The 136,457-nt window shown below is 39.1% G+C and overlaps 2 protein-coding genes across 13 annotated transcripts; one reads left to right on the forward strand and one right to left on the reverse strand.

The window, feature by feature from the left end:
• The first annotated feature begins 6,066 nt into the window (after positions 1 to 6,066).
• On the forward strand, positions 6,067 to 30,605 carry RAB14 (RAB14, member RAS oncogene family). 2 transcript variants are annotated; one of them, XM_067743475.1, is made up of 9 exons: positions 6,099 to 6,201; positions 8,628 to 8,722; positions 15,304 to 15,362; positions 16,474 to 16,527; positions 18,029 to 18,206; positions 23,365 to 23,431; positions 26,844 to 26,931; positions 27,281 to 27,311; positions 28,310 to 30,605. In XM_067743475.1, exons 3-9 carry the CDS (start codon positions 15,311 to 15,313, stop codon positions 28,485 to 28,487), a joined length of 648 nt encoding a protein of 215 aa, XP_067599576.1. In that variant the 5' UTR covers positions 6,099 to 6,201; positions 8,628 to 8,722; positions 15,304 to 15,310; the 3' UTR covers positions 28,488 to 30,605. The 2 variants fall into 2 exon arrangements, with proteins under 2 accessions (XP_067599575.1, XP_067599576.1); XM_067743474.1 differs by lacking the exon at positions 8,628 to 8,722 and having other exon boundaries at positions 6,067 to 6,201.
• CNTRL (centriolin) lies at positions 29,094 to 116,569 on the reverse strand. Of its 11 annotated transcripts, none has more exons than XM_067743465.1 (45): positions 116,438 to 116,569; positions 109,491 to 109,738; positions 105,971 to 106,101; positions 102,410 to 102,540; positions 100,817 to 100,958; positions 98,680 to 98,866; positions 93,950 to 94,143; positions 89,985 to 90,041; positions 87,771 to 87,890; positions 86,576 to 86,804; positions 85,126 to 85,235; positions 82,945 to 83,139; positions 77,996 to 78,149; positions 76,571 to 76,791; positions 73,338 to 73,514; positions 70,102 to 70,236; positions 66,607 to 66,752; positions 65,792 to 65,999; positions 64,863 to 65,042; positions 63,112 to 63,291; positions 62,226 to 62,342; positions 61,788 to 61,932; positions 61,174 to 61,322; positions 59,351 to 59,531; positions 57,620 to 57,933; positions 55,942 to 56,147; positions 53,837 to 54,029; positions 51,077 to 51,207; positions 50,800 to 50,940; positions 50,570 to 50,696; positions 49,642 to 49,806; positions 48,712 to 48,871; positions 47,196 to 47,311; positions 46,900 to 47,117; positions 44,347 to 44,504; positions 43,113 to 43,186; positions 41,741 to 41,929; positions 41,076 to 41,301; positions 39,547 to 39,752; positions 38,438 to 38,578; positions 36,531 to 36,803; positions 36,292 to 36,354; positions 34,943 to 35,149; positions 33,219 to 33,302; positions 29,094 to 32,952 (listed from the first exon to the last, which is right to left on the reverse strand). In XM_067743465.1, exons 2-44 carry the CDS (start codon positions 109,705 to 109,707, stop codon positions 33,246 to 33,248), a joined length of 7,071 nt encoding a protein of 2,356 aa, XP_067599566.1. In that variant the 5' UTR covers positions 109,708 to 109,738; positions 116,438 to 116,569; the 3' UTR covers positions 29,094 to 32,952; positions 33,219 to 33,245. The 11 variants fall into 11 exon arrangements, with proteins under 11 accessions (XP_067599566.1, XP_067599564.1, XP_067599565.1 ...); XM_067743463.1 differs by having other exon boundaries at positions 53,816 to 54,029; XM_067743464.1 differs by having other exon boundaries at positions 93,950 to 94,146.
• Between the last annotated feature and the right edge of the window lie 19,888 nt (positions 116,570 to 136,457).

Raw genomic sequence — 136,457 nt, forward strand, 5'->3', positions numbered from 1 at the left:
ATTGCTGCGCAAGGGCTTTTCTCTAGTTCTGGCAAGTGGGGATTACTCTTCATTGCAGTGCACGGGCTTCTCATCGCGGTGGCTTCTCTTGCTGCAGAGCACGGGCTCTACGAACGTGGACTTCAGTAGTTATGGCACGCAGGCTCTAGAGCACAGGCTCAGTAGTTGTGGCACAAAGTTGTTCCAGTCTTTGTGGCTTCAGTGTGTAAACCCAGCTTCCCTAGGCCTTTGAGCTCTAATGCTTGCCCCCTCCTAAGCAAAGGAGGGTGGTGTGGCAGAAATGGCCAGTTGCTGCTCAATTTGGGAGAGGGATTTGGGGCTCTGGCAGAAGCCTAATTGTGCATCCGATTCACACAAATGAGGAAATCAGTGAATGAGGGAAGGATAGAAGGATTGGGCATCTGTTGAATGCTTAGAATATTCCAGATACTGTGAATGATCCTTTCTATTACACTTTCTTAGTTGATCTAAACAAACATTCTATGGGAGAAGATCTATTACCCCATTATGTCACTGAGGCTCAGAGAAGTTAACCGCTTTGACTAAGGTCATTTAGCTTATAAAAACTTATGCTAGAAATGGAGCTAGGGTCAGTGTGACTGTGAAAACCATATTCTTTCCTCCATAGCAAACCATTTACTCACTGTGCCCTTCCACCAAATATAATACAACATAATAAAATCTTGTCCTCTTGTGTTTCTGCACATCTTGTGAGCAGAGGCACTATCATTTGTTCCACACCATCTTCACAAGGATGTTTGTAGAGCAAACGGCCTTCAAAGATAGAGTATTTCCCTCCAGAGCAAAAGACAGAAATGCTTGCTTCCCACTATAAAAGATTTGGTTTCCCTAAGCTCAGGGTTCCTGACATCCAGGAACTGATGTAAACATGCCGATGCTCATGCTGCATGTGGTGCTGTGGATAATAAAGTTCTTTGTCTCTGATCCGGAATTCTCATGTCCTCCGCTCATATCCATGAAACCACGTTACACTAAGTTGTTGGCTTACAACTAGGGTGAGATCTTAGTTCCTGACAGCACCTGCCATATTTGGGCCATGGAAAGAGCTACCATGTTTAATCCAGTTGTGTCACATCACCCATGCTCTTCACTTACATTATTTCAACTAAATGTATAAGGTCAACAAAGCAATAAAGAAAATTTAAACACCACTCTGCCTTCCCTTTTTCTAAATAAGTGCATGCCATGGAGGAAGCATGTGACAAAAGACTTAAATCTGCTATTTTCTCAGTAGATCTTAGTTTTCATGTGGCTTTCATGGCATGGTCATTTTGCCACACTGAGTGTGATTCAAAGATGCACGTTTTTTCATGTAGCATTGCCTCTAAATCTAAACCACCCACTTTGGATGGTCAGCCAAAGAGAAGGCTATCAGATCAAATGCTGGAGGAAAATTCAGAGATGATAAATCAGTCTCCAGTTCGAAGCTCTCCTAAGAAATTTTCAAGTACATCTTCTTTTGTTTGTTTTGGCTGCACCATGTGGCTTGTGGGATCTTAGTTCCCCGACCAGGGATTGAATCCAGGGAGGAATGAAATCACAGAGTCCTAACCACTGGATCGCCAGGAAATTCCCTCAAGTACATCTTTCACCTCATGTGATTTTTGTTGTTCTTACAGATCAACTTTAGAATGTTCCACCCTCATAAGCTATGACTCCAGACGATTATATAAGGTGGAGGGGGGATATGCTAATGGTCACAAAATTTCTTTTACAATTGAATATAGCGTGTACTTATCCTTACATTTATATATCACTTTCTTCTTTAGTACCATAAATTTGAATCTAATCCTTTTCCATCTCCAGAGACAAAAGAGTCCCATGGACTTAATTTTGACTTCTTAGTCTGCTAAATTTTGAAGTACAGTATATCAATTGCCATTTCTTTTTTGATTAAACTAGTATTATTTATTTATAATTTATTTTTTTTCTTATTAGTTATCTATTTTATACGCATCAGTGTATATATGTCAATCCCAATCTCCCAATTCATCACACCACCACCCTCAACCCCCGCCGCTTTCCCCCCTTGGTGTCCATATGTTTTTTCTCTACTTCTGTGTCTCAATTTCTGCTCAGCTGAACCATTCTCTAAACTAGTATTTTTTATTACTGTTTGTTTTTCCTCAATTGCATTATGTATCACTGGAAGTTAATCAACTACATTTGAACATATATTAGTTTTTAAAATTAGGTAGTAGTACATGGTAATAAATACCAGAGTACAAATTGTATTAGTTCTGCTATATCTTCAATATTACCTCAGGGATTGGGACATCAATATTTTAATGTCTGGTTCTGGATTGATGGCAACTCCAAAACTACTACATAAAAAAAGGGTGAGCATAGAGAGAGATAGAGGAAAAAGAATGTACAGTCCAAGATAAGTCTATGAACCAAAATTCTAAAACATATGAGTAAACTTAACAAATTTAAGCCTATAAAACCAATAAGGAGATGAATCATTTTGGTTTAAATAAACACAATAGAGAGATCTGAAAATGAATTTCAAGTTTGGGTTCTGGAAAAAGATAAAGAATAGAATAACATCTATTTTTACAAAAGAAATTATAAAAATATAAACAGGTGTAAATGAAACAAGAACAAGTAGATATGAAAAAGAATCAGTACTGGAGTGATCAATCTCATGAATCTCCTCTAGGAATGGGTGACCCCTCATACATTTGCTGTATCTTCCAGCTGAGTGCCAGCTTGTGTTATTCAATCTAGGACTGCGAAGTTAAGCTGTGTGTGAGCATGGTGGGGGCAGTTCCAGTCCCCTTCCATCTAAAGCCCTCCACCATGCCATCCAAAGTCCCCTTCCATGTGGTCTTTCTCCATTTGTGTTTTCCTTTGCTGAAGAAGCAACGGGCAGAACAGATTAGTAAGTAACAGATATCCGGGGGTTGCCAGTGTCCTCTTCCTGCAGGCACGCCCAGTCTTCACTAGTGATTCTCTGGGAGCCCTTCTCCCTTGCCTCTAAGAGGGACTACAACCCCCCATGGAGGGAGAGGAAGGGATGGGTCTCTTTTCAGAAAACTGCATTTGTCCTCAAGGCTGCCTTCCCTCCCTTCTCTCCATTCTTTCTTTGCACTGATTAGTGGTGATGGTTTGTCTGTGGGAGAAGGGTGGGAATGGGGAATAGGTGGAGTAGTGGAGTAGGAACTGATGGAAGGGCTGGTAGAATAACAATAATGGCTCTTCAAATGCCCTGCTGGAAGGTAGCTGGTTCCAACCACTGGCAGTTCTTTAAATATAGAATGTGGGCTCCTTATGGACTTTTTGGTTCGGATTTGGGTTTCAGCAGCTGTTTCAGGACAATAGGAAAAAGCTCTCTTAATGTCCAATTACACAAGAATATACGTCTATTATCCTTTCCTTTTATAATTTAATAAATGTTGGCATACTATTTACTTTTCCATATCTTGTTTTTTTCACTTGAAGTACTTCCTAGAGATTGTTCCATATCAGGATATGTACATGTGCCTCATTCTTTTTTATTGCTTCATATATTCCACAATATGGATGTACTACATATATTCCACAATATGGATGTACTAGCTGTATTACAACAGCTCTCTAGTGACAGTTAGTCTCTAGTCTTTTGCTATTACAAACAGTGCTACAATGAACATTTTGCATATACTCTTTTCATGTAAATAGCTTTTTTTAAAAAAAAAACAACTAGAAACCCTGACAGATGTTTGTCATCCAAAGGACAGTCCATTTTAAGTATGCTGCAGTTAGTGTCACACAACCTCTTCCTACTTTGAAAATTGTGTGAATTATTACAAGAATTGCCAATTTCTACTCTTTAATTGCACTGCTTAGCATGTGATAGGCATTCTGCATTCACAACGTTTCTTTTCAATGCAGCTTCAAAGTGTAATGACTTTGACACAGATTTAAGCAAATTTAGAGATCTACATTTAAGCTGCTAAATGCAAATAAAGCGTGAACTACAAAGTAATGCTTAGGATGGGAGATCTGAAGTTATATGTGTTTGAATTCAAATCCCAGTACCAGTTTTCACCTATATGACTTTAGCCCTGTATGACACTCAGTTTTCTCATTCATAAAATGGGGTGAATAGAGTAGTGACTTCATGGGGATGTTGTAGGGATTAAATAAGAAAATATGCATGATTCTTAGGACATTTCCTGGAACACAATAAGTGTTCAGTAAGCATTAGCTATACATAAAGGTTTCAGTTCAGGTGACAATTGTATATATACAAACTTTCTAGCCAGACATAAGTTCATAGCTGGACCAGTAGTGTCAGTTGGTTCATAGCTTTCTCCTTTATTTGGTACAGGCAAATTTCCTGATTTCAGAGATGTTAAATTGTGAAACAAACAAACTATACTTATTGGAGTTAAAGAATATAGAAATAGGGGCTTCCCTGGTGGCGCAGTGGTTGAGAGTCCGCCTGCCAATGCAGGGGACGCGGGTTCGTGCCCGGGTCCGGGAGGATCCCACATGCCACAGAACGGCTGGGCCCGTGAGCCATGGCCGCTGAGCCTGCGTGTCTGGAGCCGGATGGATTACCTTATAGATTAGTATTACCTTATATTAGGTTATCATGTAATAACCATCCCATGTATTAAATTCTCATATGCCAAGCATTTTGCATATATTATCTCATTTAATTTTCACAAGGACTCATGTGAGATAGATATTATTATTCTTATTCTGAAGAGACTGAAGATCTGACAAATCAAGTGACATGCCCAAAGATATCATTAGTAAGTTGTAGAGCAGGGATTCATTCTCAGATTGTTCTGAAAAAAAGATATTTGTAAATTCCCATACATTTTTCCAATGAAATCTCACTTACGCATGGCAGAACCAGCTTATGAAAGGTCTTGAATGCTAAAAGCAGGCTTGAACTTCATTTTGGTGGATTGAGGCAGGGCTGTCTTATCCATTAGGTACAGCAGGCACAGTGCCTAGGGTCCACAATACTTTTAGGGGTCTATAAAAATGTTTAAGTTCAAAATCAGAAGAGAAAAATGGACTTTTAGATTGAAGAAAATGACTTGCTATATAACATTAATATATTTATCTGTATATTAATGCATTTGTAAAATATGAAATATATATTAAATAAATATTATCTACTACATAAATATATATATTATATATCCACAAGCGCAAAGCAAAAGTGCCCGGGGCCATGAAAGTCAGAATGCGGACTTGTACCGGGGTGCGCTAAACTTTCTGGGGAGGTGATATAGCAGACTAAGTTGGAAGAGGGTGGTAGGTGGTGGCCAGATTCTGAAAAATGTCACAATTTCTCTCCTCCCATCAAAGTGACCCCCCCAAAGGGAGGTTGTAAGGGACAGAGGTGAAACATAGGGCAGAAAGTGCCACTTCCTAGCTGCATGATTTTGGACAAGTGACTTGATCAATCTGAGCCTCAGTTTCACCATCAATAAAATGGAGATATGTATCTCCTGAGGTTGTTGGACAGGGACCTAGGTGCCGTGTTCACCGTTAGGTACGAATCGCTTGATACATACATGTTGAATGAATTCAGTAAATGTGTGCTTTGCACAGTGGTCGGTGTAAGGTAAGCCTCCAGTAAGTGGTAGCTGCTAGCATTAAAAATAGTAAAAAGTCCCCATAGTTACAACCCTAGCGCTGCAGAACCCAGACGTACCTCAGCAGGTCCTACGGTAACCTGCGCAGTAACTTCCCACAGGAGGCGAGGACGCGCGACTGCGCTTGCGCACAAGCGCTTTCCTCCGCCCCTTCGGGCGCGAGGACCAGAGGGGCGGGTTCGGCAGCGTTGCGACGAGTCCAGAGGGGAGGACTGAGGAAGGGGCGTGGCCAGCAGGCCGGGCCACGGCCACACTCTTCCGGGCTTCTCCAGCTGCGTGCGCATCCTCCTCCCCCCTTCTTTTGTGGTCCGGCCCATTGCGAGGGTGACAGGAAACCCTGTGCAGGGAGCGCCGCCATCTTGGACGTGCCCGAGGAAGACCCTGAGGGAGCTGCAGGAACGTCGCCGCTGCCACCGCCACTGCCGCCAGTGCGTCTGCAGCTTCTCGGCCTGCCCGCTGCTTGCCGGCGCCTCGGCCGACCGCCCCCGCCCCTCTCCTGCTGCGCCCGCCCGCCTCTTCCTCGTCCTGACGCCCCCCTCACTCCCGGAAAGCTGCCCAGCCACCAGCAACCCCCCAGGTAACCCAGGCCTTCCGCAGTGTCCGGGGGCCCGGGGCTTCCTCGCCGGGCTCTCCCCGGGCCGGGGGTGGGGACGACGGCGGGCCCGGGGCGCGGGCGAGGGGCGTTGCAGGGTGGGCCGTGTCAGGCCGCGGCGAGCCCGGGGTCGGCGGTGGGCGCCGCGGCGGCCTGACAGGAGTCCATGCGGGGGCGAGGGTGTCCCCACGCGGCGCCCGCCGAAGCTCCGGTCCTCCCCGCCCAGTCGAGGGCTCCGGGGCGCGGCGTGGGCAAGGGTGTGTTCGGCCTCGTCTTCCCCGCCTCCTCAGCCGGCCTGGGCCGACTCGCACCTCCCGCGGGCCCCGTCTCCTTGCCGCCACTCTCGGCGGCCGCCGACCTCCCCCGCCGGGTTTGTCCACGCGGGCCGCGCCGCTCTGCAGCTCACGAGCCCCGGACGTGGCGTTCCCCGGCCCATAGGCCGCGTCCGGCCCCGAGCACAAAAGGCAGCAGCCCGCAGCCCCGCTGGCCTCTTGGACCGTCTGCGACGTCCTTGTCGATGTGGGTAGGCTCTCTTGGACTCGGGCTGGGCAGGGGTCTGGGCGTCCGAGGTTCTGGTTTGGGTGAAGCCCTGTAAGGTCTGTGACATCCTCTAAGACCCCGATGCTAGCTAGCATCTAGAAATAACGAAGACAAAAAGTTTTGGCTTTTCTAGAATTTAAGAAAAGAAGGCGGAAGAAGCGTGTTTTGGTGGTTTGCACTTTACCGTGTGCCAGACCCGGATTTAGGTGTCTTCCAACAGGTTTATCTTGCTTCACGGGGCCCTGGGGGGTAAGTGTCTCCATCTCCCAAGTGAGGAAACTGAGGCGTGAAGGTGTGATGTGGCTGGTTAATGATGGTATAGGCAAACTCAGGTTAGGCCAGGGTTACACACAGGACCATTTAAAATGTAGCTACGGCTTAATTCCTTTTTTGCTATGTTTGCATTTGGGTAACAGCTGATTACTCCTTTAGAACCCAGAGTCTGTCGTGTGGGCCACTACACTGCCAGTCCTCATTTTCACCACCCCAGAGGAGAGATGGCAAGATTTCCATTTTATATTTGAAGGAGAAGCTGGGTTTCGCAGAGAGCAAATGCTTTCCTGGTGGTCCCACAGCAAGTGTCAGTGTCCAGATTTGGACTCTTGCAAAGTTTACTGCTCGGTTCCATTACTGTCACAACTGCCTTTTATTTAGGGGTGGTTATTGAGGACAAATGTGACCTTGCGATAACCCAGCTCCCACTCGCCCACCCCCCAAGACTTCCCCAAATGTTTCTTCAGATTTCTGCTTACACCCATTTACTTGGTCATGCCTTTGAGACATGTAGTGGTTAGGAGTTTGGAGGGTTCCCACGCCCGTATTGCCACTTCCTAGTTAAGTGACGTTAAGCAAGTCACTTAACTTCTCAGACTAAGTGTCCTTATCTGTTCACGGGATAACTGTACGTACAATTTAGAGTTGTTGTGAAGATTAAATGGGGTTTAAAACCCTTAGCACATTGCTTGGAATATGGTAAGTGCCCCGTTGTCTCTTAACAGTGCCAAGCATGTAGTGGGTGTTTAGTATTTGTTGATTGAGAGGAGCATGGCTTTAGAGAGCTGTAGAGTTAGACCTGGGCCTTAATCTTAGCTTTCCCTTTAGTAGTATATGACCATTGGTATATCTCCTCTCTGAGCTGGTTTCCTTATCTGTAAAATGAGTTAGTTTTTAGAATTAGAGATTGCTTATAAAGTAGCTGGCATATAATAGTCACTCAGTAAATGGCCGTTATTGTAAAGAAGTAAAACCTTTAGATATTAATAACCTAAAAAATTCCTTGGAATTAAAGCTACATTTTAAAAAGATTTTGTTTTTTATATTTCATGTTACACTTTATAGTTGTTGCATACTTCAGCTATGCAACAGAATGTGGAGTGTTTTTACAACTGATTATTAGTCTTAAATATCTTTGCATAATCTCAGTAAGATATTGTACAATTAGAGGAAACTTTGGGTTAAGGCAAATAAGATATTTTAAAGCTAGAGCTATTGAGAGATGTTTCATTTTTTAAAAAAAGCTTGAAACATTTTTATGTGATTAAAAATGCTGGGCATGCCGGGAGTCAGCAATGCACATATAGAGGTATCAAAGATACTATTATTTTAAGAAACTATTTTTTCTAGACAATTTTAAACATATACAAAGTAGAGTAGTATGTTGAGCCTTCATATATCCATCAGCCAGTGTCATCAGTGATCAGTCTCCTTTCATCTATATACACCTGTATCTCTCCACCAAATTACATTTTTTGTTGTTGTTTTTTCTTGTTTTGATTTTTATTGGGATATAGTTGATTTACAGTGTTGTGTTAGTTTTCTCTGTACAGCGAAGTGAATCATTTATACATATACATATATCCACTCTTTTTTAGATTCTTTTCCATCTACCAAATTATTTTGAAGGAAATCTCAGACATCATTTCATCAGTAAATTTTTCACTTATTGCTAATCCTTTTAACTCTAACGGTAAGTGCAGGGTTTTAGTTTTGTTTTGTTTTCCTCCTAAGTACTTTCCTTCTGTGGACAGAGGTACAACAGTAAAGTACTTTATTTCCTATTCACAGCGTGCTGTCATAATTAGGTGGAAACTTTTGTCTTTCTCGTGATTCAAGAGAAATCTGTTTTTTTCTTATCACATTATTAATTTATATAAAAGTGTGACTTTAAATATCTTGTCAAAAGTCAGGTGATTTTTAAAGTGCGTCTCAGAAATGAGCGGGTTATTTTCAGAGGTTGCATTAGTGTTGAGGAAAGGAAATTGAGCATACATTTTGATTAGATTAGTTTAGTAGATTAACTCCCAAAGTTCTGTGTCCACTTAACTGACAAATCAAGTAGCATTCCACTTTAGTGGGCTTGTAAGCACACCAAAATGCTTCTCTTCTTGAGTTCCCTGAAGGGAGGGACCCCTTTATTTCATTACTGTGTTGTAATGTATTTCATTACTGTATTGTATAATTTCATTACTGTATTGTCAAAGCCTAGCATAAGGCTTTGTGCCTAGTAGATAATTTAAAAATTTTTTTATATTGGAATCACAAATGCAGTTTATCCTGGCTCAGGTGTTTTTAACAGTGTTCTTCATGTAAAAAAAAAACCACTTAATTCTAACAATAAGGATAAGAATTTAAATCACCTGGAATATTTTTATTCGGGGGTAGCTTTTTTCCTGTGTTGTCTTGAATCAGTTACGTAAAAATTACACAGTAACATCTTATGTTCTAAGAGTGGAATAAAATAGCTGTGTAACAGTTGTGAAAGGATTAGTCAGACAAGTGCATAAGGTAACACAGCAAGGAGTCAAACCATAAGAAAATGAAAAAATGCCCTCCATTATTGGGGTGTTTTCTGTTTGTGTGTTTGGTTTTTTTTGTTTGTTTGTTTATTTTTTTTTGTCTGCACCCCAGAGCTTGTGGGATCTTAGTACCTGAACTAGGGATTGAACCTGGACTCTCGGCTGTGAAAGCACAGAGTCCTAACCACTAGACTGCCAGGGAATTCTCCTGTTTGTTTTTTGAGTCTAATCACGAGTCACTTCATATGATGTTCCCCATATTATTGGTAAATGTGGAAGTAATGTTGGAAGTATTATGACTGGGATTTTTTGTTTGTTCTTGTTTTGTATTAGAATTATATATAAAAATGCTTAAAAAATATTTGTCTTCTTTTCCTCTACTTTTAATATTTCAGAATATTACTAATGAATATAGTACATGCTTATAGTGTCCTCACAGGGATATATAAAGAAAGTTAATAATTTTCCCCTTTTTTTCTCTCAATCTGTGTATTAATTTTTCACAGCTTGGTGTGTATCCTTCCATAGTATATGCATATAGGATTGAGTGTGTATGTGTTCAAAAATGGGATGTGCTATCATAAAACTCTGCAGCATGCTCTTTTTCACTTAAAATCATGGATATATTTCCAGGTTAATACTTATATCTAAATGGTTTTTAAACTAGATTTATATTATTTCATAGTACAGATGTACTTTAGTCATTTCCCTGTTGACGAGTGTGTAGATTGTTTCCAGTTTTTTGCTGTAAAAATGCTGCATTAAATGCACTTGCACCTGTAAATTATGGACTGATGCTTTTGTTTCTGTAGACTACTTTTTAAAAAATAAATTTATTTATTTATTTATTTTTATTTTTGGCTGTGTTGGGTCTTCGTTGCTGTGCGCAGGCTTTCTCTAGTTGCGGTGAGCGGGGGCTACTCTTTGTTGCAATGCTCAGGCTTCTCATTGTCGTGGCTCCTCTTGTGGAGCACGGACTCTAGGCGAGCAAGCTTCAGTAGTTGTGGCATGTGGGCTCAGTAGCTGTGGCCTGTAGGCTCTAGAGCTCAGGCTCAGTAGTTGTGGCACATGGGCTTAGTTGCTCCGCGGCATGTCTGATCTTCCTGGGCCAGGGCTCGAACCCGTGTCCCTTGCATTGGCAGGCAGATTCTTAACCACTGCACCAACAGGGAAGCCCTGTAGACTACTTCTAAGTGGGTTTCTTGGCCAAAGGGTGATTTGGGTTGTTTTTAAGATATTAAAATATACTGATTACTTCCCCAAAATATTGTGACACTTCAGATTCCCACAAGCAGAGTAAATGAAAGTGCCTACCTTCACATCTGTATCTGCACATTTCAAAACTAGTCGTTTATATGTATAGTTTTATTTGGAAAGGTGTCTGATTCAGTATATGGAGACTATGTGATACTATTTTGGCCCAACAATGATTAGTGTTTAATGTGCATTTAGTAACCATTTAGATCTATATGTGTTGGCCTGGAAATAGATCCATGATATTGTTAAGTGAAAAAAAGCACGCTGCAGTTTCATTCAATAGCATACCCCATTTTAAATATATTTCTCACCTTAACAGTGGTATGTTTTTCATGTTCACGAGATGAGGTTGAGAAATCCTTTGTTACAGCATCATTAGGCAAAGTTAATATTTAAATGGGGCCACAGAATAATTATTAGTGTTTAATATGCATTTAGTAAACATTCTTCTTGACAACCAGGAAGTTTAGGACTAAATTTTACATGGACTGATAGTAAAACTATTACCTTAACTTTGAGTATTAATTAACCTCCATCTTTCTCTGATTTTGATTTTTTGCTTTTATTTTATCAACCTACATATATATGTTTTTAATGAGCTACTTTAGATAGAGAAAATCATGTTCTTTGGAGTCAGGTTTGGGTTCAGGTTCCAACTCTGCTATTTGCTAACTTTGTAAACCAACCAAATCAGTGAATTTCCCCAAACCTCAGTTCCTTCAGTTTTTACGCGGACATAATGGTAACGACTCTGCAGAGTTGTAAGACTTGAGTAAGAATTATACAAGACGACATAGGAAAAAGTAGTGCACATCCTCACATGGTTTACTCTCAACAAATGTTAGTTCCCTTCAGAAACTTTTTTGTAAATAGATATAATATGAATCGTTGTTACTAGTATTATCACTTATCCATATCTACAAATCCTGATCATAGTGCATCCTCTGAATGTAGTTATTTAATAACGCCTATTCAGAATATTAAGTTAGAACCAAGTGAGTGAACTGAGAAAGATTTGTGTCCCAAAGTACCGCTGTCGGGTTTTGTGGTGCATCTCAACTGTGGAGGAGGCCAAATAATATAGTGATTAAGAGAGGGTTTTCTGCAGTCAGAACAGTTGTAGGTTCAGTATAGACTTGACCACTTAGCTCTATGACGTGAGCATATTACTTACCTGTTGAGTCTTACCTGTGAAATGAGGATAATAGTCACCATTTTATATAAAGGTAGTAGTGAGGATTAAATGAAATAGCAGCATGTAAAGTATTCAGCACATTGCCTGGCATATGTTAAATGCCCAATAAATGGTAACTATAACAATTGTGTTTGTTATTAGTTTACAGATTGTTCATCACATATTTAATGACTTGTCTGCTTCTTGTCTTTAAGAAAAAGGTGTTAAAGGAGATCTTATTTATATGTGAATTTTATTCAAATGATTTTTGTAGAACATGTAAGAAGGTACATTTTAACCACACCAATCACACATTTGCTGTGCACAAATTACAGGATATTACCAAGATTTTAAAATTAGTGGATATTGTAGTGTTGAGTGGACTCATGTTTTCAGAGTGTTTGAACTCGACCAATATTTCTTGCTCTCCCAATACCACTTTTTTTTTTTTTTCACTTTTTGAGTTCTCAAAGTAAGTAAAGCAGAAGCACACTTAAGTAATAGGGGAAAAACTTTTTTCTCCCTTCCAAAGCTAGTTAAAAATATATTCCTCACCTTAACATTGGTATGTTTCATGTTCAAGAAATGAGGTTGAGAAATCCTTAACGCAGTATTAAGCATAATTAATAGTTAAAAGGTGCCACTTGAACATGGTTCTACTGCAAATACGTAGTTTTGAGTGAATGCTATCAATAAACTATGGGAGTCTATTTAAACCTAACTAGTATCTTACCTTAGAATAATAAAAAGAGGACTTGTGTTAGTGGCTACAGTGCTAGATATTTTTGCTTTCCTATCTACTGAAATTAGTAAATTTTAGTAGTTCTCCTTTAACTCTGCTTTTAGGATTTTTATTTTAATTTTTAAGAAACTTGACCAGAAAATTGTGTACTGAGGTGGAGACAGGGTGCTGGTATTCAGTCTGAAATAGGGATCATTCTCTTCTGTTTGGAAATAGTTTATACTAATTAATGCTTAGAAATTAAAAAAAATTCAAAATTAGTCGTCTCAGTAGATATTTAATTAATTAATGCTTGTGTGATAATTAGCAAGTACACAAATTAGTACAACTAGAATTGGTTTATAATTTCACGATTAACCTTTAGAGCATTTCAAGTAGAAACTGGGATTGTTAGAGGCCATAGTTTTAACATAAAATGAAGGGAAGCAAAGTATGTACAGCTACAATGTTCAGTTAGAAGAGAGAAAAGAAATAGGAAAATCAGAAGAGGGAGAGCTTGAGAGTAACAGTAATTTAAAGGTGACTAATTACCTTCCCCCAAGTTTGAATAGGGAAAAAGAAGTTAAAAGAGGAGTTAAAAATGAATTGGATGAGAAGAACCTGAGAGAAATGCAGCCCAAGAAGAAATTAATAACCTTTAAATATCATTTTTATTGTGAGAGATTATTTTTTTCCTTGTCTTTAGGATCTGGTTCAGAGATGTAGTAAATAATACAGACCAGTTTGAGCCTCAGGACCAAGTTCATTCTTGTTTCTGGAAAAAGGGAATCAAATTAGTATGATGTTCAGAATCAGAGTTACTTTAACTAGAAACTCTTTCCTGAAGGAACTGGTTAAGGGAGTTTTCTGTGATGTGACTGATTATAAATGTGTTACATCATGTCCCACTTTTGTTGAATGTAGTTCATACAGCTAAGTGGGAAGACTATACTGTGTGAAATTATCTAATAATTTACTGTAATTGACAAGTTCCTCTTCCCTGGTAACAATAATTCACTTATTCTAAATATATACTTTTTCTACAGGTTAAATTTTATTAGTTACTTAGAAATTTTATTTGAAATATGACTTACAGTAAGGTGTTAATTTCAGTAAATGAGTTTCCCCAATCATACTAAATGTCTGGCTTGTGTATGCGACAGTTGGCCAAAACAGTAAAATCCAGGTTAAAAAAATACTGGAAATAAATTTTTTAAAAAATAGGGTTAAACCTTCATATTTATAAAGAATTTTTATCTTAAGCTTTTTGGCTACACCGTGTGGCTTGTGGGATCTAAGTTCCCCAACCACGGATCGAATCCCGACCCTTGGCAGTGAAAGCATGCAGTCCTAACCACTGGACCACCAGGGAATTCCCTGAAAACTGCTTTGAGAATAAATTTTTTTCTTTCAATTTTATTGGGGAATAAAATTTATTGTAAGTTATTACCAGCATTAAAATTCACCTCTTATTTCTCTAGCACCTAGCACAGTGTCTGACATATTCAAGGCATTTGTTTGAATAAATTGGAGAGGTTTTTTTTAAGTTATTAAAAGTAGAAGAGGGGCTTCCCTGGCGGCACAGTGGTTTGGAGTCCGCCTTCCGATGCAGGGGACACAGGTTCGTGCCCCTGTCAGGGAGGATCCCACATGCCACGGGGTAGCTGGGCCCGTGGGCCATGGCCGCTGGCCCTGCGCGTCCGGAGCCTGTGCTCTGTGATGGGGGGGGCCCCATTGGTGAGAGGCCCGCGTGTCGCAAAAAAAAAAAAAAAGAGAAATTAGAATTCTTTAGGTTAAGTCTTCTCTGAGGGTAAGAAATGGGCTGTGATCTTTAAGAATACCTTCTAATAAACAAACTTTCAAATTTTAGAACCACAATATGCTATTATTTCTCTTAGCTCCTAGAATAATATATAGCAGGCATTTGGTATATTGTTAATCTTCAAATCCTATATTAGGTTGAGCTATATGAAATTGTCAATAATTGACTTTTTTAAAAAAATCTATAAGAACAACAGATTCATGTGGTTCTAATTCTGACATTTATTTGGTTTAGAAATAATATGATTACTCTTTCTTTGGATGCTATGCTAATTGATAATTTCAGGTAGAGTAAAAAGGTTATTTTGTGTTTATAAGTTGGTGGTTACTTTTTATAACATTCTGTTGTAAAATCAAAGAGTTCCAAACAAATAGGTCATCAGTATTCACTTGATCAGTTAACAGGGATGGGAACCTTAATAGGGGAGGAGGATTATTTATAATGATGATACTGTTTAACTTAAATTTATAAAGATTTTCTTGTTTGAAAATTTTCAGAGTAGCATTTCTTATTGGGTATTTCCTAAAGTGAAATATTGGAATTGTTTTTATATACGTTCTTATATTTCTGGGGATAATACATGAGAATGTTAAAGCGTGTTCATCTAAGTGAGTTTGTGCATTTGATCATTTTGGAAAATGCAGTTTTGCTCTGATATTGTAACCAACATTTTGTTTATAATCACTGTGCTTTATTTTATATATCTTTAAAGGATACACAGCTTGGGTGACTTGTGTATACTTTTTTTCTGAAGTAACACAGTTTTCTTTGTTTTTAGTGCCACAATGGCAACTGCACCATACAACTACTCTTACATCTTTAAATATATTATTATTGGTAAGTTTATTTAACTTATACTGTTGTTCTCCAAAGAAGGTTAAAATGCAAAATATTTCTATGCTAATACTTAATGTAGTACTCCAGAAGAAGTGAAGGATTTTCTTTCTCACTGCAAAATTAAAGCTTCTTTGATAAGGTTTATTTTTGTACCAGTGATGTACCTTTTGCTTTGTGACCCTGGGTACTTCTGTAGTACAAAGCTGGGTACATTTGAAGTGATGTTGGTTTTTCTTGAGGGCTACCTGAAAGTTTGTTAATACTGGGAATGAGATTAACTTCGTAGGAGTGCTGATACATCCAGAAATATCATGAAAGCTCTCAGAGCTCCCTGGATTCCAACAGTTGATAAAGATTCAGAGTAATTGTGTAAGATACATAAAATATAATGGTGGTTTTTCTCTTAATAAGTTTTGAGATTTAGCTCAAATTAAGACAATGCTGTTTATCCAGATACAGTTTTAAGAGCACAGTTGAAAGTATACATATTATTCTGTTAATTCATATTAGAACAGTTTGGTTTAATGTTGAGCTTATGTGACTGTATTGTAATGCTTCCTTCATCAAAGGTTAAATTGCTGTTAGTACAGTTAGAGATGATATCTCTTCTGTTATGATTTTCATGTGATGTACATTCTTTTGTGGAATTCTACAAGAAATACGAGATAAGATGGGATCTAGTGAATCAAGCTTCCCAAACTTATTATTTCTACTTGTTATATGCTGCCCTTTTGGTCACTCCTAGGAGTTTCTGACTTTTTTGCATGGGTTAAGGGAAAAGAAAAAAAAAAGTTGAAATAGTTCAAAGTAAAAAATACTATGTTTCTCTGTTAAAAAGCTTTTGCCAGCTGGTTTATATTTATTAACATAATTCATAACCAAATTCTGTCACTGGTGAAGGTTGGGAATATTCAATTTATATATCACAGTGAAAACTGACCTTTAGGATCTTTTGAACTCGTTATAAATTATGGAAATAAAACTTTTTTAAGTGCCCCAGAAGTTTGTGATGTGATATGGTAGAAGGGGTATAGCAATCATTGAAGAGTATAAAATTATAAGTATAAAATTGAGAAATATAATTACCACTTGAAACTTTTTTTTTAAACAGGGGACATGGGAGTAGGAAAATCTTGCTTGCTTCATCAATTTACAGAAAAAAAGTGTAAGTTCAATATATAAGATAAAACATTAGTAAATTCTTTATTGTCACATGACACTTATTTTCAGTGTATTCTATGCAATTAAATATAACCTTTCCCTATATATGCACTTTTGTCTTTAGAAAGTGATTTTTTTTTTAATAGGTGCAGACAAAATGAAATATACCTGTATGTATAGAGTGTTGGCTTTTTATGCCATAAATAACTTGATTGACTTGTTTAGATTTTTTTGATGATATAAACTTAAATTTTAAAAATGTATACTATAAAAAATTTTAAAAAATTACAGTGTCAAACTTAAGTAATCTTTTTCTTGTTCTCTGACTTTCCATTATAGAAATTATCTTATTGGGGGAAATTTGCTCATATATCATTTGCTAATAACTAAATAATAATAGATTGGAAATATTTAAGGTGGAATTCTTTCTACATTCATGACTGGTTGATTAAGATTCAAAGTGTACTGCTCTATCTTGGGTGGTAGGGGAAGGGGGCATTGTATTTTATGTAACCGATAGGCTAAATATAGTTGAAATTGTTTCCAGTAGTTGAAATCATTTCTATGGCATTTTTTTTTCCTATGGCATTTTTTGGCTTAATGTAACATTTTATGAAGTGTCCAGCAGTCTGTGTGTACTATAGAAGAGAATAATAGTGGGTTCAGGTTTTCAGTGGCCTAATTATAAGGAAAGGACTAATAAAATTGTTCTGTTGGATTAGACGTATATAACTTGACAATATATAATTATAAATATATATTAAACATGGTGACTTTGAGATATTGATAACATTTTGCAAGATAAATATTTGTTTGACCAAAAACTAGAGTCCTAAAACCATTGATTGATTTGTTATATGTAAGAATTGTCAGAAGGCTAAATAGTATAATGTTGGTATTATGAAGAGTTTATGAAAATCTTTATTTTTCATTAGCAGATTCTTTTAGTCCAAAGGTCAGCAAACAGTAACCTGTGGGCCAAATCCAGTCACTGGCTGTTTTTAGAAATAAAGTTTTTTTGGAATGCAACCATGCCCATTTTTTACGTATTGTCTATGGCTGCTCTTGTGCTTCAGCAGAATGCAGTCTTGTGACAGAGATTTTTTGGTCTACAGAACTTAAAATATTTATTATTTGGTTCTTTTTTTTTTTTTTTGGCCGCACAGCGCGGCATGCGGATCTTCCCTGGCATGTAGGATCTTCTCCGACCAGGGATCGAACCCTCACCCCCTGCGGTGGAAGCACGGAGTCTTAACCAGTGGACTTCCAGGAAAGTCTTATTATTTGGTTCTTTACAGAAGTTTGCTGACCCTTGTTCCAGTCACATCTCTGTGACTCACTTCTGGGTTTTTGCTAATTTTTTTTTTTTTAGTGCAAGCTTTAGTCTGTTTATAGCCTACAAGCATTAGTAAGTCATTTGATTTACTAGTGGATTATTTTCCCACTGGTCTTAATTTGAAGATTTCTGCAAGTTGGAATGTTATATTTCTTTTCCTCCCTAACAGTTATGGCTGACTGTCCTCATACAATTGGTGTTGAATTTGGTACAAGAATAATTGAAGTTAGTGGCCAAAAAATCAAACTGCAGATTTGGGATACAGCAGGACAGGAGAGGTTTAGGGCTGTCACACGAAGCTACTACAGAGGAGCTGCGGGAGCACTTATGGTGTATGATATCACTAGGTAAGCGATTAATAATTTTCAACCTTCATCCTTGAAAAAAGAAATCTATTTTAGGAGTGTGGTTTCTTTTTTTATTGATTTAGGCATTCTATAGTTTGTAATTGCGTGTCTGTAAATGAGCTTATTTGGGTTTTATGGATTTTTCTCTAAATTGCTGTGTGTAATACTTGATATAACATGTTGATTTCCCTTTCTGAAAGTGAGTATGACTGAAGGAAAACTTCAGGAGATGCCGGTGGAGCGAGTGAAAGGATACTGTTCTGAAAAGCAGTATCAGTTGAATTATTTGAGGTGAAATAATATTTTACACCACATATTTTCACTTCAGTAGAAAGCAAGCAGATCTTGAGGAGTTCCTCTGTTCAGCCTCTAGTTATTTATTTTTGGCTGCATTGGGTTTTTGTTGCTGCACACGGGCTTTCTCTAGTTGCGGCGAGCAGGGGCTACTCTTCGTTGCATTGCGCGGGCTTCTCATTGCAGAGGCTTATCTTCTTGTGGAGCATGGGCTCTAGGCGTGCGGGCTTCAGTAGTTGTGGCTTGCAGGCTCTAGAGTGCAGGCTCAGTAGTTGTGGCGCACGGGCTTAGTTGCTCTGCGGCATGTGGGTCTTCCCGGACCAGGGATCGAATCCATGTCCCCTGCATTGGCAGGCGGATTCTTAACCACTGTACCACCAGGGAAGTCCCCACACCTTTTCAAAATAAGGTCAAGCAAGGAATTAAGTAGTTTTGCTAACCCACCATGGTAGATTATAAAAAGTTCTCATACTTGCATCTGAAGTATTTTATTGTTTATTTACTTAAATTCTTTTTTGTCCTAAAATGGATTGAAGTAGCTCATGATACTTCATGTAGCAAGATTAAATTTATTTCAACTGTTTCTGGAAACTCAAAGGAATTGATAGAAACTAACGAAACTGGATCCTAAATGTTTGACTTTGGAATACTGTGCCACTTCATTAAACTCTGTACTGTTTATCTACTACTGTAAGCTAGAAAATGAACTGGATCACCTTTCATGTTAATGCAAAGTGCCAGTCTAAATCAGTGTGACTCTTGTCTCACTTTTTGAGGGGGTAGGAATTGGTGAGTGGGACCAAGTGATAGACTTTCAACCTTATTTCCTTTTGGGAAATGATTTATACTGTTTCCTCTTGAAGAGTCACATTAACATTATTATAGGACCTTGAGAAGTTCTGTAGTAAAGGAACTCTTTAAGTTTGTTTAATTTGGTGTTTTCTAAGGTTATTTTATTGAGGAACACCCTTTGGAAAATGCTGCCTTAGAATAAAAATAGTGGATGATTATAATTATAGTGCTTGAAGTCTTACTAAATTCTAGAATTTGGTGGTGTCGGGGCAAAACAGAGTGAAACAGCCTTAATGCTCTTCACTAGAGCCAGACAGTTGGTAAATAGTTTTGTGAGAAGACTGTTAAAGAACCTGGCCATCTGTACAGACATCCTTTTATGAGGGATGCATTCCTGAAGACTTCGCATAATTGAAAGCTGCATTCATTATTATAATTTTTTAAAATTTATTTATTTATTTATTTTTGGCTGCGTTGGGTCTTCGTTGCTGCACGTGGACTTTCTCTAGTTGGGGCGAGCAGGGGCTACTCTTCATTGCGGTGTGCAGGCTTCTGTTCGTGGTGGCTTCTCTTTTTGCAGAGCATGGGCTCTAGGCGCATGGGCTTCAGTAATTGTGGTGCACGGGGGATCTTCCTGGACCAGGGCTCTAACCTGTGTCCCCTGTGTTGGCAGGAGGATTCTTAACCACTGTGCCACCAGGGAAGCCCTGCGTTCATTATTAATAAAATTTAAATATGGTGATGTGTGCTTAAGTGTATCTATCTATAGTGTTGTAGTTTGTTTTGCTTTCTCTATGTGCTCTTTTTTTAATTCCAGCCTATTGAGATACAGTCAATGTAGAAGATTGTATAAGTTTAAGATCATTTGATACGTGTATATATTTTGCTTTTAAACATAACTTTTAAGCATAGTAACTACTTTTGAGAAAATTTGTGTCTATTCAAGTCATTAAAAGTACTTTGCTGGAAACAGCCCAAATGCCCATCATCTGACAAATGGATAAACAAATGTGGTATATCCATATAGTGGAATATAATTCAGCCATTAAAAGGAAGGAAACATTGATACATACTATAAAGTGGATGAACCTAGAAAACATTTTACTAAGTGAAAGAAGCCAGACACATACAGTCACATGTTGTATGATTCCATTTATATGAAATACCTGGAATAGGCCATTTCATAAAGACAGAAAGTGGATTGCCAGGGGATGAGGAGTAAGTGCCAGTGGGTACAGAGTTTCTTTTTAGGAGTGATGAAATGTTATAGAATTAGAGTGATGATCATGCCACAAATTTGTGAATATATTAAAAACCACTACATTGTATACTTTAACAGGATGAGCTTTGTGATGTTTGTTATATCCCAATAAAACTGTTACTGAAAAAAAACAGTACTTCAGGTTTTAGATGGGTACTTTTTCTTGGTAAAGTGATACTTCATAGCAACATTGATGTGGCAGCTATGACACTGATTTTTTTCCCTTTTTTTTTCTATTATTAATCATTGACATTTTGCAAACTTAAAAGTCTCTGCTTTAGAGTAATACTTTTTATTCTTAGCATTAACACTTTTTAAAAAATTTATTTATTTATTTTTGGCTGCGTTGGGTGTTCGTTGCTGCACGGGGGCTTTCTCTAGTTGCGGCGAGCAGGGGCTACTCTTCGTTGCAGTGCACGGGCGTCTCATTGTGGTGGCTTCTCGTTGTAGAGCACGGGCTCTAGGCGCGTGGGTTTCAGTAGTTGCAGCACATGGGCTCAGTAGTTGTGGCTCACGGGCTCTAGAGCACAGGCCCAGAAGTTGTGGCGCACGGGCTTAGTTGCTCCGCGGCTTGTGGGATCTTCCCAGACCAGGGCTCGAACCCATGTCCCCTGCATTGGCAGTCACATTCTTAACCACTGCACCACCAGGCAAGTCCACTAGCATTAACTCTTTTTTTTTTTTTGCGGTTCGTGGGCCTCTCACTGTTGTGGCCTCTCCCGTTGCGGAGCACAGGCTCCGGACGTGCAGGCTCAGTGGCCATGGCTCACGGGCCTAGCTGCTCCGCGGCACGTGGGATCTTCCTGGACCGAGGCACGAACCCGTGTCCCCTGCATTGGCAGGCGGACTCTCAACCACTGCGCCACCAGGGAAGCCCAGCATTAACTCTTGATTGTCACAGGGTACTTGCCTAAATTGACATCATAGTTTATCATGGTAGTTTGTTTGATATATCACATCTAACATCACACCAAATTTAGGGATCTTTTAGCACCTTTTTTTTTTTTTTTTTTTTAGCAGTAGTAACACCAGTTAATGCATATTTGGGTCAATATAGAGAGAGATATTATATCTATAGATTTGAAAGTATGTTGGTGAATTTTAAATTAGTAATGAGACAGTTACCAAAAGCATTAGCAGAAGTTATGTACATGTAAATAATTCAGTATACATGATCTTGATACTACTTACAAAGGATGTGTAGATTTTTCTGTTTACCAAAGTGTTGGCAGTTTGTAATTCACTCTTGCTGCCAGCTTTGACATTTTAAAATTGATCTAAATCAGTATAAATATTTTTGGACTTGTGTTGTATAAGGTTTTGTGCACAAAGCAAGATAGCTGTGTTGGGTAAAAGCAAGGTATGCTAGTACTACAAGTATTAAAGAGTGATAAGGCTTGTGCTTTTTAAAAGAAAATTTATTTATTTATTTATTTATTTTTGGCTGCGTTGGGTGTTCGTTGCTGCACACGGGCTTTCTCTAGTTGCAGCAAGCAGGGGCTACTCTTAGTTGCGGCACGCAGGATTCTCATTGCGGTGGCTTCTGTTGTTCTGGAGCACAGGCTCTAGGCACATGGGCTTCAATAGTTGTGGCATGTGGGCTCAGTAGTTGTGGCCCACGGGCTTAGTTGCTCTGCGGCATGTGGGATCTTCCCGGACCAGGGCTCGAACCCGTGTCCCCTGCATTGGCAGGCAGATTCTTAAAACCGCTGCACCACCAGGGAAGTCCCAAGCCTTGTGCTTTTTAAGAATTATATTTGACCATTGTTTGCTTAGAAAATTTTAAAGCATTGGGAAAAAAGTTTTTATGTGACTTTTTTTTGACATTTATGTGGTGATTTGTGTATAATGTAATATAGCACAGAAAAAAGAGAGTCTGAGTAAGAAATTCTTTTCACTTCTCACTGGGAAAGGATTAAATGTTTGGAATATCACATTTTATATGAGCACTGGCAGCTGGAGATCATGCAGTATATTCACAAGGCTGAACTCGAAACACTTCAAGGACACAGTGTGTGTACAGGGTTCTACACCCGGCTCTGAAATCATTAAAATCTTTATGGGCTTCTGTTTCCTCACCTGATAAATGAGTAAGATAGATTAATGTTCTGTGAGTCTGTAGAAGTCAGAAATATTTTTAAGCTACAAAATTTTTTAAAATTTTGACCTTTTTGGTAAAGTCTAATTAATAGTAATAGTATATACTCTGTATATTATTGTAAATTATTTGGATTTGTTTGTTATCTTAGATCCTACTTGGCTAGTGCAAAGGAGCCTATGAGTTTTTAAACTCTTGGGTTAGAGAAAATGGAGAAATAAGGCAGTCTGTATCCCCAAATGAATTAGCTGCTGGTTAATAAGAGTACAGAGTTAGGATAAACTCACTGTCTGATATACCTGGGGATTTCAGTTTCCAGTCACATGTATTAAATGTCTTTTTAAAGCCAATTTTTAAAACTCTTGAGTTTAGAATTGTTTTCCATCAGTTTTTTTAAGTTGTTCCTTGCTTGCTTATTGGTCTGTTTATGGATGTTCTTTTAAATGTAAAACATTTACTCCTGACGTGTAAGTAATTAGCAAAGTTGCTGGCTATTGAGTTATTTATTTAAAAATAATAGGTTTTCCTAGATTTTTGAAAAGTATATGTTTGCATTCCACAGTTGTACTTTAGTGTAACAATCTAGTCAAATCAAAAATACTTCTTTAGGATCTGTTGATTAAAGTGTATATTTAAAATATTTGTTGAAGTTTCTTTTTTTCTGTTGAAATGGCATCTGTGGCAGTCACAAATGTAAACTTTAATTTTTGCAGAAGAAGTACATATAATCACTTAAGCAGCTGGTTGACAGATGCAAGGAATCTCACCAATCCAAATACTGTAAGTTAAATGACATCTATTATACAGAAAACTTAAGATCTAAGTTGACTCAGAAAGGAAAGCCATTTGCTAAGTGGGCTTTTTTTGTATTTGGGTACTAAGAATGAGAGAATCTTTATTCTGAAATTAATTGAAGAAAAAACGTTCTTTTCAAATATGGATTATGCCAGGTTTTGCGTCTTATACTTGGGTTTTGTTCATGTTAGTGGTTAAAAAAAAAAAGAAAGTTATGAGTGGGGTAGTCTCATGTCAAATGGAGACTCTGAAATCTGAAACTATCACTTTAATCTGCATTAGTTTCATAAAATGTTACCATTAGAGGAAGCTAGGCAAAGTGTACTAGGGAATCTCTGTATTTCTTACAACTGCATGTAAGTCTCAATAAAATTTCAATTAAAAATAAAAAGAGTTCTGCATGCGTTAAAAAATTAGCCAGTCTGAGAAGATATTTATTTATGGAGATTTTCATAGCCACCATGCTAGACTCTGCAATATACAAAAATGAATGTGGGTCCTTAGCCCATAAAAGGTTATAGTCTAGCAGGGAGATTACCTGTGGGTATACAGATAGCTATACTGAAAAGCAGAGTGAATATGGGTTAGAAATAGAGTTACTGGTGTAGTGCTTGGTGGTGGTGGTGAGGACCCAGTATGAGCAGTGCCATCTGGAGAAACCAGCTTTATAGAGGAGGTGTTGTTTGAGCTGGGGCTTGAAGGGTAAAAAGGTTTCAGTAGATTCTGTTGAGGGTATTCCAGGAACAAGTGAGGAAAAGCACAGATCTGTGACAGACTCTGAGCTTTTTGAGAGTAAGGCCTGTGTCTCACTTAGCTTTGTACCCCAGCACCTGGCAGTGGCCTGGTTTAGTAAATATGTAATCAGTGGTAAGATTGGCTTTCATCAGGGAACAGCAATTTAATTATATTGATAGTCAGTTAACATGGTTTGCCTGTTATGCCAGGGACTGTGTCTGGAACTTTCCATCATCACATTAAACCCTCTGTAGGTATACATACAAATCTATAGATGAATGTTCATCAGCAGCTTTATTTGCAATAACCAAAACTGGAAAACAACCTAGATGGCCATCAGCATGTAAATGGTGAAACAATCTGGTACGTCCATACTATGGAATACTCCCCAGCCATACAGAGGAATGAACTGTAGATAAATGCAACACATTAGATAGATCTCGGGCATCGTGCTGAATGAAAAAGAGTCAGTCTCAAAAGATGACATACTGTATGATTCTATTTATATAAAACATTCTCAAAAAGACAAAATTATTGAGATGGAGAACAGATTTGTGGTTGTCAGGGGTTAGCGATGGGGGTGAAAGGTGTTAGTGTGAGTTGACTATAAAGAGGGCAGCACAAAGCAGTTTCTTTGAAGTGATGGAACAGTTCTGTATCCTGATGGTGATGACACAAATCTATACCTGCAATAAAATTGCATAGAACTATACACACTCCAGAACCTGTAAAACTGGTGAAATCTGAATAAGGACTCTAGATTATACCAATGTCAGTTTTCCTCGTTTTGAGAGTGTACAGTAAGTATGTAAGATGCTACTATTGGGGAAGCTTGGTGAAGGGTATATAGGACCCCTCTACTCTTGTGTAAGCTTTTGTGGTTCTATAGTTACGTTCAGGTATTGGTAAAATATTAAAAACAGCAAGGAAACAACTTATTGTACAGGGTCCTTAGAGGAGTGTAATAAAAAAATTAGCCGTGTCCTTCCTGCCTCATTTATGCCTCTTAAAATCTTTAGAAAAAAGAAAATCTCTTTAAGGTCCAGTGCAAATGTTACATTTTCTGTAACGCTGCCTTTGATTTCTGTGTGGAAGTTAAATACTTCCTCATTTTGTTGGTGGTATATTTTGTACCTCTGTCTTGTTAGCATGCCACTTTATGCCTCCCCTTTCATGATGATGAGAAGCATTTTGGAAATTCTTAAGGAATGGAGAGCAGGCAGTGTTTCCATTAAGCAAACATTTCTTGCTTTGAGCACCTGTGTTGTAACGGCCCTGTACTACTAAGCCATCGTGACTTGACCAACTTTGATATTTTTTGAAAAATTGATTTCCTTTAAGTGTTATTGCCTTATTCTTTAGAAGACTAGTGGACTATATATGAAAACTTCTTTCTCTCCTCAGTGGGCACTTGTCCACACTGACTGAAGAATGCTCACTTGCTGAAGGTTTACATTCGGGTCAAAATGGCTATACTTCATGGACAGCATTTTTTGAAAGTAGGACAGCCAGGGCCTGAAATTTCACGTGAAAAAAAGTTAATGGTGGAAATCCCTTTTAGTTGAAACCGTCCATTTCTGAAGTATCTGTATCTGGATTACCACATCTGTTCCGAAGGGGAAAAGCGAGGATGGGGGGAGTTGCCAGTTGGTGTCAAAAAATACATTGGTAGAGACAGTTTATCCCCCAGCTCATTCCAGTAAAGGCTGAAGCCCTGTTTCCCAAGGCTGCACACGTTTTTCTTAGAGCTTTTCAGAGCAGCCTTTAACTTCAGCCTAACTTCACTGGTATAAATGACTCCAGAGTGGGTATAGGTGTATATAATATTTTGCCTTGAATTTGAACCCACTGCATATACGTCCTCCCACCCCCAATGTCCTCTATCATGGATACACAGTCATTTGTTATCAGTTGCTACAAACTTAGTCCAGCCTAGGGATAGTGTAGGGGAGGACAGTATTTGATGGTCACAGTTTGGGTTTTCTACCTGACTTCTAATGTCCGCCTACCACTGACTGAGTGACCTTTGACAAGTCCTTATTTGAGTATTAATTTCCTTACTTGTAGCCTGAGAAGTTGAACTGGTAGTTGTAAAGTTTTTTGAGGGTCCCAGGAACTTTTGAAAATCTGATGAAAGCCACAAACCTTCTCTTCCAGGGAATGTCCTTGTTTACAGCATTTTGTGCTTAATTTCAGTATATTCACAGATACCCTGGAGCTTGTCCATGGACCCTTAGTAGTCTTACTCAAATAAATCATAATCTTTGGCCTAGACCAGATGTGTTTCAGGCACACAAAAACAAAACAGGACTGTTTTGTTTTTAAATGGCTTGAGAGCTGAGACTGGTTTCTACGTGTTTATAGGGTTGTTTTTAAAAAAGTCAAGAAAGAAGTATATGCTAAGCGACCACAAACCTGAAATATATACTTTTTGCCCTTCACAGAAAGTTTGTCAACCCCTGGCGTAGGTAATTGCTGACATCCCTCTTCATACTAATACCTTCATGATTCTGTAGTTCTGTCTGATGGATAATTGCTAGTATTTCGTTTCCTTTTTAGACCCACTTGTTTTTTCTTCAAGATTTTTAGATTTCAGAATTTTCATGTTTGATTTAAATGGTTTCTTTTGTTTTAAGATGTTTTTCTTTTGGTCACAAACTAGGTAATAATTCTCATAGGAAATAAAGCAGATTTGGAGGCACAGAGAGATGTTACATATGAAGAAGCCAAACAGTTTGCTGAAGAAAATGGTGGGTTTCTTTTAAGACTTTTAATGGCTTTTTTGGGTCACACATGGGAGAATTTCTAGGGATAGGTGGGATTTTGACAATGCAGATTATTTGACAGTTTTTTAAAAATGCAAACTGCTCAAATCTAAGAATGAGGAAATAACAAAATGTGTTTCTGTTTGAGGGCAGTAGAGTTATTTAATGACAAATGTAAAGATTCCCTCCATCTCAAACTCATATAGTCTTTCATAAAATACTATAGAAGGAGTACTGAAAGCTGTTGGGAAACTTTTATTCAGATGTTACTGAAGAGAGTGTCCTTGTGAAAGTTAATTCGAAATATCCTTCATAGTCTGAATTTTATTTTTAGGCTTATTGTTCCTTGAAGCAAGTGCAAAAACGTAAGTATGGCTAAAGTTAGTAGATCATTTTTAATTACATTCAAATTTCTCAAAGTAGAACCATATATTTAAAAATGTATAATGTATATACATGTAATGTATAATATATAAATGTGTAATGCTTATGGCAGGGAAAACAGTCAGCAAACATCCCTTTGCTTCCTGTTTCACTTTTCAAAATAATGTTTTTTGTTACTTTCCCTAACATATTATACCTTGCTTATACCCGTTGGTAAGCCAGGTTAATAAATGAAATTGTGTTAACATTTCAGAAGTGTTTGACTTTTACAACCAAGGTTGAATTTGGCATCTTGGACTCAAGGTTGGTCAACCTGTTGATTTAATGCTGCTTCTTATAGTAAAAAGCATGACTTAAGGAAATATTCAATGTCTAAGAATAATTAGAAGCATAATTAACATTTTCTAATTGTTATTCCATGTTCATTATTGAACCCCAGGACTGCTGTCATAGTTCTTCATTTATTAAGCCAAAAATTCCTTGCAGTGGTGAGAAGCTAGCTCCTTTTTGTTTAGCCTCATCTGTACTGTTAGTCCTAAGGGAGATGAACTCAAGTGTGAACATGGCTAAGCATGATAAGAACAGTACAGTTCATGCTTGGCTAATCAGACCATACAAATCCTGGAATACTGTTCTGCATGTGTTTGGAGATGACTTCATTTCTATTTGAAATACCCACTGTAATGGCCTGTCTTAATTATTGTTATATATTAATATACAGCATTTTAATGATTAGAGCACATAGTTTCAAATAGGGTTTGTAGAAAGAGCTGTTAGTATTGTTTATATGCTTTCCACAGAAAATATCTTCCCATGTTGTTCTCTTAGCTCAGTCTTCTGGTAGTCCCTTATTAGATGATACTGGCTGAGTTGAAGACATCATGCCAGTTGACTAAAGGTTAGCAAAAGGTCAGTGTATAATGTCCTGTCTGTCGTAGAAAGCTGTGGTTCGCCAATAAAGTTGTCGATTGCCTCTTAGGGGAGAGAACGTAGAAGATGCTTTCCTTGAGGCTGCCAAGAAAATCTATCAGAACATTCAGGATGGAAGCTTGGATCTGAATGCTGCCGAGTCTGGTGTACAACACAAACCTTCAGCCCCACAGGGAGGCCGGCTAACCAGTGAACCCCAACCCCAGAGAGAAGGCTGTGGCTGCTAGTGACCTCTTTGCCGTGGCTCTCATTTGACCTTTCACCTCTGTCTGTTGGAAGCAGTACTTTTTACTTGCTGCCTCATTGTCTTCTGTACATCTTACTGGGTTTAATTAAAAAGAAAAAACAACTCTGTTGTAAAAACAGTTTAACACAATACTAAACTGCTAAACAACTAGATGTAATCAGGTTATCAAAGGCAAGTAGAGTAATAAATCTCTTCTGCATGGTAAATCTAGACTTTTTTCCCCCCTTGATTGTCCTCGTGATAGGTATGTCACCAATACATGATTTAAACTGAGCACTGATGCTGGACTTGAGTTTTACCCCTCCCTCTTTTTGGCAAGGCTTTGTCTCATTGTACGGTTTAATTTCATGATATCTTAAGCCTTTCTTCCCATTTTTAACTGTTCAGGTATGTCTGTTATAACCCATAAGTTTATTGCTGTGAAATGACTTCTGATGATAGAGAAGGGGTCCTTTAAAGCCTTTTGTTTTTGTTGGATAAATTCCCTGTTGTGTGGGTGGCATTTTTCTTGAGGCGGTTTGCTTCTGTCTTAGCCTTGCACAGGGAAAATATCCATTTATCTTTTCTCTTGTGCTTAATTAATAGCTTTATCCTTTTTTTTTTTACACCATTTTATCTTTTTCTCTTTAGCAGAAAGTAAATATGTATAAAATTTGAAGGAACCGAACTAACAATACATTCTGTGTATATTATTTTAATGAAGAAAATAAATTGATTACTGGCATTGGAACAGTATAAAATACCAGTTTGTACAGTATGACCTATATGTGACTATGTTACTCCCTTCCATTTCACATAAGGAAATAGACACAACTGCAGTTCACAGGATGTACTGGCTCCACCCTTTGGTGCTGGCAGTGTTTGGGGACATTATGCTGGAAGGAGCTCCTGGCGTGAGAGGATTAACACTAGTAGATTCTGTTCCATCTTTGCACTGTGGCTTACCTGCTGATTTTCTTAACTGTTCTTGTGCAATCAATAATGTGCTAATGTGCTTTTCTCTTTTTGTAACGTTTTGCATTACAGGCTGCATTTCTTGCCTTACTATATAGAAAAAGAAAAAAGGCTGGGTTTATTATTGCACATTTTAAGCTTTTATACCTGTATCTTCTTGGAATGGTGAGATTCTAAACGAGACAGCCAGAACTGCAGGTCTGCTGTTAAGGGATTTTAAATTGTGCATTTTTAACACTACAGTGAAATAATCTAAGATATCCCCTGTGTTCTTAGTATGAGGGGCTATTTTATGTCACGTTGGCATAAATTGTTTTGTAAAGGGGAAAGTTTCTAACGGTGTTCCAATATTTGTGCTGATACAAAGTAAGTTATTGCTTTGCACTAGGTGGTTTGGCCACTGACAGAATACTGTATTGCAAGGGAAATAATCTTTTATTTCTTTAGAAAGCAAACTTACATTTTACCAAGTTCTTTACTTCTGTTGATTGATTTCTAATTGAGTTTATGGTTCAGGCTGGGAACTGAGAAGTTATTTGAAGTAGGATAGGCAAACCTCAGTATATTATATACAACGCACTCTCAGCTCAACTGTTGTGTTTAAAATACACATTTTAAATCCCTATTTACAGACACTAACGTAAAAAATACAGCTTTCTGGGTTGTAAACATGTGGTAGTACCAGAGTATTGTATAGTCAGTGTTAAATAAAAGCCAAAACTGGAATGTGCAGAAAATAGGATTTGGTTAATTTGTGGACTCACCTTTCTGTCTTTGTTTAACTTTTTAAAAAGATACCTGGAGTAGATCAGTGTATTCTGTTAAAGACTTAACAGTGATCCATTTTGCTTACACTGTTGCATCACAAGGGACTTGCCCAGGGACCATGACCTGCTGGTGTGTGTATATATTTACAAAAACAAAACAAACAAACCACCCATTGGGATATAAGGTAGCAATCACAAATGAAAGACTGCGGCTTGTTTAGGTGCAGTACCCTGATTTCCCAAAGTTAGTTACAGTGGGTCTTAATTGTTTTTGTGACAGGAGTTATTCAGACTGCTGTACTCTCCATTTGATGTAACAAAATGCTATTAATCTAAATATTTGTAAATAAAGTACCTGTATCTAGATTAAATTAAAATTGTTTGCATTATTTTCTGAATTATAACAGGATTTCGTATTTTCTTCAGGCAGTTATTTGGCATAAGTCGCCGGTGTGTATTTCAGAATTGTCCTTTTTGTTTAAAAAGAAAAGTCTACATAAGTAGCGTATAAATCCACATCACCCAGTAATTGAGCTAGTCTTATCCTTGTGTTCAGATCACACTTGCAGTGTTTTTCAACCTTTTTCAGTGTGAGATCAGCACATTTGGTGGCTGATAGTGTTCTCCCTTGACTGTACTTGGGGCCAAATTCTGTTATTTGCATGTGTAATCCCCTATAATAAACTTGGGTGCTCAAAAATAGAGAAGCAAATTGTCATATTGTAATATCTGTGTGCCAGACACTGGGCAAGTACACTTTGGAGAGAATGTGAAATTCTTTTAATTTTTAATCCATGGAGAGCTTACTACGTGTGTGGTCACCTGCTTTTCTGGGTTACTCCTTGCCCTTTTGCACCTACGAGGCCCTCCTGATTAGTAATTGGTGCTCAGTACTCTACGCGTTAGACATTCCAGTATGATGTTCAAGTATTTTTCATGGACAAAGTGTTTGATGCGGTAACTTTGATTTTTTTTTGGTGGGGGGTGGGGGTTGGTGGTGTTTTCATAATACTAGTTAGAGGTAGCAAAGTTTCTTTGGCAAGATGTCTTTTGGAACCGAGTGTTTGTTTGGCGTTACACGTTAATTACCTCACCTCTAATTCCAGAAGACTATAGTTTTGGGAACTTTTTTGCCCACTTTTTTTTTTTTGTGGTATGCAGGCCTCTCACTATTGTGGCCTCTCCCGTTGCGGAGCACAGGCTCCGGGCGCGCAGGCTCAGCGGCCATGGCTCACGGGCCCAGCCGCTCCACGGCACGTGGGATCCTCCCAGACCGGGGCACGAACCTGTGTCCCCTGCATCGGCAGGCGGACTCTCAACCACTGTGCCACCAGGGAAGCCCCGCCTACACATGTTTTAAGTGTTCTCTTTTCTTATAAATGTGTGGCTCAATTCACTCCCCTTAACAGAAGACCAAATGATTCCTGTTCATGTGGGAATATAGAGAGGGTTCATGTGGCAGTTTAGAAAGAAAATATTTTACCCTCATTCAGCACATGGACAGACCAGGAAACTGCGTCCTTGAAGGATTTCAGTAATTGTGGATAGGCCAGGATTTTAAGCATTTTGCTAAGACTTGTGGAAATGAAACAAAGAATATAACTACCAAATCAGTTTTATTTTGGAAGTAGATGTTTTCTGGAACTTAATGTGTTAATAAATTTTATGCCATTTTCATTGTCTTTAATCGTATTTATCCCGTATCTGTTTTTTTTTCTTTTGGCTGTGCCACGTGGCATGAGGGATCTTAGTTCCCCCACCAGTGATCGAACCTGTGCGACCCCTACAGTGGAAGCGTGGAGTCTTAACCACTGGACCACCAGGGAAGTCCCTATCCCATATCTCCATATCTTAATGGTCCAGCTCTAGCCAAACAACTTATTAGGAATATAAACCTCAGTAGGTGGTGAGAGATTACTCACTGTGCTACACTGTGTATAGTAACATGGTATATAATACCTGTTATGGTTCAAAAGCTGTATAGGGGCCTAGAAGAGTCCTTGGGGATATTTTAAAACAAGTCTGACTGAACACAATTTGAATTTACCACTGGGTCAGATTTTCCAAAGTCCAAAGTTCTAATTTTCTACCACAGAATATTTTTGGTTAAGGAAAAGCACCTGAAGTATATATATAATAGTTTTATAACAGATATTTTCAAGTGATAAAATATATTCATTGATAGGTACAACATATTTCAACCTGCAGGCAGAGATGGAAAATCACTTGAAAGACTGAAATTTAGGTAAAAATTTTATGGTTTAACTGTAGATATGTGAAGTGTAAAGTCAGAATCTGTCAGACCCAAATTTACTTTATCTTTTATTTTTATATGAATACAGATTTTAAACAAAATCCAAAAATAACTTGGCACTGTTAATGAAGAGGGGCTTAAGTACATTTTTTTTAACCTTCCTAACTATGGATTTTACCAGTTTATAGATTCAAATCAGTATTGGTTTTATAATAATGCATTTCAAAGTGAAAAAACCCTTAGCCATCTAGGACCCTGGTTTAAATTGTATACAGTTGTTCCCATATGTACAGGTGACTTACAAAAACCCTGACGGTAATTGTCCAAGTGGAGTTTCAGCATTTGAATTCACTGGTTCATGGTAAAAAGCAAGTGGCATTCTAATTATGAAGTTGGTGAGGTAGTGGAAAAGGTATTTCCTCATATTTCTGCAAGACAGTTTTCCTCCATCTGGCTGAGCCACTCTTTTCCTACAACAAGATGAGAAAGTCAGGATGAACTCTTGCAACAGTAAAAACAGGTTTTAACTAGGTTAACAATTAAATGATAGCATCATGGCTAACAGGTAAAATATATACTGAGTACCTCTTTGGAAAAATGTTTTAAGATGAACCACCATATGATATTATCCAAGAGAAAAGTCAGAAAGTTACTTTTCTTAAGACTGTATGATAAACTAGAATTCAAGATCTTGCAATTGAAAGTGCAGGTTAAAAGAACTCTTTGTAACATGTACCCTGTGAGCAGGAGGCTGGGAATGGCATCAGTGTCGGTAACCGTCTAGTGATTGTGACGGACCTTGTAGAACTTGGAAGGAGCTCTGAAATGAAGGAAGAGAAAACATTAGGCTCAGAAGCCAGTCTCTTAATTCCAACCTAGTTCAGACTTTTATCCCACGTACACCTAGATTATGACTCCAGAGTCCAAAATAATTCTAACAAACTCACCTCTACTCCTTGTGCCTCAAACATTCCTCTGTTACTCCTGGATTTAGAGCACCTGAACTCTTCTGGCTGCCACCATGAGCTAAGAGTTTAACCTGGCCCTCAAACCCCTGTCTACTCATCTCCCACTATTCTGGGCTCTCTTACCTCCAGAGTCATCTACTCTTCAATGCTCTGTGCCTCTGACACACTGTTCCTCAAGGCCTGCCCTGAGGCCCATGATGGTTTTGGCCTGTATCTGACTTGGATCCTACCATGGAAGGTTTTAAGGTAATCATTCAAATCTTGGCGCTGCTGCTAATGAGCGAGCTGTGTGTCTATTAAAGATGCAACTGGCCTTGAATGTTCTCATGGCTCAACCATACAATATACCACTCTGGTAAAGAAAGATTAGCCTCTAAGTCCTGGTTTTGTCTTTTGCTGTGACCTTGACATTTTTCATTTTATACAATTTCCTTATCTATATAGAGGGATAAATCCTATTTCCCAGGATGTAAATGAGATAATATATGTAAAGTGTTTAGTACACACACACAGTAGGCACACAAGATGGTAGCTATTATCCATCTCTGACAGTAATACTGTGTTACTTACTGATTCCATGAGTATATTTTATGTTCCTCTAAATAATTATTAACCTTATGTAAGTCATAGAAAACTTGTGAAATCCAGGGTTTTTTTCTAATAGACTCTCAGTTAAGAGTTCAAACTCTGTTCAAACTTTGCTGAGGATTAACACTTGGCACAGTCATCTTCCCAAATGGACAGACTAAACTGGGACTCAAGTTGGTTTCAGAGGTCTAAACTTTTTTTTTGGCTGTGCCGCACAGCTTATGGGATTTTATAACTTTGTTGTTGTTGTTGTTAATTTATTTTATTTTTGGCTGCGTTGGGTCTTTGTTGCGGTATGCGGGCTTCTCTTGCTGTGGAGCACGGGCTCTAGGCGCGCAGGCTTTAGTAGTTGTGGCACGTGGGCTCAGTAGTTGTGGTGCACGGGCTTAGTTGCTTCGCGGCATGTGGGGTCTTCCCAGACCAGGGCTCGAACCCGTGTCCCCTGCAGGCGGATTCTTAACCACGGCACCACCAGGGAAGTCCCAGCTTATGGGATTTTAGTTCCCCAACCAGGGATCGAACCGGGCCCGCAGCACTGAGAGTACAGAGTCCTCACCACTGGACCACCAGGGAATTCCCTAAACTCTTTATATTGACCAAGTAGACGATAAGGACATCCAGAAATGGAAGGCATTTATAGAAGAATTAACTATATCCCTGACAGGTCACCCAGTTTCCTAGGCTATTGCCTAAATCATCAGCTTATCCTCTTTATTCATCTACCAACCAATTGATTCCAGTCTCCCCAGGGACCATGAAAAAGCAAGTCTTTCCTAAGACAAGTTTTTCAGAGATTTGAAGGTGGCATTCATATCCTTCTGAGTCTCCTCAAGATTATGGACCCCAAAGCTTTCAGGTACTTTCCATGTATAAGTCAGACCCCTTGTGAAGAGCTTCCTCCTACCTGGCTTGGTCCAAGATGGGAGTCCTCTGCAAGGGAAGACTCCAGCTGAGACACACTGGGTGATGACGTGGAATCTACAGATGTGCTGGTGACCAATTCCCCTAAGGCATCCACTTGTCTCCTCAAGCTGTGTAAAGTGCCCTCTGTCTGCCGCTTCCCTTTGCTTAACACTTCTGCCTGCTTGGACATACAGTGTCGAAGCTGGGCCTGAAAGTGTTATGGTAGAACATATTAGAACTAACACTGGGTACCTTCCTCAAGTTTAACTTTTTTTTTTTTTTGCGGTACGCGGGCCTCTCACTGTTGTGGCCTCTCCCGTTGCGGAGATGCGCAGGCTCAGCGGCCATGGCTCACGGGCCCAGCCGCTCCGCGGCATGTGGGATCTTCCCGGACCGGGGCACGAACCCGTGTCCCCTGCATTGGCAGGCGGACTCTCAACCACTGCGCCACCAGGAAAGCCCATGTTTAACATTTGATAGGCAAACCTGACTATAATAAAATAGGAATGGCTGCTGAAAATCCTCTTCTTGTCCTTTAAAAAAAAAAAAAAAAGGAGGTGCCAGATGGCTACTCTCTGTGTTGTCATTAACTGGGCCTTCAACTCAGCCTGTTCTCTCTGCTGTCACAACACTTAGGATTTCAGCATCCCTGGCCTCCCCATTAAATGACTGCCTCATCTCTCTCTCCTTACTGCCCAGACTTAGAAGATTGGTTTATACTGGATATCTTCAGAGTCTCTCACAATGTATGTAATCCTCAACCCCATACTACGTTCTGGCTTCCCCACCGTACCTCTGAAATGATTCTCTTATTAAAGTCAACAGCAAGCGCTGTCCCATAGAACTTTCTGTGATGACGGGAATGTTCTATATCTGTGCTGCCCACTGTAGTAGCCACTGGTCATGTGTGGCCTTTGAGCACGTGAAATGTGGTAACTGAAGAACTGAATTTTTAACCTGATTTAATTAAAGTGAATTTACATTTAAACAGTCACATGTGGCTGGAGGCTATTTGATGTCAAGGGCCTCCACTCACTTGGTACCGCCCATGGCTCCTTCTCAGCCCTCGCTGTAAGTGGCCGTTCTCCAAAGATGCATTCTGTCCTCTCTTGTTCTATCTAACTCACTCTCATTTTCCAACTCCCACCTAAACTCTTAACCCCCAGATTTTTAGGTCAACAATGACCTATTCTAGACACCTGTTTTCAGCTGCCTATAGAAAGAGATCCTTCTCTGAGCTTCGAACGTGTAATCTATAAAACTGCCGTGAGAGCTGCAACAGAGCAATTCCCCCCACTCTCCTCAATATGCCAAGTATCTTATACTGTATTTTTCTTTTAAAAGGGCAACCTTGAGTCGATCTTCACGGTGACGCAGTTTCTCTCGGAGTGCTTCTCCACGCCAGTGTTCATCCTTTTTCAGAGGGAAAGGGAAACAGAGAGTCTCTAAGCACCACCATCAGTAACCGACCCACCTTTCCCCCCTCTAACCCTCTTCCATCCTCAACTCTGTGTTTGAGCTTATCTAGGGTAGGTGGGAACCAAATTATCTTTTGATGAAGTCCACAGAATAGCAGGATAAACCCTTACCATTATGTGAACATGAGAAAAATTCAGTTTTTCTTCAAAAGGTGATGGTCTGTCACTCACGGGGAATGGAAAGTTCTCTTTCAAGCTTTCCAGCCCTCCTTCTAGGTTTTTGTTCCTTTCCAAAACAGCTTCCAGATCTGCTGGTTGTTCTGGAAGAAACTGGTTAAGATTCTTCAGGCTGGTTCGGATTTCATCTTTCACTTCAGACTTAAGTGTCCTCATTGCTTCACTAATTTCCATTTGTCTTCTTTCCAAATCTTTTTGGTTTTCCATCTAAGGAGTGAGTGAGAGTCAAATAACTACTAGGTAAAGTTTGGGACTTACCTGGAATTGAACTGTTATTGTTAATGATTTAAATTTAATGTTTTAAATACATGTGTCATGTATTTACAGACCTACAAATGTTAATTACTATGATTAGAATGGTAAAAACTTGTGATTTTTCAGCTATTCCAAGTATCTACAAGCTACCAAGTAAACGATTTTACTGACATTTGACTGAAGCAACTTCCATTTAGAAAAGCATGGGTGCCATGTTCCTTGAAGGTGCATTACTCTATAGAAGTCGGTCTCTCTGGAGCTAGACAGAGCTGGATTCCAATCTCGTTTCCAGTAAACATTACCAGTATGACTTAGGGCAAGTTAGCTAACTTCTGAACCTGTCTTACCTCATTTAACATGAAGATAATACCTTGCATCCCGAAATGCAAGAACTAGGTGAGAATTTATACAAAGCACCTTAGTGGTACCCAAATGAGAAAAGGGCCATTTACCTAAACAAGCCATAAGTGATCTAGATTATAAATGTTAATGCTGGAAGGGGCCTTAGAAAAGATCTGGTCCAACGTTTTCATTTTATGGGTGAAGAATCTGGTGGTTTCGGCAGTCTGGAGGTTTCCTCAGGTTTTACAGTTTGTGTTTAAGACCTGAGACTACCCTATGTGGCTCTCTCCATAATAGAGAGCTTAGTGAAGATATTACAGTCATACCCACTTCTAACTGCCCTTCCAAGTTTGCAGAGGCTGGGGGGGCCTTTAAATAAAAGTTATTTGTGTGTGTGTGTGTGTGTCAGGGCTGGGGGTGGGTGGCTATAGGCACAGATGAAACTGAATGGCCACATAGGGTTATCCAAAGGACAAGGTGTAGCAGGGTCAACCGAGTGGCCCCAGCAGCCTGACTAGACTAGAGCTCTGGGGTGGCCCAGCTGCTGCCAATGGCTAAGGGACACCAGGGGGGGTCTAGGGTTAGACTCTCCATCTAGCGTGAACTGCTTTCCCACCCTCAGCTTGGCAACGTTACAGGTTATCAAAGGTTTTCCCTGGGGTCATTTTTTCCTTCCCCAGGGGTTTGGCTCTTATAGACTTGTTTCTGACATAAAATCTAACATTTCAATACAGTGCTTTGGGACATGATAAAATTTTATGCTGAAGAGCTGCTATTTTTCTTTCAAAAACTAACATAAAAAAAAAAAAAACTAACATAAAAACCTTGTTGAACTTAAGGGCATTTTAAAAGTATATTTTGACACTATTGATACTATGTATATAATAGATAACTAATGAGAACCTACTGTATAGCACAGCGAACTCTAATGCACTGTGGTGACCTAAATGGGAAGGAAATCCAAAAAAGAGGGGATATATGTATATGTATGGCTGATTCACTTTGCTGTACAGTAGAAACTAACACAACATTGTAAAGCAACTCTACTCCAATAAAAATTAATTTTAAAAAAGTATATTTTGAACAAATACTTTTTTTCTTGTGGAGGTACATTTCTACATTTCAAAACTAGAAAAACAGATTTGATTAATTAGCTTTTCACGACTTTCCCAAAGAAATACTCCTTTTAAAAGAGCTACTGAAGAAATATAGCTCTGCCTGAGTCCCGTGGGGTGTGGGCGCACCTGTTTCTTGAGCTCTGCGTACTCCTGCTGCATCTGGCTGAGCTCCTTCATCAGGCGCCTGGCCCGCTCGTGGTTGTCCTGGGCCACCTGCTCGATGGTTGCCATTTCCTTCTGCATGCAGCTGTTCTCCTGCTTTTGCTCCTAGCACCAGAGGAGGAGGATGACTCTGGAGGTGTGCGTTGCTGGCTTATGCACTCACTAGCTCTGTGACTTCATTTCTCGTCTAGGCTTCAGCTATAAAATGGGGATAATCTACCTGCCTTCTTTAGCAGCTGTGGTAGAGCTGGGAGTAAACATGTGGTCGGTCAGTCTGTCAGCCCAGAGTCTGAATCCTAGATCTGCAACATTACCATTGATACTAGGTTACTTTCCCTTGTCTGTAAGATGTTAACTATAGCCACCATCATAGGGTTCCTGGGAGGATTAAAATCTAGACATCTACATACTATCTTTACAATCATGTTGCCCATCACTGGTTGTAAGTGTATCACCCTTAGGGAAACACACCTGGTTGGAAAGTACCATTCAACAGGGCTACATTAATTCCTCCAAAGGGTGTTAGAAAAATCCATTCCTGTGACAGCCCCCGTTGCTGCCCACTGGCCTCCACCCACCATACGCTGTTTTGAACTCATCTGAGTGTCACCTCCCACAGTTTATCTCCAGGGATAAAACCATGGTAGGTTGAGCTTCCCGGTTTCAGGATAATGATTAATTAAAGCTAACGTTGACCGAAAAGGGCGTGATGAGAAAAACGTGTGAGCACAGACTGCAGCTGGGTAAGAATGTCTTTAGAGGCTTTCCTTCCCCAGCCCCCTCCTCGACCCTGCTGGGGAGGCTGGACCGCTGAGCTCTGCTCAGTGCTGACATTGTCTGTGCACACGACCATCGTTCCAGCCAGCCAGACAGCTCCTCTAGGGCTGAGCCCAGACTCTGGCAACATCTACCATCAGCTTCAGGAACAAATTACACGTAAGTGCACCACAAATCACAGTTGGGTTAGGGACTTGGTTGACAGGTAATTTATTTTCTCTACCTTGAAGAAGTATTTTAGTTAAAAACGTAAAGGCGTCATCTCCTCATAAACTGCCTGGGCAGCGGATACTCACGAGAAGGTTCTTCTCCAGCTGACTCCGCTGGATCTTAAGTGCTTCCTTGAGGCCGGCGACCTGCTTCTCGGCTTGCTTTCTCTCTGTCAGGAACTGGTTCCGCAAGAGGCTGAAGTCCGCCCTCACAGAGTCCGTCTCCTTCTGCAGAGCCAGAAGCTCGCCTGACTTCTCCAGTAACTGCTGTTCCCGTTCTGAAAGCTGTCGTTCTGAAATGAGCATTTTAGGTAGTTTAGCCTGAGGCTCTGGGCTGGCCGTGGGCAGACTCCACAACGACATGCCACCCACTCAGGCACTTTGCTCTGTCACTCAGTCGTCCAGATCTCCCCTGACCCACACCAGAGGCCCAGAAAAAGGCCCAGAGAAGGGTGCCTCTTGATGTAATTTGTTCCCAGAGGCCTGATCCCAAAGTGACAGACAGCAACTGTCTTCCCTTTTGAGTCTTTGAGACCAGAGAGCACCAACCCTGAGGTGCAGGGAACATGGAACAGACTACTGAAATGTTTTTTATAAACCTAATTTTAATAAAGGGGGGCACACAGTATTTCTTCCTTCATGGGAGGCAGCGCAGAGGAAAGAACACAGGATTTGGAATGGCACACATCTTATTTTCTACAGAAGAAACGTATTTCCTGGTGTTTAATGGGAATCGTGTATGCAAACACCTAGTACACAGTGAGTACTCAATAAATAACGCTTATGCACAACAGTGATACTTAACACAGATTTTTCTAATCACCCTCTGTAAAGCAACACGCCGCCCAGATTTCACTTCTCACACCTCTGGCATGGTCAGACTCGGCATATTTGTTAGGTTTCAGTTTCCTAATGAAATGGTTGGGTCTGGATGCATCAAGAGTTCCCAGGGAAAAAAGGAATAATAACCCTTTCAGGTCCCAAGTCCACTGAGTTCACTCAAGGTAGAACAACATTTTCTGAGCATTATTAAAACCTAAAGCCTAAGAAAAAGAAAACTCATTTATTGATGTGAGAACGATCATTTACCCTGGATTCCCATGTCAACTTCATTTATGTATGGCTCGAGAGAGTAAACAAACCCAAAGGCCAACATCTGTATCTTGGTACCATTCGCTATGTCAAATTTAGACAGAAGTAGAATTGTTAATATTGTGGGTTTTTTACTAGATTGAGATGAAATGGATCATTGTTCCAAAGCTCAGAAGTAATGTCCTTTACAGAAAGCCTCTAGAGCACCTTTTGGCACTTCTCTGCCTTAATGTTCCACTCCCTTGAGACAGCACTCTCGAAGAAAGCAATACAGTAAAAGTAAAAAGACCTGACAGTCTTGGAACCAAATCCTATCTCCATAAAGACAAATTCCCTCTGTCCCTCTGAGCCTGTTTCCTCTTCTCTCACAGGGCTGGGAGGATCAAATGAGGGACCATTCTTCCCACTGTGCTTGTCCTGTGCCTCCCGTCTGGGCTATAGCTGGGGCCTGGGACTCCTTCACACATTTTACTCGACAATCAGCAGATTTCCCCGCCCTCAGTGCAATGTTCCAGAATACATACGGGTTTGGGAGAGCGTCTTCTCCAGGGTCTCACCCCACCTTTCCTCTTCCTGCAGAGTCCTGATGCGCTCTTCAGCCACCAACACCTTGGTCAGCACCTGCTCCAGTCTGCTTTGCTGGTCTGCTATCTCCTTTTCCAGCTGGTGCCGCTGCTCCTTCAGTGTCACTCTACTGGCTTCTAATTTTTCTTCTTCACTTTCTCTCTCTTTCTGGAGTCTCTGAAACATCTTAATAGAGAACAACCTTAGTTAGTCATAAAATAACAAATACCCAGTGTCCTGAGGGAATCTTCATGGACACTAGATAGATTCCAGTTCAACAGAAAGTAGAAAACAGCCCATGGGGACAGAGAGTGAGTTCTCTTTACAAAGGTGATCAAGTAGGGACTGGAAAACTGTTTGGCCAGCATGTGAGGAGGGGATTCAAGCAGGAACTGGCACGTGGCCTTCAAGATTCCTTACCGGGCCTGTTCTATGGTCTTAATGGCCCGTAATATTAATACCAAGGGAGTTAAAGAGTTGGTGTAAACTCCCCTCTGGTCACACAGGGCAGGTAAGGGAAGCTAGTCCCAAGGGGGATACTTCTCAGCAGCTTTGTGCCAGGGGAAAAAAGCTCACACAAGTGATAAAATGTTTCCTATTATATAACGTCATAGATGTGCGGTACCATTTCCTGTTGGGCTAGTTTGGCCTTGTTTTCTTCAACTTCATTCTGAAACACCTGCAGTTGTTGTTGTTTTGTTTCCTCTTCTTTTTGGCAGACTTCCAACTTCTTTACTTGTTCTCTGATGTCCTCCTGGAGCCTGGTCTGCTCACTGAGCAGTACATCCTGACGCTTGGTGGTGTGGAGCAGGTCCTTCAGGTGAAAGAACAAATTGAAACTACGGACAAAGCCACCTTCATTACAGGTGGCTAGTGTCACAGCTACATCTATCTACTAAGTCTGACAAAATTAAAGCGTAAAAGTTCCATATCCTTTATTATTTCAACAAACATACAAAGGTACCTGGAACTCAACTTAATCACTGGCTTCCCTCTTTTTAGTACCTAGGATGACAGAGATGTCAGAACCTCAGCAAGAGACTCAGTTCCTCCGAGCTTTAGCTGCCTTGTCACTGAGATGGGAGTAAACAACACCCACCTCACAGGATTGCTAAGATTAAGAAAAGCTGTGAATAAGGCTTAACTCTGAAAATGAACCTAAAGTCATGGTTTTGTTACTATTTGAAATATTTATACAGGTTAAAAAACTCAGACAACAGGACTTCCCTGGTGGTGCAGTGGTTAAGAATCCGCCTGCCAATGCAGGGGACACGGGTTCGAGCCCTGCTCTGGGAAGATCCCACACGCCGCGGAGCAACTAAGCCTGTGTGCTGCAACTCCTGAGCCAGCGCTGTAGAGCCCACGAGCCACAACTACTGAGCCCATGTGCCACAACTACTGAAGCCCGTGCGCCTAGAGCCCATGCTCCGCAACAAGGGAAGCCACCACAATGAGAAGCCCGTGCACCACAATGAAGAGCAGCTCCTGCTCACCGCAACTAGAGAAAGCCCGTGCTCAGCAACAAAGATCCAATGCAGCCAAATAAATAAATAATTAAAAAAAAAAAAAAAAGAATCTGCTCTATTCAACACCTGACAAGATGAAGGCCCAGATTTGGCCATGATTCTGCAGCTCAACGAGTGATCAAATCTAAGCCCAGCCTTTGCAGGCCTCATCTGTGCCATGGGTAAGAGATGATCCATCTGGTCCCTGAAGCCCCCAGAGTGGCTGCTGAGGGACTGTTGGGCTCTTTTAGCCATGACCTTACTTATTAGCTTCGAGTAAAACGTTGTTTGAATAAAGAATTCTAGGGATAAAACAAACTGGAAAATCACTGCTCTGCATCAAAATTTTTGTATATCTTATATTTGTGTTTGATAAATGGTTCTAAGGGACCTGCTCATTTGAAAAGGAACCAGCCTACTTGATTTGTTATTTCAACCAATTATCTGCATGCCTTCAGGACACTACTAGAAGATTACCTTTGTGAGGCTTACCTGTTTTGCTAGGTTCAAGTGGTCTTGGACATCAGCTAGTTCCTCCTGTAATGAGTTTACTGCTTCCCGTTTTTCTACATAAATAACATTTACATAAAATAAGAAATACTTATGTATACATGTTCCAGATTCCTATCAGTCCACTCAGAGAAGTAGAGTAGAAGTGAATTTATACTTTCTTCTGTTAAATGTATGACTATGCCACCCTATCTTATTAAAGGCCAAAAGAGAGGTACATGATGCGCAATCCAGATCTGGACTTGGAGCCCACGTTTTTAAAGACTTGCATGTTCAAAAAAAAAAAAAAAAAGACATGTTACATGTTCAAAACCTCACGATGAAAATTTACACATAATAATACCTCATGTTGATGAGGTGCATGGTTTAAAAACAGGTATCTTCCACATTGCTGATAAAAATATAAATTTGGTACAACCTTTCAGGAAGACAGTTTGGGAATAAATTTTATATCTGTACTGGTTTTGTCACTTACTAGCTGTGTAAGCTTGAGCAAGTCACTTCTCGCTTAGGCAAGTCGCAAGGAAACTAGGCTTAAGTTGCTTTATCTGTAAATGGGTGAAATAATAGTTTCTACCTCATAAAAATGTTATAAGGATTAAGTGATAAAATGCATATGAAACACGTGCATCATGTCCAGGACACAGTAAGTGCTCAACAGTATACTGCTGGCTAGGATTACTTAGTAACTTATAAATAAACAATCATGAGGCTTTATAAAGAGTTGGTAATTAAGATGTTATTTGCATCTTTGTTTTTAAATCTACACACACACACACACACACACACACACACACACACACACACACACACACACGCCCCAAGGAAAAATCTGGAGGGATATTTACTAAATTGATAATAGAAATTATCTCTGAGGAGTGAGGTGAACAGTAATTTTTATTTTGTCATTTTGCTATGTTTTTAAATTGTTCTCTAAAGAATATGAATTAGTTTTTTTAAAAAATAGCTTTACTGAGATGTAATTCTCATACCATGCATTTTCCACCCATTTAAAGTATACGATTTCATGGCTTTCCGTAAGTTCACAGGGTTGTACAACCACCACCATACCTAATTTTAGAACATTTTTCTCACTTCTAAAAGAAGCCCCATGCCCTGTAGCATGAATTATTTCTGTAATACGACAGCAAACAATTAAATAAAGAATCTAGCAAAAGGAAGAAAGTCCCATCTCTCCTGTTGTGCTGCCTCATACCCTGGAGCTGCTGCTGCATGGCTGCGATGTCTTTATGCAGTGAGAGTTTGTTTCTGTTTAGTTGGTCTAGCTCCTGCTGCAGTTTTCTGACATCCACTTCCAACTTTTCTAAGTCTGATTGCTTTGTTCTGCTATTCTCCTCTGTAGCTGCTAAAACCCTACAATACAAATGGAGAATAAGTTAGACTGTCAAATACAAAATGTCTAAGCACACACAAGCGACAACTAAGGAATAGTGTTATATTTCACAATGTAGTTGTGGAGTCTGGATGATATTAATAAATAAATATTAATAATTTACCAAATTATTAAATGTTATTAAATATTAACAAAATGTAAGGCTCTTCAACTCATTTTCAAAAGAAATCTTATTTTCAGCTTTCCAAATAGAACATTTGGAAATGTTTATCATTTCAAAAAGTGACTTGCTAAACCGAGGTTTTATAAAAGTCAGGGATAACATGGATAGCACTTGTAATTCCCAAAATGTGATTAAGGACTTCCCTGGTGGCACAGTGGTTAAGAATCCACCTGCCAATGCAGGGAACACGGGTTCGAGCCCTGGTCTGGGAAGATCCCACATGCTGCGGAGCAGCTAAGCCCGTGCGCCACAACTACCGAGCCTGTGCTCTACAGCCCTTGAGCCACAGCTACTGAGCCCATGTGGCTAAAGCCCGTGCTCTGCAACAAGAGGAGCAACTGCAATGAGAAGCCCGCGCACCACAACGAAGAGTAGCCCCCACTTGCCACAACTAGAGAAAGCCTGCGCGCAGCAATGAAGACCCAACGCAGCCAAAAAATAAATTAATTAAAAAAAACGTGATTAAAATGGATCACTAACTTCTGATAAGTGAAAATGCAGGAAACACACTGTATGTATAATAGGATTTACCCAAAAAAGATATGTATGAGCATGCATTCCTTTACACGAATGGAATCATATACTATGGACTGGTTTTTGTCTGGCTTCTTTCAGTAAGCATAGTTACTTTGAGATTCATCCATGAATTTGTCTGTATCAATCCTCCATTGCTTTTTATTGCTGAGTAGTATTCTATGGTATGGCTATACTATAATTTGCTAATCCATTCACCAGCTGATGGGCATTTAGGTTGTTTCCAGTTTTGGCTACTGCAAATAAAGTCGCTATGAACATCAGTGTACAGTTTTTGTATGGACACATGCTTTCACCTCTAGGTGTGAGAAAGCTAGATCTTCTGCTAGGTGTATGCTTGCATTTTTAAGTAACTGCCAAACTATTTTCCAAAGAGGTCTTACTAACATTTTATACTCCCATCAATTGTGTATGAAAGTTCCTCGCTAGCATTTGATATGGTCAGTGTTTAATCTTAGCTATTCTATTAGGTGTGTAATGATATCTAATTGTGGTTTTAATTTGCATTTCCCTAATGGTTAATGATACCAAGCATCTTTTCATGTGCTTATCTGCCATCCATATATTTTCTTAAATAAAATTTCAAATCTCTTGCCCATTTGAAAAATTGGGTTCTTCATTTTCTAATTACTGAGTTTTGAGAGTTCATTATATCCTGGGTACACGTCCTTTATCGGATACATGGTTGCCAGGATTTCTCTCGCAGTCTGTGACATGTCTGTTCATTATCTCAACAGTGTCTTTTGAGAAACAGAAGTTTTAAATTTTGATGAGGTCCAATTTTATCAATTTACTCTTTTATGGATCATGCTTTCAGCGTCTTATCTAAGGAATTTTTGCCTAACCCACGGCCACAAAGATTTTTTTCCCCCTATGTTTTCTCTACAAGTTTTATATTTTGGTTTACATTTATGTTTGTTAATTTTTATATGTAGTGTGAGGTATAGATCAAGGTTCATTTATTTGGTTTTGGATACGTAGTGCTTTTAGCAACAGTTTTGAAAACACCATCTTTTCTCTACTTTGCATCTTTGTCAAAATCAGTTGTGCATATATTTGTGAGTTTACTTGCAGACTTCTGTTCTGTTCCTTTGACCTTTTTGTCTATCTTTATACCAACACCACAGTGTTTTGATTACCATAGCTGTATACTGTCTAGAAATCACATAGTATTAGCCCTAAACTTTTGTTCTTCTTTTTCAAAGTTGTTTTGGTGTCATATCTAAAAAGTTTTAGATTCTATTCTAGGTCCTCTGCATTTCAGTATGAATTTTAGAATCAGATGGCCAATTTCTATTTAAAAAACCTGTTGGGATTTTGACTGTGATTGTTTTGAATCTATAGATCAATTTGAGGAGAACTGAATCTTAACAATGGGTTAAGATTGGGTCTTCCTACACACGAACAAGCATATATTCTTTTATTAAAAAAAGAAATCACAACAAGTTATTTTAAAAAATGCTTTTGGGGAAAAAAAAAAAACCTAAAAGGAGAATTCACCCAAAAATGCTATTGGTGTATTGTATTGTGATACTGAGTTTGTGGCGTATTTTGTATTTTTTTGCCTTTTCTCAATTTTCCAATTTTTTGAATAGTGTGTTAATAATGCTTTAGCCTTCCAGATGGGATCTTACAAGCTTACTTGTTCCTGCTCTCACCGTTTGGTTTGTGCCAACTTCTTCTCCCAGCCATCACATTTCTCTTCGAGATCTTCCTTTTGTTTGCACAAAGACTCAACACACAACTGCAGTGCTCGGGTCTCAGCAGTTATTCGCTCAATTTCTCGTTTGTCCCTCTCCAAGAGCTGCTTCTGCCACTCCATTTCCCCTTTCTGTCGCAGGGCTGTCTGCTGCAAACTGTCCAACTCCAGTTTCTCCTAAAGCAGATAAAAGAGAAGTCAACCATGCAAACTGAGAAAGACCGCGGTTCACTACTGGTAAAACAGCTTTATTACCTCTAGCACTTCAACCTGAGCCTTCTCTAACTCAGACACCTTTTGGTCATGTTGTAGCTTCAAACCTTGCAGCTCATTGTTTTCAAGTTGCAACATGTCCAGAATATTCTTTAGTTCTAACAGAAACAAAGCATAGTCCAGGCTATTAAATGAATGTGGAAACATTTACAAAATGAAACAGAAAATAATGTTACTGGCTGATACAAGAAACAAAAGATAATAAAAATATATTTGTTGTGCTGAGTTAATGGAGCTAATTAATTATATTCTGAATGTAAAAAGCCTTTAAAAGTATTGCTAAACACTAATTTGTTATAAACATTTAAACAAAAACATTCAACAGAGACCTAGTTCTAAAAAGTACTTACCCTACCTAAAAGAATTTAAATCAAAATAGGAAAAACTTTAAAATATATCAGCTGACATTTATATAACAATTCTTTTGTCCTTTGAAATATAGACTTTTAAATATTAACTACTTTTATCTGATTATAAAAATATTTGTTCATTATAGAAAATTTGAAAAAAGTATAAAAGAAAAAAATGAAAACCCATCATTATCCTACCATCCAAAGACAATCACTACTGCAATAGCATTTTGATGTATTCCCTACCAGGACTGCACGCACACGAATAGACACACACACATATATATATTTTAAAATAAATTGGGACTACAATCAATATTCAGTTTTTATCTATTTTTTCACTCTTCTTTCATCAGCATTTTTACATGTCATTAAATGTTAAAATATGTTTTTAAAACAAATTTATTTATTTTATTTATTTATTTTTGGCTGCATTGGGTCTTTGTTGCTGTGCGTGGGCTTTCTCTAGTTGCAGTGAGCGGGGGCTACTCTTGGTTGCGGTGTGCGGGCTTCTCATTGCGGTGGCTTCTCTTGCTGCAGAGCACGGGCTCTAGGCACCCGGGCTTCAGGAGTTGTGGCTCGCGGGCTCTGGAGTGCAGGCCCAGTAGTTGTGGCGCACGGGCTTAGTTGCTGCGCGGCATGGGGGATCTTCCTGGACCAGGGCTCGAACCCGTGTCCCCTGCATTGGCAGGTGCATTCTTAACTACTATGCCACCAGGGAAGCCCAAAATATGGTTTTTAAATTAGTCATTTGTTTCCAAATTTTGTCATTACAATTTCTGTTGCAAGTAACTGACTCAGTCAACTTAATTTGTAAAACTAGGAAATAAAGGCTTACTTCTTAAAAAAAAAAAGAGAGAGAAATAAAATAAATATTGCTGCGATGTACATAAACGCTTGCCCTCTCTAGATAACCGGAAATGGGCTACCCGGTTTAACAGGTGTGAGTTTAATAGTCTTAAGACACTGGGAGGTTGTTCCATTTTATACTTCAATCAACAGCCTGTAAGTGCTCTTCTTTCATCACACCCTGGTCAGCAATGAAGATGATTATTTTGCTTTTAGTCAATTTGAGTGGCAGAAAATATCATATTCCTTTTATAATCTGCTTTTCTTTGATTAGAAATAAGGTTAAACTTTAAACTTACCAGTTTTATGTTTAGACATTTGCCCTAAAACTACCTGGAGATTTTCTTCCTCTTTTTCAATTTCCTGCTTTATAAGTGAAAGTTGATCTTTTTTCTCACTAATCTGGACATTCAGTTCTCCCTTCTGAAAACTCAGTTCTTCCAGAAGAGATTTTAGTTCCTGTGCAAAGAAAAAGAAAAGAAAAGAAAAGAAAAAAGTCAACCCACCTTCACCAAGTTATGAATAGAAATTACTTTAAAATCAGTTCTGTTATTAACTGTCTCATTTCATAGAAATTCTCATTTGGAAACAAGCTCATGTCTGAGTTTTACGTCAAGAACAGCACTATATTTTACACTAACATATTTTAGTATAATAGAAGTAAAAAAGTAACACGTTATCTTCATTTAAAATTTATATGCAATATTTACTATGAGCAAAGCAATGTGTTGCAGAGAAAAAAGGCTGACTCGGACACATCTCCTGCCCTCAAGGGGCTTAGCACCTGGTGGGGAAATAAGGCAGGGAACAGAAACATGATCACGAAAGGCTACGGTGCCCTAGGAAATGTGCAGAGTGCTACCAAACTCAGAATCGAGAGAAACTCCTTCCAGGGTAAAGGAAAAGTTGGGGAAGTCTTCTTAGTGGCATGAAGCTGGACCATGGAAGCTGGGTCAGATCTGGACATTCCCAGAAAGGGAATTCCTAGAGAAGAAACAGAATGAGAAAGGCACAGAGGCATAAAACCTTGGGCATGTCCAGAAAACAACACAGGGGGAGAGCTATGCACGGCAGCCACAGCATGGATAGATAGCACAACACCAAGCTCGTTACAGAGGCAAGATGCAGGAATTTAAATTTGCATTTTAGGGGGAAACCAATGAAAACATCTCAAAATAAATCTACAGGACTATACTAGGACTCTTAAGAAAAACTATTGAAAAATGTACCCTGATGTGACTGCACTTCTCAGCTACTTCAGTTTCTCCCAGTCTCAGCGCTTCCTGGAGGTCAGCTCTGGCCTGGACCATGCTTCCCTGGAGTAGATGCAGCTCCTCCTTTTTATGCCCCAACTGTCTGTCCAAGACAGCCATCTCCTGCTGCTGACCTGTTACCTGCATTAAAGAAAAGTAAAGAATGCAAAGCCTGACAAAGTGCTGAGATGGAGAATATTTAGTCCAGCTAAAGGTTGTGTGGGGAAATAAGGAGGTAGTCTAATTCTCACAATCCTAGCTGCAAGAGTCAGGAAGGCCAGGCTGGGGGGCTGCAGGCATAAAATGCCTAATAAAGGCCTTGAGCTCACATAGGTAAAAACACTTAAATCACAGCAAAAACAACAATATGATAATAATGATTGTCCTTCAGGATATGGTTTTCAAAGAACTTTCATATCTATATTTTATTCCAATTGGCAACCACCTTGGCAATGGAAGTTAGGCAAGGATTTAAAAAATTTATTCATTTTGTAAATTTAAAACGTATAATTTTAAGGGCAATACATATTTAGTTACAGAAAAGCAGAAAATGCAGACATGCAAAAGGAATAGAAAATATTCACAATCCCCCCCTTATCAGATGACCATGTTTGTACTTTGGTATAGACTAAAAATTCAAACACAAGTATACATAAACACATTTAACATAAATGATCTCAGAGCATATTGTGTTTTGAGACTCACTTATTCAATAATATATCGTACTGAGTTGAGATTCAAATTTGGGTTGGACTCTATTCTTAAGCACTAAGATATATAGCCTCATTTATGCTTTATACTTTATTATGTATTTTCCAGTCTTTTCTACAATCAAACATGTATTACTTTTTATAATAGGTTTCCAAGCAGCATGAACTGGTTTTCGAGGTGTCTGCTGCCCTACCTGGCTTCTCAGCTTTTCCAGCTCTGCTCTGCGGGCCTGCAGGAGGGTCTCCGACTCTTTAAGCACCTGCAGGTGATGATCCTCAGTGCGTTCTGCGGTCTCGATGTCTTTTTGCAGCTTCTGCAGCCTACAAAGCACCAGCAGTACTGGAGCAAATTGGAAGGGAGACAGAGCCCCAAGAGCCGCCTTCCAGCACAAGCCCCTTGCAGGCCTGCAGAGGCCGTACTTACTCTTCAGTCAGTTTTTCCTTCTTCTTGTTTAGACACTGGAAGTCTGAGTCTTTTGCTGCAACAACTTTGTTTATCTCTTTCAAGATTTCTTCTTGCTGAATTTTGTGCTGCTCCAAATCCTTTGTGTCAGCCTGGAGCAATCTAAAACACATCTCTTTATTTCCCCCAGACTCCTTAGGCTTGACGTGCATTTATCATAGAGCAATTATTGTCCACTTAGAATCAAACTTCTCATTCATCTCACCGAGTACATCAGTGGCTGAGGGAGTCCACCTACCTGAGCTGCTGATTGGCTTTGACAAGGTTAACAGCAGTTTCCTGAGCTCTCCTTTCTAACTCCTCAGCATCTTTCTCAGTTTGCAATAAATTTCTTTTGGCATCAGTGAACTTTTCAACAGCATCTTTTGTCTAGAAAAGAAACTGTCATTAAAACCAATTCAGTTACAATACTCTCTCACGGCTACTGGTATCGTAAATTGGCTCAGCTCTTGGAAAACAAGACAATACAGAAAGACTGATAAAAATGTTCACTCACTTAGACTCTCCAATTCTCAAAAAAGAATTCAGAAGAACTATTACACAAAAATGCTCATTGTATACTGAAATAATATAAGACTTGACAAACAATCGATTCAGTAAGTGATAATGCATCAGCACAATGGAATACTGTGCAGTCTTTAAAATAATGACAATGTGGTAACATAGAAGAATGTTAATGATAAAATGTTGGCTGAAAATAAAATTTTAAATGGTTTAAGCACTGTAAGAGCAACTATAGAAAACTATCTTGTCAACAAAGACAGAAAGGCTATGCAAAAACAAAAATAGTCATCTGAGGGTGGTGAGATGGTGGATGATATTTTATTTAAAAATAATCTGTAATATTATTATATGCTATTTTTTTCACTTAAAAATATCTACCCCAAAACAACCACCAAAAAAACAGGAAAAGAAGAAATTAGGGCTTCCCTGGTGGCGCAGTGGTTGAGAGTCCGCCTGCCGATGCAGGGGACACGGGTTTGTGCCCCGGTCCGAGAAGATCCCACATGCCGTGGAGCGGCTGGGCCCGTGTGCATGGCCGCTAGGCCTGCGCGTCCAGAGCCTGTGCTCCGCAACGGGAGAGGCCACAACAGTGAGAGGCCCACGTACCGCCAAAAAAAAAAAAAAAAAAAAAAAAAAAAGAAATTAAAGGAAAACAAGAAATTTAAAAAAGAGAAGAAAAAAGTGAAAAAACAAATATCTACCCAATTAAGTGGCAAGGAAGTGATTCTACCAATAATCCCTCCACATAAAGATTCTTCCTTTACTCTAGATATTATCTTGTTAAGTAAAACCCCATTAATCTAAGGATGATTTAATTATGGCTAAGAAACACAAATATTTAATACTTTTGAAGTATTTCAAAATCTTCCTATATATGATTTGGCAAAAACATCATTTTTTTTTTTTTGTCACCTTGGTTTCTTTTTCTGTCTCAAATAAGAGGCTTAACATAATGTCACGAGAGGTCCAAAAACAGAGTATGGTTTGTACTTGGTTGAGCAGTGACTCACTCTTCTGCCAAAACACTCCGTGTTGCAGTTGCACTCAAGTCAGAGGCATCTGTATGTGAAGCTCGTCTAGTAAATACCCCGTGTGGATGCAAGAGGGTTTGGCCAGTTCCCAGAGAGCAAGATATTTCACCACACTTCTTTCCACTTCGGATAGCTGGTTTCTACTAGATTCATCAGCAAAGCATTGGACAGAACTCACTATACACTACAGAAAGCCAGCCACGTCTCTAAGTAGTTTTTTATCCCTTGTATGTCAGGTTTTAACAAGTCTGGCACATTCCTTACAAAATGCAGCACTTTCTCCTTTCCTCTTCCCTTTTAGCAAGCTGCTTCCCTGAGTCATTTTGGGAGGATGAAGGAGGAAGAGCTTATTAGTCTCGGTTCACTTACTATCTCTGCCAACTACTAGTCTCAGCAATTTTCTTTTATACACCAGTGATACATTTTTCTCTGGTCCTGCTCACACCTATTCTCTCACAGTAATCTAACATGTGACAGAAGAGGGAACTGATCACCTGGAAAGAGATAAGGAAACTTTTCCATTCTTATCAAAGCCATCACTCACAGAATTTCTTTAATAAATCCTTCATTTCAGTTCCTGGGTAATAGATTTCTATTCATTTAAATTGATCCATGTTGAAATAACAATATAAAAATAGTAGTTCCTGATGTGCCCCATATGGATTCGGGACCTTTGATTTTAACCCTGGAATTCCCATCTAAAGCTCTCTTGGTGAGTCAGAACTTTAGCTGTATGACCCTGGGCTAGACCAGCCTCTGAGCTACATGTGCGAACTGGGCTAATGACCATCTTACAACGCTGCCAGGAAGGTTAAATGAAGTGGTATTTATAAAATAGCCAATGTGTGGCCATAGCAGGGGCTCATAAAAGGCAGTTCCTTTTCTTCCCCAACTTTCTCTGTGTTTCAGTCTTAAGAATACTACCTCAGGCCCAAAAATATTTGATTTTATATTACTATCAACTTGGAGAACAAAGTAAGAATAAGAGTCTTGTGAGGTCCATTGTTATAAGAATATAAGATTGGCCTATTTAATAAACACAGATATCACAGCCCGAATAATTTTCAAAAGACACAGATAGGATACGGAGGTGGGGTGTGTTAGGAACTAAATGACTTTCAGGAGCTTTAAATATGCTATTGCATTTAATTCATACTGAATTATACTAGGTTAATTCTAGCATAATTAGTATAGTCTAGGTTAATTAGTACAATCTAGGTTAATTATACTTCATTTAATTCATACCGAACAGCCTAGGTTTTCTTAGCCTGAATTTACACAGGAGGAAAGCAAAGCTTGGGGACTTAAGCAACTTGCCCAAATCCTCACAGCTCCTTAACTAGCAGAGCACAGACTGGCTTGGACCACTGTGCTCTTCACGTTTTCTTTCTAACCCTTCCTGCCGCCGCCGCCGCCGACGGCAAGCCAGCAAGCCGTCTCACCCCAAGCACAGCAGCACATACTTTCTCGGTTGTGTGTGAAAGTTCACTCTCAGCTTCCGCCAGCAGTCGGTCAGCCTCCCTGAGCTCTGCTCGACGTTTCAGGAGGGTCTTCTCGATGCACTCAATTTCATCTACAATATCTTCATGGTGCCTGAGTGATTTTTCTATTTCTAGTTCATTCATAAGACTCTCAACATTTCCATCAATGAAGTCTCTAAAAAAATCATATATACACACTCATCAAGAGATTTTAAATGTGACAATATAGATACTTGTAGCCTAATGATAAAAAGATACACAATGATTTTCTAATTTTATATGAGAAGGAACTGGACAGACAGCTACATCTGATTAAGTTCAATACCTATGCTTACCTTTTTACTCAACATGGCATACTGTTGACAATAAGTGGATAATATGTATAATGTATGAGGCAGTTGTTTTGTCCTTTTAAATATAAAGATTATTTTTTCATCAGCACTTGGTCAAGACAATGCTGATACTTCAGTTCTTCTGTGGTATAAAAATAAAACAAACCACTGCCTCAATAATCATCCATTCCCTCAAAACTATCCTAAGTTTCTACTAGAGTAAAATTATGGTGACGATATTTGACAAATCAGAAAGCGTAACACAGGACTTGGTAACTCAAGGTTAAAGTCAAAATTATTTGAAAACGGGACTATCATTGACAGAAAAACATGAAAATAAATTCAACCACATATTAACAGATTAATTCTTCTTTGGACATTTTTGTGTTATCCAAATTCCCTAAAATGATCATTTATTATACATTTATAACTAGGAAAAGAAGTGGTTCTCCCACTGCACTACACCCCCCTCAAAAAACTTCACCTCCCCCATATACACCTACAAAAATGAAATAACCATCCCCCAAGCCTTCAAACATCTAGTCCCAACCTTCTCTCGGTATGACCCTTGGTTTTCCCTGCCAGGTCTATCAGTCACTCTTGCGTTTGCTCCTAGAAGGCAGAGACCATATCTCACTCACCTCTATGTACTCCACAGGTCTCCCCGCAACCCTGGTACCTGGGCCAGTCTGGCTTAAGGGACAAAAACTGGGGAACTGTCATAATTCATGGTCTAGTGCAGAAGATGGGCTTCTACATAACTGACCCATGCAGCAGATACAAGCATTAGCTAACGGACCCTATGCCAGATGCTGGGGCACAGAGAGGGAGGCCCCGCTATTGCCCTTCTGGGTATCTTACAACATGGTCTGAACAACACTACGCCCAAGGTTGCCAACTCCAAACTGTGGGAGCCTGAGATGAGAAAGCTCTTCTGTCAGAGGGGATCCCTAACCTTCATCTGGAAAGACACACTGGAGTTAGGTGGAGGGCAGGTCGGGAAGCCATTTCAGGCAAAGGACAGCATGTGCAGAGGTGGGGAGGCAGGAGAAAATGTGGTGCTCGGGGAAACCACAGCAAAGTGTAGGGCCAGAGTAAGTACCGTGTGGGAGAGAAGGATAAAAAAGAGAGGTAGGGTTCAGATCTTGCAGGGCAGTATGTATGCTGGTGGGAACGAGAGACACAGGGCAGCGTGCACAGTTAGGTCTGCAGCCATGTCGAGGGTGGGATGGAGAGAAAGACACTAGACCTGGAAGGCCTGACCTAGGATGAGGATGACTAAAGGCCAGGGCAGTGGAGACGAAAGAAGGGGACCAGTTTGAGAGCTCTTTGTGTACAGAGTCAGTAGGACTTGGAGAGCAGCTGGATCCCTGGGGGAGTGAGGGAAAGGCAGGTGTTGAGGACACCCAGCATGTTTTCAGCCACGGTAACTGGGGAGGGGTGGTGGTTGTGCCATTCTCCAAGAGGGACTACAAGAGGAGCTGATATGGATTACTGGCCAAAAGAACTTAGACTTCTACTGTCCCATATGCTAATCTCCACGTGGCTATTAAATTAACTCTGTTCCTCAGTTCTATTAGCTACATTTCAAGTACTCAATAGCCACATGTGGCTAAGGCTACTGTTTTGGATAATACTGATCTAGAACATTCCCAAGATCACAGAAAGTTCTACTGGACAACACTGATTTAGGTTACCTTAATGAACTAATATCATATTCATCTGAGTTATAAAGATAAAATGGCTAATAATTACTTTCGCTGTTGATGTTTCTGAATGGTTCTATGCAATTCTTCTACTTCGTGCTCTAAGTCTCTCTTCTCTTGCAAAAGATCATCAATATTATGATGCAGTTCTTCTATTTCTTTCTCACACTGCCGCTTGGATACTCTCATCCACTGTTCCTGTTTCTTTGATTTTAAATGCTGTATTATATCTTCCAATCTAGAAACTTCATTCTCCTGAGCAAAGAAAGAAATGCAATACTGAAATATCACATGATGTTTCCCCTTCCTCCTGCCAAAAACTGAAATTAACAGTGATTAAAGTGGTATCTTTGACCTGATAATAGTGGTAGCTTCTAAGACTTCAGTATGAAAAGAAAAATTAAGTCAAGCCAATTTCTTCACGTGCCATAGATGAAATTGACGGACCAACAGATCTTATGACTCTTCCATCAGTCCAGCTATGGCTGATAAATAGTCACCAAGCACCTCCTGTGGATAATGTCTGGCTCCAGAGTTCAGCATCTAGCAGAAGACACAGACAGAGGTCTCTCCCTCCTCTGCGCACATGGGAGAGGAGTTGGCTGAGAAGGATGCCTAGAGGAAGTGGTGTTCTGCCTGGTTTTGAAGAATAAATGAAATAGGAAACGACTACGCTGAAGAAATAATGTGCAAATGTAGGGAGGTATAAAGGCACACCCGGGAAACTACAGGAACAGCCGGGTACTGGTGGAGGGTAAAAGAACCAACAGAATTGCTATAAAAACAGTGTGCACTGAAAAAACTGCAGAATGACACGAGTAACTACCATTTTTAACCATGTAAACATCCACAGTCCCTCTGAAACTAGTCTGACCTACTAAAATGGGGCTGGTGGCTTGGCACCCAGGTATCCTAGTCCTTTATCTTCCTCTCAATCCGCTGAGAGGAAAAGGAAAAAATAAAGAGCTCCAGGTGCCTTAAGTTTGAAGGAGGCCCTTGTAATGCATTTTATTTCTTTAAAACAAAAAAGTTATAAAGGAAGCTAGTGATTAGGAAGTAATCATTTCTTAGAATTTAGCCTAGAGGAAAATATGAAATACAGTAAAAATTTATACACAGTTAAATGAACTACACAGCCTACAAATAAAGAAATGTTATGCAGTCATTAAAATACTGCTTAAAAACGCTTGTAAAACCATGGGGAAAATGCTTGTAACATTAAGTGGGAAAAACAGGACACAAAATTATGCGCACAATAAGAACTATGAAAAGAAAGAAAGAATAATCATTAATTTCACCACCCAGAGATAACCCCCACCAAAACCTTACTGTACGCTGCTCTTACATGTGTTTGTACACAAGCACACATAATATGTGTATGCACAGGTACAGGCATTAGTATGTGAATATGCCTATACATACACATTAATATAGTACTGGTCAATAGAAAAATATATAAAAAGCTTTCTAAAAATGGCTATTTTCTGGACTGAAAGCATTTTTGTTATAAAATGGTTAAACCACGTTCGTAGAATGGCCTGGTACCCTAACTCCTGTCCAGAACAGTGTTTTAATAAGAGGATGCTTGCTCAGTTCTAAACATCAGCCTTACAAACACACTTTTGGGGTATAATCCATGCATAAGTAGGTCGACTCATTAAGTATATAACCTTACTCAGTCTCCCATGGAAGCAGTGTGGACAGGGGTCTTGTGTCTTTCCACTTACTAAGTTATGGTGCTCCGGGACATTGCAGTGCAGCACGCCCACTGGGATGACGGGGATGGAGAAGTTGGGGGGTGGAGGCCCATATACGATGGGGGCCCCAGCGGGAGGCGGGCCATAAACAACAGTGCCAGGGGTGAGAGGTTGGCTGTTGTTGGGCAAAGGAGGAGGTGGTGCATACAGGGCCATGCCCTGGGGTACAGGAGAACCATCGGGAAACACGGTGTACATCATGTATCCAGGAGGAGGCACAAATGGGCGGTCCTCTTGGTCATCCAGCTCACTCTCTTCCTGGCTATCTCCTCCACTGTCTGCATCTTGAAACAAAAAAACAGAAGAGCGTTTTATTCCCATGGCTCACTAGGTAAACATGTTCAGTAGAGAACAGCAGTGTTTAGGCCAAGATACCAGAGATGTGAAAATAAAATTCTGTAAAAAAGGTCAAAAGCAGTTTTGAAAAGTGGATCAAACAGGGATGCAAATTATTTTCACCAGGTGAACTTGAGTTTTTCTTTTTTTTTTAAATGAATGAACTTTATTTTTTTTAATTTAAAATTTATTTTTGGTTGCATTGGGTCTTCGTTGCTGTGAGCGGGCTTTCTCTAGTTGCAGTGAGTGGGGGCTACTCTGCGTTGTGGTGCGTGGGCTTCTCACTGCGGTGGCTTCTCTTGCTGTGGAGCATGGGCTCTAGGTGCACGGGCTTCAGTAGTTGCAGCATGCGGGCTCAGTAGTTGCGGCACTCGGGCCCTAGGGCCCGCAGGCTTCAGTAGTTGTGGCACATGGGCTTAACAGTAGTTGTGGCACATGGGCTTAACTGCTCCGTGGCATGTGGGTCTTTCTGGACCAGGGATCGAACCCATGTCCCCTGCACTGGAAGGTGGATTCCTAACCACTGTGCCACCGGGGAAGTCCCCTGAGTTTTTCTTATACCTATCTGGTGGTTTTTTCCATCTTCATTCATTCAGCAACATTTGCGTGCCTGCTTCGTGCTACGTAAAACACCAACAGAGAAGTGCTGTGAGATACCACAGCCTCTCTCAGTTGTTGGTTCTCTTACTTATCTCCCCTATAAGCAGGAACTAGTTTTTTTTTTTTCCACTGATGAAGAAAGCCTAGCACACAGCAGGCCCTCAATAAACAGTTCCTGAATGAACAAATTCTCAGAAGGTAATATTCCCATTTTACAGATTAGCAGTCTCAGAGTGGCTAAATAATTCCCCTAGGATAACACAGTGAAAGTGCCAGGATTTACCCCAGGTCTGACTCTTCCCCCTGGAGCTCTGGAAGACAGACCTGTAACACTTCATTTCAGTCGAGTTAATTAGTGCCATAACATGAGGATGTAAACTGCCACGTTCCAGGAGTGGAGGTGAAGGTGTCGCTCAGTCTGCCGGGAAAGGCAGGGAGAAGGAAGGGTCCAGAAAAGGAGTGTTGTTTGAGGACCTGGGTCTTGCTGAAGGATGAGTAGGAATAGGTTTGGGAGAGAAAGGAGGAAGCAGGACATTCTGAACAGAGGGTTCAAAACATGGAGGTGTGAGAAACGTGGCATGCAGTGGGTATGGCTGACATGGGAGAGTGATGGAAGGTGAGACAAGAGGTCGTTGGCCAAGACCAGGTCACAGAGGGCCCTGCAGAGCAAGGTAAGGAGTCTGGACTGTGTCTTATGGATTTCAGGGAACCAATAAAAGGTCATTAAACAGGCAAGAGAAATGCAACTTCCCTGATGTAACTTACCTCTATTTGAACATGATTTATGTAACCCACTCCTGATGGGAGAATAAACCCAGTATCCTGAAGCAGGTGGAGGTGCACTGTGTTCCTTCCCATCCTGCCATGGTTTTCTAACAGGAGTTGAGGCTGCATACTTTAGGCCGACACCAGAGTCCTTGGTGGCCTGGGAACTGTGGCTGGAAACCTAAAATAAATGACAGCAGAGCATACTATCTCTTAACAAATAAAAAGGCCGATGTGGAGAAATGTCAAAGTCTAGAGCGAAGTTGAGAAAGAACTGGTTTCTTTTCATATATCGTAATCTCATTTTTCACAGGCAGAAACGAGACGTGATTACGTGGTCATATAACCTGCATGGGTGTCAGCCTCCCGTCTCCCGTACTCATCTTTCCTGGTGGTTTCTCTTCTTTTGCCTAGTCCTTGATGGCCCAGCAACTAAGATCAAGGAAACAGGAGCTTGCAAGGCAAGCTGGGATATTAGTCTCCTGTTGTGCCAGGAGCTTGGAGTGGCTTTAGAGCTCTACTCTGTTACTCTCCCTCTCCTTTCAGTTATAAGTCGACCCTCTAACCTACACTGCTTCCACCTGCAGCCCTGGCTGTGACACGGATGTCTGGCTTCCTTTAGATTTCTGGGAGGAGGATTTCAGATTCTGCTTTTCGGGGTTCTGATTAAGTCTGAACGACCTGGGGATCCTAGCATGTGGGAGCTGCTTCTCCTGACTGCTGTTGTCAGCTGATTCTAGCAGGATGTTGCCCAGCCCCTCTGCTTTGGATAAGAGCCACTTACAGTCCTCTCCTTCCTTCCCACATTCAGGCTGCAAGCCCTGACATTTTGCTCCCTGAACACCCCTCAGTCCATCTCTGCTCTAGCTCCACTGCTCTGGCTCTGGCTTCTTCCATCCTTCACCCGAACAAGTTCAAACAGCCCCACACAGAGTTCACCCACTACAAGTCTAGCCTCCACACTCCGCCTGATTATTCTTCCTAAACTACAGCTCTGATCATAGCACACTCAACTGCAGTTTCCCAAGGCCTACATAATTAAGTGCAAGGGATTTTGAGGCCCTTTTTTTTTTTTTAAAAAAAGCATGACCCCAATCTATGTTTCCTGTTTCACCTTTCATTGTTCCCATCCAGCCCTCCAGCCCCACAAGGGGCTAAGCCAACTCTCCTTTTCCTCACAAGCTGTTCCCTCCCTCCTGAAAGCCCGTCCTTTGAGGGTTGCTAAGTGCTGACTTCAAGCTCCTGTTTGTGAAGCCTTCTTCCCTAAACATCCCCATGAGATAAATCTTTAACATTTCTCTGCAACTGGGGCACGGAAGTCCAGTCTGTTGTCACATGCGTGTCACTGTTTTGTAATTACATTGGTGTGCTTGTCTTCCCCACCAGCCCATGAGCTCTTTGAGAGCAGGAGCTATATGATTCATCATGGTTCCCCACCAAAGCCTTGTACTTGACCTAGACCTAAGTACTGAATGAATGTGTTAAAAGGAAATGCAATCCGGGTGCTACTTTTCTGTCTGAGACTCTATAATTCTACTGCCATTTTCAAAAGGCTCTCTGGGCTCAAGTCACTTTATCTACCCTTATAGGATCCTTGTTCAGGGATCCCACACATACCACCTGAGCATGAGTGGGCAACTGCCACATTCCTTGGGAATGCCCCATTTCCATCTCACACAGCACAAAGTACTTAAGAACCTCAATGCATGGCTTAGCCTAGATATGTTGTTCTTGAGACCTGATCACAGATTTAGGGAAGGCAACACAGTCACACTTTCTTAAAGAAAATTTAGTATATATTCCCAGCACCACAGACTTCCTACTTTTGATGATGATGGTGGTGGCATAAAGTACCAATAGCCTCGTCTTTTGAAAGGATCTGCCATGCTGCTGATGTAATCATTCTGATAAGAAACTTCACGTCGGAGTTCAGCAATTTCTTCCAAAACATTTTCAAAGCCTCCTCTGTTATCTGTAAAAGGAAAGCCATTCTGTGAAGTTGGGTATGAAATCATCTACTTCCTCTCTCTCTCAAAATACAAAAGTGATTCCACGAGAGCCAATGACTTTTATCAGTTCCTCAAAGCTGCCGTTCAGCCTGTCCTTTGGTAATAAATTTTTGTTGACACTTAAAGAGGATAGACATATCCTACTGCTGTTCACTTATAAAGTGAGCCAGAGAAAGAACAGATTTGTAAACAGTATTTCTTTTGAAAATACAAACATAAATCTCTCTTTGTAATCAAGTCCCTTGATACTGCACTTACTTACATTTAAAAAAGTGCTTTATTTATTAAGCTAATTATCACAGCTCTATAAATCGAGCATGGAATTAGTCTGTAACCGTTAAATAAATTTGCTAAAGGTAAAAAACAAACACGATGATTTAATTTTAGAACTACAAAACCACTACCAAAATCAAAGCCCAATACCTTACCAGCCCCAGTGAGGTCTAGTAAATTCCGCAGTCTTGCGATCTCTTTCCTTTGTCTCTCCATGGTCTCATTCAGTTTTTCGATTTCTAGCACCTGTGAGTTTGCTCCTCTGGTGCCTACCTCAACTTTCTCCATCTCAATTCGAAACTATTAAAAAATCACATATACAAAGTTGCCAATGAATATTCTTTCCCAGATGCATGTCTCCTTGCAGTAAGATTCTAATTCTATAATTTTGTACTTACACTTTACTAACGAGGAACTGCATTACTCCTTACATTTAAACCATGCAATGTCTGGCACACGGCAGAGAATCAAGTACCGATTGGCTATTGGCTGCACCTCAAAATTCTTTGAGATGTCGCCTACACTAATTCAATCTTTTAGGAACTGATAAGTACCCAGTAAGGAGGCGGTCTCATGGGGGCACCAGCACTGACCTGCTCCTCTTTATCCCTGAGGAGATTCTGCAGGAGTTCAATCTCCGCTTCTGCTCGGGTCAGATCCCTGGCGGCTTGAGCTGCCTTTCTGCTGAACCTCTCTGTTTCCTGCAGCTCCTACAGGGACAGAGGTGTGAGAAAGGCACCACTGCTATTGCAGGCTGCCCTCTTTATTTCTTTCTTCCTCTGAATGAGTCTTCTGCTTTCATCAGATCGCCCGCCTGGCTACTCTATGCACACGTAGTGCCAAGTCCCAGCTTATCTGTGCTGTTCCTATGATTTGGCAGCTCACTCTGGCACTCTCTGGGGGCCAAGTGGGCAGGGTTCTGCATCAGAAAGAGCAAGGACTAATTTTTTCTTCTCTGTTCTACAGTCTTCCATGACTGGTGTCTCTGTGGACCCCCATGGTTAGATTTTCCCTCCTATGATTTACTGTCTTAATCTCATAAGCATTTGCATCTTATAAAGACTATAACAGACTTATCTCAGTCAGGAGTCATAATAACCCTGTGAAGTGACATATTGTCATCAGACTGCACGAGATGACAAGGACAAAAAGTTGAGGTTCAGAAGGGTTATACAGCAAGTCTTGAAGACCTCTGTTCAGATGTGTATTGACAGGTGCCTCCCTAAGCAGAGACCCCTACACTTTGAGATTAGGATAGTATATTTCATTTGATGTCTCCTTTGGGACTCAATAGAGTACAGGACCCATAGCAGGGTTGTGACGGGGGAAATATAATCTTCAGGTCTGAAGAGGAACAGACAACTTTATGGTGGTTTATAAAAGAGCCAAAGTCTATAACAAGAGATCAATAATACAAGTTGCTATGTTTTCTGACAGGGGCAGCCCTGCTGGAAACTTGTTCTGTACGTGGGGACTCACCTCTGCGCGCTCCTGGTTAATTTTCATAACGGTTCCATGAAGGGACTTGAGCTGGTCTTTGGCAGTGGTGAGCTCAGCTGTGGCCAGCTTATCAGAGGCGGCCACGGCTTTCTTTAGTTTCTTCAGTTCTTTATCTAAACCAAGAAACTGTGCCTGAGATTTGGCATCTTCAAGTTTCTTCTAAAATAAAAGAAACACTAATTAAAGAGATGAATCATTTGGTAGCAATGAATTAAGACAAAAGCCCCATGAGGGCAGGGACTCTGTTCACACACCCCATGCCTAGAACCATACCTGGTACTCAGCAGGTGCTCCTGAGTGAATAAATAAATAACAACATCTCAAAGCTGTATGATAACTTAGAATGAAATCAGTATACTTAGTCAAGAATCTTCGTGATCATAATCCATTCATTTGTTGTAGAAACATTTCTTGGCACCATCACCAAGCAATGGGCCCGCCCCTTGTGATCACGGAGTCAGGCACTGGGCATATGGTGGTAAACAAAACAGACTTGGCTGCTGCCCTCAAGGAGCTTATGAGAGACATGTATTAAACAAACACTCAGACAAATGTGTAACTAACACTGTGCTCACTGCTATCAAGGGACAGAACAAGGTACTATGTGAGAGGCCAGCAGGGGAGACCTAGATTGGTAGGGGGAGGGCTTTCCGGAAGAAGAACGGTGGAGGGACATGGTCCAGGAGAAGGAACGGCCAGGAGGGAAGACAGAGCTTGGGAAGAGTCAGGAACTGAAAGAAGCAGCACGGTAAGAAAAGGAGAGAGCTCAACAGAGGTGAATCATGCAAGGGCTCAGAGGCTGAAGAATTTTTGTCTTTACCCTAAAGACAACAGAAGCTGCTGGAGAGAAGGGGAGACGGGGAGGGGCTGACAAGAGCCTATTCATGTTTTTGGAAGAGCGTGTTGGCTGCTCTGTGGAGCAGGTCATGAGTGGAAGTGGGGGACTGTCAGGTGGCCACAGCAGTTGTCCAGAAGTGAGATGATGGCTGGATGAGGGTGGTGGCACTGGAGAAGGACAAAGTGCAAATATTCCAGAGAGATTGTGGAGGCAGACTCAATAATACTTGGGAACTGATGGGTTCTCAGTGAAGCATGAAGCAACTCATTCACTGGGGCTGGGAGAAGGGAGAGGGTAGGTGTGAGACATGAGAAGGTATGAAACAGTGCAGCAAGGGAGTGGCAAACATTTATAGTGTTACTGCTATGCCTGGATGGGTGACTTTTTCTTCAGGAATACTTAGCCATGGGTGCAGGGCTACAGAAAGCAGATGGCTGCAGTTCTGTCATAGAAGATAGGCGAAAAGAGCAAGGGATTTGAGGATACTTGCAAAAAACAGCGAGAGTGGGAGACCATGGAATTTAAGTTGCACAAGGAAGAAAGTAAAGACAGGAAAGCCTAACACACAGAAAAGGTGGGGGTAATGCACTGGGATTATCAAGAAGGTTGAGAACCTGTCAGCATGACTCATCCCAATAGCATTTAAGCCCCACCTCACTGACTCTCAAGTCACTCCTTACATCCCAATTCTCTTGCTTCCATCTAGCATGGCACCCTTGTCTCAGGCTCTTGATTCGATGACATGCATCTAGGTCTCTCTAGGTCAGGTCCACCTCTGGGCCAGCAATGCAGCCAGAGGTGACCGTGGATCACACCCCTCTCAGCTGCCCCATTGCTGGGTGCAGGACCCTGGCAGTGGGGACTCATATGTCTCTTTCCTAGTCTTGCCCACCTTCTTCTCTAACTCTTGGAGTTGGGCCAGAATTCTCTCCTTCTCTTCATCAGCTTCCTGAAGTTGGAGATCTGTAAGGCCTTGGATTTCCTCCATACTTTTTAGATTTTCTTGTAAATAGTGAATTTCATTCTCTAATTGCTGAATTCTTGCTTTGTGTTGCCTCTTGTCAAAATTAATCTGTGAAGAAATCAAGTTTCAAAGATGATTTTTAAGCAAAGTATGTTTTGAGCAAAACAAAAACCTTCTAGAGGATTATGTTTCATTTTACTAAAGAGTAAAATGAAATACTGTGCTAATGAGTTACTGCGGATGTGGCTTTATCACAACTGCTCTCTAGGATCCATTTTAATGTTTGCCTCATCATGAAAATAATTACATCAAAAACTCAGATTCTGGCACTATACTACACTCTAGCGATGTTGTATTATCCACTTGCACGTTAAGAAACATCTCTCACTTGCTTCCAAAACAAGGAAAACACAGTGTCACAAAGAAGCCTGACTTTGACATCAGTAACCACATTTAGAGTTGAATTTTAGTCACACCTAGTTTGACTTATTAGGAGTGAAACTAACAACAATTACACTGTATTTAAAAAAATTATACCTTTATTAATTATACCTTAATAAAGGTATACCTTATAAAGGTATACCTTTATTAAGGTATAATCTACATAACAGACACTATTTTCTTTCTTTCTTTCTTTTTTTTTTTTTTTTGGCTGTGCCACGCAGCTTGTGGGATCTTAGTTCCCCATCAGGGATCGAATCCTGGCCCTGGGCAGTGAAAGCAAGGAATCTTAACCACTGGACCACCCGGGAATTCCCTACACTGTATTTACATGAGAAAGGAAGCACTGTAATTTGCTGAAAAATATGAATGTTTTCTGAACACTTCCCTCTAGCTGCCTCTTGCCCTTCTCTTACTCTTGCTTCAAGGGCTCTCTCACAGGTCTGCCTGAACTCTTCTTGTCCGCTGGCCAGCTTCTCCTGATGCAGAGCCACTTCTTCTTGGAGTTTTCTCTCTCTCACTTGAGCTTCCTCTTTTTCCCACTGGGAACGTGTAAGGATTTCACTGAACTGTTTCTGCAAATCAGCGAGACTTTTCCCTAAGACATCTGAAGGACTATGGATTCTGGTAAGGGGGGGAAAAAAAAGATGGTATAAGTGTGACATTTTATTTTTGATGCTGGATGCTGGGTGCAAACATGCCGGTAAAATTAGTGCAGAAGTAAAAAGAGTTGTGAGGAATGGGACTGGTGTCAATCCGTAGCAAATTACTGTGCACCTCCTGAGTGCAGATCATTGTTTTATTAAATGACTGTTGCCACTCTGAAAGCACAGGCTCCTGTCAGGCTAACAATGTGTGTTCAAAGAATAAATGTCCATTTCATATATTCAAATTAGCCTCAGTTTTCTTTCGATATTTGTTTTCTATTTAAAATGCATAATGTGACTCTACTTCCTGACCATCTGCAGTAAGCTTTCAAGAATGAGTTACTCGTAAAACCTTTGTGTTTTTTAAATTAAATAATACCAAAAAGTACAAAAGATCAAAAAAATCAATGACAGACACTTGAATTAAGCAATCTGTGTCTCAATCATGGTAATATGATAAGGGAAAAGGGAAACCTTACAAAAGAACTCAGCCATTAACAGTAGTTGGAAAGGTGATTTCATCATTGAACCCCACATTCACAACTCAGCCCACTCTCTACCTGGAGGTCTCGAGTTTCCATTACCTCATCTCCCCAGCTCCTGATTTCAGTTTTCTCCTTAGCTCATCTACACGAGCTGCCACTTCTTCTGGACGAATCAAACCATCAACTACATGGTTAAGGTGATTCTGGAAATCTTTAAGTTGCTGTTTTAACAGGTTATTGTCATCCTGTGGAGGGGGTAAAATGGAGAGGGGTAAAAATTACCAAAACAAAATAAAAAATACACCCAAATACACACACACACAGCCCATGTTATTTACCATATAACAGTTCCAGTCAACTCCCTTTACCAATTTTTTAAAAACCCTTTGCACTATGGCCGACAATATCTGAATCTTTTGATTAATCCCAAGTCACAAAAGACACAAACAGGCATTACGATGTGTCCTGACGTGATGCAAAAAAGTACGTATGAACACTACCTAAGACTGTCTTCTTGCCAAAGAGTAAATAACTTGAATCTAAATAAGCCTCCATATGTGACATAAGAACATGTTAATCAATGCCATGGGGATGCAACCACCAAAATCTAGACTATGGGAAACTCTACAGGACAAAGACCTGGTTTTCTTTAGTATGTAACAAAGAGAAAAAAAAGGAGCAAAACTATAGATTACAGGAGACAAGAGTCAAGTCATCCAAATGCAATGTGTGCACCTTATTTGGATTCTGATTCCAACATAACACTTCTAAAAAATTTATAATTTGAACATTTTGTATACTTAAGGTATTTGACGATATTAGGGAGTTATTGTAATTTTTTTTTTTTTTTTTGTGGTACGCGGGCCTCTCAGTGTTGTGGCCTCTCCCGTTGCGGAGCACAGGCTCCGGACGCGCAGGCTCAGCGGCCATGGCTCACAGGCCCAGCCGCTCTGCAGTATGTGGGATCTTCCCGGACTGGGGCACGAACCTGTGTCCCCTGCATCGGCAGGCGGACTCTCAACCACTGCGCCACCAGGGAAGCCCAGGAGTTATTGTAATTTTAAGGTGTAATGATAGTATCCATGTTTATGCCTCTTTTTTTTTTCTGGCCATGCTGCGTAGCTTGCGGGATCACAGTTCCGACCAGAGATTGAAGCCGGGCCATAGCAGTGAAAGCTCGGAATCCTAATAACCACTAGGCCACCAGGGAACTACCCTATGCTTCTTTTTTAAAGCCTTATTTTTTAGAGATACATACAATAGTACAGTATTTACAGATAAAATCAGATGTTTTGGATTTACTTCAAAATAATTCAGTGTGTGAACAAGTGTGAGGGGTGAGGTGTGGAGGGTATTATAGATGAAATAAGACTGGCCATGTGTTATAGATGAAGTAAGGTAGTCCATGTGTTGAAACTGTTGAAGATGAGTGATATATACATAAGGATTCATTTTAGTATTCTATTTTTGAATATGCTTCAGAATATACATAATTCAAACTTAGAAAAAACAAAAAACACCTTCCCATAATACTCAGCTTTATCTGCCAATCAACTGAAAAGTGGAACATCTAATACTGAAGTTCTCTAATAGCTTACAATTCTCTATGGGAGTATTTGTTATATGCTAGGATATTTTCACTAAGAAACTAATGAACATAACTAGACCCCAGAATTAAATCCAGACAGTACCTCTTTCAAGTAAAAAGAAACTGCTAAAATTTCCCTAAATTGTACAGAAAAATAGTTCTATGTCCTAAACTATTAACTATATTCCCCTGAATACCTATATTCTACTTAATTGATTTTCTTAAAACTTGGTATAACATTAGGTTTTTTGGTTTTTTTTTTTAACACTGTTAACTAAGTTGGAGAATTAGCATTGCAATGAACGTGCCTGTCCACCATATTTGCACTACTTTCTAATCCTGGCCACAGGTGATCTGACCCAAGGACAGCCAATCCACTGACTAGCCAGAAAACAAGTTCTCTCCCTCTCCAAAATATGAACCAAGATCCAGTCCAGCAAGTCTGTATGAGAGCTAGACCTGTAAGGTTATGTCAGCTTGGGGCTGGGGTTGATGCTGGGCCAAATGCAATGCCCAGGGAGACAGAGGAGAAATGAGAGCCACACAGGCCCTGGAAGGTTATCAGAGCAGCTCTGGTCACCAGCAAGCTGCCTGTCTCCTTCCTTGAGCTAGTGTTAGTAGGTTTTGGTTCACTGCAACTAAATGATTTCTGACAAAGATAAATGTAGAGTGAGTTTAACTTGTACTCCGCATCAGGAGGTCAGTAGGCCAAGTAACCAAAGGACCTAGTTCCAACTAAGAGAGTCTTACAGCATGGACCAGCATTCTGGAAAGCTGACCTCAATTTCTACCTTGGAGAGAGACCCCTGAAGTCCTGTTCTTTAATAGATGTGTACTGAAGTATTTATGGTTGAAATAAAGATGTATGAGATTTTCTTTAAAATATTCCAGCAAAAAAAAAAAAATGTGGATTAATTGAAATAAGAACAGCAGAATGTTGACAATTCTTTAAGCTGAGTAAACGAAAGGGCATAAGGCTATCTCCTCTCCGATTCTGTGATTATTTGAAAATTTCCAAGGTAAAAATAAAAAATAATAATCCAGTGAACACCCAATACACACACACAACACACACAAGAATGGAAAACATGTATATCTTTTATGATATTTACTTCAGAAGCTGAAATGATAGCAGTAAAAATTAAATTCTAGGTAACTAGATTTTCTTAAACTTTGAGAAAAAAATATTCAAGGCATTGGAAGAAGAGAGAGAGAATTTGGGTGAGTTTAGTCTTATTTGTCACAAATCCCCCTAGATGAATATTTGGAGCTTCCCCCAAACCACAATAACTCTGCCCCTTGATTTGTGGTGAAGTATAACAGCTGCCACCTACGTCAGCTAAGTGACCCCTGACCTCACAGATCTGGAAACCTGCGTGTTGATCCAGGTACTTGTTTGTTCAGACGTATGTCCTCTTTGAGAGCGTTTAATTACCTGGAAAATCCTGTCCACTTGCTTCTCGGGCAGTTTGTCGGGCAGATTATTGTGACAATAGCTATAAAAATAGTCTGCCAAAGAAAACTCTCAAAAATGTAAAATGACTGCATTTTTAATGACACTCCTTCTGAGAAGGAGACTGAAAACTTTACAATTAAGAAGTTCTACTGCAACTCATTCTAGTTAAATTCCTGGATAATTACAAAGATATTTCAGTGGAAGAAGAATGCATCAATCTGCTAATTTTAGCTCAGTCTGGTGACAAAGCCGCTTCTAGCGGAAATGCAAGGTACTGCTGTCCTCCATGGGTTTACCTAGTGTTCTCTGTTTACTATCGACACTGCCTCTATCTCTTAGCACCATAGTAACAACACAAAGGATATGCATATTAGTAATCTTAAAATAATCGCAACAGAGGCTATGGTACTATCCCATCCAGAAGTCCTTTTTTCTAATAACTCAAGTAGCTTACTACATGTAAGAGCAGGTTGTGAAGTGTCTGATATAAAGATGGCAACATCTTTGGGTGTCCCATATAAGAATGTATTGGGAGCCAATAAGTCTCTACCTGCAGCTGTTTAAGTTGGGTGCGGAGCTCACTATTTTCTTGTTCCTTTTCTTCTGAGAGCTGGGCTTTTCCGAGTGCGTTCTTGAGGGCTTGCTTTTCTTTCTCAAGTTCTGTTTGAACAGCTGATTGTTCTAACTATTGCCATAGGAAGCGATGATACAAAAAAAGTAAAATAGCAATAATTTATGATCTAATAAGGCATAAATAAATTTACATACACATGCAATCCCTTGGGAGCTTTGGTTTTATAACAACTCAGTTTTACATTTGTACCCCCAAGTTTAAAAGCCCAAGGTAAGTTTTTCACATGCCTCCTTAAACTATTAATACATAAGGAAGAGCAAGCATCAGAATCAGCTCAGCCCAGATACACCAATTCAGAATCTCCAGGAGTGAGCCTTTAAAAGCTCTGTGAGTGACTCAACAGTTACTGCTCTCTTTTCCCTTAGACCAATATTTCTCACACTGTGGTCCTCAAATACCTGCATCAAAATCACTTGCTGCACCTGTTAAAAATACAGATGCCTGGACTCCCTCTCAGACTTGATGGGCAGAATTTCTAGGGCAAGTCCCAGGAATCTGCATTTAACAAGCATCACAAGTGATTTCATATAACTAAAGGGTACCAATCATAGATCTGTAAAGCAGAGAGAGAAGATCTGTTATGCTCCACAATCTCGATGTGTGGTTTGAAGACCAATCTTGGTAGTCCTGATGCAAGGAAAGGAATGTCCCTTTCAATACCATATGAATTTGTGAAAAGGCCAGGCTGCTGTAATATTTTTGTCAAGACTTATAAGAAAAAAAAATAAAGGACAATGGAAGTACAAAAGACAATGGATTTTAAGCCAGTAAGGGCTTGCTTAAAAACTTTTGAAAATTTATTTCAAAGAAGATGCTATCCAGAAATTGTATTTACTATTATTTAAAAATATGTATTTACTGTTATTTTAATTGTTTCCTTCCCAACCTCTTGTTTTCCACACTCTGATCAGGTCAACTATAGTTTTATAAAGCTTGGTACTCTTAAGAAATATAACACTGACAACTGGCAAATGGTCATTTGATATCATTTGGTATCTAGTAAGTAAAGGAACACAAAGTAATTACAATTATTATAATAAGCCTATTTTTATATCCTTTTCTAATCATATGAATGCCATTTTACATGAATTCCTGGGATTCAAACTATCTTATTTTTTTTAATGATTAATTAATTTTAAATTATAGTTGATTTACAATGTTTCAGTATACAGCAAAGTGATTCAGTTATACAAATATATATCTATTCTTTTTCAGATTCTTTTCCATTATAGGTTATTATCAATACAAGATATTGCATATAGTTCCCTGTGCTATATAGTAGGTCCTTGTTGTTTCCCTATTTTATATACAGTAGTGTGTATATGTTAATCCCAAATTCCCAATTTATCCCTCCTCCCCCCTTTCCCCTTTGGTAACCATAAGTTTGTTTTCTATGTCTGTGAGTCTATTTCTGTTTTGTAAATAAGTTCATTTGTATCATTTTTTTAGATTCCACATATAAGTGATATCATATGATAGTCGTCTTTCTCTGTCTGATTTACTTCACTTAGTATGATAATCTCTGGGCCCATCTATGTTGCTGCAAATGGCACTATTTCATTTTTTTTTTTACAGCTGAGTAATATTCCATTGTGTATAAATACCACATCTTTATCCATACATATGTCGATGGACATTTAGGTTGCTCCCATGTCTTGGCTATTGTAAATAGTGCTGCTATGAACACTGGGGTCCATGTATCTTTTCGAATTAGTTTTCATCTTTTCCAGATATATGCCCAGGAGTGGGATTGCTGGATGATACAGTAACTCTATTTTTAGTTTTTTAAGGAACCTCCACTTCTCCATAGTGACTGCACCAATCTACATTCCCCCAACAGTGTAGGAGGGTTTCCTTTTCTCCACACCCTCTCCAGCATTTATTATTTGTAGATGATGGCCATTCTGACCAGTGTGAAGTGGTACCTCATTGTAGTTTTGATTTGCATTTCTCTAATAATTAGCGATGTTGAGCGTCTTTTCATGTGCCTGTTTCGAACTATCTTATTTTATTTAACTTTCATCCAGTTAGAACCTATTGACCCTCCTCATGTGCCAGGCACTGAAACAGGCATCTACAATCTGGGCATTCACTGTGCTCTGAGTCTAGCAGGAGAGACAGACAATCTAAACAGATGATTTCATACACAAGCTAAAATGCTTTGACTGAGCACAGGTTAAAGGAAAATCAAAGTAGAGTCCCGAATCCAGATTTTCAGCAGGCATAACAGAAGGTGAGGGTGGGCTTCCTGGAGGAAGATGCAACCCATTTGGCTAATAGCTAAACAAAACTGTATTTTAATGTGATCAAGAATATATTATAACTGGCCTCTGTCTTCCTCTCTGCCCTTATCTCTCACTCTCATTCCCTACTCCTCTTCTCGCTCCTGGCATATTGGAGGCATACTTTCAGCACTTCAAATGCATTAAGCTCTCTCTCCTTGCCTCTCTGCCTAGAACACATCCCTTACCTCTACCCTTTCACCTCTGCTCCCTCTGCACAGCCAAATCCTAGTTCCCCTTGAAGTCTCGGCTGAAACACCATTTCCATAGGGCAGTCTTCCCTGACCACCACCCCCCTAGCACAGAACCCTATCGTTTTCTTTGTCCGACACCTGTTTCACCTACCAGACTGTCAGCTTCACAAGGACATAACCATGTCTGTGCTACTCCCTACAGCATCCATGGCACCTGGCCCTTAATGGCCAATCGATAAGTATTTATTGGATGAATAAATATTTCACTAATTTTCAAATATAATTAAACTAGTGGGTATTTCATCCAACCAGAACAGGAAGTAGCAAAGTAAAATTTAATATCAACTTAAAAGAGGTCTCTTAAAGCTGTTTTGAGAAAGAACAACTAGAATTTATTGATTACCAACTGCTAGGTGCTTTCAGGCCCATTGTCTCACTTACCCTCACCATAACCCGCTTTACAGATGATGAGGCATTTGTCAGAGGCTCAGAGCCATGAAGTGAGTTGCCCATGTTCACACATGGGTCATATTTAAGCTCAGAATGTCTGACTCCAAAACTGTGCTCTTCCCATCACTCCACATACATTATATTAAAAAGTGTTTAATCTTCGATTAAATTAAAGGAAAGTTGTTATGTTAAGGCCCAGCCTAGATGGCTTTGTGCTCTTACTTACCTGGCTGAGCCTTGTTAGTTTTTCCAACTCTTCTTTGAGCTGGTTGGCTTCGGCATCCTTTATTTTTAACTGAGCCTCTAGCTCAGCCTCGTAGGCACTGAGATCTCCTTGGGTCTGCTGCAGGGATGCATTCACCTCATGCTGCTCCTGAAGGGCGCTTTCTAGCTCTGCAAGCTCCTGCAAGGATTCAGTGTTTTAAGTACAGAACCCTCAGTGTGCTGCTTAAGCATCTGCAAGTCATTATAAGTAACGTGAGCACTTAAAGTAAATGCTGGCCAGCCAGTGCTGGCCAGGCACAGAGTATTCAATGGCAATACGATAAAGCTGCAGGCTGTGTGAATCCAGGCTGGAAAACAAAAACACTGACTAAATGTAATAAGAAAAATCAGTAAGCTACAACATGTTTTCCAAAGTAACCAGTTGTGTGATACTTTAAATGAGTCTTATGTATTCGTAAGAAGAAAGAAGAGAGGAGGATAAAATTTAAGGCCTATTTTCCTTCAGACACTGGAATAAATGTTTTCACATTCATTATTTAATTACATCCTCACAGTAACTGTGTAAGGTAAAGTATTATCCCCGTTTTATAGATGAGGAAATGGAGAATGAAGATCTAAGTAAACAGCACAGAGCTGTGCAGCTAAAAAAAGGACAGAGTCAGCATATGAACTGAGATTTCTGACTCCAAAGCCCACACTCTTCCTGTTAAACCACAGTATGTTCACTTATCAGAAGAACAAAATGGGACTAGCACTCTCTAATATTAAGGATGAGAGAGAAGCTTAAACGAGTGTTAACAAGAATATAAGTACCTGTTGATTAGCATACCACAGTTCTGATTCATTTTAGCCTATTTTTTTATGATTACACATTATAGCTTTCACCTGTTTATTTGGAATCTTGAAGAATTAAACTATTCTGATTAAAGAGGAGAATCCTGTGATAAGAACTTCTATAGAAGAGTTTCTCAGTAAGGGATCAAAAGACCACCTGGCATCTGAATCATATGGGTTGCTTGTCCAAAATGCAGACACTACTTATAACCAACAGAGGATTAATATCCAGAATATATAAAAAGTTCCTACAAATCATTAAGAAACAGACAATCCAATAGAAAAAATGGGCAAAGAATATGAATAGGGATTTCACTGAAGAGAAAAACTGAATGGCAAATAAACAGATGAAAAGTACTTAACATCTCCAGTAATCAAGTGAAAATGCAGTTAAAACAAGACACAATTTTGCACAGAGCATAGAGAAACAAGTTAAACAAACCATGAGGAAACAATCAGATAAATCCAGAACATGGGACATGCTACAGAACTACCAGCTGGATTCTACACACACACGCGCGCGCGCGTGCGCGCACCATGAAAGACATTCTTGGCACAATTGGGAAAATGTGAATATGGCTCAGATATTAGATAATATTAGGGAATTGCTGTTAATTTTCCTAGGTATAATAATGGTATTGCACTGATGTAGGAAAATGTCCTCATTTTTAAGAGATATGTACTGAAGGGATGATGTCATAATATCTGCAATTTTCAAATGACCCAGCAAAAAAAAAAGATATAGAAAAATATTTGTTGAATCTAAGAGAGCACATAGATGCTCAATGAATTATTCTTTCAACTTTCCTGTAAATGTAAAAATTTTCATAAAAAAGACATCATTTCAAACTCAGCACATTGGCAAACACTAAGTCTGACAAAATGTTAAATTTCCTGAATTTGATCTTTATTCTGTTTATCTTAGAAAATGTCCTTGTTCTCAGGAAACATACTGAAATATTTAGAAGCTAAAGAGCATGATGTCTACCGCTAATTCTAAAATGATTAAGAAAAAAATTTATATAACAATGTATATAAAATCATGTAAAATTTTATATGAGACAGAAAGCAAATGTGGCAAAATAAATTGGTGACTCTGAATGGAAGGTATAGTGAGCTATTCTTGCAACTCTCCTGTAAGCTTGAAATTATTTCAAAATTAAGGCTTACAAAATAAAAGTTAGATAACATTAAGGTGATGTCAAGGATGTGGTGTAATGGTAGCCCTTCACACTGCTGGGGGGAACAGAAATTCACAAAATCACTATGGACAGTAATTTGACAATATCTAGTGAAGCTGAGAAGGCACATACACTCTGACTCACAGTTCCACTGTGAACACAGTCCCCATGCTCAGGATGTGTGTAAGAATGTCACTCTCAATATTGTAATAGCAAAAGAATGGAAACCACCTCAATATCCCCCAAGAGGAGAATGAATAAGCAATAAATTTGTGGTAGGCACATACAATGGGATGCTATATACATCAATAAAAATAGAGCTACATGTATCAACTTGCATAATTCTCAAAAACATAAACATGAAGGAAGAAAGGAAGTAGCCAAAGAATACATTATGTACTTTTTATATAAATCCTAAAATTATGCAAAACTATAATACGTATTGTTTATAGATGGATACACATATAATAAAAGAAGAGAGATAGAGGGAAATGATAACCATATTCAGGATTTTGCTACCTCTGGGAGGGGTACACAGAGGGTTTCAAATATATCTGTATGTTTTAGTTTTTAAGCTGTGAGTACATAGTGTTAAATATTTTTGATATTCTTATATGTCTGATAAATTTCATAACATTAAAACAAATTAATTCAAATTTCCAAAGCCAGCCCTACTGAGGATGAGGTTTGGGAATCTGGGTTCTCCTGCAATGTAAAGTTTACCAAACAACTAAAACAGAGCAAGTGAAATCTCCAAATGAATGTCAACAAATCAAGCATGGAAGGGTATAATTTACAATGCTGTGTCTGTTTTGTTATCTGTAAAATAATACTACAATTATGAAGTAACAGCAACAAGAATAAGAAAAATTATGTTATGCTTAATTTTGCTACACAAATAACAAAATATGAACATCTAATACCGTATTTGTAATAGCTATAATTTCTTATTCTTTAGAGTTATTTGATCACAATACTTTTCAGGGATAGCAATTCAGCTAAAATAATCTTCCTTTTCTTAGTAAGGGAAAAATAATGCTTCCAAGTGTGTCACAACTAAAGGGAAAAAAAACCCCAAAACACTAAATAGCCCCTAACACTTTTGCCACTTATAATTGCACTGTGGCTAACTTCCTTAACTAACTTCCTTAACTAACTTAACTTGGACATCATCCACTTCTGAAGGTAAGGAAAACAGACAAGAAGAAACAAATCATACCTTCCTCATATTTTCTGCATCTAAGGCAACTATTTCCAGTTGGTCCCTTTCCTGCTTGACCTCAGTCAATCTCTGCAGCAATGTCTCTTTCTCATCCTGTAGCCTTCTGCACTCATTCTGGGCCTGAGTAGCCTGGCCTTTGACAGTCCCCAGGTATTCTTGCAACCCACTGATGACACCTTCTAAGTCCTTCTTCAGGGCTTCATTTGCTGCTATCTGGCCTAAGCAAGACGAAGAAAGGGAAGACGATAATATATATAAGAAAATGCTTTCAAGATACATAATTACTGCATTTAGTCTCCTTAGCTATTGTTACTAGCTAAGAATGACATTTTAAGCTTTCAATTATTTCCTACTATCTTAGATTTCATTTTCAAGATATAGTAATAGCTTTCCCCCCTATTATCCATGGTACAGGAGTATTAAGCAGGTACACAATAAAAATAGTATATTCATTGGCATTGCTTATGAAATGCTTAATACATGCTATAAAAAGTTTAAAGTAGTGATTTCCAAATAAAATAACGAAAAGTGTGCAACAAAACAGTTCTTGCTGCTAGACACACAAAACAAAACCAAGTCAAATCCCAGACTAGCAGCATTAACCTGTAACCTGAAGACTTATAAAAACAAACAAACCATATATTGGGTTTACTATGTCCAGGCACTTCATGAACACTATTTCATTTAATCTTCCCCAAACTAATGATCGTGACAGAAATAATTTATCCCAGGTAACACAGCTGATAATGGCAAAACAAGGACTGGGGTCTTTTTACCACAAGCCAAGGCTCTCATCACTTACAGTCTATTATCTTCCTCTTCCACTATTATGGCAATGTCACATTTTTTTTAAATGATTTTTTTAAATGGGTGGAAGATCTATTTTTATTATTTATTTAAAAAATTTTCTTTTTTGGCCACACTGTGCAGCTTGTGGGATCTTAGTTCCCCAACTAGGGATTGAACCTGGGCCCATGGCAGTAAAAGCAAAAGAGTCCTAATCACTGGACCACCTGGGAATTCCCAGCAATGTCACAATTGAAATTTGCACTGCAAAAATAGATCCTAAAATTCTTTCTGCAGTCTCCTTATAACCAGACACCGAATGCCTGATATCAACGGACTCTTTGCTCCTGAAAAGATTTTAGGCCTTAGAAGAAGACAATCACATGCCAGAGTTTATCATGATAATGTACGGATTTCTTGCCATAGTGACCTGACTCACTAGGACATCAACCCAAGAAAACTAAAATAAAAATTTTTAATTTTATTAAACATTTTTGAGTACTCTGCAAATATTTCCCTATCAAATACTAGTACTAACAGCTGAAGCATATTCAGCTAATATCTGGATTAATGCCTGTTATTTGTCTTTTATTAACACTGAATCTGATTTACCTTAAATCATACTTAAATTCTCACCTTCAGTAAGCTGTTGTTCAAGGTCCTTAATCTCTTCAGTTTCTTTAGCAATTCTAGAAAGTATCTCATCCAAACGACTTTCAAGTTGTTTGTACTGCTTGTTCATAATGTCAAGCTGTTGTTCTTTACCCCTCTTCTGAGCCTTCATATGGCACTGAATTGAAAAAAAAAAATAAAATCCCTAATTCTTTAAACTCTTATAAAAATAATAGCCCTTAATAACATTTCTAGGGAAGAGTGGAAAAGAAATTGTAACAATTTGCATCTGTTTTGTGTCAGACACTGTTGTTTTCACATGAAGTTTTCATTTAAACCTCATGATAACTTGATGTGGAAATCATCTCCATTTTACAGATGAGCAAACTGAGGCTCAGGAAGGTTAAGTGATTTTTCCCAGGTAACAGGTAGTAGGTAAGGCAGCCAATTTCAGTGTTCTTTGCACTGCACTAAAATGTATCTTTCCAAAAGGTTTCCCAAAAGTTAATTGATTACATATACATATATCCATAGGAAAAGGCTATATTCTAAAATGTTAACAAAGGTTACATCTGGGTGGAAAGATTACAAGAGATTTTTAATAAGTTTTTTTAGCTAAAAAATTTATAATAGACAAGTAATAACTTTTTATTAAAAAACATTAAGTATAATTTTTAAAAAGGTTTTTTTGGGGAAATACAGACATGAAATAAATACTTCCTTAGAATTCAAGTTTATTTTCTTTTTTTTTTAACTTCTTTATTATTGGAGTATAATTGCTTTACAATGGTGTTAGTTTCTGCTTTATAACAAAGTGAATCAGCTATACATATACATATATTCCCATATCTCCTCCCTCTTGCATCTCCCTCCCACCCTCCCTATCCCACCCCTCTAGGTGGTCACAAAGCACCGAGCTGATCTCCCTGTGCTATGCGGCTCCTTCCCACTAGCTATCTATTTTACATTTGGTAGTGTATATAGTGTCCATTCCACTCTCTCACTTTGTCCCAGCTTACCCTTCCCCCTCCCCGTGTCCTCAACGAGTTTATTTTCAATTCCTTATACAAAGAAACATTTTGCTTTTAAGTTCCATAAACTGGGAGTTGAGAGGGACCTCGAAGACCATTTAGCCCAGTGATTCTCAAGATGGAGGGCCCTATGGAGGCACACCCCTGCAACCACTACATACAGCTGCAACCACTACATATGCCCCTGGTGGAAAAGAGCTTCCACACACCCACACACACTCTGACAGTCATCGCTTTAGGGAGCTACTGTTAACTGAAAGGACTGGATTGTATTTCTCAGGTGTGCTGGGGGAAAAACTGAAAACTGATGACCTAGTCTAACTCTTCCTTTTACATGTGAGAAAACTGAATCTCAGATCCATCAAATGACTTGCCCAGGTCTCCTTAAGCAACTGTTCATATGGAGACAAAATAATTCCCCAGAGAACCTGTGCCCTCCCACTCACATCACACCCTCGCAGCTCTAGTTTGCCCCCACAGGATCAGAGGAACAGAACAATAATAAATCAAGAGAAAGTTACCAGGAGAAAGAACTATATTAGTCTGAACAACGAACTCCATGCGTCTCAAGTCTAAGACTACAATTTGATTATAAAAGAACATTTCTCAATTTTACAAGTCTGCTGCCTCCAAAGACAAGAAAGAAAGTCTCTTCATTTCTGAAGAATAAATGAGAGGCAGCTTGATTGGAAGGTTTTTATTTTACTACTGGTAAAACGTGATGGATGTTCAAAACTCTTCTCCTACTCTCCCAAAATACCCATCTGAAGTCTTTCTGAGAAGATAACTGCAGATAAAACCTTAAATTCTAAGTAAATTTAGGATTTTTATGGCTCAAGAAAGAATTTTCAAAAAGATCTACACTCATATCTGTATCAATAAATCTTAAAAATTCACCATTAAAACTTCCACTGAAATCTCTACATGCAGGACAAAAAAATTAGTTCAATACACCAATGATCTGCATTAAACACATGGGAGCAAAAGTAGATTCAGCGATTTTCACTACCATGGAGCTCACAATAGAGGTACTGTAAAAACAGGAACTTACATCTCTCACTCCTCCTCCTTTTTAAATCCTTTGTACACAGAGAGAGAAAATGATCATACCTTAATTTAGAATTTGTCCTGTTAAAACTGAGACGTTGAGAACAGAGGAACTGTGGGCGGAACGCTTTCTAATGCTGTCTTGAAAATTCATGTGCACTTCCCTCTCTGACAGCCACAATTTTGTAAACGCCTCTGAGCCTCTAACCTCCCAGCGCTTCAAACCACGTTCCTGGCAGAGATTGAGCGGCAGCCCAGCCCGTCCAATCACAAGCAGCCTCTGAAGGCAGGCCACACCCTCCGTGCTTTAAATCACAACACAGGAAGCTTCTACAGGCCAATCACGCACAATCTTTGCAACAGATTACTACAGATTAATTGCCTTTAGCATACAGTTTGCTCCCATAGAGCATTGCTAGACAGGGAACAGGGATACAAATCTTCCTTTATTATGTTTGCTCCTGTGGTATTTCTGCTTCTGCGAATGTTTTCTAGAACTAAAATGGGATTTGATTTTTATATAGTACCTTTTCCTTTTGAAAACTAGTTAAATGCTTATGTCTGTTGAAAACTTGGCTTGGCTCTGAGCTAATTTTAAAAATAATTAATCTCTTTAGACCTGTAACTCCTTTGTGAGGCTCTGCCTCTTCCTAAAAGGGGGTACTTTGGGAAATCATTTAATCTTTCTAAATCATATTTTCATTTTATGCAAATTTAAAAAGTCACCAGTCTCATTTGGATGCTGTAATAAAATAAAGTTCCACACCATATGTGCCTAAAACCAAGTGCAATGCAAGACACGTCACTGGCACTTAACATACTTGTTTTCCATCATATCTCAGTCATTTACTGTTTCCTAATCTCTCAAGCTTTTACTTTAAATTCTATTTGCTATTCAGAAAGATACTTCATCTGATTAGATAATAAAAGTTAAATAAAAGCCTGAATCTGCAGAAAAATATGCAGAATACCATTCTTGATTCTTTCCCTCTTGCTAAAATGTTCACATTTTGCAGCCTAAAATGGGGTGCCTAACACTAGGCATTAAGGTGACTTTGTGCAAATTAGAAAAAGACGCTCCTTCCAGGTGAACAAATTAAAAAGAGACATCCTCTGGTGCTCAGACTAAGACTGTAACCCTAAGAAGTAACCTTCACAAGTTTTAACAATACCAAAAAGGAACTTCAAAATCTGGCTTGTATGTTTCATCTCCACTATTACAGATTGATTTTGACTACCTTCAAAACTTGGATGCCTTTCCTACTTCTCATTTAACTCCTTTCTATATGTAATTCTTTACAGATATCCAGTGTGTATTAGACTCCCGGTATGCCAGGACTATCACAGTCCTAAGTTGAAAGCAAACAGACAATCTAGGTTCTGATTACACTCATAGATCACAGAACTACAAGAGGGAGTAAAGGAGCTTTGGGTAGTGCCTATAGGCCAGTTCTTCCCTACTTTCCTTAATGCAAGCATTCATAAACATAGTACTGGCCCCTGGGGATTCAGTTCCTGTCCTCAGGGGCCTTACATGGGGTGGTAGACTTCTGAACAAATAAATATGATACAGGAAGATATCACAGACCACATTATATATTATTTAAAATCTCTAATTTTTCATGTAATGAAAATTCTTCAAGATAATCAAGACTACTTTTGGTTTCTTTTTTATTTATTTTTTTTTTTTTTGCGGTACGCAGGCCTCTCACTGCTGTGGCCTCTCCCATTGCGCAGCACAGGCTCCGGACGTGCAGGCCCAGCGGCCATGGCTCACGGGCCCAGCCGCTCCGCGGCATGTGGTATCTTCCCGGACCAGGGCACGAACCCGGGTCCCCTGCATCGGCAGGCGGACTCTCAACCACTGTGCCACCAGAGAAGCCCTGGTTTCAATTTTAATACTAAGTCTTAGGCTTTTGTTATAAAAGACCTTATGTCTGTGATGATATGGTCACCCTTTGTCAAAATTAGCTGGCCTCCAAAAAATATCTATGATATTTTACTAAAATGCTTAAAGGGATAACTAAATAACTTGTCAAGTACATAAAGCAATTATAGTGCATTGTCTTTACCATGTTAAATTCTATGGTTTCTCATAATCCAGAGATTTTAAAGTTTTTTTTTAAATAACCTTATTATTCAAAGTATACCAGTAAAATATGCAGGAAATATTCTTACTTCTATTTTACAAATATTGGCTAAAATATAAACCATTAGTAAGACTTTTCACAGTAGAGACAGAAAGAGACAAGAACCTAACTCCATCATCCAGCCACCTGACCACCTCTGGCCACATTTTAGGAAGACATACTCTAGAGAAATGTTTTCTTTTTAAGGACAAAACAAAACAATATGAAACAACAAATAGCTTTAGTGGAATATTTGCATAAAGGATTAAAGAAGAGGTAGAAAAAGGACTCCGAACCCCCTCAGCTCTCCCATCTTGCCACCTTGCTGTTAAGAAAGAAGAAAATAAAACAAGGAGAGAGAAAGAGTAAGAGGTTTGGAGAGCACCTTAGAGCAGGTTACTCTTGATTTGAAATATAATGAAATTCAATTACTTAAAAAAAATATGTATATCATTCATCAATTGTTCTACTGAAAGCTACTACCTCCATCAAGCCCTAGGTTGTTTTGTTTTAAACACACACACACACTTCATATATATGTGTGTGTGTGTATGTATATACACACATATGTATATATATATAATACACATACATACACTCATATTATATATACACACATATAAACATATGTATTGCTCAGATTTGTGCATCAAACTAAAAGATTTTCAGAAAGGACTCTGAGGCTAAAAACGATGAGACATAATACCCAGAAAGAATGATATGCTCATCCCCATAGAACAAGCCAAAGATCTCTTCATTTACTTACATGTTTTGGGTCTTTGGAATCCAGACTATCAATACCTATTTGCAGGTCCTTGATCTCCTTCTGCTTTTCAGCAATTTCTCCTCTTTGCTTTTCCATCTGCATTTCTAGATCCAGAGCTTCTTGGCGTAATTTATTTAGAAGTTGTATCCTACCACTCAACTGCCTGTAAAGAAAGTCTTTCTCCGCTTCTGAAATCTAATTCCCCCCCCACCCCAACATACAATTAACAGAGGACAGCAACACTGATTTACAAATTTACAGAAAACAACTAGTACAATTTAAAAAGGTATTCCATGCTCTATCAGGTTTTTTTTAATAATAAAAGTAAAATGCAGGAGATACCTAGGCACTCCATTCATATCTTATACTTTTATCCTTATTATATGTAAGAAAATTTTATTTTATAAAAGCTTATGAAAACAATAGCAGTAGAAATGAAGTTGTCATATTAGTATAAATAATTTATAAATTATTATTAATAATAACCATAGTATTAATGGTAGCTGACTTTATATAGCACTTACCCTTGTATTAGAATATCAAGCCAACTGACAATGTAATGAAAAATTTAGGCTATATTATACTTACTCATTTAAAATAACTATTTTTTCCAAGCACATTTTGTAAGCATCCATTTACTTAAAAATTATGTACATTATTTACTTCTACCAATTTATCTATATAAAGCTTTCGCCAGTACTGTTATAAAACATTCTTATTTAATTATTAAAATCATTCTTAATAGCTCCATCCACCTCATCTCCCATTTTCAATCCATCTTTAAGTCCTGTCTATTCTACTGCCAGATTTTACCTAGTCTTCTTTCTCTCCATGTCCACCATCACCTTTGTAGTCCAAGCCATTATCGTGTCTTGCCTGTACTAAACAACAGCCTCCTAACCGATATACACATCTCCATTTTTTCCATCTCTCTCAACCCATTTCACTCTCATCAAGTAGCCAGAGTGACCTTATAAAAATACAAATAGGATCAGCCATGCTACCACCTAAAGTCCTTCAAAGGTTTCCCATTACATTCAGAATAAAATTCAAACCCCTTAAAATGGCCTATGATGCCTGGCATGAGCTTTAACCTCATCTTCCACTATACTCTCCCTCATCCTGCAGAGGAATCTTTAGTCTGAAGTCTTTTGCACACACTGTCACCTCTGCCTGGAATATGCTTGCCCTTAATTCTGCCTTACTGGCTCTTTTTCATCCTTTGGGTCTCAGCCTAAATGTCACTTCCTCAGTGAGGCCTTTGTGGGTTGCAGCAATCTACATCCTCTTTACTGTCTCTCCTAATTTTCTTTCCCCCCTAGAACTTATGTTGTTTAACTATACATTTCTTTTAAACTTATTTTTACTTATTTTTTGCCTACTTCCTGCCCAAGAGAGAGGAACACATCCGTTTCTTTCATTACTCAGGGCCCAGCTCAGTCAGCAACTGCCACATAAACTTGAATCAATTTCTAGTTACTAAATAATTTGAAACTAATGACACAGGGTTATCTTTTTAAAAGAATATATAATTTGGACTTCACCTTCTTTTCTTCCTACTATGGTATGAATACATTACCATCACAATTTTCAAATACTGATTTTTAAAATTTGCAAATAACTAAAACCTTTTACTTACTTAAAAACTAAAATGTCAAAATACTTCCTTTTTTGAACTTTCTCCCTATGCAACTACATCATGGGTTTGAGCTGCTTGCTTCTTCATGACATCATCTTTATGTATACCATATTTTATATCATTTATATTTTTGCTACTCATGTTTAATAATGTTCATTGTAGAGGTGTTTTCTGGCTCTTAATCTAGGTTCCAGGATCTTAAAGGTGGTGAGTGCTTAATTAAATTAGGAGAGATATATTAGGAAGCAGCTTCCCTGGATAAATTGGACACTTTCATAATACAGTAGACTGAATATATCTTTTTACATAAATGGTTAAGTAATGTGTATCTATACACTCTATTAAATGCTAATATAGGATGTCATCCTGAATGGAAGGAAATGAAATTGGAAAACGCTAGAACCATATCTGACTCTGAAATTTGTTATTCCGTAATTAATTAGGCAGCACTGATATAAAGATTTTTTTACACGGTTATGAAGAGGGAAACACATTTCATTTTTGGCATTTTCTCTTAGCAATGCAGCTTTACTTTTACTTACTTTTTTAAGTTGTACAGCTTCTTCCAGTTGTTTAAATTCTTCAGTAGCTCTTAAAATTTGTTGTTCTGCCTTTTCTATTTCATCATGCAGTTCTGATAGTCGAGCTTGTGCTGCAAATTTAAAAACCATGCACACAGGCACACAAGAAAAATCTTGAATTCTCAAATTTCTACCTTTTTCTTAGCAATAACTTCCTCCAATTAAATTCTGCAATTATACAACACAGGAATAAAAAAAAAGTAATTTCTTATGATTGTTTTCCTCTCTATTAGTTAATCTCTAGAATAGTTTCATGATATGCCATAGAGCTATAATTGATCCATTTATTTGTAAAATCCTAACATAAAAGGGGCTCTGCTTGATACTCCCAACATTAAAGAACTCTTTTGAAAGAATAAGGATTTTATTTGTAAATATGTGCTTACATGTCACCAAGTTATAATTAGGTTTAGAGTATTAAACAAAAACCTGTGTTAGAGACAAATGCTTTATGATGGGATTCAATATCAAGAAATTCACTACTGATTTGGTAATCCCAAATCAGTGACTTTCCACCTCAAATTCCTGATTTCTTTCTCCCTCCCTGCCTCCTATAAAACTTGAGGCTGGTGTGATTTAGTTTCGCTTTCCCCTTCCAGAGCCTTGCATATAGTATACGCAGGCACGGACAATTCGGCCTCTTTTCTCCCCTCTCCAAGTCAACCGCTATTGGCCTTCCATGTATTCCATTTAGCTGCCAACCAAGGGAAGATGGGCTACTAATCTCATTGCTTGAGATCCCCACAATGGGTCATGATTACTAGTGAGATGAATGAACTCAGGTCTGCTTTCTCCTTCCGCCATATGCATACAGCTAAGTGAGGAAGTGGGTCCAAAGTTTGCCATTTGGAAGGTCTCTAAGTGTCCCCTTGGATTGATTTCTTCCTCTTTGTGACTTGCCAGGAAGTGATAAGATTCCTTGAATTAGATGGCTGAGAGCGGGGTGCAGTTGACGAAGTGGAGTGTGGGGCAGGTCAAGAAGAGTCAGAGGCCAGCCTTAGGCCTAAGCCTAAGGAGAGTGCACTGATCCAGTTTATCCAAAGCACTACTTTAGGTTTTGGCGACATGTATAGGAATCAATAACTTTACTTGCTTCAATTATTACTAATTATGTCTTTGAATGTGTAAGTCCAATGGTGAGGAGCACCTGTTGGCAGGATGAAATTTAAGCATTCTTGGAGCCCCTGGACATGCTGCTATCAAATAACGGTCAAAAACCCCATTCTTCATAACAGGAATCATTAAAAAATAATCTGCTCAATGAATCACTGCTTTTGTTTTAGATGTCTCATGTAAACAACAATATAATAAATAACTTCAGCATGTTTAACTAGAAGAATTAAAAAACAAAATTTGCTTATATATTCAATTCTTTTGTATTTTTAAAGAATTTAAAGTAACTTTTTTTAACCTGCACTTATTTTGTTTTCTTTGTCTTCCAGTCGTGTGTCCAGTGGCGTATGGGCTCTCAAGTTCACATGTTCATTTCTAAGTTGTTCCCCTTCATCTGGATCCATCCTCTTGATCTCTACTAGCTGGGCATTATCGGTAATATAACTCTCTGTGGCAAACATATTTCTCTTGTATCTGGATTTGCCAATGTAAGGGCTTTCGTCTGGGGCTTTATCAATGTCAACATACTAAAAACAAAATAAATAAATCTTATGACTTAATAAGTAACTGCTATGCAGTCGAGTGACATTATTCATTTTATTAATGAAGAATATATCACAGAATTGCCTAAATAGTAATCCTACACACATAGAAGTTTAAAAAAATATGTAATTCTTTTATCTTATTCTTAATATACTAAAAAGGAACTAGAACAAAAAATGGTCTCAAATGGATTACTCCTCCTATCCCCAAACAGTGAGCTGGATTGACTAAGAAAGTGCCTACAGTTATGTGGTTTTTGTTGTTGTTTTTAGCACTGCTGTATCTCTCAGATCAGAAATCTACATGTTTTATTTTGGTTTCTTGGCTGATATATAAGTAAAATATCAGTCTAATAAATTTTAAATGTTGAATTTTTACTAAAATAATTTTTCATAAAAATTTAGTATTTACTAAATACTAAATTTTTACTAAATCATATTTGATATGACATTTTATTATCATATATTATTTTATATGATACTGACTGGAGCTTGGAAGTTAAACAGTTCCCTGTTGCAGTGGCATTTATGGTATTTGTACAAATAATGGTTGACTAATAGTGAACCCACTGATTATTGAAAAAACAATGTAGGGAGATGTCTATTCCATGGTCACTGAAGCAGGCAGTGCACTTTTCCTGGAGGTTTGGATTTAAGGAAGCTGATCAACCACACTCTTGAGTGAGGTAACAGGATTAGAAGGGCTGCTTATGGTTACGAATATGGATGTGGGCAAATATCCTCTTGGGGCTTTTAACCTCTTTTGGACACTGCTCTACCTCACTGAGCCAAATAATTCACAGATTCAACCAAAATACTCTGCTGGTATCTTAAGAAAAACATGGAGTGGTTATTGATAAAATCATTTGAACATCTCCACCACCCTGCCCTCCCCTGCCCCATTCTATGCTGGCTTTAACTGTGGATTACTACAAAATCAAAATAACTCACCTCTGATGGATAATAATTCAGTGGCTCAAATTTAGCATCAATTTTATAAAAAGCCAATTCCTGTTCCAGTTCATACTGTTTCTGACATGCTCGAGTTAGTTCCATGGTCTTCTGCCTTAGCTATTGGCCCAATTTGATATGAAACAACACATAGATTCAGTAAGTTAGTATAAAGGTACAGTGGTGTGGCAAGCTCTAATTATAACTGATAATTAGATTTTTTAAAATCTCACAGCAAATAGAATAACATTAAGAGCATTTTATCTTAATTCTAAAATATTACAAAGAATGAAATACAAAATTATCATTTCATAAGAGATCACATAAAAGACCTTTGAAGTTTATATGTTATTTCAGGATACAATGAGTAAAAGTTTTAAAAATCATTTAAATTTGCCTTATCCAAACATGAAAATAACTCTGTATCAATTATTTTTAAGTAACTAGTCTACTAAGTACCTGCTTCCTGATTTCCCAATAACTGGTACTAATTTATTTAACTGACTCATGATAGTTTCAAATCATGGATAGAAATAATATTTGACATTTACTAAGAAATTAGAAGGAGCGAGAAGGATGAAAATAGGAGATTGGTTTTAATTGTTGTACTGATGTTGCTGTAGTATTTTGGCTAATGGCATCTCAGTTTTAAGTGTTCAGAACATTATTCTTTGTAATGGAGGATAAGGGATGTGAATAAGCTCAATCAGATCCAAATATAGGATATTAAATTTTTAATAAAGTAATCCTACTGTAATTACAACTTTTCAGTTATTCTTAGAAATTGTAGGAGCTAGAAGAAAAATCATCTAATCTAACCCTCTGAATTTATAAATAAAGAAACTGAGTCCCAGATTGGTGAACTGACTTGTCAAAAGTTACATCATTAGATTAGTGGCAGAAGTTAAATATTTTATTAACTACCAGTACCAGTCCCCTTTCTACTAAAGCAATCCTTGAGTTCATTTCAAAGGTCCACTAAGTGATTTCTGCTTTTTCATTCCCCCCAGCATCTGACAGTAGATACCAGACAAAAAAAGGCATGCAGAAACACTTCTTTAATATAAAAATGCAAGCTGAAGAAAATAAAACATAAACGAACATGAACATTTTACAAGGCCCGTGAAATCAAAGTCGTGCGTGATTTAGCTTTCAGTCACCTCCTGATTATCCAACTGAGTGGAAGTAAGGCTAACCTGGATAACAGGTAATTCTGACTGAGTACTCACTGTATGCCAGACACCATGCTAAGCATTTGACATATGCCATCTCACTGAATCTTCACAACTACCCTATGAGATGATAAAAGCTGTACAGAGAGGTTAAATAACTTGTCCAATTGCACAGCTGGTAGTGGAAGAGGCAGAGTTCAGTTCCAAGTTTCCCGATTTCAAATCCGACACTCTATTATACTACACTGCCTTCGATGTCCTGCTGCAGGGTGTCAAGCACATTACCCACATTGATGCTTTCACTGAATGCTCACAAGTCCCTGAGTCCCTAGAAGGCAACTCACAACCAACAATGTCAACTAATCTTGCGCTTCTCTCCCTAAAGATCAGTGGCAGTGGGGACAAACAAAGGCAAATGTGACTGAACGGTGGAGGCTATAGGGACTGGTCTCCACAGGCAAATACAGTTGACCCTTGAACAATGTCGGTTCGAACTGAGCAGGTTCACTTACACATACATTTCAATAGTAAATACTATAGTACTAGACGGTGGTTGTTTGAATCTGTGGATGCTGAGGAACTAAGGATATTGAGGACCAACTATAAGTTATACGTGGACTAACCCCTGTGTTGTTCAAGGCTCAACTTTAATAATGAATACTCTGTGCATCTTAAAGTACTTTTGTGTCTTTTACAGCAGTAGGCTTAGCATATAGTAAGCATTCAATAAATGTCCTTTGAAGAAATGCATAAATGGGAGCAAAGTGGGAGTCAAAGCCCGGGAAAGTATTAGCTGTGGATAATCAAGAGCTGACTGCAGTTAACATATTTACCAATAGGAAAAATGATACAAATTCTTTCCCCCACATTCAAATTCACTCTCCTATGTAAACAATCATTAAAAAAAATTATACATACACACAAGCACATTTCTCAAAAGGCAAGCCAGTTTCAAAACTTAAAATGTACATAAGGATATTAATACAAGTTTTCATGCAAACCATGAAAAACATAGTATACAATTCAGTCCTGAACAAACTACCTTTAAGGAAGAATAAAGAATCAGCAGAAAAGGGTCTGCAAGAAACCAAAACAAGGGCTAAAAGGAGAAAGAAGCAAACAGATACCATCACCTGGAGAATTCTAGAGAGTGAGGCTATAACAACATAAGCTGCTCTTTACTGACAACTTACCTTAGGAAGATATGGTTATTAATACCTGCATTATTCTCACATGGACACATTTTATCATCATTCTAATGGAGTTTTATATTTACCACCTTCCATTACTTAGCTTGATTCATTTCAAATCATTTTCATATTCATAACCTCACTTAGTCCTCACAACTCTGTGGGGCTGGCAGGACAGGTAAATCATCCTCATTTTAAAAATGAGGAAACAAGTACAGGAGTTTAAATAACTTGCAAAAAGACAATGAGTAACATTAATATTAAAGTTAACATTTGTTGGTGGCAGGAGAGGGGGACTACTACAGGTTAAATGGCCACCAGAAGTTTTCCTTCAATGTTACAATGCTTCATTTATAAGTTAATTGACTTACTATATGAGGAATTATTATATGAAACTAGAAAACATTATACAACTATAGGTGATATTATCACCAGATATTCTGCATAAGATAATGGAAAATGTTTTTCAAATGTAGGCTCTTGGAATAAGACACAGAATTTTTTTTTTTTAACATAGAATAGTCCTTTGGAATAATAAAAGAACTGGCAAAACAATATGAATTTGAAGAATACAAAATAGCTAAGAAATACATATGCAGTACTCAGCTCTCCAATACCTAAAGAAATGCGAAATTAAAGCAATGAGATTCCATTTTTTTCTATCCTATTTACAAGTTCAAAATAATACTATCAAGTGGGGGTGGGCTCTTTCACCCACTGCTATAGAAGTGTGAAGCAGTTATAAGCTTTTTGAGGGGTAACATTAATAGCTATCAAAATTTAAAACTTACAGTGATTATGCTAAGGAAGTACTAGTATGAACGCGTAAGGTATATATATATATAAAGATTTTCTCTATAGTATTGTTTCTAATAACAAAAAAGTGGAAGCAACTTAAATATTCATCAATAAGAGAAGATTAAATAAATCATGGAAAATCCGTATAGTGGAACACAATATACACTTTGAAAAGAATTTATGTGTGTGTGTATATATGTGTGCACATATATACACGTGTATGTATTTTTTTAACTTGGACAGCTGTCCAATGATATACTGTTTTGTAAAAAATAAGATGGTAGAATTTTTAAAAATATATAGTAAAATTTTTTTAAATCACAAAACATTCAAAAATATATATAATTACATATACACTATGTAATTATATATATATTGTAGAAGCATAGAAAACAAAAAGGATACATATTAACCTCCAAGGAATGTGGCAGGGGAAGAGTGAAACCTTCATTTCCTAGTGTATACATTTGTGTTGTCTGAATTTGTTATAATAAACATATAGTAACTTTGTATATAAAGTGTTTTTAAATAGTTAATGATAAAAGTAACATAATGACTCAAAAAGAGCACAGTCTGTCTTCTAACTGAAAACAATTACAGGAAAAAAAAACGAACAAAAACTGTTGACAATTTACAAAACATTTATTTACAGCATAAACATATCAACATAATAAACGAACAAAAGAGAAAACTAGACAACTATAATAATCCATAATTTTGGGATAGCACACAAATATAAAATAAAATATTTTGCCATGATTTTCAATGGGTTGACTTAACGTGCACCAGGGAGTCAGCATATGGAAATCATAATTTTTTTTGTCTTAATAATACAAGATGAATTCTACACTATGAAAAAGATCAATAACTCAGGAAAATTTATTAAATGTTCACAAATATCAAGTGATACCAAAGTAAGTACTGTGCTTATTTTAAGTACTGTTTTATTTTTGTATTTAAAATACAACTGTTAAGTGATGGCACAAAGAGTTCACTGCTAAAATAAAACTGATTGTAATATGTCTTCAATGATTTAATTACTCATCATTCCACTCTTATGGAATGGAGTGCAAAAGATCTATGCATATTATAAGACCATTGATAATCACTGGTTTATTAACATCATATATAATATGCCTTCAGAATACAGCAGACATATTTGAAAACTACCTTCAAATAAGAGGCATATGAAGGAAGCCACAAATGCTCCGAATGTTTGACTAACAGAGCTGGGAAAGCTGCCCTGTCTTTTATCATGTCCCCCTGACAAAGAAGAGCTCAAGAAAGAGGTAATTAAGTAGTATTTGGATTTCAAGTAACAATTTCCCTCTCTATACAGAGGAGGGAACGCTTTTTTTTCTTGCTTAAAAATGTAAGTGCTTAGGCAGAATTCTTGTCAATAAATCAAGTAACTAAGCCAGAATGCCAATCTTGAAAGGGGGATGCAAAAAAAAAAGATAACTGTATCAAGGATTCTGCTAATTATATGAGAAATACAATTCTCTAAGTTATGCACAGAGATCAGAAAAAGAACTGTCAAAAGAAAAAGAGAGTACCAATAGCTATTTTTTTCTTCAAGGAAAGTAGACTAATAATTTTACAGAATCAAATTATCAAGGTTGAAAAGGGCTTTTAGGGTGATTTAGTCCATCTCCCTGACCAATGTTTTTTTTTATCTTTTCCCTAAACCCTGAGCACATGGCCTGTTTCAGTGATAGCACACACATTCCAGAGTTATCACATTTTATCTCAAGACAGCTATTATATAGATTTCTTCTTCATTACTAAATGAAAAACTGTTTTCCTATAATTCTTTTTGCCATTTCTTAATTTTAACTCTTGGTACCTTCATCAATAACTCCAGTCCCTCTTCCATGAAACAGTCCTTTGACTATCTGAAAGCAATTGTCACAGCTCACTGGGTCTCCTCTTCTCCAGCCTGGACACCCCTGTTGCTTTGGCCACTTCTCAGACATGGTCTCAAGACCTTTGAAGCCGCTGGGTCAGGTACCTTCTGAAGATATGCTATCTAGTCTGTCTAAATCTTTCTCTTTTAAGATATCTTTTCTACCTATTTTAACCATAAAGCCAAATTATTTAAAATTTAAACATTAAAGATATGCATATATGGCAATTTGAAAGTGCTCTATGATTCTACTCCCCTAAAATAACTGCTGTCAAGAATTTGGTATACATTCTACCATTTGACTTACACATACTTATACTATTATATACTTCCTTTATATATAGGACCATACTTGATATACAGCTTGCTTTTTTTCATATAGCAATATATGTTAGACGTCTTTCCATATGAGGATATACAGCTCTGCCTTCCTTTGATAAGAACACTATTATTCTACCACATGGCTATCTACTGAGGGACATTTTAGTTATTCTCAATATTTTGTTAATATAGACAATAATGTAGTCAATGTCCTTGTATATATATGTGTATATGTATATTTATATACATACACACATGTATCTACATATATCTCTTTATACATTCTTGTACCATTTCTACAGACTATATTATTAGAAATATATATTATATTATACTATAACTTACATAATAACCAATAAATAATATAAATATTATATACAATATTTCCAATATACAGGACATAGGGTACATCCATTTAAATTTGGATAATTTTGCCAAATTGCTTTCTAAAAGTTTTTGCCAACGTACAGCCTCACCAACGGTGTTGTTGTTTAAAAAAATACAGACATCTAAGGGCAGTCTGACCAACTCCCCACGGTGTGGGGCTTCATCTTCCTCATTTGTTCTGGATATCATACTTTCACATAACACAGCTCAAGACAGTATGCATCTTTTGGGCAACCATACCATAGAGTGTGCAGTCAACTACAACCTGTCAAACCAGTTGCACATATTTCTGTTAAACCACATCTTCCCCATTTTATAGTCAGGAAGCTGTGTTTTTAGACCTAAGAACAAAGAATTTTCTATTTCAAGAGAATATAGTCAAGGCAATGTAAAATACGGACTTACCAGTTCATTTTTCGTGTTTAGGTTACTCTCTAGCTCCTCACAGCTCTGTTTTTGTAACATGGCCTCCTCTTTTAATGATTTGTTCAACTTATCTTGATTTTTAATTTCCTCGAGGAACCTTGTTTGTTTGCTTTTAAGCTCTTCAGTTTCCATCACCTTCTTCTCCAGGTCTCTTTCCAGTCTTTCTACCTCTTCTGCTAGTACAAATTTAATAGTTTATTGATCATTATATTTTCTATTTGAAGAAACATAAGACTATTTCTCAAATAATAACAAAAGAAGTCTTAGAATAGTATATATACAATTCTACTTTTAAAATTATTCACTATGGTTTTGGAAAAAAAGATTATTTTGAGCTAGAAAGTGATTTCTATTAAGAGGTAAGAAGGTATTACCATGTGGATAACAATTTTAAAAGATAACACAAAAATAAGGTGACTATAGGTGCGTGGGTTTATCTCTGGGCTTTCTATCCTGTTCCGTTGATCTATATTTCTGTTTTTGTGCCAGTACCATAATGTCTTGATTACTGTAGCTTTGTAGTATAGTCTGAAGTCTGGGAGCCTGATTCCTCCAGCTCCATTTTTCTTTCTCAAGATTGCTTTGGGGCTTCCCTGGTGGCGCAGTGGTTAAGAATCTGCCTGCCAATGAAGGTGACAGGGGTTTGGGCCCTGGCCCGGGAAGATCCCACACGCCGTGGAGCAACTAAGCCTGTGCACCACAACTACTGAGCCTGCGCTCTAGAGCCCGCGAGCCACAACTACTGAGCCTGCGTGCCACAACTACTGAAGCCTGCACGCCTAGACCCCATGCTCCGCAACAAGAGAAGCCACTGCAATGAGAAGCCCGTGCACCGCAACAAAGGGTAGCCCCCGCTCGCTGCAACTAGAGAAAGGCTGCGCGCAGCAACAAAGACCCAATGCAGCCAAAAATAAATAAATAAAAAATAAATTTAAAATTAGAAAAAGGGCTTCCCTGGTGGCGCAGTGGTTGAGAGTCTGCCTGCCAGTGCAGGGGACATGGGTTCGAGCCCTGGTCTGGGAGGATCCCACATGCCACGGAGCAACTGTGCCCATGAGCCACAACTACTGAGCCTGCGCATCTGGAGCCTGTGCTCCGCAACAAGAGAGGCCGCGATAGTGAGAGGCCTGCGCACCGCGATGAAGAGTGGCCCCCACTCGCCGCAACTAGAGAAAGCCCTCACACAGAAATGAAGACCCAACACAGCAAAAATAAATAAATAAATAAATTAATTAAAAAAAAAAGAAAATTAAAAAAAACTTCTTAAAAAAAAAGATTGCTTTGGCTATTTGGGGTCTTTTGTGTTTCCATACAAATTGTGAAATTTTTTGTTCTAGTTCTGTGAAAAATGCCAGTGGTAGGTTGAGAGGGATTGCATTGAATCTGTAGATTGCTTTGGGTACTATAGTCATTTTCACAATGTTGATTCTTCTAATCCAAGAACATGGTATATCTCTCCATCTGTTTGTACCATCTTTAATTTCTTTCATCAGTGTCTTATAGTTTTCTGCATACAGGTCTTTTGTCTCCTTAGGTAGGTTTATTCCTAGGTATTTTATTCTTTTTGTTGCAGTGGTAAATGGGAGTGTTTCCTTAATTTCTCTTTCAGATTTTTCATCATTAGTGTATAGGAATGCAAGAGATTTCTGTGCATTAATTTTGTATCCTGCTACTTTACCAAATTCATTGATTAGCTCTAATAGTTTTCTGGTAGCATCTTTAGGATTCTCTATGTATAGTATCATGTCATCTGCAAACAGTGACAGCTTTACTTCATCTTTTCCAATTTGGATTCCTTTTATTTCTTTTTCTTCTCTGATTGCTGTGGCTAAAACTTCCAAAACTATGTTGAATAACAGTGGTGAGAGTGGACAACCTTGTCTTCTTCCTGATCTTAGAGGAAATGGTTTCAGTTTTTCACCATTGAGAATGATGTTGGCTGTGGGTTTGTCATATATGGCCTTTATTATGTTGAGGTAAGCTCCCTCTATGCCTACTTTCTAGAGGGTTTTTATCATAAATGGGTGTTGAATTTTGTCGAAAACTTTTTCCACCTGCATGCTTTTATTCACACCTTCTCCCTGGAACTGTCTTCCTCTATCTCCTACTGGCGTATTTTGCATCCTCCAGGTCTTAGTTTTAAAAACTATTCTGAGAAGCCTGCCCTGACTCTACCCTCCCCAGGTTGGACACTTCTCAGGGATGCTATGATGCCACCCTGCACCTCTGACGCAGTCCTCATCACAGAGAGAGTTGGAAAATGTGATCAAATAGCTTGGCTGTCTGCCTTCTCCACTAAAGTTTTGTGAAAGCAGAAACCGCATCTATCTGTATTACCACTGGATCCCAAGAGCTCAGCATCACTAAAAGCTCTTAATTAACATCCAAAGTTGTGAATGAATTATAAGTACTTTAAACATTTCCCCAAACAGTGTATTTATATAATGACTTCCCCTTGCATTATTTATATTTTTTAATGATTCCAAAACATCAACTTCTGGGTAACAAATGTTGAGTTAGGGGGATCCAAAACAAATAAAAATCTACCATTTCTCAAGTATTGGATCAAACCATATGAAACTGTTGTTTTTATAAGTCAAAATGGACTAACTTGAACATACAGGCTCATGCCCTAACATTATCATGTTAGGCTATTTCATACCTTCCTCTTCCCTTCAAACCTCCCATACTCCTTCTATTTTCTTTTTCTTTCCAATCTTTTTTTTTAAATTAATTTTTATTGGAGTATAGTTGCTTTGCAATGTTGTACTCCTCCTATTTTCTTTCTCAGCTGATGACCTCTTATTTTATTGAGAAAACAGACCCCACCAGTGGGAACTTCCTCATCTTCCTACCACCAAGGCAACAAAACTACCCATACCTACACACATCTTCTCTCCCTTCTGATGGAGAAAGTGTCCCATCCCTCTTATCAATAGACAATCTTTCCTTTTTTTTTCTAATCTCATCTCCTGTCTTCTCAAGGACCAAAAGAACTAAGCCACGATTTGTCTCTCCACTCCGCTCTTGAATATTTTCTGTTGCTTTGATTACTAGCTTTGAGGTTTATTGCACTTGCTTCTCCATTTCCTGGTTGGAAGCTACTGGTGAAATTTTTTTAAACTTACTTTAAAAAATTCATTTATTAGGTACTAGGGGAGGAAACTGTGGGAGGCAATATCAAATCTTTACCCAAATGTCTCCCTCCCATTCAGTCTTCAATCTATAATCTAGCATTTGTCCCAGCCACTCCTGAACTGCTCTTGTCAAGCTCATCATCATGTTGTCAATCTAAAGCACTTCTCTGTGCTCATTTTTCTTCTTCATGTCTCAGCAACAGTCAGCATAGCTGACCACTTTCTCTTTTGAAATCTTCTCTGGGCTTCTGCAACCTACTACTTCCTGGTTTTCTCCTACCTTGCTGGCCTCTCTTTCTCAGTTTTCTTAACTGGCTCCTCTTCATGCTCTTCCAAACCCCTGCCTGAGTGAGCTAGTTGATTCCGGTGGAATTAAATATTATTTTTATGCTGATGAATCCCAAATTTATATCTCTAGGACAGATCTCTTGAACTCCAGACTCATATTTCTGATTCTCTTCTTGGTTGTCTCACAGACATTCAAACTCAACATTCTGAGTTCTCCCATTTTCCAAAACAATACTACCATCCAACCACTTACTCAAGCCAGAAGCTTGGGGATTATCCAATTCATTAGAAAGTGCTGCTGATGCTACTTCCAAAGCTGATCCGTCTATTCCACATCTACCACCTAAATACAGGCCACCAACATTTCTAAGGCAATAGCCTTCTAACATGTCCCTTTATCTCTATTTTGCCCTGCTTCAAATCATTCTCCATCCAGCATCAAAAATAATCTTAATATACAAACCCCCGCTTAAAAGTTGTCAGTGGCTTTCCACTGCACCTGGAATAAAATCCAAACCCCAAGGCCCTGTGCCATCTCTCCCCTCCCCATCTCTCCAAACTTTCACCTGGGCTATCCTCCAGTCATACTGATCTTCTTTCTGTCTCTTAACTCACCAGGGTCTTTCCAATCTCAAAGTACAAGCTGCTCCCTCTCCCTCAGGCCTTTCTTCACATGACTAATCCTCTCCTGCCTTTGCCTTCAGCTTATATGTCACTTCCTCAGAGAGCCATTCCTTTACACCACTTTCCAAAAAGGGGGTTCTCCTCTGTTACTTTATCTGGGTTTACTTGTTTTTTTGTCTATCTTCTCCACTAAAACACAAGCTGCACGAAGGCCAGTACCTTACGTCTTGATCACCATTATATCTTTAGTGCCAGATACAGTGCCTGGCTCACAGTACATGCCTAATGAATATTTGCTGAGTTCATTGATTTATGATGCCATTGTCTATGCAAATTTTTTTTTTTTTTTTTTCCGGTACGCGGGCCTCTCACTGTTGTGGCCTCTCCCGTTGTGGAGCACAGGCTCCAGACGCTCAGGCTCAGCAGCCATGGCTCATGGGCCCAGCCGCTCCACGGCATGTGGGATCCTCCCAGACCGGGGCACGAACCCGCGTCCCCTGCATCGGCAGGTGGACTCTCAACCACTGCGCCACCAGGGAAGCCCATATGCAAATTTTAATAGCATTATAAAGTTCATAATAAATATTTTTTTTCTGGATAATTTCTGAAATAAATTCCTCTCCCACCCAAATTTAGTTTTTTAAAAATATGTCACCTCACCTAAACTGAATCTCTCAAAAGCTTCCTGTCTGTCCTGAGTGGTTACTGGCTGACCTTCCAAACTTTCCAGTGAACGGAGGTGAAAAATGGTGAACTGGAGGTAATGAGGAAGGGTCACAACTGGATTTTCAGCTAGGATCACAGAAGTCAAATCTTGAAGGGGTTTCAATTTGCTTACATCTTGGAGCTGAAATGATAGGTAACATTATAATTGGTATAATTGAATTTAAAAATCATAAACATCAAGATGTTAAAAAAATAAATAAATAAATAAAATAAAAATCATAAACATACCTAAGGGAAGTAATAAATCAAGGAAATTGCTATTAACATGGCAAGCAACCTATTCATGAAACCTATTATCCAAAAGTAGTGATTTGAAGGGCGGAAAAGAAAGGAGTATTTGAGAATCTAAAATGTATCAAGGGCAGTATTAGGCATTTTCCATATACTATTTTATCTGTGACTCCTCACAAAAACCTATAAGAACCATCTTAATTTTCTAGATGATGAAACTGAGGTTCAAAGAATTTAGGTGACTTGCTCAAAGCTCAGAGGTTATATGTTAATGAAATAGGATTTGAATTCAAGACTGTGAAACTCTAATCCTATTATCTTTTCAGTATGCTGATTGAACAAATCAAAAATATAAATGGCTATAAAAAAGGAGTTTGGTAAATCTTCAGGTAACAGTTATACTTGATAGTTAAAAGAAATAAGGATATGTAGAGACACTCACAGTTCTGAAGTAAGATTTTTACATTTACCCAAAGAGGGATTTTAAAAGGTTGAGAAACACTACTATCAATAGCTAGTATAAATAAATCTCTCCCAAGTGGATGTGCACTCTTACTGAAGCCAATGTCAAATATGAACTGGGATGAGAAGGTCTTACAAAATTAGAAATAATAATAAGTATTTATTAAATGATTTTCCTGTTAACAGTCCTATCTAGGGATCAACTACTTTTGGAACATGTGTGGCAAATTTTAAATAGATTCATGGCTACCTCCTGCCATCACCCCATAAGCTCCAAGAGCTCCAAGGTGATGCTGTGTAACATGGCATGGGGCTTGGGTTGTGAGGCTCTTGGGCTGTCACAGTGAAATGGTAGAGTCACCTTACCAGATCTTTATAAAGATGAAATGAGAAAGCATAAACATTGCACAGCATTAAACAAATGTTATTTATTATTATTGGCTTCTACTGGTGAAAGTTTAAAATACTAAATAACTCTAATGCTGTATTCCTTATAGTTTTTAAAGTATTTTCACATCTATCATTTCATCTGAGCCCCATACCACTTCTGAAAGAAGGCAGGGCAGGGACTCTCTAATTTAAATAGTGAGTTTTAGAGAGATGAAAGATTCTCCAAAGGTCACAGAAGCAAAGTCTAGACCCATATTGGAAGTCACATCTTTTATTTTCTATTCTAAGACTTAAGTTCTTTAAATTATAGCAGGATTGTACCAATTTTAATACAGATTTAAGTAAATTAATGTTTTTACTTTTCAATGCTTATTGAATATCTAACTGTATAAATATCACAAGGAAATCATAAAATATACTCCAGAGAAAAATACACATCATTATTAGCTTATGTGAACCACGAAAACAAAGTTGCCCTACTATAAAAAGCTAGTGATTAACACTTCTTGTAACACCTAACACTATAATCAAGATTAATTCAGATTAATTCACAAGTTTGAAAAAAAAGAACTCTGCTCTAGCCATTCAGTGACATGGATTCGGGCACAAGTTGAATGACTTTGGGTAAGAGAGTTACCCTCTCTGAGACTTTACTTGAAAATGGGATAAGACAATGGTACCTAACTTACAGAATTATAAAAATAATCCCTGCACTGTCTCCTTAACAAGAGTATTTTGAGGCTCAAATGAAATGAAAGATGGGAAAATGCTAAGAGGTCAACTTTTAGCTACCATGGAACCATGCAAAACCAGGACTGCCTATATTTAATTACCATAGAGAATACTAGCTTATGTCTGAATTTGATGTTTTGTCAAAGAACCAAAGACATTAGAAGAAGTCCCATTTTAAAAAAAACTTAGATTTTAATTTTTTGCTTCAACAAATCCAAAAATTTTTTAAATATTCTTGCTACTTTGAATAACTTACCGATGATATCTTGTTGCCTTTCAGATTGAGGACTCGCAAACATTTTAACTTCTTCCCTAACCATACTGGAATATGTTCAATTTCATTTCCCGCAAGGTTTAGCTTTTGCAGATTATGCATATTTTCTATACCTTCAATTTTGCTGGAAACCAAAGGGTAAAATCAAACTTAGTAATAAGTACAATGATAGTGCCCCTCCATTGTATTTTAAGAATAAACAGGCTTGGTTTTATGTGGAGTTACTTTCCATAATTATAATTTATAAATGAGAATTTAAAAAGAGTGGCTAAAAACAAATTTACCAGAACAGCTCTAGTAAACTCTTCATTACTGTCTGTGCCCAGGAATCCTACCTATCTTACTATCAGACTTTAAGATCCCACAACACAGAAGAGTCTGTCTGTAGCATTCTCACTAACCACTGTGAAGACTACTAGTGGACAGCAAGGGGAGAGCTAGAAAGTTCAACAGCACACACTGTGCTATGTGCTACAGCCCTGCATAAGAACAAGATGTCCTTAACTATTACCTTAAATCATCAACAAAAGATTAGCTATGCCAGCAGGATATGGCTGCTACTTTGAGCTGGTGGACCCCCAGAATGATACTGTATTTATGAACAAAAATATTTTAATCAGAATATTTAAATTAATAAAACATTATCACCCATATTCAGGAATTTTCATTGATGAAATACTTTCCCAAGTTGATTCCAATTTAATTCCTTGGTCAATTCTCTATACTGGGCAAATATTTCCAAGCTTCTTTATTTTCAGTTTTATTTTGCTGAAATTATTTTCATCAGGATCAATTTTTTTATACACACTTTACATTAAGGATTTGATTCATTAATCACTTTTTTTCCCATTTCATTTTTGCCATATTAGAGGTTCTGCTACTGTTAGTTGTTTTGTTCTCTGGCCATTATATATACCAAGTCTTATGTGGAGGGAAAATACATAGATATAAAGATATTCAAGATTTGATAATTGTATCATTTTGCCTATAACAAGTTTTCTATGTGCATTTTTAGCAACTGTCAGTTTTATTATGTTTATTTCTCAGAGTAATATATATTATGAAGTGGAAACAAGATAGTGTGTATTTATTACAGCAATGAGCAAAGAACATTAGGATAAATACATAAATACATAGGCTCAAAACAGGTTGAATAAATACATAGGCTCAAATACATAGGCTCAAAACAGGTTAAATACATAGGCTCAAAACAGGTTGAAATATCTTTAGGATCAAAATGACAGGGTTAAAACATTCTGCTTCATGCCACCTTTTTTAATGAAATAAGGCAGTTAATCAGACTACATCTGGGAAAACTTCCTGTCAAAAATGGAATTAAGATAAAATTTGGTACTCAAAAAATGTATCTCCTTCTTTGTTAATGACAGACGTTATTCTGTACTTTAGTAATGCCAAAATATGGCAGCTATCATATGTGAAGGGCTAGACTACAAATGAATAAGAATCAAAGTGCCTGATCTTTCAAAGGATTCTTTCAGTAACATAGCAGCATTAATCTACCTCTTTAACAAAGATGACGACCCTGCAGTGCCACCCAAAGAAGTATTTACTTACCAGATTTTGTTATATGATAAGTTGAGCTCACGTAATTTCAACAGCTTGTCTACCTTCTCAATCTTCCCTATTAGATTATGGCTGAGATTCAGTATTTCAAGTTTAACACATTTTTCCAAATTTTCGATATACTAATTGGAAACAAATGAATAAATACTTTATATAACAGATGCCTCGACATAAGCACGACATATAAGCATGTGCTGATCAGTCACCGGAGACTAAGCCTTTACTGCTTCCCCGGAAAATCCTCTGGTGTGGCTCTCCTCGGCCAGGAGTGGCCACTCTCTCCAGGTCGCCAAACTCTCCTTGCCCCTCAGCGGACAACACTTCCTACGCACTAAGAAACTGAAGACTATCCAATGAGAATTTCCCCATCAATCCTTTTCTCCACCTCGTCTTTTCTATGCCTCTCCCTTTCTCCCCTCTTCAAAGTTCAACTAGGTACTTACGCTCTTGCATAACCTTACCCATCTCTTCCCCTTGTGTTCCTGTATCTCCAATCTCTTTCTCTCTCCTGGATCTTCCCCTCAAGTTCAAAAACAGTCACTTTTCAACAGATATTCATTTCCCACTCACTACATGTCAGATGTGGCGCCGGGCAATGGCGGTATACTGGTGAACCAGACTATTTCCCTGCTGCAGGAGCCTATGTTCAACATGCTCAGTCTCCTCTATATAATACAAATCACCTCACTCCCAACTTGCTTCCTACCAAGCTTTCATTTTATCACTCTTATTTGCCACCATGTTCTCATAAAAGTTGTGAATATTTGCTCACTCTGAGGCCTTCCATTCACTATTATTCTATTGGCAAGGCAATATATCTTCCACCCTTACTATGTATTCGAAAAGTTCTCTCCAAGATCACCATTCATTCATCCATTGCAACAAATATTTATCAAACATGGATTGATTATGTGTCAGGAGCTGTTCTAGGTACTGGAAATATGGAAAAACAGTGGTGAATAAGGAAAACAAGGTTCTTGATTTCATTCACAGGGGAAGCCAATAAACAAATAAAGAAACAAAATTTTTAGGCACTGAAGCATACTAACAAGAAAATAAAGGTAACGTGATGTGACAGAGTGCAAGGCACCAAGAGGGCAGATTTTGTCTGCTGTGTTCACTACTATAGTACTAGTGCCTGGCACATGGTAGGTGCTAAATAAATATCTATTGAGTGAAAGAATGAGAGGGAGTGACTGAGGAGAAGGTGGCTAACTGCAATTGGGTTAAGAGAAGGCTTCAGAGAGAGAGGAAGTGCATGGAGTTGAGACCCTAATAATAAGCCAGTTGTGTGAACATCTGGGGACAGAGAATACCAGGCAGAGAAAAAAATGCAAAGACCCTAAAAGAATGAACCTGGTTGGTTTAAGAAATAGAAGGAAGGGCTTTTTAAACTGCCAGATCAAATAACTTCTTCCAAGTTTTCATCCTATTTGCTGATTCGGTGACATTTTATAGCATATCCTTTCTGCCTGACGTTCTCTCAACTTTGGCCCCCGTTCATCATACTCTTGGATCTTCTATTCCAACAGCCCCTTCGGACTTTTTCACTGGGTCTGTCTCTCCCACGTGCTCACTCTCTTTCTCTGATTCCCTCTCACTATTTCTCCTCTTAATCCTAGGCATTCTTCACACTAAGCTCTAAATTCCCAGAGATCAGAAACTAAGCTTATTGACTTCTGTATCTATTCCCACAGCCTAACATAATGCCTGGCATATAATAACCACACAGTAAAGATTTACTAACTTGATATTTCATTTTCACACCCTTTAAACTCCAAGATGTCTCCTTTTTTCCTTTTTAATTACACAAGACATAAATATATTCTAATAAAAATTTCAAACAAAACATAAAAAGCTCTCTTCATCAGGTCTGCAGGCCCCCATAAAAAATCTCACTGCTCAAAAGTAACCATTGTTAAGAGGCTGGTGTATATACACATACATATACATATGTATACATATAGGCCTTTCTATTCATTTACATCTATATATACATAGATAGAAAAACAATTTTAAAAAATATATTTTGAGACCTTGCTATACAAAATATTTTAGAATTTGTTTGTTGCATTTAAATATACTGGAACATTTCCCCACATTAATACATAGAGTTCTGGGGTTTTTTGGGTTTTGTTCTTGTCTTTTAAGAAACTTGATAGTATTTCATGGTATATTGCACCATAATTTTTTAAAGCAATCCCCTATTGACAGACATTTGGTTATTTCTAATTTTTCCATCTTAAATAATGCTTAATAAACATGACTATTCAGACAATTTTGGATACGTGTGCAAATATTAATAGATATCAAGGAGTAGAACTGCTGTGTTGGTGAGTATAAACTCAGTAAGTATAAACTCGATTGCTGGATCAAACAAATACATTTGAAATTTTGATAAATACTATCAAACTGTTTTCCTAAAATGCTGTACTAATCTATACATCCACTAAGACCATATGAGAATACCCATTTCTCACACCTTTCTGAACACTGAAATAATCTTTTTAATTATTGTCCATCAGACATACAAGATGGAAAATGGCATCAAACTATTGTTCTATTTCACACCTCTTTGATACGAATGAAATTGAACATATTTTCATGTTAACATTAGCCATTTATAATATTTTTGTGAACAAACTGTTCATATCCTTTGCACATTTTCCATTTAGCTGTCTCTTTCTACTGAACTGTAGGTGCTCTATATATTATGTGGATATTGTTACATATGCTGGAAACACTATCTGCCAGCTTGTTGTTTTGCTTTAACTTTTTAAAAGATATCGTTCATTAAACACAACTTTTTAAGTTTTTTAAGTAAGCTAAATCTGTCAATATTTTTCTTTGTGGTATTAGGGTTGGTGTTTGCTTAGAAAGGCCTTCCCAACTCTAAGATTTAAAAATATATTCTCCTATATTATTTCCTAATAATTTTATAGCACTTTTGTTGGTTGATTTTTGTTTCATTTTCATTAAGATTTTCAATCTTCTGGAATTAATTTTTGTGACTAATGTAGTAGGCATCTACGTTTATATTATTTCCAATTAAAAAATTAAGTTGTCTATTACAATGTGCTCATGTTGTATAGTTTATGAATAAAGTAGTGAACAGTCTAGAGCAGGGATCCGCAAACTTCTGTAAAAGGCCAAATAGTAAATATTTTTGGCTTTGTGAGACAGTCTCTTTGACAGCCGCTTACCTCTGCCATTGTAGTGCAAAAACAGCCACAGACAATATGTAAACAAAGGAGTGTAGCTCTGCTCCAAAAAAACTTTATTAACAAAAATAGGCAGTAGGCCCAATGTGGCCTACAGGCTGTAGTTTGCGGACTCATTCTAGAGAGAATCAATAATGTGTAGAATAATAGGAGCTTACGAATTTGAAGATGTCACACTTCTGATGGAGAACTTTCACTAGAAACGATAAAAGATCTGCAACAAATTCGGTGACATTAGGGTGCTGTGAATGTAATATACTCTTTTAAAAAAAAATTTAAAGCACATAAAAATTAAAAACAATGTGTGTATTCAGAAATGTTGGTAACCTACCCTAAATTTCTTGCCACCATCTTTAGAAAGTGAAAGGTTCAGAGATTTTACCAAGGCCAAATTGTCCTGTTTAGTAAGTTTTTTAACCAGGGCCTCGGTAATATATCGAACTCCTTCATGTGAATCAGCTTCTGAAATTACACAAACAGACCATTATCAGTAGAGGAAGACATGAATACTTTGAAAAACAAATCGTCTTGATGTTATATAACAAAAAAATTTTTTAAAGCAATGCAAATGTAAAAACAGCTGGCTAGTTCTATTTGCAATGTTTTAATAATAATATTTTACTTTATGTAGCATTTCATAATAATGACAATAACAGTTATACTCTATAAATATTAATTGTGTGCAAGCTTTGTGCTGAATACTTTACATATAATCTGGGGACTTCCCTGGTGGCTCAGTGGTTGAGAGTCCACCTGCCAATGTAGGGAACACAGGTTTGAGCCCTGGTCTGGGAAGATCCCACATGCTGCAGAGCAACTAAGCCCGTGCGCCACTACTGAGCCTGTGCTCTAGAGCCCGCGCACCACAGCTACTGAGCCCGCGTGCTGCAACTACTGAAGCCCGCGCGCCTAGAGCCCATGCTGTGCAACAAGAGAAGCCACCGCAATGAGAAGCCCGTGCACCGCAACGAAGAGTAGCCCCCGCTCCCCGCAACTAGAGAAAGCCTGCGCGCAGCAATGAAGACCCAACGCAGCCAAAAATAAAATTAATTAATTTAAAAATTTTAATTTGTACAACAAACTTTTGGGATAGAAATTACTGTTCCCCTTTATAAAAGAAATTATAATAATTTATTCAAGATCTTGCAGCTAGAAATGTGCAAATCTAGGACTTGAACCTAGGCAGATGAATCTAAAATTTATACTTTTAATTATATGCAGCACTGAGGTTTTTAGCAGTATTTTAATGTTAGCTATTTTTAAAAATATATATATTGGCATTATTTGTTTGTTTTTTAAAATTCTAATCTGAAGTTCAAAAACACTGGAATTCTTAAAAATCCTCTTGTGGTGCTCCAAGGACAAAGAATGACCCTCCTTCAAAAAGTTTCAGCGTTATACCCCCTATCGACTCTTTTTGCGGTACGCGGGCCTCTCACTGCCGTGGCCTCCCCCGTCGCGGAGCACAGCGGAGCACAGGACTCGCGGAGCACAGCGGAGCACAGGACTCGCGGAGCACAGGACGCGCAGACTCAGCGGCCACGGCTCATGGGCCCAGCCGCTCCGCGGCATGTGGGACCCTCCTGGACCGGGGCACGAACCCATGTCCCCTGCATCAGCAGGCGGACTCTCCACCCGCGGAGCAGAGCGGAGCACAGGACTCGCGGAGCACAGGACGCGCGGAGCACAGGACGCGCAGACTCAGCGGCCACGGCTCATGGGCCCAGCCGCTCCGCGGCATGTGGGACCCTCCCGGACCGGGGCACGAACCCATGTCCCCTGCATCAGCAGGCGGACTCTCCACCACTGCGCCACCAGGGAAGCCCCCCTTACCGACTCTTAATCGCCTTCCCTACCATGTTGCCATGGTTACGAAATTCCTGAGCCCACCTGGGCACGCCCGCCTGGGCTACCGGGCCTGTCCCAAATAAGGAAAGGCATCTGCCCTTTCCCACTCCCACGCTATAGAAGGAAGGTATATGTGCCTCGACCAATCAGTAAATGAAATTTTCACCTCGGACCATTCCTTTGTTTTCTGGCTATAAAAGCTGATCAATAGCACATGTTTGGGCCCGACTCTCCCAGACTACTAGGAAGTCGGCCCGCTGTTCTGGCAGCAACCCTTCCCTCTAATAAATTCTATCTTCTTTACATTCTGCCTTGAGTCTGGAAATTCTTTTCCAACCCACGTTCAGATGACACCTCTTTTCCTATTTCTTTTTTATGGTAGGAAACTCAAATTTGTTGCTCTTTTAAATATAGAGGATCATAACACAGTTTATAGAGATAAAGTACTAACTTAATGGATAGCACACCCTATCTTAAGACCTTCCTGGATATTGCAGTCACAGCTTGTTAAAGCCATGTTAGTATAGCACAAGGAACTCTACTCAGTACTCTGTAATGGCCTATATGGGAAAAGAATCTAAAAAAGAGTGGATATATGTATATGAATAACTGATTCATTTTGCTGTACACATGAAACTAACACAACATTGTAAATCAACTATACTCCAATTTAAAAAAATATTTTTAAAAAAGCTATGTTAAATTCTGCAAAACCATCCAAAAAAAAGAGAAAATTGCCTCTTGGTTCTTTCTTTATGAATCAAAGATAATTAATCCTGGGTTCAGATCCAGGCTGTGGGCCAAAGTTTCCCGATGATTACTCATAATAAGTTAATATTACATTTATTTTGGTTCAAAATAAAATAATTTTTAAAATTTGGGCCATTCTAGGAAAGAACATATTCTAAAATATTAATCAAATTAGAAATAACAGGGCTTCCCTGGTGGCGCATTGGTTGTGAGTCCGCCTGCCAATGCAGGGGACACGGGTTCGTGCCCGGGTTCAGGAGGATCCTACATGCCGTGGAGCAACTGGGCCCGTGAGTCATGGCTGCTGAGCCTGCGCGTCCGGAGCCTGTGCTCCGCAATGGGAGAGGCCACAGCAGTGAGAGGCCCGCGTACCACAAAAAAAAAAAAAAAAAAAAATTAGAAATAACAATGTACCAATGGGCAGCAAGGGTACAGTCAACTCAAGGCTGATAATGTTTATTAATAAACACTGGTCAATATTCATGTCAACAGAGTTTGATGACTGTGATTTCATGACTTAGCAAAGAAATCACATAGTTTTCTTTCACACTTAATCACATTATAGATTCCCAGACTAACAGAATGCTTTTAAGAAAAAATAAAAACCTTGGTGGAAGAGGGAAGAGATATGGGAACATATGTATATGTATAACTGATTCACTTTTTTATAAAGCAGAAACTAACATAATGTATATAAATGTCAAACCACTATGTTGTACACCTGAAACCAATACTGTACTATACTTCAATTACAAAAAGAAAAATAAAAACTCTGCTATATACTAATTAAAAAAAAAAAAACCTTGGTGGAACATTTATATGTCCCTTATGTGGAAATTAGTCCATTCACAGATTGCTAATAAGCAAGATGCTAATAAGCAGACTGGAATAACCCAGGGGTGGATAGCATTTTTATACTGAATTAAGGCACTCCATTCTGAAGTGAACAGATATGCCCTCCCCACAGCCAAGGATTATGGTAAATTTGGCATATGAGCTTTAAGGCACTCTCCCACCACAGGAAATAAAGCTTCCTCTTTCAGGAAACTCCCTTCTCCTACCGCTTTTAGACATCTTCACCCTCACCCAGAAGCCTCCATCCCCCCACTGTCCCTACACAATTTCTGTCAATAAAAAACAATGGTTCAAGTTAGTAGTTGGATATATGTTACATTTGGACCAAAAATGTAAGTTGAATATTTTCCATCTGTACTTAAGAGTATTTGGTGAAATTCTTAGATTAAAAGCAATACCTTGATGGTCTTGGTAGTCCAAAAGCATAGGGTTTTCACCTATAATCTCAACTTGCTCATACCACTGTCTTCCAGAATGAAAAGGTAGAGTCTCGGATCCACTTAAAGGTGAAAGTGACCTAGATCTCATATTGGACGTAACAGATGATGGACTAGGAGAGTGAGATGATGGTGGCGTCTTTGCTTTGGAAATTTTTTGCTGAGGACCTTTCTTCATTGCAAGAATAAAGCCAGGTATCCATCAAAACCTGTAAGAGTTTCCAGTATATTTAACAAGGTTAATTTTTAGAGCTATCAAAACTATTTATTTCTAGAATTTTCAAGACTACAGAAGTTATAGATGCTAGAACCCAAACTACTCCAAGCTGATGGGAGCAGACACTATTTCAGACATTGCTGATTACTTTACCAGAGGGAAGAGACCTCTAGAGGGTCTGTACTGACACATACTCCAGCCAGAAGCCTTACCTGTCATGACGGTTCTCAATTTATTGGACCAAACTTGTCACAATGTCTCTTCTACCCATAAGGGGTCCTAGATTGAAGGAAGGTGGAAATACTTGGCAACCAGCAGTATTTCATACTGATGAGCAGTCTCTCCTTCCTGAAACAGTTTCTTCCTTTGGCTTCTGGGACGCCATCCTCTCCTATCCTTCCGTCTCCCTGGCCACTCCTTGGCCTCCTTTGCTGGCCAAGGCTCTCCTATTCAATCTTTAAATGTCAGAGCTCCTCAAGTCTCTTCTGGTCTTTCTAATCTTAATTTAGACAATCTAATGAACACCCATGGTTCCCAACGCCACCTGTATACTAATATTTATATTTTCAATCCAACCTTTCTCCGAGTTCCAGACTCCTATTCCCAACTGCTACCTGACATCTCATTGGCATCCTGAATCAACATGTCCAAATTGAATTTATCATTTCTCTCATTCCTCCCTCATTTTCCTCCCACCCTGTTCCTCCTCCAGTGTTCCCTAACTATGAACAATGCTCTTGGGAATAAGACAGAAACCTGGGAGTCATTCTTGATGCTTCCCTTTCCCTTTTCCCCATAACCAAACGATCACCAAGTTTTGTCAATTCTACCTCCTAAATATCTCTCAAAATAGTCCATTCTTTCCATCTCCACTGTCGTCTACTCTAATCCACGCCCTCATCAAACTACTAATAATAGCTTCTAACTGATCTGTCTACAAGCTCTCTTGCCTTCCTCCTCCATCACTACATTGCAGCCAGACTGATCTATTTTAAAAGTTAATCTGTCTGTAATAAATGAAATATTTACCATGACCTATGAGGTCCCCCATAATACAGCCTTGTCTCTAGCCTCACATCTGTCACTGGTTCCCTCAACTCTGTGGCTCCAGCCACACGGACCTCTACATCTAATTTCTTCTGCTATAAATGCTTGCCCTCAGTCTTGTCTTTTCGTTTTTTAAAACTCTTCAGAAATTCTCTCCATATAATCTGGATATTAACCCTAATCAGATATATGATTTGCAAAAATTTTCTCCCATTCTGTGGTTTCCTTTTTACTCTGTGATATTGTCTTTTGATGCTCATTTAAAACTTTTTAAGAAGTCCTATTTGTCTATGTTTTCTTTTGTTGCCTGTGCCTTTGGTGTCATATCCAGGAAATCACTGCCAAATCCAATGCCATGAAGCTGTTGCCCTATGCTTTCTTCTAAGAGATTTATAATTGTAGCTCTTACATTTAGGTCTTTGATCCATTTTGAGTTAATTTTTGTATATGGTGTTAGGTAAAGGTCCAAATTCATTCTTTTGCATGTGGATATCCAGTTTTCCCAGCATGATTTTTGAAGACTTCCCTTTCCCCATTGAATGATCTTGGTACCCTTGTCAAAAATCATTTGACCAAATTCCTTTACTTTTTATGTAAGAAAATTAAGGCCCAGAATGGTAAATGACTTGGTCAGACACAATGCTAGCTGGCATTAGTTCTCCTCTCAAATTAATTTGTAAGTCAAATCACATAATTAATCCAGTAGAATATAAGTTCCAAGAAAGTAGGGATATTGTTCACTGATGTATTCCAGGCCTAGAACAGAGCCTAAAAGATAGTAGATAATTACTACTTATGGAATGAATTATTCATAAAGAACCTGCAACCAATAAAATGCTATTTAGTACTTCAGCCATAGGATATCTTCATGAGTAGTATTAGTTCTCAATACCAAGAGCCCTAACTTACAAGTTAGGTTTATGAAAAAAAGATTTTCATGTTATACAATTGCTCTTATAAGTACATTGCATAAACTATAAATTTGACAAACTTTTAGACCAAAAAATCTTATAAGAAGCATAGGTCTTGAACAAGGCTGCATTAACAATGATTCTACTTTTGCTCAATATCCACAATCTCCCCTACTCTCACTACTTAAAATGTGAAGATAAAACACAAATTCTTTTTTAGAAAAGTAGTTTGCAATCCAAAGTTTTTGGATAGCTCCAATCTTAATGCCAGGGACTCCCCTGGTGGTCCAGTGGTTAAGACTCCGTGCTTCCACTGCAGGGGCCGCAGGTTTGATCTCTGATTGGGAAACTAAGATCTCACATGTTGTGTACAGCATGGCCAAAAAAAAAGAAATAATAATAATAAATCGTAGCTTTAAAAAAAAAAACTTATTTTATTTTATTTTTTTTGGCTGTGCCGCGCAGCGTGGCAGCGTGTGGATCTTAGTTCCCCAACCAGGGATCGAACCCGCGCCCACTGCATTGGAAGCATGGAGTCTTAACCACTGGACCACCACGAAAGTCTAAAAAAAAATCTTAATGCCATATAAGTTGGTATTAGAAAGAGATATTATAGTGATTTGATGTATGAACATCTTCATGTATAATAAATACACCTTCACAGGTATGTACATGGGTATTATTATACAGGCTGGGATTTTAAAGAAACTTATTTTTTAAATGCTTAGAACACATACAATATATGTAAAGGAGAGCTGCCATTAATATATCGAATCAATTAACCAACATTTAACAGATGTTAATACCTTTCAATGACTAGTCATTCTAGGAATGCTGATCTTGCCCAAAACATTTCTGGAATTCCTCTTTGGGTCCTGCTTTCAGAATTAATTTATAAGTCTCACAAGAAAACTAGATCTATCACTTCAACTACATTTTGTTTTTATTTTCCCAGTTTGATTATTAACTTTACCATGTGCCAAATATTGTGATAAGCTCTTGTATGTATCATCACATTAGAAGGATTAAACACAACTCTATGAAATAGGTGTTATTATCTCCCATTTTAAAGATTAAGAGGTTAAATAATTTGTTCAAAGTCCCATAACTAATTGGTTAAGCCAAGACTTGAATCCTGATCTGATTCCAAAGCCCATGACTTCATTACCATGTCATACTGCTGACTGAGTTTTCTGGAGGCCAGATCATGTTTGATTCACTTTGTAGGGCCTAGGATAGTGCCTTAGACAAAACAGATCATAAACAAGTGCCACTAAACAACCTTGATTAATGGACGACATACACTATAAAAACTATTCCTGAAGGAAAAACAGAAAATTTAATATAGTAATAGCATCACGGAACTCATGATCTAGCTTCTTAAGGTGACTAGTTTGAAGGTAACAAAAACCTGCGAAATTTTTACAAAGTGACTATTATTTCACAGGTATACAGTACAACATGGCCAACTACCTTGTTCCAATAGTCTAGGTCACTTTAAACTGCAAATCTATGTCTTTACTTTCTCTTTCATTTTTTCATGTCATATCATCCACATGGGTCAGAAAATCTTTCCCCCAATTCACATAACTGCTATTTATGCCATAGCCACATGGTTTTAGGTCTTAATTTCAGAAGCGTGGTAAACAATTTTTGTCTCACCATTCTGCCAAGGCAAAAAGTCTCTTAGTAATACTCCTCATTCTGTGTTAAGTTGCACTGGTGCTCTCTTTCTAAATAATAATATACTCAAGCTTGAGAAGAGCTAAGAGGCATGTGCTTTAATAGTATAATTTTATTCATTCCTGAATTAAATATAGTTTTCATAAAGGCAAGAGATTTAAAAGATAAAAGAGGAGAGGCACAGGGCCCAGTTCCCACTTGTATATGTCTTTCTCTATCCCATAGCATGATAGAAAATTATAAAATTAGAATGATAGTATGCTACATGTTACAGAGATATGGCTTATATATTTTTCTAGTTTCTTGGTTTAAAAAATGCACATCCTATATTTTTACGCAATGCAATTATTTTGTATCCTGCACCTTAGTCTTATCTCTAAATTCTTAAAATATTGAACCATGCTGAATGCCTCTCAGAACATCCTAATAACCAAGACTCTTTGGGCCTCACTAGAATATCATGCAGTCCTTTGTTACCTCACCTGATTAGAAAAACTCTGCCTTACTCATTTATAGAGTTAAAGAAATATATTAGAATGGATTCCAGAAATTGAAATCAACTCTTTCCTTTAATGAATTGTAACCTGAAAGATTAAATGATGGTTCCAAAGTCACAGTGCATTGCCAGACCCCCCTCCCTTGGTTGCCATAGCTCCTGTAAAGCCTGGACGTAGGATCTCATAGAACAGCTAACTCAGTGAAATGAGGTTAGGGATTTACTGTGCTTGAGAAAGGCTGGCATTATTTCAGAGACTATCACCTGGGGGTAGTAACACCTTGAACCACAATTTAAAGAGACAGATATGGCTGTTGTTTGACCTAGGCTGTAGTTTGCAATAATATAAACAAAGACTAAGCAATAGAAAAGAGAAGATAGAGCTGAGACATAGGGCTAGAGTGTGTGAAGGGCAGGATAAAGAGAAAACAAAACAAGCAAAACAAGTCCAGAGCTGGAGACACACTTTGAAGGCCCAGAAGGTAGTCTGCTGAGTAAGGAAAGCTGTTGGATGATGTTATCATCAGAATCATATGACCGGGCATCCAGTCATTCTCAGACTCAGATACTTGCCTTGATCTAACAATCCCCTCCGTCACAGCTTAGTAGAGACCACACCTCCACCTCTATCCAGCCTTTCCTAACATTCCTAACTTTCCACCTTCTTCTCTGATCTTTTCCAATGAGGCAGACCTCAATAATCCTCAAACCTTCCTTCTCTCTTTCCAGCCACTCCAATATGCAAATATCCATCCCCATTTCTTGACCTCCGTATCTTCTCCACTGCATCCCTTAGCCCTTTAATCACATCTCAGTACTTTCCCTACAATTCGACTTCATCCCATACCCTCACCCATTTAAACACTATTACTCTCTAACTAGTCCTTTCAAATATCCTGACTCCTATTCCTCTCCAATGGCAATTCTCCATCCTGTGCTCGTCAACCTCTGCCTCCCGTCCTTCATCCTATCCTGATTGCCAAGTTCTCCCACAAATTCTGTTCCAATTCCCTAACACTGTATTAGTTTCCTCCATTTCTCTATAGTTGTTTCCAGTACCCTGACTCAACACTTCTATATCCATCTTGATTTCCCAAACTGCTCATCACAGCAAATATTCTAACATCCTAATCCATTCCAATACTCTGACTTCTAATTAACCCCTCTTCAAACAAAATAATCAAACTTCCACCCATTCCTCTTCATCTCAACCCAACTGCCTATCTACTTGCCTTTCCCTTCCAACACCCTGACATCTGTGTCCTTCTGCATCCTATTAACATCCTGAACTCTCCTCTCACATCTCTCTCCATTCTACTCAGGTACCCAAAAAACCAAGCTCCCCATCCCTTTCCAGTATTTTATTTATTCAGCCATCCAATTTTATTTGGCAACTTTTATGCACCAAGAACTGTGTTAGGCTCTAAGAATACAGGGCTGAGAAGGCAGGGTTTCTACACTCAAAACGCACAACAGGATTAGGTCTCTGCACCAAATAGCATCCTTTACAACACCTTACAATTAGAATTAAATGATTATTTGTGAAACGACTTGTTTCTCCTTCTAGAGTTTATGCTACAAGACAGTAGGGACTCTATTTGTTTATTGTTTGGTGCACAATAAATATTTGTTGAATGAGTGAAGAAAGGACTGTGCTAAGCACTCTAAAGACATTACCAAATTTAAGTTCTTGCAGATGGTGTGTAAGGTCAAAATTATTAACCTCATTGATAAACGACAGGGTATCATTAAGAATTAAGAGCTTGGATTCTGGAACTAAGCAACCTGAGTTCAAATGTTAATTTTCCACTTTCTGTGTGACATAAGGCAAATTATTTAACCTCTCTGATCCACAGTTTCATCACTTTTGAAATGGGGATGAAAACCTCACACAAGTTATTTTAAATTCTAAATCAGTTAACGCAAAGGACTAAAGGACTCAGAACTGAATCTGGCACACAGCGTACACTCGAAAGTAATTAGCGATTATTTTTTACAAACAAGAAAACATTTGCTCGGGAAGGTTAAGGACCACGCCCAAATCGCAGAGCCGGTAACACAGGTGGCCGAATCAAGAGGTGAAGCCAAGTTTTGACTTCAAAATGCACCTGTCCCTTAACGGTTATACAACAAAGTATTTGCTCTTCCCCTCCTTCAAATATTTCTTCCCAATATCCTAACTCTCATTATTCTCCATGTACCGTATTCCGCCCGATCCCAGGACGCCCGTCAGGATACCCAAACCATCCTGTACCCGTCATTCCCCGCATACACCTGGCACACCTCCTCCCTCCTCCGCTCGGTGGCCGGACCCCATCTTCCTCCACGCCGCACCCCACCCCTGACCTCCTCATTTCCCATCCAAACCTCCCTCCATCCTCCTCCTCCCCACGCCCGTTCCGGGCCCTCCCCTCCTTCCCATCCAATCCCAATTCCCCGGCACACGCCCCCGCCCCGAATCCATCCCACGCTCGGTTCAGGCCTTCCCGCTTTCGCCCCTCACCCCACCGCTCCGTCTGGATGCCGGAGAACGGCCTCCACCAGGGCCACTCACCACGGAGGAGCCGGGCCGAGCGAGCTCGCGGGCCGACGCCGGGCGCAGAGGCGCTGGTCGCTCCCTTCAGGCGCTCAGCGGTGCGGCGGCCATTTTGTTGTGTTGTGCCGGTTGCCGAGGGGCAGTGCGTGCGGCGTGGGCGGGGCCTGCTGCGGTCGAGCCCCTCCCCGGAGCATGGGGGCGGGGCCGGGCTTCCCGCCGCCTAGGACGCTAGGGCCGCGGGCGCGCAAAGGCGCGCGGGAGTCGGCGGGAGGGGAGGTTCCCTGTAGCAGCTGGCTAGAGGCCTAGCGCTTTTCTCTGAAGCGGAGCGGCCGACTCACGACCAGGCTTCGACTCGCTCCGTGGGGGCTGGGCCTGAGGACGACCTAAGGGACCGATGTGGCGCTGTCGCCAAGCTCCTGAACTTCCAATGCCGGCCGTCTGGGCTTGAACTAGTGTGCCTTGCCCCACGCTCCTTCTCGAGGCCCATTTCTGAGGCGAGTTCTCTGCTTCAGGGGCCAGACGTGGATAAACCGCTCAGGGAACGCAGCTTGGGCTGCAGCTGCACCCGAGGTTAAGGGAGTGAGAGCAGCCTGGGAGTCCTGGCAGAGACTAGTGCTCTGGTTGTGAGAGGGAAGCCAAAGCCAGAAGCGGTTGAAGAAACTTCGGTTGGCGCTTGCCTGGAAGGGCTGCATTTCACCACGTATATTCAACAGATAGTTTAAGAGAATTTAGAACATACTGTGCTGGATGCCAGGGAAATACAGTGAATTCTTTTAGAAAACGTTGTCGCCGAGGACACCATTCCTCCACTCCAGCCTCCCATTTCCAAGTTGGTACCCTGGACAGTGTCACCATCAGAGGCTGCACCATCTCCAGAAATCGCCAATGCAGGCACCACCTCTCCCTTACCGTAGTTCTCCAATCTTAACAGCGTGCTTGCTCGGAAGACCCCCGTCCTAGCACAATTCACTTCATTGTGACTTCCAATCCCTTGTTCTTACCGTTTTCTCACAGTTCATGGCCCATCTGTGTAACACTATTTTAGGAATTTCCTTTGTCTGTGCCTCAGTTTCCTCATCTGTGAAATGGGATAATCCTACCTACTTCCCACAGTTATCCTGGTAGTTATAAATGTTAATGTATGTGAAAGAACTTAGAACAGTCCTAAGTTCTCTCACATGCCCTATAATATGTTCTCAATATGTTTTAGTTATTTTAGCATTAGGCAAAGGTTTCCCAGAAGAAGTGACGCCTCATCCTAAGTCCTGGAAGAAGCAAATAATTTAGTTCAAGGAGTATGGGAGTGGGGAAGAATTTGCTTGGCAAAGGGAACAACTTCTGCAAACCCCAGGAGGAGGGGAAAAAAAGAGCTTGGCAATGAGCTGGAGGTTAAGCAGATCAGGATACAGCCAAAAATCTGGAGTGTAGAAGCTAAAGCAGGAAGAGGGACCTTATGAACCATATTAGGCACTTGTAATTTTTCCTGAAGGCAGAGATGGATTCAGGAATAGGAAGTTCAGGTGGCTACCAACAGGGGGCGCCATTCACACTCACATTTATGTGAATGATGCTCCCCTCTCCCCCACTATTTATGCAACACGGAAGGAGGCCCTTGGAGTTGTAGAAAAGTCAAAATTCATCAAAAGCTCCACGTTTTAAATTGAAAGGAAGATGTATCCTTTTTAAAAAAAATCTAAGTTCAGATGATATTTATTAGTTTGGAATGTGTACATTGCTGAATTTCAGTTCTATTATTTTTTGTCTTTTTGTTTTGACACTCGTTTCTTTTTCTCTTTTCCAACAGAGAATTGGACTTATGGTGTCACCTCACTGCTATGTCCCTCAAAGTCTGTAATGATATTTAGGTGGAATCCATTATCGAATCATGGTATGCTGGTGTAGTTCATTATCAATCTGATAAGTAGCTGGTAAAAATATACACAAAATCCAGAGGATGGTGCAAAACACTTATTTATCCCTTGGGTAGTCTCTCACTCCCTATCCAGTTAACCTTGGGTGGGTACTTGCCAGTTCCTTATTGGCCAGTTCTCCTCCTTCAACCAGACCCTCTGCTGGTGTCTAGCATGATGAAGGCCTTGGATAGACCTCAGGCCTTAGACCAGTCAGAGGTGAAACCTTTCTCTAGCTAATTTGTATATTAACTGCCTCTCTTAGCATGCTAAAAGAACCTCTCTCCCCAAAGCAGGAGTGAGAATAGGAAATGAGTGAGGGCAACTCTTTGATTCCACACTAATTTGTATTTATCTGATAATATGAAGTTGTTACTCTTCTGAGTTGCATTTACAATACAAATACTAACCATAGCAGAGTGACTCAGCTATCCCTCAGTTCTTTTCTCCAAATGATAGAAAGCTATTCTGTTTGTTGTCACTTGCCTCATGTTTCACAATCCAGTTTAATAATTTTGCAGATTTGCTTCAGAGGAGAATCAGACTAAGGTTGTCAGGCAGCTTCCTGACAGGAGATATGTCTTATATTTCATATAGCACCCAGTAGAAATCCTTCAACCTGCAGTTTCATAATCATATCATTTAATATTAATGGAATTTCCTCTTATTTAATTTACCAGAATAACTTGGAAAATAACAAGATTGTACAAAGCTAGAATTTAGCAATCAGAGACAGGGCCAGTAAGACCTTGAGTAATTCATGAACTAAAAAGCTAAGATCACGTGAATCCCCAGGAATAATAGCCAGTGTCACAAACCAAAGGACTGATAATCCATATAAAACTTTCCCAGATTCTTTTCAACAGATTTATGGACTGTAAGAACTAGAGAGAATCTCTGGTTCTGTTATATCACCTAGCTAAACTCCTTCAATTTACAGTTTGCATTATTTTTCAGTCCTAAAAGATAAAGTTATTTTCTTCCATAGAAATGGTCAGGCTCTAGTGTTTAGTCATTGGTTGAGGGCTTCTTGGAAAGAGCGTGGCCTCAGCTTGAAAGCTAAGGTAGGGCTTGAAGGCATTAACAGCTGGAGGCTGTCAGCTAATATCCCCCTTGCAACTGATGGCAAGTTCTTTAATCAAGGGAAATTGGAGCAGCCCATCTCCATGGTTGTCACACTGCTTTGACCACCAAAGACACCATACTGTTGCTGAAGTGCACGGAGGTATGTGCCGAGGGTGTAAGTGCCTGATGGCCAGGGCAATTTTGTTGTACTGAGGGAGGAGTCTCCTAAACCAGGAAGTCCTGGCCCTTGTCATTTTCTTTTTCCTTTTCCAGTTTTATGAGATATAATTGACTCTTGTCATTGTCAATGCTAATCACTACTGTAACCAATCAAAACCATGCTACTGAAGTCTTGTCTCCCAATACCTCATGGAGATTTGAGCATTTTTAAGCCAGGCTGTTGTTAGGGTTTCCTGGGACTCAAACATGAGTCTATTGAAGCTGAGTCCAAGGAAAGTCAGAATGGCAGACAATGAACTATTATCGGAATCATCTTCCCAGCTCCATGTAGCTCAATTCAGGAGCCTGAATTCCTCTTAACTCTCTCTTATAATGATTTCTGAAGACCTCTCTAGTAATTAGGCCTTTGGTGGCTTTCACTTAGGGTGACACTTATGTTCCATCTGGTACCTTGAAAGGGTAAACAGAGAGACCAGACTGAATCTTAGGAGATGATCCCTTAGTATTCCTCTATAATCCTTTCCACTTGTAGAATATTGGAAATAATGCCTCTTCTTTCATTTGTGATTTTAGCAATTTGAGTCTTCTCTCTTTTCATAAAGAGCTTAACTAAAGCTTTGTTAATTTTGTTGATCTTTTCAAAGAACCAACTTTTGGTTAGGTTGATTTTCTCTGTTGTTTTTCTACTCTTTTTTTCATTAATTTCCATTCTAATCCTTATTATTTATTTCCTTTGGCTTGCTTTGTACTTTGTTCTCACTGTCTTAAAGTGGAGATTAGGTTATTGATTTGAGAGCTTTCTTCTTTTTTAATACAGGCATTTATAGCAAAAGATTTTCTGTTAAGTGCTGCTCTTGCTGTATCCCATATGTTTTGGTATGTTGTGTTTTCATTGTCATTCATCTAAAAGTATTTTCTGATTTCCCTGTGATTTCTTCTTGACCCATTGGATATTTAGGAATGTGTGGTTTAATTTCCACAGATCTGGAAATTCCCCAAATTTCTTTTTGTCATTAATGTTTAATTTTGCTCCATTGTGATCAGAGAAATATGTGATTTCAATCCTTTTAAACTAACTGAGGCTTGTTTTATAGCCTAGCATATGATCTATCCTAGAGAATGTTTCATGTGCACTTGAGAAAAATGTGTATTCTGCTCTTGTTGGGTACAATGTTCTACAGATGTGTACTAGGTCTAGTTGATTTATGGTGTTGTTCTAGTCTTCTATTTCCTTGTTGATCTTCCACATAGTTGTTCTATCCATAATTGAAACTATTATTGTTGAATTTTCTGTTTCTCCCTTCAACTGTCTGTTTTTGCTTCACATATTTTGGGGCTCTGGTGGTAGGTATATGTATGTTTATAATTGTTATATCTTCCTGATGGGTTGACCCGTCTATTATTGTAAAAATCCCTCTTTATCTCTAGTAACATTTTTAATTTCAAAGTCTGTTTTGTCTAACATAGTATAGCCACTCCAGTTTTCTTGTAGTTGCTGTTTGCATGATACATCTTTTCCCATCCTTTTACTTTCAACCTGTTTTTATCTTTGAACCAAAAGTGTATATCCTGTAGGTAGCATGTGGGACAATTCCATTAGTCCCAACAAAATGATGAAATCTAGCTTTGCAGTTATGAGACTCCTGCTTAACAAACACTATCAAAATCTAGTGCTTTTATGGTAGATCATTTTTTACAGTTGCTGTTGTGAATGAATGTTTGACATCTCAGACTTTCAACAATTTCTGCTTGCATTTTGCCTTAGAGAACAATTTTCTTAATTCTTTGCATAGCATGTACTACCTGTCTATTCTTTTCACGGAATGAAGAATACTAGTATGTCATAAATAGATGGTAACATCCTCAGGGTCAGAGAAACAAGGTCAAAATGTCCTTGATTTCCCTTCTAGACTCCTTAGCATGGCATTCAAGGCCATATATAATCTGGCCCTCAACCTCCCTTTCAACAGCATCTTCCTTGGTCCACCTGATGATGCATTCATTTATTCATTCATTTAGCAAAAATTTGTTAACTGTCTAAGTGCCTTTTAGGTGATAAGTTCTGTGTGTATCCCCATTGTATATGTTAGACCCAGTACCCATCCTCATGGAACTGTAGTCAAGAGGGGAAAACAGACAAGTGAAGAGGCAATTAAACAACCCATCATCCCAACCACCAGCAATCCTGACTATGCCTAGAGACTTGTAGTTCAGGATGGGTTTGTGCATACAATTGAATGCAGATTTGAGGAAACTATGACAACAATAGTTTTATAGTTTCCTTGCCCATGTCTGGTCATTGATGGGTCTTTTTTTTTTTTTTTTTTTTTTGCCGTACACAGGCCTCTCACTGCTGTGGCCTCTCCCGTTGCGGAGCACAGGCTCCGGATACACAGGCTCAGCAGCCATGGCTCATGGCCCCAGCCGCTCTGTGGCATGTGGGATCCTCCCAGACCGGGGCACGAACCCGTGTCCCCTGCATTGGCAGGCGGACTCTCAACCACTGCGCCACCAGGGAAGCCCTGATGGGTCATTTTTAATCCCAGAGTTCCTGGGAATACTTTAGCATTTGGGAGTATGCCTTGGGATTTCAGATCTGCTCCAAAGTGGATCAGTATAGGCCTCATGGGCACAATTCAAACCAGACTCATTCCAGGGAAACCTCAGAACCATTTCCATATCTGAGACGTTCTACAGAGAGTCCAGGATGATAGTCCCCTCTCATGCTCCTTAAATTTAGAATGGCTTCCTAGAAGCAGAGCCTGAGACTGGGAGACTCTCTCATGCAAGTGGTTTATTGTAAGATTTTTCTTAAGAGAATTTTATAAGCAGTGAGGGAAGCAGGACAGGGCAGGAGAGAAGATAAGCAAAGATGTGGTTTCAACCAAGGTCTAGCCTCAACCTGATCCCATGAGGGGCTCTGTAGCATGAATGGTACCACAAGGTTGTCCCACATTGAGGCAAGGGAGCTAGTCTGTTGTACCCCAAGAATCAGTCAGTTATTGACTGTGGACCAATCCCAAGGAGAGGATATAACTTCCCAGGCATTTCTGGGCAAGCTGTCTCCTGGGGCTGAGGTGAGTTACCTGGAGAAGGGAGCAATTAGGAAACTTTAGCAGCCAACACTCACAGCATCTGTAGGATGGGCATAGCGGGCCCAGAAAAGAGGATCTGGTCTGGGCATCAGCCGCATCTACTACACCCGGAAAATGTTCAAGACCAGAGCAGCCTCCAAATGTTTTGTGTCTGTGTCCAGCTTTGAACCATTTTCCTGGAGACTCCCATTTGGGTGTCTTTTCTGCTTTAGTCATCAAAATCAAGTTTCTCTGCTTTGAATCCCAAAATTATCTTTGGATGTTAAAAGGTTATCATTTAAATTTTTAGGTTTCCTTCTCAGTGATCCCACTATCTGACATTAATAATTAACCTGAAGACTTATTTAACCAAATTATTCAAGCTGAGTTCACAAAAAAAGTAGGGCAGTTTCAAGAAATGTTGTATCAATAGTTTAATCCTAACCCAGCCATGGACATTTTAAGCATAATGTGTATTTTTTTCTACTTGGGAAGAAGTTGGGGACAGGAGCAAATGTAAGTGAAGGATCCCATTTTCATTTGCAATGTATTTTGGTTGTAGTTTTATAGAAAGCAGAATTCAATCAATGCCACATGAAATTAACTTTCTAGTTCTGAAAACTCCAAGTGAATTTCCTCTTTTCTCTCTTGTCTAATGCCATTTCCGTTTTTTAATACGAGTACTTTGTGATCTATCATAACTTATATTCAAATACTCTGTATTTTCCCAGGCTGTTATCCCTGCCATGGGGAAGAGTAATTTACTGACTGGAATTTTGATTAAGAATTCAAAAAACAGGGCTTCCCTGGTGGCGCAGTGGTTGAGAGTCCGCCTGCCGATGCAGGGAACACGGGTTCGTGCCCCGGTCTGGGAAGATCCCACATGCCGCGCGGCGGCTGGGCCCGTGAGCCATGGCCGCCGAGCCTGCGCGTCCGGAGCCTGTGCTCCGCAACGGGAGAGGCCACAACAGTGAGAGGCCCACGTACGGCAAAAAAAAAAAAAAAAAAGAATTCAAAAAACAAAATTCAAAAGACTGCAGCATGATCCCTATTTGCACGTCTTATAGAGGACTCTATTAAACATTGCCCTGGCTGCAACTGATCAAAATCATTTCGAGCTGTCTCTTTGAAATTTCATCTTAGAATACTTTTCAGGACACTATCCTGGCTTTATCATAGATAATAAATTTTTGAGAAATAAGACATGTATTGCTAAATGTAAGAAAAATTGCTAATTTGGACTAAGTGAAAAACATTAAAAATTATGTTGTATTAGAGAATCATTCTATAATTTCACTGTTTCAACAGATATGTTGTCTCAGCACCTGAAGTATTCTATGTTGGAGCCTCTGAAAATGTAGTAATCCAAGTTCATGGATACACAGAATCACTTCCAGTGACCATTGCTATTAAAAGTTATCCTGCCAAAAGTTTTACATATTCTTCTGATCAGATTAATTTATCTCCAGAAAACAAATTCCAAAGCTTTTCAAACTTAACTGTACGTATTCATCTTACAGTTTCTTTTGTATGCCAATGTGTCTTTGTAAAACATATCTGTAGATGATACATTGATCCTTTTTACATACATGGATAAAATGTGATACATCACACTATTAAGTGAGTTCACTAGTTGGTGAGAGATAAGTGGCATGTTTATACATGTAAGTAAGTGGGAAATGTTTAGTAGAGAATCTGTTTCTGATTTGGGGACAATGTCAGGAAATGTAAATTTTTGAATGAAGCAGATAAAGGTTTTTAAGGTGAAAAGACTTGGTGACATGAGTTGAAAACTACATTAACCAACACATGCACCTGTTTCAGAATTAACATGATGAATACTAGAAAGAGACAATTTAGATACTTAAATTTTATTTATTAGGAGGAACAGAAATATTAATATATAGAGACAGACTCTGTTGATTTAAAAAATTCAGAGAAGTGAATGGAGAACATTTTGAACATTTGTTTTCCTAGACTATATTCAATGTTATAATCCCATGGTTTTCTAGAAAAATTAATTTTTTCCCTAAAGTGTGTATCTATCATAGGCTTTTGATACTTTCTGTTTGGACTTGAATCAAACAAATTTTCTTTCAAACAAATCTGTGAAAAATGTCAAGGAAAATTAGAGATGTGTCCACAAACTCTATTACTATAAAATATACTGACCATATGCAATAAATTTGAAGAGGGCTACACACTAATTATATAATGACCAATAGACATGAAAAACATTAGCAGAAGAAACGTTTTAACTTTTAGTGTAAGTCCAAATATAAATAAATATAAGAGATATTTTATACTACCATGTGATAAGTCATTTAGTCCATTCTCCACCTGACATCTGAATCACCCCCATTCTCCCACCCCTCTATTGCTGATAAGCTTTTGAGCTTTTTATCTTTCTTAATGACTTTTGGTTATTTTGTTTACTAAAACTTGAATTTTTCAATGATTGTCATTTTTAATAGACATATACTCTAGATCAACTTTTTAAAAGTAATTGTTTCAACCTAAATTTGATAAGAAACTAAAATACAGAGGTGTTCCTGGAAAAAACATATTTACTATTTTATTTTACAAAATTTCTTTTTTCTTTTTTTTTTCTTTTTGGCTGTGTTGGGTCTTTGTTGCTGCGCACGGGCTTTCTCTAGCTGCGGCGAGCAGGGGCTACTCTTCATTGTGGTGCGTGGGCTTCTCATTGCGGTGGCTTCTCTTTTGCAGAGCATGGGCTCAGTAGTTGTGGCTCGTGGGCTCTAGAGCACAGGCTCAGTAGTTGTGGTGCACAGGCTCAGTTGCTCCGTGGCATGTGGGATCTTCCCGGACCAGGCCTCAAACCCGTGTCCCCAGCATTGGCAGGCGGATTCCTAACCACTGCGCCACCAGGGAAGCCCCAAAATTTTTATATTTGTTGCATGTAAACAATTATTCAAATCGTTTTCATAGATACCTAAAAGACAAGTGCTTTCATTATATTAATGTATTTATATTAAGATATAATTAGTTAATAATATATAATCAATATAATCATATATCATAATTAATATAATAAAATTATATTATTTGAATATATTAATTATACAATATTCATCCATTAATTTTTTGAAACAGATACAACCAAAAAATTTATCTGGAGGACCAAATGCAGTTTCACATGTATATTTAGAAGTGGTATCTGCTCATTTTTCAAAAGCAACAAAAATTCCACTACACTATGACAGTGGATTTCTCTTCATTCAGACAGACAAATCTATTTACAATTCAGTCAGGTATAATACAGAGGGAATTGTCATTTATGGGGGAAACGTGGGATGGCCTGATTAATGGTATTGGGACAAGTGGTTTATTTTGGGAGGAAAACGAACTTAATTCCTAACTTTACACCATACACAAAAGTAAAGAGCTGACAAACTAAAGGTTAAATTGTAAATTATAAACACAAAGAATCAGAAAAATACAAGTATAATTTGGAGATAGAAAGACCTTTCGTAGAATGATGCCAAGGCTCCTTTCAAAATAGTTTTTAAAAAAACCCTTGAAGTGATGTATTATCGAACTTAACAAAGAGGCTGAATTTTAACTTTAAAAAATCTAACTTTTAATTCTCAATATCATCTCCTTTTATAAAAAATATTTCAATTTCATATTAACATTGAAAATTGTGAACTAAATTGCAAAGTTCACCTACCTACATCTGCCTCCTTATGTTTCCAGTTGGAAATGGTTTCAGTCTTCTTTCAGGAAATTCCATCTTACAAGTTATCTCAAGAGTGGGAAGGAAGGTTGAGCTAACGGGGGTGTACTGAATGCAGCTGCACTTTGCGAATCATCACTGAAGATGATGGTGATGGTGGTGATGCTAATTAGGTAAGCATCATCTAATAAGATAAGATGGAATCACCGCCATAATTTTAGCAACAGGTCAAGGTCCCCACCAGTACACATTAACCTGGCCTTAGACAGAACTGTTTCTTGGGCACCTGATCAGAAGATGACTGTGTGTCAAAGGAGAGCTGTGGTGCCTGTGAGGCTTCCACCCTTCTATGCACTCCAGTACTTAATTATACCCTGAGACATGCAGATTTTTGCCTGCATCTTCCTTCTATTAGAGAATGCTTCACTGGGTTCTGTTGACATAACTTACTGCTTATGTTCTTCCTCCTCAACTCCATAATAAATTCAGATACCAGTCTTTTTTATCTATCAGTGGTTTAAAAATACAAAAGGCTGTGTAAAAATACTTCTTAATAAGTTGAATTATATTTTAAATGCATAAAGAGAAACATTTAAAAGAATCCCATTCAGGAAATATTTTGTGAAAAGAATATTTTTTTCTACTTTAACATCAAGTTCACGTTCCAACATCCTAGCTCATCTTTCCCTTTAAACTTGGATTTAATGTTTTGGGCTTTCTTAACTTTACGTTTAATTTCACGGCCCTCATGTTATAGGGTTATTAATAATATTGTCAGATCATTTAGAGTTCAACAGAGTTTCTAATAATGACAATTTTTTCCTTACAGTAAAAGTTAGAGTTTATTCATTGGATGAAAACCTAAAGCCATTGCAAAGAGAAGTTGCCTTAACTTTTATAGTGAGTATGCAACTAATTTAAATCAAAATTTAACCATGGCATTTTCATTATATGAATAAAGAGTTTTCATTATTATAACACTAGTCAAATGTGGCATTAAATTATTCATTACTAAATAACCGCAAGTATTTACTTAGCATCTATTGTGGGTACAAACTGGTAATTTTATACCTCTGTTATTCTGACTGACATTTTTTGTGTGTAAATTTAATGTTAGTTGAAATACATTTCAATGGCCTCATTAAAGAACATCTTTTGGTGGGTCCATCTCTAAAGTGGGTCATATTGGTTCATATCCTCTTGCTCTTTGTGAAGCGTGGACAGATGTGATGAGGGTTGTAGAAGTATAATTGTGGTACCAGTTAGAAGTGCATGGCATGCATTATATCATCATGACAACCTTATAGGGTCAATATAATTATTATCTCCTTTTTATAGATGAAAATACAGAGGGTTAGAGAAACTAAGTAACCACTGAGATCATACTGATAATTATTAGCTGAATCAGGATTCAAACCCAGGTGTGTCTTTCTCCAGAGCTTCCTCACTTAGCATCTCTTGATTTGTTCGAGGGATTATGGTGTGTGTCCTTCATAAGCATTGAGTTCAGAAAGGCAAACAAGCACACATAATACAGTAAGCCAAGTACGGGATGATGTAGGACCAATAGCAGACCAGCTTGAAGGGAAGGCAGCACTGGAGATGATTATTAAGTTACTCTGGAGGAAATCATGAAAGGATGAGGGCAGGTCCTGAACTTGGTCTTTATTTATCTATCTATCTGTTTATTTATTTCGTTATTTATTTATTTATTTTTGACTGTGTTGGGTCTTTGTTGCTGCTCACAGACTTTCTCTAGTTGTGGCGAGTGGGGGCTACATGCGGTGTGCGGGCTTCACATTTCGGTGGCTTCTCTTGCTGCGGAGCATGGGCTCTAGGTGCATGGGCTTCAGTAGCTGTGGCATGCGGGCTCAGTAGTTGTGGTTTGTGGGCTCTAGAGTGCAGCCTCAGTAGTTGTGGCGCATGGGCTTAGTTGCTCTGCAGCATGTGGGATCTTCCCAGACTAGAGCTCGAACCTGTGTCCCCTACATTGGCAGGCAGATTCTTAACCACTGCGCCACCAGGGAAGTCCCTTGAACTTGGTCTTAAAGGAAACCATGGACATGGTTTGATAGAGAGAAGGGGGATCATGTCTTGGGTGACATGCAGAAGGAGCAGAGGTCTGGAGCCAGGAAGAAGCAAGGTGTGGAGATGACCATGACAGTGACTTGGCTGCAGCAGCTGGCCTGGAAACACTTCTGGGAGAATAAGTACCAGCTTTGGTGGATTATTTTACATTGGGAGAGTTCTTGGGGGGACGGCATGTTCAGGTGAACCTGTCATAGCGGTGAATGGCTCCACGGACCCCATTGTTCCCTTGTTAGAGTTCCCCATGGACAGTAAACATTGAACATATCAGAGGCCATTGCTGTAGCATGTCCCAAGGTGTTCAGGTTTGATCTTGAAGATATAGAGAGCCAAGGACGTCTTTCGGGCATGGCATGACGTCATGTAAACAGTGTTTGAAGAAGATTATCCTGGAGGTCCTGTTCAGGAAGAAGCCAGGAGGAGAAGAGCCTGTTGGGAGTTTATTTAACATATTCTAAATATTTACCATACTACTTATGTCTGTTGAAAATGTGCCTTTGTGCCTTAGAAATTAGTCTTTGTTAACAAGCCTGACCAGTTGACAGTCATTGCCTCAAATCTACATCAACATCATATATGCTTAGTTTCAACAAAGTTTCTTAGGGCTTAGTGAATATTTCTGTAAGAACTATCAATTACATATTATGCTTAGGTGTGACTTCTGTACTTACAGATTATTTTAAAAAATGAAACTTGCTTTTCTTTTCACTCAAAGGATCCAGAAGGGTCAGAAGTTGCTGTGATAGGAAAAAAATTTTTCTCAGAATTATCAGTTTTCCTGACTTCAAGATTCCATCTAATCCTAAGTATTTTAAATGATTTGTTGGTACAGTTGTTTATCTTAAAAGCAGTGGAGGTAACTGGGATTATTGAACAGTCTGATGGAGTCATCAACATCTGACTGAAAGGTGCTGATGTAAAGAAAGTTTGGTTCTGGCTAATCTTCTTATGCCCAGTGAGTGTCCTTCCTGCCTAAAGGAAGGTGGCACCTGCTGGGGCTCTTCTGCATTGAGATGGGGGAACTGATATAATTCTGCCAGCTGTGAGCACCATGCTAGTCTGTTTATTCAATTTAGATAATACACATAACATAATATTTATGATTTTAATTATTCACAAGTGTACAACTCAGTGGCCTTCACATTCACAATATATTCACTGTGTTGTGTAACCATCACCACCATTTACACCCAAAACTTGCTCATCATCCACAACAAAAACCCTGTACCCATAGGCAATGTCTCTCACTCCTGGTCTGTTTCTTGATCAGGGATCCTGTCTCCACTTGGCTGTCCCCTGGCCTCAGCCTTGTAGCTAGATCCTACCTGTTTGCAAATAGGCCTCCTTGATTTGACCTCCTGCCTGACCTTCTGAGGAATCCATCCCAGGATTGCCCTAACTCTTGTAACATTGTTTTGTTGGACTCCTGATACTGGCTGCCTCTCTGGTCTTGTCCCTTTTTGAAAGTACCCTATAGATACCGGCTGCCAAAGTGAATGCTTCCTAAGCATCTAGAGATTGGGACATTGTCTGTCCTACCCTTGGGAACTGACCTACGTTTAGGTGCTAACCCCTGACAATCTGTACGTCCGCTGAAAGTAACTAGGCTGTTCTATCCTTCTGATAACCATCTCCTTCCAAACACTTCTAACTCCTCATCCTTCTCCAGATTTTAATCCGTTTACCCCTTCCCATTATCCTAGTCCTCAGTCCTTCAGTACCATCAGGAACTTCTCTAACCAGCTTTGTGGGCATGCAGCCTATGCAGTGGCACAGTGCCTGGCACTCTGAAGGGCCCCCTACTTAGTTCAGTGCTCTATTGTTGCTGTCTTAAAATTATTAATAATTTTATATTTGAACGTGTATTTTGTAAGCAAAGTCTGGCTGGACAATGGAGCACGCATGTGAATTAGAGGAGATGTGTGTGATTCATGTGCCCACCATCCCTTGCCGCCCCCTTCCCATAGAGCATTCACAACACTCCATGAACACAGGATTCCAGTGGATCCACAATGCGCAGAAGTTTAATGAGACTCAAAGTAAGTACAAAGTGAGTGTGTCATGTCTATGACTGAGCAAGCACGGGTCCTGACAGCCCCTAGAGGCCATATTTTCCACTGGAACCAGAACTCGTTTTGAATGCAGAAAGATGACAATGGCATTCAAAGAAACACAAATGACTGAGGAACCTCATCATATTGTTTCTTGCTCCTGTTGCTACCCTGTACTAGCCAACCACTTACACTAAATATGATGATATAGAAGGAAAGGGAAAGATAGGGTAACCCATAGTTCTTTTTCCTTTCGGGCTTTTCCTATTTATCAGTAAGCAAAGGTAGAGAGTGTTATTAGAATACACACATATCAAGAAGTAAAATAAAGACAGTTGAGTTATCTTTGTTCAGCATTTCCACCATTCTGGTAAGAATGAAATATTAGATGTATGCATGAGCTATGAAATACGAATTATGTAATTTTGGTGATTCTACGTATGAATTAAATGCTCTTATATTTGCATTTAAAACTCGCATTGCACAATACAAAGATGAGTGGCAAAATTCATGCCATTATTTAAAAGTTTAATTTTTCTTTGCTTAGAATGATATTAAATAGCAAATTAAAAAACACCATGGCAAGTTGAGTGAGAGACCCAGAAGAAAGGAAAAAGCTTTATATTTTAATACCTGTAATAGCACTTTTTTCTTGCTTTATGAATAAGTAGTTCTACATTTTCATCTTGCACTGGGACCCTCAAATTTTATAGACGGCCCTGGCTACTTCTTTCTGTGTGATTCTGAGCAGCGCTTCCTTCCTTCCTTCCTTCCTTCCTTCCTTCCTTCCTTCCTTCCTTCCTCCCTCCCTCCCTCCCTTCCTTATTTCCTTCCTTCCTTCCATCCTTTTAACGCTTTCTGATCATCAGTTTGTCTGTAAAATGGAGATAATGCCAAATCATGCCAACCATTATCAAGTGGCCTCTGCTGATGGGCAATCATTTTATTCATTTCGTATCTAACTTCCATGGAGAGATCCAGAAAGCATTCTGGAGGGGTCTGTGGATAAATGGGGGAAAAGAAAATCATATAAAGTTGGGGGGCAGACTAAGCCTTTGGCAGTTATTTGGGGGGGAAATCCATTGAACAGTTTTTTGTTTGTTTGTTTTTTGCGGTACGCGGGCCTCTCACTGTTGTGGCCTCTCCCGTCGCGGAGCACAGGCTCCGGACGCACAGGCTCAGCGGCCATGGCTCACGGGCCCAGCCGCTCCGCGGCATGTGGGATCTTCCCGGACCGGGGCACGAACCCGTGTCCCCTGCATCGGCAGGCGGACTCTCAACCACTGTGCCACCAGGGAAGCCCCATTGAACAGTTTTTTGGTGTTTGCCTTTTTTTCTGTTAATGGAGACTTTTGCATGTTTGCAGGTAAAAAGAAAGGAGTTGGTAAAGCAGGAGAGATAAGATGCTAGAAAGAATGATCATATGAACTCCTTATATGTTTATATGATTTTCAGAGCTCAGAGTATATCACATTTAAGCATTCCCATGAAGAATCCAAGGCAGGTGTTGCTATCTCCAGGAATTGAAGAAGCCTAGTTCTCAGAAGAGACATAAGATGGGAAGCAGGGGTTTACCTTGGAAAGGTGTTACGGGTTAGCACTGGCCATCAGCACCAATTATTCCAGCCTTCTTGGGATGCTATTAAGTTACTACCAGCAGGTGGCGCTTCAAGCAGGCCTCTGAGCCCGCTGTTGTTTAAGAACTTAAAGTGCACTTGCAAATTAAAGTTTGTTTTTATTGAAGTACAGTTGATTTACAATATTGTGTTACTTTCAGGTATACAGCATAGTGATTCAGTATTTTTGCAAATTATACTCCATTATAGGTTATTACAAGATAAAGGATATAATTCCTTGTGTTATACAGTATATCCTTGCTGCTTATTTATTTTATATGTAGTAGTTTAGGCCCCATATGGAAAGGAACTGAGGCTTCCTGCTCAGAGCCATGTGAGCAAGCCACCATAGAAGTAAATCCTCCAGCCCCAGTCAAGCCTTTAGGTGACTGCAGCCTCAGCTAACAACTTGATTGCAACCTCATGAGATAAACTAAGTGAAAATTACCCAGCTAAGCCATTCCTGAATTCTTGCCATTTCAATAAAACTGTGAAGATAATTGTTTATTTTAAGCCCTTAGGTTTTGGGGTAATTGATTACATAGCAATCGTTAACTTGTACAGTAGAATAGCTGTTTTTCTATGTTTTTCTAAAAATGCAGCTCTCATGAAATCTCCTGCATTCACTGCCACCACTAATGGGCAATTGCCCATTAGGAATGGCTTAGCTGGGTAATTTTGGCTTGGGTTCGGGTTCTCTCAAGAGTTTGCAATCAAGTGGTTAGTCACCAAAAGGTGTGACTGGGGCTAGGAGATTTACCTCTACAGTGGCCCACTCACATGGCTCTGAGAAGGAGGCCTCAGTTCCTTTCCACATGGGCCTCTCCATAGGCTACTTGTGTGTCCTTACAGCATGGTGGCTGGCCTCCCCCAGAGCAGGAAATCCAAGAGAGAGCAAGGTAGGAAGGGCAATGCCTTGTATGACCTACCCTCTAAGGTCACACACCTCTGCACTTGTTGTATTCTATTGGTCAAATGGGCCAACACTGATACAGCATGGGAGGGAACCATACAAGGCCATGAATATCAGGACATTGGGGGCCATTTTGGAGGCTGGCTACCACATCCAGCCATTGGATGAGTGGCTGAGTATGGATGCGTTACAGGTATTAGAATTAAACAAGAGAGCTTATGCTGAACAACAAGTAAGATTGTCTGAAAAAGTGTGGGACAGTGAAGCCAAAGAGGGGGTTAATGGGAGAGTGGGCACCTTCTTGTATTTTGTCTCTTTTTGTTTCCTCTGAAGAAACGTGCCTAACTGCATTCCATCACAAACACTTGATTTTCTCTTTGGGCCTTATTATTTTCCACTTCCTCCATATTCTCTCCTCAGAAATCCTCCCCTATTCCATTACTGAGTTAGGAACCTGCAGTGGCCTTTTAGGACGTGCTATTCCAACCCACTACTCTGGTGACTTCCAAGAATAGTTTGAGCAACAACTTTCTTCTTTATCTTTCTTCAGTTATCATTTGGAACTTAAACATAAAATCATCCACCCTTGGATCTGAACTACTGTGCTCCCTATGACATGACTTATCCAGTTTTTCTTGGCTCTTCCCTCCTCTAGCCCTTTTCAGGTAATCTCCTCAATCTGCCATCTGCCTGGTTGCCTCTCCAGTCAGTCTCAACCCTACACCCTTTGAGGTAGGGAGACCCAGATATAAGTCAGAGTAGTGCTTCATTTATGTCACACCTATTCCCAACTTGTACCTTTGAACCTTCACCTAGAATGTACAGTGGTATCTAAATAAGAATCAAAATGTGTGGACCAGGCTATAAATTCTTAAAGAGTTTACAAAACAGAGAATCAATCACAGACGAAAGAACTGGAGACTGTCAAAGAGAAAGGAAGACTTCAGCAGGGCTTGGTATCTCTCCCTTCTTTTTCCTACTGATCCCAACACAATCAAATCCCCATCTCTGCAAGTTACTAGATGTGTTTCCTGAGGCAAATCACTATATTTCTCTGAACCCCAGTTTACTCATTGGTCACCTGAGGTCATAACAACTTTCAGAGTGGTTGTGAAGATTAGGGACAGTTTATATAAGTTAATCATTGCAATACCTATGACATGGAGCTAATAATTGGTAGCTATTGTGTTATTATTTTTATTTTTATTTTTTTGCGGTACGCGGGCCTCTCACTGTTGTGGCCTCTCCCGTTGCGGAGCACAGGCTCCGGACACGCAGGCTCAGCGGCCATGGCTTGCGGGCCAAGCCGCTCCGCGGCACGTGGGATCTTCCCGGACCGGGGCACGAACCCATGTCCCCTGCATCAGCAGGCGGACTCTCAACCAGTGCGCCACCAGGGAAGCCCTATTGTGTTATTATTTGGATGAGCTCTTTAAAAGTTCAGAACATGTTCTTCATGTCTGAATCACATATAGCACCTGGCAAAATGCCATGGAGTTTGTAGGTCTTGTTGAGATGGTGAATTAACATTTATGGCCTTTCTTCTTAATCACTATACTTATTCCTGGAAGTAAGAAAAATGCTTCAAGCAATATCTTTGTTACAGAGAGAGGAGGATCTTTTTGAGTGTAGACCTTTTATAGCTTATGAGATAAAAGTAGGAGGGTACACATAATCTGCTAATGGCAATCAATGCCATAAACAAGAGGAAAAATAATTGAGTGCCTTCTAAAAAGGATTCCGGTCCATGGGAGCCTTTTTGTGCTCTTTCGCTCACTAAGTTAGAATGTTAGACTCTCAGGAGGTAGCAATTAGCCTCTTAAAAGGTCAGTCATCTAATCTCTGACCCTTAATTGACAGCAAACAAACAAACCAGAAAGGAAATAGGGGCAAAATTCGCTGGGCTCAATGATAAAGAGATTCTTTCATCCTGAGAGTCATGAGACTGTTAGTGTTGTGTTCCGCCTGGCCGCTGCCAGGAGGGTAGAGCTACATTAAATATAGATTGGTATGATCCTATGCACATATACATGTATATATATATATTTTTTGCGGTACGCGGGCCTCTCACTGTTGTGGCCTCTCCCGTTGCGGAGCACAGGCTCCGGACACGCAGGCTCAGTGGCCATGGCTCACGGGCCCAGCCACTCCGTGGCATGTGGGATCTTCCCGGCCCAGGGCACGAACCCATGTCCCCTGCATCGGCAGGTGGACTCTCAACCACTGCGCCACCAGGGAAGCCCCATATACATGTATTTTTAAAGTAGAAGATCATGACTATGTCTTAAACCATTCGTAAATAATAGCGACAATTTTCAGGTTCATGCTACGTGCCAAGAGCTTTATACATATGTCATTTCATCCGCCCATCAGCGCCATGAGGTATTATTGTTTTGATTTTATAGATGACAAAACTGATGCTCAAGTTTTGAGTTTTAAGTTGCCCCAAATCACATAGTTTTTTATACAGACACAAGATTTGAATTCAAGCCTGCCTCGCCGCAGACCATACTTTCTTTTCAATGAAATATTTCAAACTTTTAGGAAGCTACAGGACTAACCTCTCAAACACCGATATAACTACCACTAAACTTTACTGAATTATTTGTAAGATATTGCTATACTGGCTTCAGATGTTCCTTTAAAACAAAAGGTAATAGATACAGTGGAAGCATATACCTCTTTCCTATCCCAAATTTCTCCTTCCCTTTGCAGACATAACTACTATTCTGATTTAGTATTTACCTTTCACAATCATATGTTTACGTCATTATTACTGGTATAAGTGTCTATAGAAAATGACATTGCTGTGTATGTTTTTGGTTTTTTTTTTTGGCTGCGTTGGGTCTTTGTTGCTGCATGCGAGCTTTCTCTAGTTGTGGCGAGCTGGGGCTACTCTTTGTTGCGGTGCACAGGCTTCTCATTGCGGTGGCTTCTCTTGTTGCGGGCTCTAGGTGCGAGGGCTTCAGTAGTTGCAGCACGCAGGCTTAGTTGCTCCGTGGCATGTGGGATCTTCCCTGACCAGGGATTGAACCCATGTTCCCTGCATTGGCAAGCAGATTCTTAACCACTGCTCCACCATGGAAGTCCTGCTGTGTATGCTTTTAAACTTGTGTAAATACAAATGTTATTATTTTTTTTGTTGGTTTTACCAACCAATACTGCAAGTTGGTTTTGCCAGCCAACATTGCATTCCATGGTATGAATATACAGTAATGTATTTATCATTTTTCTGTTGTTTTAGGTTGCTGCCAAATTTTTGCTATTACAGATAACACTACAAAGAGCATTCCTATACTAGTGTCTTAGGGAGTTGTGTGAAAGTTTTCTGGGGTATATACCTAGAGTGTCTATTTTCCCATTACCCTCTAACCAGGTTTCCTGCAGTCTGTGGTGAATTCCTGATTTGATGTTGGGATAACAGGGTACTGGATGTGGGATACA

This window comes from Pseudorca crassidens, chromosome 7 (assembly GCF_039906515.1).
Source record: "Pseudorca crassidens isolate mPseCra1 chromosome 7, mPseCra1.hap1, whole genome shotgun sequence".
Classification (NCBI taxonomy): Eukaryota; Metazoa; Chordata; class Mammalia; order Artiodactyla; family Delphinidae; genus Pseudorca; species Pseudorca crassidens.

Coding starts and splice junctions, on each gene's coding strand:
- RAB14 (XM_067743474.1), top strand. CDS start 15,311: ATGGCAACTGCACCATACAACTACTCTTACATCTTTAAATATATTATT. Junction 18,207..23,364: donor ATGGTGTATGATATCACTAG/GTAAGCGATTAA, acceptor TAATTTTTGCAG/AAGAAGTACATATAATCACT. Junction 23,432..26,843: donor ATCTCACCAATCCAAATACT/GTAAGTTAAATG, acceptor GTCACAAACTAG/GTAATAATTCTCATAGGAAA.
- CNTRL (XM_067743462.1), bottom strand. CDS start 109,707: ATGAAGAAAGGTCCTCAGCAAAAAATTTCCAAAGCAAAGACGCCACCA. Junction 66,000..66,606: donor TCAGGAGCTGGGGAGATGAG/GTAATGGAAACT, acceptor CCCCCTTACCAG/AATCCATAGTCCTTCAGATG. Junction 50,941..51,076: donor AAAGCCAATCAGCAGCTCAG/GTAGGTGGACTC, acceptor GATGTGTTTTAG/ATTGCTCCAGGCTGACACAA.